Source organism: Syngnathus acus, chromosome 16 (assembly GCF_901709675.1).
Source record: "Syngnathus acus chromosome 16, fSynAcu1.2, whole genome shotgun sequence".
Taxonomy (NCBI): domain Eukaryota; kingdom Metazoa; phylum Chordata; class Actinopteri; order Syngnathiformes; family Syngnathidae; genus Syngnathus; species Syngnathus acus.
The window spans coordinates 1,950,727-2,089,109 of record NC_051101.1 but is presented as its reverse complement, the minus strand read 5'-3'; the positions used below and the strand labels follow the sequence as shown (position 1 = coordinate 2,089,109).

At 46.5% G+C, this 138,383-nt stretch overlaps 11 protein-coding genes across 18 annotated transcripts; 4 read left to right on the top strand and 7 right to left on the bottom strand.

Annotated features, from left to right (window-relative positions):
- The first annotated feature begins 23,084 nt into the window (after positions 1-23,084).
- cadm4 (cell adhesion molecule 4) lies at positions 23,085-49,887 on the top strand. 4 transcript variants are annotated; one of them, XM_037273335.1, is made up of 10 exons: positions 23,085-23,774; positions 28,822-28,968; positions 31,704-31,991; positions 32,066-32,227; positions 33,374-33,464; positions 34,695-34,867; positions 42,394-42,477; positions 45,075-45,203; positions 46,274-46,349; positions 46,499-48,255. In XM_037273335.1, the coding sequence occupies exons 1-9, from the start codon at positions 23,681-23,683 to the stop codon at positions 46,312-46,314; spliced, it is 1,209 nt and encodes a 402-aa protein (XP_037129230.1). In that variant the 5' UTR covers positions 23,085-23,680; the 3' UTR covers positions 46,315-46,349; positions 46,499-48,255. The 4 variants fall into 4 exon arrangements, with proteins under 4 accessions (XP_037129230.1, XP_037129229.1, XP_037129228.1 ...); XM_037273334.1 differs by lacking the exons at positions 46,274-46,349; positions 46,499-48,255 and adding an exon at positions 49,262-49,887; XM_037273333.1 differs by lacking the exon at positions 46,274-46,349.
- A 1,411-nt stretch (positions 49,888-51,298) lies between these two features.
- On the bottom strand, positions 51,299-54,974 carry LOC119135589 (adenosine receptor A1-like). Of its 2 annotated transcripts, none has more exons than XM_037273330.1 (3): positions 54,719-54,974; positions 53,459-53,798; positions 51,299-52,938 (listed from the first exon to the last, which is right to left on the bottom strand). In XM_037273330.1, exons 1-3 carry the CDS (start codon positions 54,876-54,878, stop codon positions 52,140-52,142), a joined length of 1,299 nt encoding a protein of 432 aa, XP_037129225.1. In that variant the 5' UTR covers positions 54,879-54,974; the 3' UTR covers positions 51,299-52,139. The 2 variants fall into 2 exon arrangements, with proteins under 2 accessions (XP_037129225.1, XP_037129226.1); XM_037273331.1 differs by lacking the exon at positions 54,719-54,974 and adding an exon at positions 54,572-54,693.
- A 687-nt stretch (positions 54,975-55,661) lies between these two features.
- On the top strand, positions 55,662-58,572 carry rps19 (ribosomal protein S19). The gene is made up of 6 exons (XM_037273441.1): positions 55,662-55,726; positions 56,373-56,443; positions 56,584-56,684; positions 57,179-57,362; positions 57,511-57,565; positions 58,520-58,572. The coding sequence occupies exons 2-6, from the start codon at positions 56,373-56,375 to the stop codon at positions 58,547-58,549; spliced, it is 441 nt and encodes a 146-aa protein (XP_037129336.1). The 5' UTR covers positions 55,662-55,726; the 3' UTR covers positions 58,550-58,572.
- Positions 58,573-69,526: 10,954 nt separating this feature from the next.
- bcam (basal cell adhesion molecule (Lutheran blood group)) lies at positions 69,527-101,109 on the top strand. 3 transcript variants are annotated; one of them, XM_037273257.1, is made up of 17 exons: positions 69,527-69,796; positions 88,774-88,901; positions 89,021-89,237; positions 90,719-90,792; positions 91,326-91,422; positions 91,492-91,674; positions 92,401-92,522; positions 92,609-92,750; positions 93,302-93,417; positions 93,950-94,091; positions 94,317-94,441; positions 94,635-94,776; positions 95,041-95,061; positions 95,546-95,578; positions 98,412-98,553; positions 98,964-99,063; positions 99,534-101,109. In XM_037273257.1, exons 1-17 carry the CDS (start codon positions 69,733-69,735, stop codon positions 99,534-99,536), a joined length of 1,851 nt encoding a protein of 616 aa, XP_037129152.1. In that variant the 5' UTR covers positions 69,527-69,732; the 3' UTR covers positions 99,537-101,109. The 3 variants fall into 3 exon arrangements, with proteins under 3 accessions (XP_037129152.1, XP_037129153.1, XP_037129154.1); XM_037273258.1 differs by lacking the exon at positions 95,546-95,578 and having other exon boundaries at positions 69,529-69,796; XM_037273259.1 differs by lacking the exons at positions 95,041-95,061; positions 95,546-95,578 and having other exon boundaries at positions 69,529-69,796.
- Positions 101,110-113,975: 12,866 nt separating this feature from the next.
- On the bottom strand, positions 113,976-115,602 carry LOC119135626 (trypsinogen-like protein 3). The gene is made up of 5 exons (XM_037273386.1): positions 115,451-115,602; positions 115,254-115,389; positions 114,933-115,186; positions 114,530-114,666; positions 113,976-114,450 (listed from the first exon to the last, which is right to left on the bottom strand). Exons 1-5 carry the CDS (start codon positions 115,575-115,577, stop codon positions 114,256-114,258), a joined length of 849 nt encoding a protein of 282 aa, XP_037129281.1. The 5' UTR covers positions 115,578-115,602; the 3' UTR covers positions 113,976-114,255.
- Positions 115,603-116,890: 1,288 nt separating this feature from the next.
- On the bottom strand, positions 116,891-118,121 carry apoc2 (apolipoprotein C-II). The gene is made up of 4 exons (XM_037273461.1): positions 117,967-118,121; positions 117,745-117,806; positions 117,250-117,409; positions 116,891-117,181 (listed from the first exon to the last, which is right to left on the bottom strand). Exons 2-4 carry the CDS (start codon positions 117,791-117,793, stop codon positions 117,091-117,093), a joined length of 300 nt encoding a protein of 99 aa, XP_037129356.1. The 5' UTR covers positions 117,794-117,806; positions 117,967-118,121; the 3' UTR covers positions 116,891-117,090.
- A 2,277-nt stretch (positions 118,122-120,398) lies between these two features.
- Positions 120,399-121,853, bottom strand: apoa2 (apolipoprotein A-II). The gene is made up of 5 exons (XM_037273433.1): positions 121,811-121,853; positions 121,526-121,627; positions 121,397-121,441; positions 120,924-121,155; positions 120,399-120,834 (listed from the first exon to the last, which is right to left on the bottom strand). Exons 1-5 carry the CDS (start codon positions 121,836-121,838, stop codon positions 120,678-120,680), a joined length of 564 nt encoding a protein of 187 aa, XP_037129328.1. The 5' UTR covers positions 121,839-121,853; the 3' UTR covers positions 120,399-120,677.
- Positions 121,854-122,661: 808 nt separating this feature from the next.
- Positions 122,662-123,432, bottom strand: apoc4 (apolipoprotein C-IV). Its single transcript, XM_037273458.1, has 4 exons — positions 123,290-123,432; positions 123,141-123,180; positions 122,996-123,080; positions 122,662-122,905 (listed from the first exon to the last, which is right to left on the bottom strand). The coding sequence occupies exons 1-4, from the start codon at positions 123,317-123,319 to the stop codon at positions 122,710-122,712; spliced, it is 351 nt and encodes a 116-aa protein (XP_037129353.1). The 5' UTR covers positions 123,320-123,432; the 3' UTR covers positions 122,662-122,709.
- A 4,210-nt stretch (positions 123,433-127,642) lies between these two features.
- apoeb (apolipoprotein Eb) lies at positions 127,643-129,972 on the bottom strand. The gene is made up of 5 exons (XM_037273388.1): positions 129,903-129,972; positions 129,715-129,779; positions 129,354-129,507; positions 128,419-128,700; positions 127,643-128,315 (listed from the first exon to the last, which is right to left on the bottom strand). The coding sequence occupies exons 2-5, from the start codon at positions 129,755-129,757 to the stop codon at positions 127,970-127,972; spliced, it is 825 nt and encodes a 274-aa protein (XP_037129283.1). The 5' UTR covers positions 129,758-129,779; positions 129,903-129,972; the 3' UTR covers positions 127,643-127,969.
- Positions 129,973-132,896: 2,924 nt separating this feature from the next.
- On the bottom strand, positions 132,897-134,649 carry apoa4b.2 (apolipoprotein A-IV b, tandem duplicate 2). Its single transcript, XM_037273397.1, has 4 exons — positions 134,364-134,649; positions 134,230-134,280; positions 133,735-133,885; positions 132,897-133,663 (listed from the first exon to the last, which is right to left on the bottom strand). Exons 2-4 carry the CDS (start codon positions 134,267-134,269, stop codon positions 133,090-133,092), a joined length of 765 nt encoding a protein of 254 aa, XP_037129292.1. The 5' UTR covers positions 134,270-134,280; positions 134,364-134,649; the 3' UTR covers positions 132,897-133,089.
- Positions 134,650-135,482: 833 nt separating this feature from the next.
- On the top strand, positions 135,483-137,133 carry LOC119135638 (apolipoprotein A-IV-like). Of its 2 annotated transcripts, none has more exons than XM_037273407.1 (4): positions 135,483-135,837; positions 135,929-135,970; positions 136,082-136,232; positions 136,414-137,133. In XM_037273407.1, exons 2-4 carry the CDS (start codon positions 135,931-135,933, stop codon positions 136,964-136,966), a joined length of 744 nt encoding a protein of 247 aa, XP_037129302.1. In that variant the 5' UTR covers positions 135,483-135,837; positions 135,929-135,930; the 3' UTR covers positions 136,967-137,133. The 2 variants fall into 2 exon arrangements, with proteins under 2 accessions (XP_037129302.1, XP_037129301.1); XM_037273406.1 differs by having other exon boundaries at positions 135,486-135,837; positions 135,926-135,970.
- Positions 137,134-138,383: the final 1,250 nt, after the last annotated feature.

Here is a 138,383-nt window from a genome sequence, read left to right as displayed (position 1 = left end):
TGTTGGCCTAGCTTCCACTCGTACCCCCATTTTGATTAGCTGCACTAACGAGTCAATTCTGTCTCCTCCAGTCGAAGGCGCCGTGACATTCTTATCTCATTACAAGCGCAAATCAGCAATTCGTCTCAATTGAGAGAACGAGTAGCGCCGGCATGTGTTTTCTTGGCGTTTTCAAAGGATGAAGTCGTGCAACCGGGAATTCTTCCGGGGTAAACAATTGAGCCCGTGAGATGTTCTGAACAATCTACACATTCGACGAACCCTTTGATTGGCCTCAAAATCTGCCCAGTGTAAGCAACCATCAACTTTCCGGACCACCCCAAAGCCCGTCGGGCTCGCTTCCAGGTTACCTAAGACTCAAAAGAGGTTAGCACACCCTCTAGTGGTGTGCAAAAGAATTACTCATTTTTTTCATACAAATGAAATAAAATCCATTTGAAAAAATGAAATCCAAGCAAGCATATGAGAATGGAAGAAAAGATCTTATCCAGCAATGGAAAGAAAATGAAGGCAGATACAAATTAAGATAAGACTGAATGCATTTGGAAGCGGTCTGGGGTAGCCGTGAGTAGCATTTAAAAGCACGAGACAGTATCAGGCCTTGACGACAAGAGGCTCGAGTGATTCAACGATCGTCTACAAGGCTTCAGTCTGAAGAAAAGAAAAATGCGATTATAAAAAAAAAAAAACAGAAACTCTAGCTGAGTGCAGATGCTAACGGCGGCTAGCGAATTCCTTGCTGGCGAGCACAACCGCCATAGACCATCAAGGACATGAAAGGGACGACATTAAATCTGTTTTTATGAGGAATGGGCGAGAGGAAGGTCGCAGTGTGCGGTAGCTGCTGAAGTTAGTAGTAATGAAAATCGAGAGATGAACAAATGTGTCATCGCTTTGCGATGTGGATCCGTCTGGACTCACTTTCAAGTGGCGATCAAGAAAACTGACTGTTAATCCCGGTCCAACACTCAAACTTGCCTTTCTCAACTCAAAATAGTGTGTTAATGGCCGTGGCTACTTTTAACAAGAGCTCTCATCTTTTAAATGTTGTCTTGGCAACGACAAGAGTGTGTTCAGAACCAGTGTGATTTAAGCAAAGGTGTCCACTTCTATTTTGTGTCACCCGCTGCGCCGTTGCTTTTTTTTTTTTTTTTTTAATAGCAAACACAGTTAAGACTCCACCTGCGTGTGGGTAGAGTTTCTTGTCGTTTTTGGAAGCCTTATTGGAATTTGCTGACAGTCACATACAGACTGCTGCCAGCCAGCCGTATAGAACGTTTAATCAGTTGAAATCGCTGCGAGACACTTTGCTGGCACCTCGCGTCGGATTAACGGCGAGTGAGCTCTTTATAAAGAATGCCGATACGAGGCAAAGCGCTCCAATTAATTTCCATCCTGTTGTTATTGGAAGTTTATTGAGTCCTATGAGGCAAACAGTGGTGCCTTTGCCAGCAAAAAAGTACTTTGAGAACATTCGTTCGACGCTATGAGTGATGGAAGCGCGACACATGGATGCTTGGCGCTTGGTATTGCCCACAGCACCTTCAACATCATTTTCAATCCAACATCGTCTCTTGTTACACACTTTTCAATCTTTCCGAATGTGGAGGATGGCAATTACTTTGCAGGTGTTTAGTGCAGAATGAGAACACCGACCAGTTTACCTTCAATCACTTCATTGAAGAAAAGTTAGGAAAATACCATGGCGATGCCCTCGAAAGACGCCCGGACTTAACACGACCTCGCGGCTAACGATTTAGCTAGTGCCCGGGCAACCAACTCAACATTCTCATTCGTTGACTTCTCATGACACTCAGGCCCGCCTTTAAATGGCAACGTCGCAGATATTTCAGTGTGGAACACGGATAGAACGCCCCCAAGAGGAGAAAACTAACACCTCCCATGCATTAATTGCTGTATTAAATGCATGAAAACGAAATATTTGCTTGTTGTTGAGTGGTGGTGGTCTGGAACGTGACCCCCTCGTCTGAGGGGAGGGGCTCTCAAGTTTTCTTGCCTTGTCTTTTTGGCTGCTCTCGAACCGTAGCAGCGGGCTTTTATTTCCCTACAGTGGAGCCTCTGTTCCCACTCTCGCCTCCACTCCGCACGCCGTCTCCGCTCCCGCCGATTCAAATCAATGCGAGCGCTCGGGCCCTTCCCCTCGGCGTCCCGTTCTCCGTCCTTCTCTGAATACTTTCACCTCCCGTGGCGGCGGCGCTGTCTTTGAAAAGTCTCGCCCGCTCCCATCAAGCGGTCTGTCCGTCCCCGTGCTCGAATTTGTGTTTCCCGAGCTGTCATCTCTGCTCGATAGAAGATGGATCATGAAACTTCCTGCCTGTTCTACTCACAATTTTTTTAAATGTCAAGCAAGCGGCGCAGTGGCTTACTGCCATGATTGAGTTTTTTTTCTTGAACATACATAATGTGCCTTTTAGTGCCTTATGCAACGACCCAAAGTTACGCAAACAGCTTTTAGCCAGTCGCACTAATAAAAAAAATGCATCATGAAGATAAAAAAAACCACAAATTGTTCTGACATTTCTGAAAAAAGGTTTTTGGAGTTTGTTCCATAACGTACCGCACGGCAGCTTTGCCGAAGTGGTAACGTATACACTATGGAAGGTTTTCTTCCAAGTCTTTGTGTTTGCAATTTGTGCCGCGCTGGAGTGGACGAAGCAAATTAATGAGGCTAATCTATCACCAAAGAATTTGTTCCATTGAAAATCTTTCTGAGGTGTGCTGGGCAGAAAGAAAGAAAAGCAAAGCCATCGAAAAACAAACAGGGCTGCCAAGCACTCGAAGGATCTTTCGACGTGGTCGATTTGCCTATCAAGTTGAAGTTCAAACTTGCTTGGGCGAAGCATTCTGAATGATGTGAGGCTGAGGTGACACATACGCAGCAAAAAAAATGTCACGCCGAGTCCCTCGCAGCTGTCAAAGATATTCGGAAAACATGCAAATGACATGCAAATGACATGCAAAGCAGCACAAGCGCGGCGGTTTGCGTGTCGACATGCCCGATACACAAATGTTTTCTGGTCATTGTTAAATGGCGAGAAACATCGTCATGATGAGTTTGTAAAGCTTGTGTTGTGTGCAGCATTGCCACTGGGGGGCAGTCTAATGGGACAAAGATATAGTCCCGTGAATCCTATGTTGTCATATTGTCTGTCTACATGTGTTCCTGCACCACTTATGTGTCGCTTAAAGGGCTGTAACATAGATGCTCTTTGTCAATGGCACTTGCTATGAGGTGTTAGCATTAAGTTAGCATACCTAAAAGCAACGTGTAATTGTCTTTGTTGTGTGTTTATTTGACAGTAAACTTTGGCAGTAAAGTGCCATCAAACATCTCTAAACAGTTACTTGCCGACAATAGCGCCCTTTTGGTCCGTTTTAATCGAGCTCTAGTAGCAGCGGCCTCACATTAGCGATAGATCGATATAGAGCATCGATGGTCCCGTTGCCTCATGGAGACCGCGGAATTGTTTTGCCATGTAAACACAAACAACAGGCGACGTGGACATTGTTTACAATCTGATTTAGACGGGCGGAAGTGAATCAAAGTGCTCCACCTTATTAATTCAATCCGACAAATTCTGGTTACCAGACACGTTTTTGCCTTTAGAGTTTTCCCCTATCTCAGAACTTTGATTGACAGCCAGGAAGAAACACGCAAAACTCCCCAGCCGCTTCCTCTCGGGAGCCGAGTCACACTCGATCAAGTATTCCGTTTCGAGTGGAAATGCACCTGCCGGCCTGCGCGTCATCACAATGCCATACTTGAATCAACTTTTAATTACACGTGCCAGCAATGAGGTCCCCAACATTGTCGGCGAGGGAGGGGACGTGCCAGGCGGGGAAATCAAAACGCGGCGGCGGCCCAGGCGGCGAAAAAGGAGGTCAAAGTAATAAAGTAGAAGAGTCGCGTGGAAGGCAAATGAGGGAGAGAGGGAAGAAGAGACGGGAAACAGGCAGAGAGCGAGTGAAAGAGAGAGAGAGAGAGAGAGAGAGAGAGAGAGAGAGAGAGAGAGAGAGAGAGAGAGAGAGAGAGAGAGAGAAAGGGATGAGCTATGCAAAAGAGGGCAGCGCATTTGAGAAAGCAGAAAGTGATACAGAATGCGAGCAGAGGGGAGGGAGCGAGCGACTCCTGATGGCAAAGACACACGAATGTTCCTTATGGTTTGGATTGATAGATGTTTACAAAATCACTTCCAAATAGAACATCTTGAACGTTTTTGTACTTTAAATGACGAAAAGATGAGCAAAGTACTTTTCTACAGTCAAATAACAAAACAACTAGACAAAAATGGAGTCATTTACATTCAAAGTTTTGAATTAGCTGCCACTCACCCTAGCTACAAAGCGTGAAATCGATGGCGGGACTCGAGCAGCTATGTCATGCGCTGCTATCTGTGCCAAAGATGAGAAATCCACCTCGGAATCATTATGGATGCTGTCCCCGTCTGCGTTTGTCAAACAAAAACGCTCCGTGGAATAAAAACAGCAGGTCAGCCACAGCACGTGAATTCAAATTGCAGGTGAACACAAGATATGCGTGGCGCTGGAGATAAAATCAAAGTTGGCTGAACTCTGTTTTTGATTAAAGCAGCAAAGGTCGGCATACTCGCGTCGCCGTTCCCAACTAATTACACGGAGCTATGTTACTATATTATTCTGTTGTATGGTTTTCTATTGTATTGCTTTCCATTGCTGTGTCTGGAAATAATGTCGGTCTCAATTTTCCACGAGTTTGCTCAGTGTGAAATGGTGTTCTGTGTGAAAAATGCTTGCAACCTCACATTCAGGCGTGGACAACATAGAGCTTAAAAAAGATAGACCGTATTTGTAGTCAATTAAAAAAAAAAAACCCCTTCTCCGTCCATTTAAGTTGGTCAAGTTGCACACGGCACACTAATGTGCCGCCGCGCAGTGGCTGCTAATTGCTGCTTTGAAGGATTGCATGGATTTCATTTGTCTTCTTCAGTGCACAGCCTGCGAGTGAGAATCACAAAGCGGCATTTTCTCCGAATCCCTCCCAGAAACCGGCAGCTGCCACCCGTCCTCACCACATCCGCGCCCCAGCTCCGTCTTCCCGCCTCCTCCGGCTGTGTGCGCCGCAGATGGACGGCATCGTTAAATCGCCGTAAATGGCGCCATCGGCCTTCCGGCGTCTCATTTCATGGCCGCGGTGGCCTCGCTCACGGCCGTCAAGCTCAAATGAGGAGCAAGACTTAAAGCTCGCCGTCCTCCAAGGCCATTCGCCTTCCATGTCGTTGTGTTCTATTAATCCTAATTGCGCTCGAGTTACACACACAAAATTAATCCCCGAGATTACCGTTATATTCATAAGGCTTCTTTTAATCCGCCAGCTGTTTGCTTGATTTTAGTTTTTTTTGGAACAAGCATCCTTCGCTCCATATCCAGCAACTTGTTCTACATGGTAGAAAATGGGATTACACCAGCCAATTTCCATATATAGAAGTCATTTCCTGATGGTGAAAATGATGAGTTCCTATATAGATTTGCATATCTATAAAAGAGCAAAATTGCTTTTTTGTTGTTGTTTTTTTTTGACATTGTTAGACAATATCTATCTCACCAGCCGCAAAAGGACGAATGAGAGCCGGTGCATAATGAATCAATTAATTTTCGCAGCCTCTCGAATTGGATCTCATTAGATGGGTACACGCACCCTTCAGGGATGCACGAGTGCTAATTAAAAGTGTAATGGCGGTCAGATTTATTAATTACATGTGCACGTGATTGTAAAAAGGTCGATCATGTATGAAGAATATTTATTGCATGAAATGTTTTTGAATTAGAAACTAACAATTCAGAAAATGGCTGCAAGTAATTTGATAAAAGGTTAATGTAATAATATTTATTCCATAAAATCAAGCAATTTAAAATACAGTGTGATATATATAAAAACACAATTGAAATATTTTTTAAAGCTTTATTCATTTTGGCAATATTTGATACAATGTTTCAATCAAATTGTGAAAGTGCATACGAATCATTTTCATTGTGTATGTTTTCCACACAGTTGACGTTTTATGATTTCTGATGTCTTACCTCATCTGCCAGCCTATCGATCACTGTCTCAAAGACGAGGGCGCTTAGAGTCGATCCCTGATGCATTCCCACCTCCATGCCGCGCCCTATTCTAACATAATTCTGTGCCAAAACGCGCTGTTGCTCACAAATCCTCCGTTCCGTCTCGAGTCGAGCCACCACGACATAACCGCATCAACTTGATTCCAATAACTCTGCACAACGTTCTTAAAAATGGACGCCGCCACTCCTTGGGGATCTTCTCACCCAAGCGCCTTTCCATTTCTCATCGTCATCAGTTGCTCTCGAATTGACTGTCTGGCAAGTAATGCACATTGCACGTGATTGTGACCATCATTAGCGCTGAGAGCGAAAAAACAAAAAAGGGTATTGAAGCCGCTAATGATCAATACAAGGTTAGTCCAAGCCCAAATTGATTCCATTTCCAGCGACCCAAACAGCTGGCGGTCATACATTACACATCAGTCAGCTGTCGGAACAAACTAATGGCAGCTGTTGGAATTTGGCACAATATGTACACTTAGCTCGGGGGCACAGTTGCCTCCAAATCATGTTTTATTCAATCACAAGCGCCGCATTGTTTTGCCGCCTCCAACAACAACATTTTGAGGACTGTTGACTTGTTTTGCTGAAGGCAGCATCCCGACGTTCGAGAAACAGTGCCGAGCGCTCCCGCTAAGTGACGCCTCCTGGACAATGAGCTAACCTTTAAAAGTCCTGAGTCAGGCCACTCGTGTGTCAAAGCAAGGAAATTTGATTAATTCAGGTGTTGTGGCGGTTCAGACTCACTGCTATGATGAAAATATATAAGCTTCTCTAAACAAAAGTATTGTGTTGGATGAAATCTAAATAAAGCGCGATATTTTTGAGAGTGGTGGGAGGGGGGCAACTCTGCCTTCTCGTTGCGTGAGCAGCCCGTCGTGTTTCCATCAAATACTTGACTCTAAAACGGTGATTTTATTGTCAGACCACAGTGGTTTTCATTTGACAGCCTCAGTATTTTCTTTTGACGTTTCCCGAGGAAATTGCTCCTTTGTCGCAGACGACACAAAAAGTGCCTTCATTGGGATAAAGCGCGTCGACGACGCGTTCTGCTTGTTCGCCTTTGTGATCCATCAACCTTCTGTCTCTCACCTATCAAATTCCATGCCACCTTTGTATTTTTTTTTTTTTATCTTTGGAAGAATGGTGGACTCCTTGGAAAGAATAGCCAAAGTCCATGATGGCGGAATTTACCTCCCTGAGTTGTTTAGTGGCTTCTGGCTGATCTCAGACACAATGCGATGTGGCGAGCAGAAGCGGCTGATGCATTATTCGCTGTCACCTAGGTACTGTGGGAACTGTGTCACGTCGTTGCACCCCCACCTTTGCCATTCTACTCTGTCAATTTGGGGCAGGCCCGCCGGGGTGGGGTGGGCGAGGCTGAATATATGAGCTGTTTTCGATGAGAGGCTTTTCACGTGCTGCCTGTCTCATGGGTCTTTTGCATTGTGTTCGGGTAGTGCACGCGAGGGTCAATAATGGCTGATGACAGGCTGACGTAAGCGAATGCAACCTGAAGAAGCAGCAGCAGGCCGGCGCCACTGTCACATCGTCTTCGAGTCACACGCGCAACCTCTATTGATGTTTTTGTTGTTGTTGCGGTTAGCCACGCTACGCTGGGAGGCTACAAGCGTGTGTGTGCCCAGGCGGGTGTGTGTGTGTGTAGAAAGTGATACATCTTCCTGTTAGCTCGATAGTCTGCGGCCAGTCTTGACTCTGCAGGGATCCCCCGGCAAGGAATCGCTGCATGATGCATAAATAGCCACTTTTTTTTTTCCTTTCATTAAAAACTCGTGTGGGCAATGTTCTTACAGAAAACAAACAAAATAACTGCTGTTGGAAAAAAAAACATTCTCAATGACAAAATGAAATATTTTCAAAACAAAAATTAACTGAAACATTACATTTGTATGATTAACTAAAATGGTCTGTAATAGTCGCGAAAACAAAAAATAATATTACTTGTGCTTTAAAAGCTAAAACTAATATGAAAACTAAATTAAAACAAAGCATCTTTGAAAACGTCAAAACAAATTCAAACTAATCAATTTTAATAAACACAAGTCAAGCTAAGTGGAATGAAAAGTCCCAAACTCTTTCAATCCCGAATAGTGAGTTTATCCAGGGCTAGCAAAGTTAGCATGCGGGACTTTTGGGGGGATGTGGAAGGGATTTATTATATTTTCATTAATTCCACAGAAAAATATTGCTTTTGATTTCATCTCGTAGTTGCAGTCCAGACTTTCTGGACTGGATTTATCTCCAGGTTCCAAATTATTTCATTTTGTTTTTAAACAATTTAAGTGTGAAAATCCAAAATAGGTTAGAGTATTTTTCAGATAAGCACACAAGTGTAGAAAAACACTTTCCTTTAACAAATTGTGTTTATATGTTGCTATGACTTTGCCGCGTTTGTGTTTGGGAGCCAATAAACGGCTAATTATCGAGAACGCTGCTCGTGTCCTTTGTGGTTTGTCGACTTCATCTTACAGCGTTTTTATGCTTGTCGTCTTTTATCCCCCTGCGACATCATCATTTCTCTTCCGCCGTCAGGGCTTTCCCTGCAGACAAAAAGATGACTTTTGAGGTGTCTGTGATCTTAGAATCCCATCGCAACTTAGGCAGTCTCTGCCTCATCATCGCAAGCTCAGAGGCCATCTCGGTTTCTGTTGTCGCAGGTAGAAAGTAGCGCCCGACTTTATTTTGGACAAGACACTGGTCGTGAGGGTAAATGTACACGCTTTTTGTCAAAATATCCCAAGGGGCAAGAATTATGGCATGCTTAACGCCAGGCAGTGTTTTTTTTTTTTTTGGCATGGGCAACATGGGCGGGCTGCCCAGGGCGGCAATTTTTTTGTCACGTGGGGGGGTCGGCACAAAATGCGCCTCCTAGCTGCAAGCAGGTTGGATGAACCTGAGGCAAGTGAGGAGTTTCTGGGTTATCGGAAGTCAGTGAGAGATTGGCTAAGGCAGCATTATGGTAGCTAATCAGAACCAGTGTTTTTCACGACGCACTTTCATCACTAGAGACAAACAGAAGAGGTGACTCAGGACTGCTGAAAAGTCATCATTGTCAAGGTGGCGATATCAACATGTATTTCAAATTCATAGAGGTTAAAGGCAAAAACGTGCATGTATTGTGTTTTTTTAACTGTTACACTTTCCCCGAGTTACTTATATTCAGTAATACAATTAATAACTCAGTTATTTTTTTGAACAAGTAGTGCGTTCCGAACACTGTAAATTAAGGGCTAATAGTAATTTGTGATAAAGCCGACATTTTACGTTTGTTAGCATTCTGTTTAGGTTCGTTTTCCTTGGGTAAATATTGACCTGTAATTAGCTAGCGGAATGTTCATATCTGAAGCTAGTTTCATAGACAAACATTTGCCATTTGCTAGTGCAACTATATTTTGTGCCAACTTTTTTTTTTAGTCATAACTGAAAGTATGCCAAGCATTGAATTTGGGGCAGTTACCAAGGAGCTAATCGTTCATCCTTCCTTGAAAGACAGATTGTCATTTTTTGACATTTATCACATGAATATGTTTTATTATTTATTAAATATATCCTTGCATTATTATGATATTTACATTAATGACATAATTTACCGGTCAATTTACGCTCCTACCCTCACCTATGGTCAGGAGCTATGGGTCGTGACCGAAAGAACAAGATCCCCGGATACAAGCGGCCGAAATGAGTTTCCTCCGCAGGATGTCCAGGCTCTCCCTTAGAGATAGGGTGAGAAGCTCGGTCATCCGGGAGAGACTCGGAGTAGAGTCGCTGCTCCTCCACGTTGAGAGCAGCCAGATGAGGTGGCTCGGACATCTCATCGGGATGCCTCCTGGACGCCTCCCTGGGGAGATGTTCCGGGCATGTCCCACCGGTAGGAGACCCCGTGGACGACCCAGGACGTGCTGGAGAGACTATGTCTCTCAGCTGGCCTGGGAATGTCTTGGGATCCCCCGGGATGAGCTGGATGAAGTGGCTGGGGAGAGGGAAGTCTGGGAGTCCCTCCTAAAGCTGCTGCCCCCGCGACCCGACCCCGGATAAGCGGAAGATGGATGGATGGATGGCCAGTAATGACATTTATCATGTAAAGGCATTTTTATTTAATTTCGTGCAGGGATGTTTAGTATAAGCTTTATGTGGTATATCAAGTTCGATGGCAATTGCATTTACAGGGGCTCTTTTAAAATGTTTTGGCGCATATATTCTAATAAGATTATTCCTTTTTTTTTTTCGAGGAGGGGGGGCGCTTGGAAGTAGTCTCGCCCAAGGTGTAATTCAGTGAAGAACCGCCACTGCCTACGAGTACGTTGCAACTTATTTGCTGGTCAAATGTGTTTCGTCCACGCTGGCAGACATTTCTTTTTCTGTTAAATGTTGGTCATGTGAAAAGCGACTTGGCTCTGGAAATGTTGGGAAGCGCAAGGTGACCCCCACCGCCACACCCCCCCCCCCCCATCCCCACCCCCCTGCCCAGCCAAAATTGCCTTGAGTCATGGCACCGTTTTTGCAGAGCTGTGCGGATTGTTTCGACAATGCCGTATGTGAAACATTTTATGAGCCTAAAGGAGAAACTTTGCTCTTTTTTTTTTCTTTTCTACTAGCTTGTTTTTGTGGGTGTGTTTATGGTGGCTTTAATAGTTAAGTGCTGCTTCCCCAGCCTGTCTTGGCTAACAATGACAGCAGGGGGCAATTTCTTTTTCTTAACAATTTTGCACATTGTCCTCCAAGGTGTCAAATTTCACCAATAATGGGAGACAATGACAACAAAGATGAAGGATTTTTATTTGTCTCGTCTGTAGCTCGTCACACACCAGTGACGTTGTCCCTCCATCGTTCCTACCCTTGTTTTTTTTATGTCCATCCTTCCTTCCATACTATCTATTTCCTTGCTTCCCACCATCCTTCCTTCCATTCTTCCTTCCTTATTTCCTTGCTTCCCACCATCCGTCTTTCACTAATTTCCTACTTCCAGGCTTCGTAAGTCTTTCCCTTTGCTCCTTTGCTTCCTTCCTTGCTTCCTTTCTGATCTTGCCTCTTTATTTCCTCTGAACCATCATCTACTTCATCCACCTCGTCGTTCCTACTGTTCCTCTTATTCCTCCAATTCTTCATTCCATTCTCAGTTCCTCCACTTTCCACTCGTCTCCCATTATCCCGCCATCCTCTTCATCATCCCCTCAAAGCCATCAGCACGTGTTGAGGGATATCACAGCGAAGCGTGTTTGTCACCGTGGGCGGTGCACGCACGCACGCACGCGCACACACACACACACACACACACACACACACACACACACACACACACACACACACACACACGTACGCAGATGTATAATCACTCAAGTTCTTAACATGGTGACTCAAGTAGTGCCTTTCAGCCTGCAGGCTGTGACACTGAAACGAGACTGGTGCAATGTAGCTATCTTACATTTACGAGCGCGTGTGTGCGTACACCACGCAGTGCTTTGAACAAGGTCGCATTTTCATGGCAGCCGCGATGCATCTGCATACTTCAAGTGCAGGATGTCCTCGTGTCACGTGCGTGTGGGCACATCGACAACTTGTAAGGCGGGCGCGGACAACCGGTGAGCCCTCTTTGGCTTGAAATTAGAACCATGTTTCCTCTACTGCAGTGGGACCCCAAATACTTGCAACTCGGCATTATTAATGTTTCCCCCCCCAGTATCGCTTCATCCTCAATCAAGAGCAGAACGAACACGAAGTATTTGACCAGCGATTGCTGAGCTAAACTCTCGAGCTAACCGAGCTAGCTTCGAGCTACCTTAGATGTGTCAGACAGATGAAGAAACTTTTTAGTCACTTAGTAGATAAAGTCAAGTCAAATCATTCCCAAGATTTTGGCAAGCAAGTCCTAAAAATTGCAAGACTTGAGTCCTTGTCGCTGAGTATCATTGATGGAAAAAAATGTGGCCCCTCCAGCATTGAAGTTGCCTGTCCTCGACAGGATCGCAAACACGCATAGGTGGCCGAACTTGGCTTTGAACATAAAACATTGCAGTCGAGAGTCGATAAGCAACTTGAAGACAGCAAACGTCGCGCTTGGTAAGATCAGAACAAGAAATCGTGTCCTGTGGCTTTTTGATGCCCGAGTGAAGCGAGGCGGGTGGAAGTCACGTAATTGCCTCGTGTGGGAGAAGAGAGGAAGGAAGACAAAAGCGGAATAGAAAAGCGGGATGTGACAAACAGATGAGAAGCGGCGAGATGACACCGAGGAGGAGGGGGCGGCTGCTGATGGGAGCCGGCTGATCTATTGACCAAGAAAGACGGTGGTGGAGGGGAGTGGGGCTTGTGAAGCAATGAGGCGAGAAAGCGCCGCACACGAGGGAGGGATGAAGATGATGGAAGCATCACAGCTGATGCACAAGAGACAAACGACAAGAACTGGTAGCATTTCCTGCCACCCTACAAAGTTGGGAGATTGTGACAAACGCACTTTGACAGGTGCTGCTGCTCTTCATGCTTTGGCTGGCTGAATAGTCTACCAACGTGAGGAAGAGAAGACATGCTGCAAATCAACAGCCCAAAAATCCCATTGAGACTCAAATGGCAAACTGAGAGTCCACCATCTTAACTAAACAGTTTTTGGTCCAATCTAAGCTTTTATGTTTGTTGACTAACTCGTAGTAGCATCACTTTACCAGCTTTAGCAACTTTAACATCTGCTCTGCTCTCTTCTCGCAACACATTTTAGCGCTTTGGCTTCTCTGACTCTTAAATACACTTTTGTAATTCCGCAATACCTCTCTTGACATATGCCCCGCCGACTTGTATAATCCTCGTGGTTGCTCGGCCCCGCCTCCAACAAAATGTCAGCAGACATAACTTCCCTTTCCGTTATAGTCTTATCGCTCGCCGTCAGGTGGATTAGAGACACGGACAAACGCTATTTGTGGAAATACTGTATTATTTTTCTTTACTTGTTGCCACGCACAAGTTTTACACCGTAGCTTTCTTTTCAACAACTTTTTCACTTATGACGGAACATTTATCACAGAGGAGGGAAAAAAAAATCAAGGCCTTGATTCATCGGCGGTGCGCTGTGAGTTTCGTCATTATCTCATTGTGCCCCGAGAGTTCCCAGGTGGAGTGTTTTCATATCGTGCACCGCGCCGCATGCTTTTACTCGACTTAGTGTCAAGCACCTGACAGCTTACCGCGTGGTAACGAAACACTCCGGCGAGACGTAATCCCCCTCCAAACATGCCGAATTACAAGTGCTATCTAAACTATCATCACAGGCGTGTCATCTTTTGCCACACGAAGAACAATGCTAAGAGAAAACTCGCCTGCTTGCAAGATGATGTGACTTGACTGCGCCCTCTGGAAAAAAAATGTGGCCCATAGTTTCAGTGGTGAATTAAATAAACAAGTTTTGGGGCCCGGACCAATCGAGTCGGACGCCCGGCCTGGCAGAATCAGAGCGTGGGGATCCAGCGAGTGAGCGGAAGTGGCTCACGGCAATTAAAAGGGCTGTTCTGCCCTCTCAAATTTGTTCGCACTATAACGTTTGACACTATCGGCCGCCGTTTTATTGGTGAGCTCCCCTTCCACCTGTTGATTACTCTAATGAAGACAGTGAGAGCCCCAGCAGGGCACTAAGTGCACCAGCGGTACTCTCAAACAGGCCTAATCAGGCTCTGTGAGGGTGGGGGGGGGTTAGGGTAATAGGGGGATTTTCAAGCCTTGTGCTGCAGCGCCACACGTACAAATCCATCCTCTTTTAATTTTAGTCTTGAAATGAGAGCTTCTGCTGAGCCTTGCTAATGATAGTTATTACACTGATGTTCCTGCAGGGGGCCCTCCCACTGACGGAAACACACACATGCACACACACACACACATCCACAAATGTCTCCTAAACTGACATGTGCTATTTTGAAAGTATCCCACAGAGAAAAGTGGAAGTGGAAAACAAGGCGCTCGCACACACTGTCACACACTAACACGGCGGGTGCCCGGATTAGCATCCGTCGCTGAGCAACCGCCCGACATCCGACTCAGCCAGTCAGGTGAACTGTGATCAAACCAGACACCTTATGTCTCATGGCGTTCCGTTACTCAAGTGATGTGGCAAGTTGCTCGTCATAGAAATAAACGCAACGACTCGACATAATCCACAGTTTAAATAAAGTGTGTAGCGCCGTCGCCATGCAAAGGAGCACTAAGACTCGTTTGCTCCTAAGCAGCGGTGACAGCAGCTCTTGCTAAGTAAACAGCCTGCGGGTAGACTCAGCCAGAGGTACTGTCAGCAAGAAAAAGAAGAGGGGGGAGCGTAGAGGGGGGAAAGGTCATGGTGGATAAAAACAGATCCATGTCAGGGTCACTCTGTTGCTACCTTGAACGCACCATCTGCTGCCCCATACTGATGAATGCCGACGTGTGTGCGTGTTGCATGCGTGTGTGTTCATGTGTTTGTGTGTGTGTGCGTCTGTGCGTTTTCTGGCGTCACAGGCAGAGGAGGATAAAAGAGCGTCCTTCCTTTCTTCTCACGCTCCCTTGAGGAAAGCAAATGTCGTCTGACGAGAGGAGACTCCACAACAAATCAGACTGGCTTTTGTCTTTGATTGCTTCTAATACGCTTCCTTTGTCTCTTGAAGATATAATTGAGCATCAAAGTATTGGCCCGCTGCAAAGCAGAAACTCCAATGTCAAATATCAGTCACATAAGTCACACAATTTTAGACCTTTTCATGCAAATATGACCTATATGACATTGCCTGGTAAAAGCTATCGTATCAATCTATATCTCCTATATTCAAATTTGATTTTTGAGGCCCCTCGACAGGGAAAACATCCATGACCACAAATTCAAAATTCAATCAAGCAACACGTCACTTAAATGACAGAAAACTTGGAACTTGGCGCACAGCGTTAATTTCACACTAGTGTGCATGCATTTAATTAGAACAGCTTCAGCGATCCGTCATTGTGTTCACTGGACCTCAAAATAGGAGAAATATGGCAACTACATGAGGGTACTTGGGGACAAAAATAAAATCTTGAAATCCTCTTGATAACGGCAACTAATATGAGCGCCAACAAGGACCAACTGCTACCTAACGTAGTTTCGCAACACAGTGTCTTGATAGTCGTCAGAGATTTTTGCAACGTAGCAACAGCTAACAAACCATGTCGAGTGCTGTGGCGGTTGTGAAAGTGTCATATAATTAAAGCTGAGTTGACATTTTTTCTCAAAACTTTTAAACACAACCGCTATGTCAGACAGTGTTTATGAATTACAATCATTTGCATCCATGTTTGAATGCAAAGCATCACCATTAAATAGTCTCATCCCGTTTGCACCTCATTTATTCATCCAAAACTCATCCGAAGATTTCTGCAATTAAAACGTTGCTCCCGACGACGAAGCGAGAGAGAGAGAGAGAGATTTAGCTCCTAACAGACGATAACTTTGAGTTTGTTGACATCTTTGACATTATAGACAAAGCAGGAAAGTCACCACGGTGCTAACAGCCTAATAAAGCACTCATAAAGAGCTCATAAAGCACTTCATCCACAGCTAGCGTACCTGCATCATGTTTAATATGCAGCTGGAGTCGGCGAGGCTGCTCGGCGAGCCAAAAGAATGGCAAAGAGTTTGCCAGATAGCGGGCGCGCCCAAGCAAATCAAAGGAAAACGAAGTGCATTTGCATATTCAGATCAGCCTTTCCACTCAGCCCGTCTAATTATTTCATCTCCGTTTTTCACGCGCTGTACAATGCGAAGCAGCGGGCCGTGAGGAAAGTTTTCCCGTCCTTGCCGTTATCGCTCTCTCACGCTCTGCTCTGCGTGACCCCCCTCCCCTCCCCGCCGCGGCCGCTCTGCATTATCCGGGTCATTACCATAGCGCTTTTTTCTCCTTTTTTTCTGTCCACTTGTTCGCATAGCTTGCCTTCCTTTCTGTGGCCTCATACAGAGCCAACAGAGTAGTTGGACCTGGTTTGATTCTGCTTGTTCCCAAGTGGTGGAAACGCGTCACGCCTTCCAGGTTTTGCGCCACATCTATTTCAGACTTTCAGCACGTCCACATTTCCCTGCGACGCTCGTTCGTTTATGGCGTCCCCTGGCCTTGCTGCCAGCTGGGCTTTTTTCTCCCGCACATCTTTTTTCCCAGGTCTCGATGTGTGCTGTGGCATAAAAGCTTGTTATGAGCTTCAGGTGTTAATTGGCTGTGAGGCAGCGCGTTAATATTCTCCTTGCAAAGCCCGCAAGCAGCAGCGGCGGCAAACTGATGAGTGTGGGGTTTCGCTCCACAGGAGAAGAGCGAGCGAGAGAAACAAAAGTGCAAAGGCCCCGTGTAAGGTCACAGCTGGCGAGGAGCAGATTAGGGGGAGAATTAAAAGAGGAAGAGACGGACAGGTCTGGAGGGGAGGAAAGAAAAATGTGATGAAAAAAAGCAAATAAATAAAAGATGTCTGCTGAGGCTCTTGGTGAGAGAGGAGATGATATCGGGCCAGAGCGAAATGACCACTTTTGTTGAACGTTTGTGTGTTGGCAAGGTGGAGAGGTTCAATTGTTCCGCTTTCCCATGACATGATCCACAACGGAAAAGCGCTTCATTTTATTAATTCCTGGCACATCCAAAACATTCATGCACAAGGTGGTGTGTTTTTTTTTTTTACTGGGAGGATTAAAGGAAGAAAAAGTGTACAGAATGATGCGGAAACGTTCCGCTGCTTTTGTTTTTCTTCCCATTTCCAAAAGCAGACGTTGCACTTTGAACAAAACTCTCGGCCTGTTTACTTCTGGTGGAGGATATTTGAGGGTTTCCAAAGTTGCAGGCGAAACAAATAGGATGCTTAGCAAATTTCTTAGGCCAGACGATCATCGTTAAGAGATCTCCCAGCGCTGCAAACTGCTTTAATGCGGATTCTTCCAAATTCAGCATGCTCTACTTTTTACCCTTTTGAACGGTAATGAGGCCCAGTGGTTCTCAAAGTTTTACATCAAGTAGCAGCTAAAGTAATACCACCATTATGACCACCATTAAAATACAGCAGTGAAGTGTTAATGAAAAATGAGACAAAGATTTTGAGTCTTAAAATTTGATTGGAAGCCATTTTTATAGTGTGCCCACTTTTCACACAGCACAGAAAGAACAGAATGTGTAAAGGAAAACTTAGATTGAAATTTAGGGAACTTCAAAGTTAAACACAAATATGTTTTGTGGGCGGGGGAACTTGAGATCTGTTGAGACAACTCCTTTTCCAATAATCAGCAAATATTGAGCAAATCATTGAAAAACTGTTGATTGACACTCACGGTTGGAGTTAACTGTCAAAGTAAACATAAAAAAAAGTTACATTACATGTTACATTTTTCAAAAGCAAAGTATGGTGACTTACAAACAGCCACTACTAGCTTAATGCTAACACATAATGGAAAATCCCACTGTTAAGCTAATGGTTAGCAGTGATGATTGCGGTTGTACAACAACTCAGTAACTGATATTTAAACACAACCAGTGAAGCAAGCTATGTAGACAGATAATGTAAAACTACTTCCAGGCAAATATTCTTTATCCTCTTAACAAAAAAAAAGACTAAAATTACAGCTACTTCCTGAGGTGTAGACGAAATCTAGTTTTATTGGAAAAGGGAAAGATGTTTTGCTATACGAGTGTTCGGAGTTAGGATTGTGACACAACAAAATAAATCCTGATATCAAGACACACCCGTATTAAAAAAAAAAAAAGATTGACGTCAGCGGTCCTAGAGAGGTAGCATGCTAGTTGAGAAAATGCCCCCAGCACGTGTTAGAACGGTGTGTGGAATGACAGCGCCCGCCGCAAAAGCGGTTAGCAGCATGTAGCACCGTTCGATTTCATTCGGTGGAGAAGCCAAGATGTCCTCTGTCACCTCCTGAGAGCTGTCATGTAATATATAAAATATGGCGCTAGCTAGCTCAAGCTGTGTAGACTTTTAGGTTTCTTCCACGGCGAGTGCGTTTAAGTGCGTAGCCCGCCCGCCCGTGGCTTTCCTCATTTGAGCAAACACAGAGACCTGTGGCGGCCTTTTACACCCATTTATATTGTTCACACAGATCAGTGGCCACCATCACGCACGCGCATACTAGCTCAGCAGGGCTAATAAATACGTTTTTTCCTCAAGGTGGGGCGACCGCTCATAAATTGCCCAGCAGGAACATGCACGGAGGCCCTCCACCAAACACGACGGGCAATCTGTCGAAATGCTTTGCTTTCAAAGAGGACAAACTCACGTATGCTGTTTTTTTCCCACTGACTGTAAGCTGTATTTCTAGGAGAACTCCCTCAAGTACATTCTGTGAGCAAAATTGTTTACTGGCAACCAAGTTTGATCATTTTGAGAAATTTGCCATGAAAAAAAAGGATGTGTGAGGACCTTCTTCAGTCATTTAAACATCTCCAGTTCTTGCTTTTTTTTCCCCACGTTGGCACAGAAAAAGAAGATCACGCTGAATTAGTCGCGCGGATAAATCAAAGGGTGGATCCGGCTCATGTTGGCCTCTGGTAGCACAGAGACAGAAAAACAGTGATGGATTTTCTGCATGAAGGCGTGTGCGTTTATCAAGGGTCTTGCTTGCTATTCCTAAATGAATGAAGCCAACACGAGGCAATCCTTTCAAGTGTAATAATAAGCTTGGGGTGACAAAATCTTTCAAACTTTGCCTCGTGTCACGATAGCGTGTTGAATGCTAAGTTGCGCCCGCCTTCATGCCGGCCTTGGGAGGAATGAGCTCCTGAAAATTGGCGCCCAACCCCCCCCCATGGCCGCCCTTTTCCATAATTGTCATGTTTGATGTATGATGGGACGGGTCTAATAATAGGAAGCCCACAATGGCTATCGTCAATTCTTCACGCCTTTACTTCCGCTCCGCAGAACCCGAGCAAAGCCGGTGCCAAGCCCGTCGAGCTCCAAAGAGAGAATTTAATCTCCTGCCTTATTGTAGACACACAAAAGAAGGTGAATCAGAGCTGGATGAAGACCAGGATAATCACTCGTACGCTCAAGTTTAAATTCTAATATCCGGCCCGGGGAAGAAGGAAGCGAAAAAAAAGAAAGACGGTGAGGTTTAAGTCTGCCGAAGCGTCTGCCCGAATGTAGCCAAACATATCGATCAACGTGACCGGGAATGAGCCAGCGCCGCTGAGGAGCTGCGACTTTTCTAATTAGTGAGTTCACAGCAAATCCGCTCGGATTAGCCCGGCTCCGGGGTGGCGATTAACAGCGAGTCGGCCGCAAATCCCCTAAAATGAGCGAGAGATGGTGGACGCGCATCTGCCGAGAAGGCAGAGCCTCCGCTTCCAATGTTGACCAAAATGTCTCCTTGCTTAAGTGTGGCTTAATGGGAGGATGAGGCGCTTCTCGGGAGGGTTGAGCAGGATTTTGTGCTAAAAGATATTGTCAGTAGCACAAAGGCCACGCTATCTTATTATTATTAAATATAAAACGTCAAAATTGGTGTGCTGCACTTTGTAATAAAACTAAAAATGACATTTGTCTGATAAATATTAGTGATCTTGAATGCCACTTTTTCCAGTCCGGAAGTCGTACAAGCACTCACCGATACCGAGTGCCGATACCGCTAGTATTTTGTATAAATGCATTTTCATTTAACACAACGACAAAAAACAAAGAACAAAGTTAATCACGTGTCAAACCTCCGTGATATAGCACCAACTACTGCAGAGGAGGACTTATACACTCCTGTCAGATTTTGTTAGCTGTGGCTGCTATCGGTAGCCTCCACAATACCGATACCTTAAAATAGGGCTGATCTTGGCTTGCATTACAAGAATAAATACAAATAAATTGTAATTATTAATTTACTCAGAGGAAATAATATCAGTAAAATTCATTATTGCTGACAGTCAACGATGCACTAGGATTGGGAAGAAGTGGGGGGGGGGGGCATCGCTAGAGCACATCACTTGTAAAGCACGCTAATACTCCGATGCCGCAGAAACGTCCTTGGGGGGAAATCTTTGATTTATCTAAACCTTGCCGCAACACATGGCCTCCCTCACACTTTGCCAGCTAATAAACCCTCAAGACGCCACGCCTGCTCACGCACTCGTACGTCCTCCGGGAAGGGAAAAGGATTCCAAGAAGCGCCTACAGGACAAAAAGAAATTTAATCTTGGATAAACCCCCCCACCCCCCAACAGCACCAGCGCCCCCTAGATAGAATCTCTACATTAGCGCTCTGCCTCTGGTTCACAGCTATCCCGTCATACTTGCGCACACACACACGCGCACACACACGCACACACACACACACACACACACACACGCACACACGCACACATACACACACTTTGGCCACATTCCCTTAGCATCTTTCCCTCTTTTTCTTAGCTCACTCCCCCTGACTCATCCTTAGCTAGCATCATCGTCCATCTGTTCCGGCGGTGGCCCGCACTGTAAACATCTCTCATGTTTTCCTGCTTCCCTCATCGGAGTGTTTTGATGGCATCGCTCTTAAACGCCGGTGCCTCCTCGATCGGCATGCCGGAGCAGGCAGGGATCCTCGTAAGACTGCCGGAGTGCTTCATATTTTGCGCACGCAGCCGACATAAGCCCCTCAAGTGCTTTGGCAACACTTATCCCAGCGTGGCAACATGGAGCCCATTAAAAGTTGGATTTGAACGAGGGGACGCGGGCAAGAAAGTAAGAGCAATTAAGGTGGGAGGCCACTGGGATTGGCGACAAAATTTGCCATTACTTTGCAACATCCACTGACACAAAAAAATTGTAAACATATGTCACCATGTTGCCTGATTTGCTGGAAAACTCAAGCATTCATGTATATCACAAAAGTCTTTTGCGTCCTCTTGGTGCCTCAATAAAGTTAAAATGAGTTGAGGAGCTTAATTTGGACAAAAGTAGTCATTTGTCACCATCTTGGTGTCCAATAAAGTTTTTGTCGATGCTGCCGGCTTCACGTTGCGCCGCCCTTGTTTTTAAGATCCCAGTCAACAGTACACACAAATCGTGCAGGTATTTCTATTGCCTTCTTGCTCTCCCCTGCAATTAATTGAGACTGCGGCGCTTTATTAAAAGGCGGCAGATAAAAACGTTTGACTTTATTGGACTTAATCGTGGCGCACGTGGACGTGTTTGTTCCTCATGCGCCCGCCAATCGGTCCACAATGAGAGGCGGCGTTGTAACTGTGTTGTTGTCTTTTAACGGGACAATGAAAGTCACCAGCCTGGCCTGCCTAGCTGGCTGGCGTCCATTGCTGGCTTTGTTCCGCCCGCTTTTGTTGTCGATTGCTGTAATGATTGGGGGGGTACACAGTTTGTCCTGTCGATGATAACTAACTTCTCATTGTACTCATTTGATTATTGTTATTCATCTCATGTTTGGGTTCACTTACCAGTCTGTTTATTTTTGTTATTATTTCAGTCGTCTGCATGGCGAGTGGCCAATGACTGACAGTCAACTATGCACTAGTCTGAAAAAAAAAGTCCGTTTTTTGTTGTTATTATTTCAGTCCTCTGCATGGCTAGTGGCCAATGACTGCTTGGGCATCACTGACTCAAAATATCTTAAAAAAAAGTTATTTACAGGGGGTCCTCGGTGTACGACGGCCTCGAGTTATGTTATTTCGTGTTTACAACACACGTCTCATAGATTATTTTTTATATTATTTATATTATTTTTCTGTATTTCATCTCATATATTTAAAGCCGGGCGGCTCGGTGGGGCACTGGTTAGCACGTCCGCCTCACAGTTTGGAGGGTGTGGGTTCGATTCTACTTCCGGCCCTCCCTGTGTGGAGTTTGTATGTTCTCCCCGTGCCTGGGAAACCGCCCACCTCCCAAAGACATGCATGGAAGGCTGATTGAGCATTCCAAATTGCCCGTAGGTGTGAATGCAGATGGTTGTTTGTCTCGGTGTGCCCTGGGATTGGCTGGCGACCAGTTCAGGGTGTCACCCGCCTACTGCCCAATGACTGCTGGGATAGGCTCCAGCACGCCTGAGACCTCCGTGGGGACAAGCGTTTCAGAAGATAGATGGATGGATATTTAAATCCGTTTTTCTGAGCGGTTTTGCATCGTTAGCGTCGTAAAGCCGTTGGAAGATTCGTAACGCGCGCCGAAAGAATACACCACAAGAAAGGCTGTGGACCGAGGAAGACGGCGTTATTGTTTGCCTTTCATTATGGCTCCCAAGCGAAAGGCAGACTCTTCTGATCGCAGGGTATCAAAGAAAAGGAAGGCCATCACCATGGAAGCGAAATTAGACATTGAAAAGCGATATAAAAAGGGAGAAACATCGACAATCATGACTGTAGGGGTCTCTAAGTCATCGATTTCCAACTATGATGGGTGTCTGGGGACTGTAACTCCCACGATGAAGAGGGTCTCACTATAATGCTGAACTTTGAGTTTTGGAGACAGCCCACCACACAAATGAGGCTGTTTGTTGTCAGCTGCGGACGGCGCGCATCCCTGCCGGCGTCCAACAGAAAGAGGCACTGTTGACGCCTCTGTGGGCAAAAAGAGTGAAAGGGCCAAACAGTGGCCGATTGGCGCCCAGCTTCAGTCAACACTGGACACTCGGTCGGACGCGCACACACGGCGCCACTGTTTGCCGACCTGAAAGGCGAGCATTGTCGCATGGTCGCAAACACACACCGGCGACACTTCAACCTTCACAACAGTATGCAAAATATGCAGATGCCAAGCCCACGCTGGCACGTGGATTCGAGGCCGGCCGGGGTTATATAAACAAGTCGCCAGGCAGATAACGGCCAGATGGATACGATGAGCTGCGACGTCAGGAATATCGCTGCGTTTGGATATTAACGGGCCAAAAGTACAGCCAAGACGCCATTCGCCGCATGGACCGACGGATAGGAAGCAAGATCGGCTCGACTATTTGAAGGGATCCGTTTGAAGTTTTGCTTTTCTTGCGACTCAGCATTTTACAAGTGAGATCGACCATTTTGCAGGTTGTGGTCAGTTTGAGCTTGTGGTATTTGCGGCCGTCATCCGTCTGAGGTTTATTCCACCTGCTGTTTTACAAGACAAACTCGGAGCAGTCTGCTCTTCCGCCCCAAATCGGATTTGCTTTAACCTTGCACTCTCCGCAAATGAGCCGCGGCGAGACGCCGTGTCTCAAGAGACGTTAGCGCCTCAAAGCAACGGCGAGACCCTTGCAGACCTCCATTGGAAAAACGGGGCTCGCGGCCCAGATTCTTCCGGCCTCCGCCAGAATGTTGCACACTGCCATCTCAGCACAGGCTGGACTGCCGTTTCGAGTCAAGAGTTGCGTTTGATGGCATAACAAAAAGCAAAACACACAACAAAATTCAGTTGGCGCAGCTGTGTCACTTTGACATTGTTTGGACGCGTACTAAGCATCAAAGCGCCTCGCTCACCTCCTGGCGAGGTACTTTTTGTGAGCGCGGCAGTGCTGCTGAGCGTAAATTCGTAAATTTGTTGCTTTTTTTGTGCGTCGACTTGTTAGTCTACAGCAGAGCGGGCAGGCTCACAGAGGAGCCATTGATTCCAAAGTGCGCATCAAATCACAATGAGGCCCGCTCGGAGCTCTGTCTTCTGCCGCCGCCGCCTGGCCCCCCTCTCGCTGGCCCTGGTCCTGGTCCCGCTCCTTCTGGGCTTAGCTCGTAAGTTTCACACGCACACACATGCGTCCCTATTCGAATAGACGAGCGCTATCGATTCTGCAGGGGGTCATTATGCGGCAAACGGGCCGGGGGAAGCGGCCACGTAATGCTGGCACGTACGTCTTCGATCCGTAGTAAGGCCTGGCTCGTACTGGAGCGGCCAATGTGTAATTACCGCCGGCCGAGCTTTTATTTGCTTGGCTATGAATGTTGCTCTGCAGCAGGTATTGATAAAGTTCATCAATTTTTTTTTTTTTTTTTTTCCAGACAAGTAGTTGCTATCATTCCAATTACATTTTGGTGGAGTGGGAAAACTTTTGGGCTCAAGTCCTGCGCTTAATCTTTTTTACTTTCTTTTTTAAACCAACAGACACCAACAACATTCATAGCACGCAAATGCGACACGGGCCCGGTCAAAACCGAGATGAAACCCGGGCGCGCTCGGCTGTTTGTGCTAATCACCCGTCGACTGGGCTGAGCGTTTCATTTTGTTGCCGCAGATTAAATTTTACACCCTATTAGCTATTATACCCCTTGGTCACAGATGTTCACGTATTGATTTGGTAGGTAACCAAGTGTCAAAGCCCTCAGCTGGGGCATCACTAAAGACAGCAATTCAAAACCCAAATTTCAAATTTCTCGCAAGAGATCATTATTATTTATGTCCTACAGATATTCTATCATTGTTGGTTTAGCTCAATGCTAACGAACCATAGCACGGTGCTATAACCCCGAAAGCAAGAGACTGGAGCACAAACAGCAAAAAACATAACAAGAAATTCTTCACTGAGGCCTACCTGTTTTTATTTTTTGTGACCTTTATAGTTTGCTAGTGTGCTGTGAGCAAACGCAATCAACAGAAGGACATTGTCTGGCATTGTATAGATGGCGCCACGGCAGGCGTCGGCCGCTACGTGCGTGCCGAAGCTCGTTTGTTGGCAAAAATGCCAGCTTTGTGTTTGCCCTTCAAACGTGAACAGAACTCGATTTGTGCAATGGCATTCGGGGAATGCGACCAAACAATGTTAGTGCTGTAATACCATTGATGTCAAGTGGGTCCAAAGTCCACACATTCATCCATTGACCGCTGATTATCCGGTCCGGACTTTCGGGGTGAGTTGGAATCGGTCCCAAGCGGAAGGCTCTGGGCTGGACTGAAAGTCAGTCACACGTGTGGGCGAGTTCCAGTAAAGGAAGTTGGAGAGAACCCACGCAAGAACTGACCCAATGCAGATTCAAATTTGGGGAGGACTGATGCAATTTAGGAGAGCGACTAAAAGAAAATGCTTTTAGTCACGTGTGAGCAGAAACAATTTGATTCAGCTGATTCGCTTTGCTGTCTTGCTGGAGTCTGAGTGTTTAGAGGGGTTGTGCTTGTCGCAGATTAAGATGGGGGGGGCGAGAGGAGAGCTGCGTTACGAGGCCAACGCAGAACATGAAGATGAAAGCGGGATGGGCTGGGAAAAAAGAAGGCAGAAATACACTCGTTTTGTTCCGTCCTCTTGTCCCGTTCGCTCCTCTGTGCTCCTTCCTTCCGCTCTCCCGGCTCGCTATGCGAGCGCGGCGATTATGCCAGACTTGAGCTGCAGAACAAATCACGTTTAGCGTGAGCACAAGGCAGGCAGGCAGGCAGGCAATGATGCCCACTTGGTCCCTCACTTGCACCAGAAATGAACCAGCTAGGGAGAGGAAGGTGCAAAATAAAATGTGGGACTCATAGGAAGGCGTCTCTGCTTTTGCAATATGAATTGTTGTTAATTCTTTGTGCTTGTCAATTTTGGACCCAGGTTTACCTAATTCCACTTCCAAGCTAGCTGTCCCAATACGTTTGACCACAACATGTTTTTCGAGGCCTTTAATGGAGGGAATTCTGCGCTAAAAGTGCGGTTCTCGTCGGTGGGTTGGGTGGCGTTGAGGTGAGCCGAGAGTACGACAAAAGAATGAAAAATGTGTTAAGGGTGATGTTTTATTTATAGAGGGAGGCCCCCCCCTCACACACACACTTTCCGACACCTTTCTTTGCTCTGCATTTGATTGGCAGAGTCTCCCCAAAGGAAGGAAAATGAGATGTGCGATGGCATAATAATTTTCGATGGGAGATGAGGCTGTGCCGTGCTGCCTGCATGAAAAAGAAGATGTAAACTGTCATTAACCTGGAGCAAGCCTTCATTTTCGCGCTCCTGCCACTAAAGTGTTGGCTTGGCTCGCTTCGCTGACTCAAGGGATGACAGGAAAATTGGCCCTTTGGATTCCCCCCCCCCCCCCTACATGGGTCTGACCAGGCTCTGCTATTGTTTGAAATTAAGAGCGGTAATAACACAAAGGGGCGCGCATTGTCGTCCCCTCTGCATCGATTCTCTTGTAAATCCTCGGCCCGCCCGCCGAGGCGACACGAGCTCCTGGCCAGCCTCCAGTGGAAAGATAATGAGAGATAATGAATAGAAAGGTAGCGCCGGTAGTGGGGGAGTGGGGTGCAGGGGTGCACCCCCCCTCCCTTCCTGAAGGGTTCATTTGGGCCGCTCTGACGCAGCACATCTCTTATGTTGACGCACTCTCAAGGAGGGAACCAGGCGAGGCGGTCACTCAGCTGGCTAACTCAGGAGACGGCTTCTAAAATGTACTGACACTGAGCGGGCCAGCTGGCCATCGCCCAAATCCCCCCCAGGCCGCTTCCACATCTCAGCATCCCTCCATCATCCTGCAGCATCATCATTGTGTAAGCCACTTCTACAAGTCCGCTATTGGCTGTGCTCAGGATTTTATTAAATGGGGCTTAATATCACTTTGGCGCCATCTGGTGGCAGTTTAGGGCAAATAGCTATGTTGAAATGATTTAAAGCGCTTCATTTGGAGAGGCCATCGCCCTGTCAGGTGGAAAAGTAGTGCTTTGACACCTTGTCTCATCTGTTTTTCTTCCCACAGATGTTTCAACTGATGGTTGTATCGTGATACGACTCGTATCGTTACTCGCGCGTCATATGAGTTAGCCCAGTATTTTGTCCGAGTCGGAGAGCTGACATTTTGCCAGGTTCCTGGAACGCCCTAGTTATTTCTTCCCTCCTGTGCTTTGGAAAATCCCATGCATTTGATTTTGCCCCGCCAATAGATTTGACTGCACAGCCTGAAGGAATGAGCTTGTTAACATGCAGAGGCTCCAATAAGGAAATAAAAATAACATTATACAAGCCGCTGTACTAGATGCCGCTGTATGCAATATCCTGCAGCATCGGCTCCGGAGATAGCCATGCATAAATACTGCAGATATAAATAACACATCTTGAGCAGACTTTTATAGATACATAGAGATATTCGCTAACTATAAGCTAGCCAATCAGTTTGGTGGAGCATTTTGTTTTGACTTGTGAGCAAATACTTGAGATACGAGTTATTCGATTTGAAAGCCAAATATTTTATATTTCATCGTTGTTGAGTTGAATCTGTTTTGCAATGAACCATTTTGAATCTATTTGTCGTCTTCCATCCCTGCTTTGCTTAATTTGTCAGGGTGTGAAGAATAATAGCTGCATTTATCCTTCAGCGTGCTGCTGATTAAAAATTATTTTGCCTTGGCTGAGGTTCTATTGAGTGACGTGCACTGGTTATTACCCGCAGGAAAGAACTTTGTGTTTGTATTGCCGCTGTCAAGAAAGCCATTTTTGGGCGGCATTTCAGACAGGGTGAAATACCGCCCCCACTGGGACGGAGGGAGAACCATATTGACGTTCTCCTTTTGGCTTGTGCAGTATTTTGTGAGAGGGGCGCATTTCATGGGAGGTCAGATTAATAGCCGGTGTCGTGTGGGGCGCTTCCCTCCATCTTTCCTTCTCCTTCTTCTCTTTGCTGGCGCTCCATCTATCGCTGCGCCTGATCACAAACTCATGATGTTTGATTTGGAAGCGCCGCTTGTTAAACTAAAGTGCTGTGCCAGCTGCTTTTAGCCACGCCGGCGCGAGGCATGTCACATATATTACCCGCCGCCAGCCTCCGATGCCACCAGCTGCATTATTGAACCCCCATCCGTCGCTTTCTATGAGCGTCTGATTGCGTTTCCTGCTCGGAGCCCATACGTAGCCCCGCCTCCGCGCCGCACCTGGGTTTGGGTGAAACGTCGCCTCTCTTCATTCATGCGCTTTGTTTAGTCCCTATATCCGGTCACCTTGTCATCTTTGTCTGATAGGCGAGTTTAAGAAATATTTGTTTGCGTGAACAATTTGATTTGTGGTGTTGTGTTTTTCCTCTTGAAATAAACGAAGCCTCTTTGATTGATTCGCAAACCCTCTTAAGTGCTAATTAGAACCATTTATTTCCCTGTGTTTGATAAAAAAAATACAAAAAAATACTAGATGGCTATCTTTTTGTATCTTGAAACTGACATACGGCATCTAGTTTTGCTCATGAGAGCGGAAAAGGAATGGTGGCAGTCTGCTCTCCATCTTTTCATGAAATGTTATTTCATTTTTACATCACACAAGCTTTCACCGCGCTTGCAAATCACAAGCGGGCGTGATCATTCTCTGAACAGAAAGATCCTTGTTCAAATGCTAAAGAACATTGTTGACGTTTGGAAATGTCAGCGGATTGCAAACCACTCACAAACTTTCCTCTGATGAAAAGCATGTATCCACTTTTCTTTATCTGGGCGCGCACAAATCATTTTCAAACCGTAATTAACCAGTCCTGCTGTTACTCTACTTTTTAAAAACAAATTGTCAGAACCTTTTCATATGCATCCAGCTGCGATAATTTGCCGGCATTCGTAATGCCGTCTGTCATAAACGGGCTGCCTAGAAACAGCTGGCATCGTATTGTCTCACGACGACTTTTCGCAGCGAAGTCACGACGAACTTTAACGGACATTAAAACAGTATTGAAGAATAACCGTTCCATATCATATTTTTAACCGCACATGCTTATTTCCGCTCATATTTGGGTCTGTATAACGAAGCGCTTGAAAGGCGGCGAGCGATTTTATTTGTCAAAGGCTCCGTTGAAATAGAAGCGATTGGACAGTGAACTTATTCTTGCTCTTGTCTGTCTTCTCTTCTAGCATGTTGCCAGGCGGTGCAGGCGGAGAACGTCACGGTCCTGGAGGGCGGGACAGCCCAGATTTCCTGCCGCCTCCAGAACTACGACGGATCCATTGTGGTCATCCAGAACCCGCGTCGGCAGACGCTCTTCTTCAACGGCACGCGGGGTGCGTCTTTGTTGTGCTCTGTCAGGTCACGCTCCGAGTGATTGCATCACATCGAGTCGCACCCGGGGAAACTGCGTTGGAAAAATACATTGCCCCGCAAGTTCTTTTTCACTTAAATAGCAGTTGAAACAAATAGCAGGTCTGCGCTCGAATGCGTGCACATCTCGATGCAAATGGCTTCACTTTTTCCCTCATTACAAAGATAAGCAACGAGTTAATTGAGGTGACTGTTTTATTTCGCAGCAGGCCAAACGATGCGAGTGCTTTTCAAAGGACGGCGGCGGCGCCGTTAACCCGCGATGATGAGTTGAGGAAGCGCCGCGGCTCTTTATTAGAACGCGGCCTTGCTGTTATGCTCAAATTGTTATGTGACCGCTGTTGGATTCCGTCAAGAGCCCCGGGCTCGGTAAACAGCGCTTTTCCCCTTTAATCACTTCTTCTCAGCAAGCTAATGTCGCCTCTGAGCCATGCCGACGTGGGCGAAATGATGATGCGAGCTCGAGGCCCGCAGTGCCTCGCGCGTTACCCGCCGTTCGCATTAAATGTCATTTGGTATATTGTTTCTATTAAAATCATCTTTCATCCCCAAATTGACCAGATTTGTATCACCATTTGCGTTTGTCATTTCGGCTTGAGGCGAAATTTCGGACAAATCTTTATATTGCGAGTCCTTTTTTGAAAGGGTTTTTAATGTTTAATGCGGAGAAGTAATTGAATTGCCAAATGAATGTATATTCGTGAGTTTCTCTTGAATGGTTGTGCTGTTGCATCACATTGTGGCCGAACCCTACTCTTTCACTCACCTTTCACATTTTGAAAATCAAAGTGAATGACCTTGATTTAGTACGTTATTGCATGGTTATGTTACGTCGCGTCGTTATCTTGGGCACATTTTGCAGTGTTGTTAAACCTGTTTTAGCTTAATGCTAAGAAACCATGCAAACTGTCCCTCGTAAGCCCATCTACTGGTGCATGTTTTAATTTTTTTTAGCACTCTTAGCACTTTGTATGGGAAACAAGGAGAAAACGTTTTCATTCAACGCGCAATTCTTGGCACCGTATCGCATTTCTGGGTGTTTTCATATTCTTGCTCTCTCCCATTTTGTGTCTCATTCAAGTGCTTGTAGCGTGGTTTGGGTAAGTGGCTCCACGTCATTGCGGTAATGCGGTTGTTAAGTGAATTAACGCTGAAGACTCTCAGCGCGAGAACATGAATGCCAGACGTTAAAACCCTCTGACGGCCCGAATGGACACTTCTCGCTTCCGCTAATCTTCCACAATTACACGTGTTGCCGGTGCCTCTGACTTGTTGATATTTAGCATCCTGTCCGTGAAATTGACAAGGCACTTTTTGGGTAAACCTCAACATGAGAGTTTAAGGGGAGCCGAGCCGCCGGTGAGCGTGTGGACTCGTAGCCTTCGGAGAGCAAAGCCTCGTCAAAGCAAGGAAGGCCGCGAAAGGATTTAAGAAGCGGGTCGGCAAAGGTGAAGCGAGGGAACGGATAACGAGGGGCTGACGGGAAATGATCGTGGTTATGCTCGCCAACGAGCCTCATTGGGGAAGTTTGCCAGCGACGTGAAAGGCATCCCAACGAGTCCGCCGCAGGTCGTCCGGCCGTCCATCTGCCGCACCACCCTGCGGGCCGTCGAGTGTGCTTAACTGTCCAAATAAGAGCGTTAAATTACGCCTCCTACTTTACAAGCCAGCTAGCGAGCAGCGGCTGTGACGCTTCTTTCGTTTTAAAATTTTATGAGACGGGAGGGCAAATGGCTGCCGCAACGTGGCGAAGCTGACCGAACGGACACTACTCAGCATGCAAATGAGGCCCGACCGGAAAGACCGACGCCGACTCGGGCGGGAGTGTGACATTTAGTTGCCATTTAGCTTTTTGCTAACAACTGCCGCGTTTCCAGCAAGTCGTCCACTTAGGTCCACCTCAGTGTAACAAAAAAAGAAACTTCACTGTCAGGATGCTGCTAGCCGTGTGCGCTACATTTATTCTCGTGTCCTGCACTTAATGCTCGGCCTCATCTTGGACGTGAGTGCACCTCTTGGTGTGTCCTGGGTCCTTGGTCTTCTCCGTTTGGACGCTCCCAGAACTTGGAAACAGTGTTTGCTGCCCAAGTGAAGCGCTTGGTTGAAATAGTCCGTCCTCGCGGTCTCCATTTCTGTATTATTTTGCGTCTCTTCGCCTGCCACATTACCTAGCTTGATTAGTTTATTTTCCTCGCCCCGGCTTCTTCTCGCGCACACAAAAAGCAATATGTTCATGTTGGCGGCGTCGTGACGAATCCGGCTGCGAAGAAGGCGGCGGCGGCACGGCGGGAGACGCCGTCCCCCGAAGCTGAAATAAAGGCGGGTAGGGGTGGGGGGCAAGATGGAGCTGTCAATATCCAATCATTCCCAAGGTATTTACGTGACTGTCGTCATCGAGCCAGTGCCGCTCGCCTTTTGTTGTTGCCAGCCGCTTTTTGTCGTCTGGCCAACAAAAAGAAAATTGTTGCAAATTTGCCGCCTCTAATTTTCTTTTGTAGGCGCCTTGTTTTTCCATTGTTCCGCCTTCAATGGCGCCGTTTAACCTGCTTCCAACTTTCCGAAAAGCTGTTGATTCACCCCAAAAAGTTGACAAATCGATCAAAAAGACATTGAAAGTGTTGAAAGTGAAATTCCACCGACTGATGACTTTCCAACTTCCTTGCTATTGTAATTGATAATTTGCCTCTCGGTGGTCCAGCCCTGAAGGACGACCGCTTCCAGATGGTGTTGTTCACGCCACGGCTGGTGCGCATCACACTGACCAACGTGAGCGTCTCGGACGAGGGCGGCTACTTCTGCCAGCTCTACACGGACGCCACGCACCACCAGGTGGCCACTCTGGCCGTCCTGGTGCCCCCGGAGACGCCGGCGGTGGAGGTCAAGCAGGAGGCGGTGGAGGGCGGCGAGGTGGAGCTCAGCTGCGTGTCGGCGCGCAGCAAGCCCGCCGCCGCCCTGCGCTGGATGCGCAACGGCCGCGAGATTCCAGGTACGTAAAAGCTCCGGCGGACCGTGTCGTGTTTTTCCACGTTGTACGTGAATGCGCTCTCGGCTCTCCGACAGGCGTGGTCTCACAGCAGGACAACGGCAAGACGGTCAGCGTGTCCAGCACCATCCGCATGCCGGTGGAGAGGAAGGACAACGGGGCGGCTTTGAGCTGCGAGGCGCTCCACCCGGCGCTGGCCAACCAAAAGAGGATCCGACATTACCGCCTGGATGTCTTCTGTGAGTTTGGCCACAGCAGACAGTTTGCTTCTGACATCTATAAGATCCACCCTGTGATCAGTCGTTGCTATCCACCCTGTGATCAGTCGTTGCTAACAGAGATGTCCACCCTGTCGGATATAATACGTATGTCGGAGAGCTCGCGTATTTTGCTTTTTGCATGTCTGTTGAATTATTTTGAATTGAACAATGATGTTGCCTACCATTTTGACAATGTTCTCTTTCAAAGCATCGATTCGCTCATTTGCGTTGCGACAACGCCACCGATGGTCATTTGTGTCAAGCTCGGATGCCTCGTTTGTGGTGGTTACAATGTAGCCAGTTCAAAGGCGAGGCGGGATCGTCTGCGCCCAAGCGGCTCTCATTAAAAGCCGATTCGTAGGGACGTTGTCGAGCGGGGAGCTCGCGGCCCGCTCGGGCGCCCGCTCCGTTTCCTCTGCGGTTGAAACGCTCATAACATCAGACAATCAATAATCGGCTTTGAATAATTACTCACACTCTCATTATATCAAGACAAATTGTACATGTGTGTTCATAAATTCCGAATGCCAGACAAGAAGGCCTCCATTCATATCTATAAGTTGCTTTTAGAGTCCCTCTAATGCAATTTTTTGATCTGCCGTGCTTGACATTTATTTTGTAGGTCAGATGTCGTGAGGCACAGTGGGCAAAGCAGTTTTACTGTGACTCATGATTATTTTCTAGGATCAATAAAAAAGAAAATCAAGCAGGAAAACAAATAAACGAAGCGAGATGATAAACGTTGCCGGAATGCATCCGACAAAGCTCACAGCCCAGGCAAATGTTCTTTGTCCCATGCAAAGAACTTTGAATATTACTGCTGTACTGACAAGCTGAGAGAGGAGCTGCACAGTATGTTTTGACACACAAAAAAAGTCTAGAGATAACAGCAGGGAGTTGTCTCTAAGGCCAGTGTGTGTGTGTTTACCAGTGAGTGCAAATATGCATTGATAGTATTTTATGTCGCTCCATGATAAACAATATTTATTATCGAAATAGGGAATAGCACAACATCTTTGCTTGTTGCTTGTCAGGCCGTCGCTGTGGAAACTGACGGCAAAGACGCAAGCTGCATTTTGTTTGCCTTGTTCTCACTTTTCCTTTTTTTGTTTTTTTCTCTCGCAGTCGCGCCGACCGTGAGGATCGTCCCTCCCACCGGCATCTTGCGAGAGGGCGACTCGCTGAGCCTGTCCTGCTCGGTGGTCGCCAACCCTCTGTAAGTTCTCCCCAGTGCGCCGTAGCGCGTGGACCCAGTAAACTCCAGTTTTGCCTTGACTCCTTGTCCAAGGTGCCATTTATGAACGTTAGGCACTAATTTTCAAATAATTACTCTTGTGGCCCGGCCCGCCGTGACACTTGAGAGGAGGCCGCTGTGCCAGCCAGGGTGCAGCGGCCTTTGGGACTGGCCGTGATCGGCGTATTGACTTAAAGCCTTGGCTTAAGCTGCAACAGACACTCGTTGCAAATGTGTGATAGGCGGGCGGCCTGTTACACACACACACACGCACACACACACACACCCATTAAAACCCTCAGTGACACCCCGTTCAATCCCTGTCAAGTTTTAAAGACCAATTAGGGGTTGAGGAATTAGAAGAGGACAGTGATGTCATTCTGCTTGACTGGCTTCTTTTTAGTTGCATGCATGTCAGGTGCCACAAGTCTCTTTTGGCGACCCGACTGAAGTGTCGTGATTAGACCGAAAAAGTTTTTCTGGCATGTGTGTGCGCGCGGCCAAATCGGCAAAGTTTAATTAAACTTTGTGAGGGATTGGAGCTTTGGCTGCAATCTGTGCATGCCAGCGCAAGCCATGACACACAGCCAGGCGCGTCTTTGTTCGGCAGGGTGTTGCTGTAATCCCCACACCTCCCGCGTGCGTGTGCGCCCGCGTGTGCCGAGATCTCTTTGCGCGTCCGTGTGTGTAGCTCGAGTACGCACATTGGATGCAATCGAGTCGACATTTCTCCGCCAACGGTGTAATTTTCTCATTGTCACGTCACATCTGACTATCTTGTGACGCTTGATTAATCGCAGGCAATTTGCAGTAGGTTCTGCTGTTTTGTTTAGCAGAGGTCGGCATCTAACCTAAGATCATTTCAGTTACTACATTTTTTTTTCCAGATAGGAAAATGAGAGGCAGGCAGCGCATCAGTCTCTCACTCAAGAGGTCTTTGGTTCGAATCTCTGAATGCTAAAATGCTAGCTGCTCAAGTGAAAGGTTGCCTTTTTCAAAATAAAGCCTGTTTTCACAGGAGTACTTTTAGGGTACATTTTATGAAGAAAGAGCACTCATGGTATCAATACATGTTATCGGTGACAGTTAACTCATAATGAATATTGCTATCCTTTTTATTTTGAAATACAAACCTTGCAAAAAATGCTCCTAAAATTTAGACAGTTTGACTTTTTTTGTTATTTCAAAGTGTCTTGTCATCTTCCCCTGCAGGCCGAGGGCCATCCAGTGGTCCAAGATCAACGACACCTTGCCCGAGCGGGCTGAGATCTCCGGGCCCACCTTTCAGATTTCCCGCCTGAGCCAGTCGCACAACGGCACGTACTTGTGTCAGGCGCAGAACAACTACGGGCGAGCCGCCGATCACTACACCCTGCTGGTCTACGGTCAGTCCGCCGTGTTCAAATCTGGTGCCTTGATTGCGAGCCCGTCCTTACAATAGGCCGTTTTTTCATTGTGTGTCATTGTGTTTCCGTGCTATTTGTATTGATCCTTTCTTGCCGCTATTGTGTCGATTCTCCATGCGGGACGATAGACGTATTAAAATCTGTCTTTCAGTTTTATTTGCTTTTCTTAATTTGCTTCACAGCGGGAACATCCTGCTAAACATTATTGACTCTGCAGTCAGATTATTGCTGTTTGGGCCTTCTTTTGTGACTTGCTTGTTTCTTTTCATATGAAGAAAAGACAACACAGAGCAATCAAAGAACAAGAAAAAAAGGCAGAAATGCGTATGCATTTGCGAGTCTGTTCCATTTTACATGATGACAACAACAAAACATCTGTTGGAGTCACAGGGGAGGGTGGGGTCATGGGGGGAGGCAGATTTTGGTTGCTTGGCTTTCAGAAGTTTTCAGAGTCACCACTGACTGAATTCTTCATGAGGGCTGAGCTGAATAGACGGCGGCGAGGCTCAAAGGTGATGATGATGTTGACGCGTGCAATATCATCTGTTGTTTTCAAGAAAAGGAGAGTCGTGGTGGGCGTCTTGCGACTTTTCATGTGGATTCTCGGGGGGGGGAGTGAGAACAGATGAGTAATTTGTGTTGGATTTCTACAGAAGGATCGCCCATTTTGTGGCTCGCTAGTGTTACATGATGGCGACTCCTCCAGGTAGAGCATTTTTTCAATTTTTTATATTTGACGCAGAGATGTGAGTAACTCATTCCCTGCCACTGACGTTTATATTAAACAAATAAAATGGTTACACTGCCTTTTATCAAATTATATCAAAAAGACCCCGTCATTATCTAAAACGGTTTACTTTCTAAGATAAAAAAAAACAGAAACGCACTCAGTGTGTAGCCCCGGCTCTCCTGTTTCAGCTAGCCCGCCCCCTGCTGGCTGTCCGTGTCACCTGCGGCACCGAACACACATTCGAAGCAATCGAGGGCAAAAAGAGCCTGTGTAACATTTTCAGCTTGGCGCCGCTTCTCATCTACCCATCATGGTCTCCCACACACACACGCACACACACAGGCTCGGCATCAAACGCCACACATAATGGAGGCTTTCCACAAGCGCTGGGGGTGGCAACAGCGACAAGATGAAAAGTGTCGCCTCAACCCGCTTTGACTCCAGCCTCCCCCTCTTGCCCGAGAAGGTTAGACATGTTGAGCTTTGATGCCGCCTCAGCCGCACTGCCTTTTCCTCTGCTTTCATTTCATCATTTGTCATCTCCATGTGGGAGCCACGTACACTTCATTAATTTGATTCCGCCGATATAATCAAATAGATGACATAAGCCGCGGCTCCTCCAGTTTTCCAGCCGCCGTGCCGTCTGCTTCGCTCTACTTGGGGAGGTGTCGTACTCAGCCGGCAGGCACATTCTTCTCGCGCATTGTGCTTCATTCAGCCATTGTACCAATCCAAGCAAGACTCAAAAGTGCTTTTGAATTTCGTGCAGATGGCGAAAAACGGTAAAAACTTTGTGAAGGTAGTTGAAGGTGAAATTCTGCAGCCAATTCAATCTTATTCTCAGTTTCCAGATGAATTCATCCAATTGTGAATGTATTTTTCAGTGACGAGAGAACAGAGCCTTGGGGAACTGTTAAATAGCTTCAAAGGACAAAAAGAATATGTTTGCGAAAACAGTCTTTCAATTTTTTAACACGTATATATTGAGTTCCGACTCTTGCATTGCGTTTGTATCCATTTGAGGTTTAATTCTGTATTTTGCTCAAAAGCATCGTGCATATTTGACAGAGTGCTGTGGGGATGGGTTGCTCATTAGTTATGGACCTCTCAATGACATACTTCTCCATTCACATCTTGCAGAAAGTCAGACGGACGTTAAAAGTGCTTGCTGGCAGAATGTTGAACTCTCGTTTACCGGCGCTTTTGTGAAGGTTGGAAGATCAAACGGGCTCATTGTAATTGAAATGGCTAATAGTTGATATTGGAGAGATTACGTGCGGCTCAAACTATTTTGTTCATAACAAAGGTTGGAAGTTGTGGAACTTTCTTTTGTGAGGTGGTGACTTATTGGAGGGCCGTGCTCAATTCGGTGCAAGGCATCCGTAAGCTAGCTGGCGGCTAGCGCCTCTCATGATGGCACTGAATGACTCTGTGAGATGGACTCCAGCCAGCAAAGGAGAATTAGGGATGATAAACAGCAAAGCTTTCACGCATGATGATCAGACCGAAATGGAAGCCAGGGAAGGTGGACAGAGCGTCAAGCCTTCCACTTTCTAAAAGCTCCTTTCAGGTGCGGAGGGGGGCAGGGCAAGCGAGGGGTACGTTCATTTTACAATGTCTGGCTTGAGCGTCTTTGCCGTTTCTTGTCCTTGGCAGAGGGCGCCCGAGCAGGAATCAAATGGGTTCGAGATGAGCAGTTTTATCCCACACTTGTAAAGACAGAGACCAGCTGCAGTAAAAAAAAAACAGAAAAGAAAGAAAGAAAGAGCAGAAGCCCGCAGGACTCAAGGGAAGAGGGCGTAAAATACGCGGAAGGTGTTAACAAGGTGCACCGAATGAAGGCTTCTCCGATTGGATGGCGCCGGGAAAGTTACGGCTCTTTGCCCAAATCCCCGCGGTCCTCTTCTGACTGCCCGAGACGGCTGGAGAAGACTCGCTCAGTGTTGGAAAAGTCATAAAAGTGTGAAATAAGATAGCTCAAGCCCACTGAGTCCAGTGGCTGTAAATTAAAGGCTGAGATTTACATGCAAGCAGGAGCCGCTACTCATCATTTATGGGAGCATAAACAAGAAATCAGACAAAAATGGCCGCCAGCTCACATTCTGCGGGAAGGGCGGGAGGGGATTTTTTCTTCTCTTTTCCAAAAAGTATTTTTTTCATGTAATACAGAGAGAGAATGAGGTGGCGATGCAGAGAGAAACAAAAGGATTACAAGACATCCACTTGTAAAAGTCTGATGACTCTGTTTGAAGGGAATTTAATCCTAATGTCATAATAATCATAATTATAATGTCAAGCCTTCATATCTTAAATCATTGTTGAAAGTCTAGAGCTGTCAAAATTAATTAATTGAGCAATAATCAAATAATTGTTTTGAGTCATTTTATTTTTTACTAATAATTGTTTATGATTTCCCCCAATTAGCATGTAAACAAAGTCTATTTTTGCAAAGATGTCGCCTAAAAAGTGTACTTTCCCCTCCACTCTCCTGGGAAGAAAAAGGCCCCTGCTAAGCGAGCGTGACGGAAAGCCTTCTTCGCATCTTCCGAAAGAGCATTGCGGTTGTAAGAATGATGCATTCTCACTTGAAACGTCACTTGGAGCCTTCCGTCTCCATTGCCTCCGCCCGTGACTCCTCACCTCATTTTCACCTTCCGTCCACTTCGCCTTCCTCCCGTGACTCCAAGTCCCACGGCCTTTCGAGCGTTTATCACCTCACCGGCAGCCCCACCCCTTCTCGGTTCACCTGCAGTTCAATCCCTTTAGCGCTGGCGGCGAGCTCTTGTGGAGGAAGGCAGGGGGTGAAGAAAGTACAAGGGGAAAGGGGAGGGGGTGACGGAGGTGAATCGTAGGTTAACACGTGTCACTTGAATTAAATCCCCAGAGCAGGGATGGCGGCCACACTTGGAGGGGCCCCCGATTCATTTTGGGAGCAAAAAATGATTACGATAGCTGAGCAGCTTTGAGTTGCAATAAGCGTGTTCGCCACTAGATGGCAGATGAAAATTGTGTATTTCAAGTAAAATGGGAAACTGTATGTTGAATTCAAAGCCATAAAAGATTTCAACTTACGTGGCCACGACATGAGTGATCCCTAAAGCGATGATAGCATTTTGCATTTCTTTGCTCTTGTTTCCACAAGAAGCGTTGACAGTTTGTTTGAAGAGCAGAAAGGAGTTTGAAGAAGCTATTTTTGTGCCCCCCCCAATAGCAATGACAAAGAATTGTGGCCCCTGCTATCATTTAAAAGTTGCCTGATTCTGCCCTCGAGGAAACCCTCGAGGAGTGGAGCGGCAGGGGCCGGGGGGGGGACTTGAAGATGGGGAGAAAAAGGGAGAGCGAGACGTTTGTTTGCAGGTGCAGTGAGACTGCAGGTGTTCTTTCTCATCTCCCTCCACGCTCGTTATTTATTTCAAAGTTAGCGAGAACGACAGAGAAAGTGAAATAGTGGCCGTCTGCGGCCGGCGTTAAACTGCGGGCGAAAGGCGGCGGCCAATTTATGGGCAGCTGCCTGCGGCGCTGTCACCTCATGAAGGGAAGATGGGAGATTAAATCTCACAGACGCAGAAGAAAAGGTGAGCACTGCCAAACGGAAAGAGACGAGGCCGCTTTGACGGAGCTGCTCTGCAGTTGGGCTGGTGTGCAGCCATCCCCATGCATTAATTACCAGATCATTTATTGTTTTGTTTTTTTTCTAGGATATAGTGAAGCCTTGAGATACATACAAATTTGATATCTTCCACGTATCACTAGATAATCTCAAATCATCTTTTCTCATTGAAATGAATGGAAATGACGTTTGTTCCAGTCCCGCAAAAAATGTGAATAAAATAGTTTTTTTTTTTTAAAACATACAGTAATGCGATAATTAAATCGAATTAAAAAATATGGCATTCATTCTTGGCCGAGGATAAATTATACATACCTCCGAGTCTTCAATTATCTGTTTGCATCTGTTTAAATATGTGTTGCTTAAAGAGCCAAAGCAATGTGATTGTTGCTCATTGTGAGAATTGGAGACTTTGCGGTTGTTCTAAAACTGGCGAGGCACCCTAAGCGACACACTGCAAAGAAGCAGTGATTTTACTGCTGCCTCCTACGTGTTTTTTCCCCTCCCTGAATCTTGCCAATTGTGAGCACCACTGATCACATGCATTCCCATCGGGCATAAATCAAATAAAAAGTAACGCTATCGCTTTTTTATTGCGCTTTAAGGTAACCACACAATATAGAAAGATTTTTCCACAATGCGGCACAGTTCTGCGCCAGTGCAAACTGCAACTCGGATAATAATCATATTTTTACATTAACGGTGAAGGCTGAATTTCAGAACGAGCTCCTGTATTTGACCTCATTAGTTCCAGCCCGTGTACTTAATGAAGCTTCTACTCAGTGAACACAAACACGCACATACACACACCGAAAAACATATTACACACAAAAACACACACACACACACAAACAGAGCCATCTGCAATTGTTTCCTTTCTGTGCGACTGTTGTTGGGAACAAAACACGATTCTGTACGTTTACGCGTTGAACGCAACACCGCATGTGTGCGCGCTGGCCGTCGGTCAGAGAATGTGCTGATTGTGTGACGAAAAGCCCGAAGGGCTCCTTTATGTAATTGAACAGAGCTGCTGCACTCAGATGGATGGCCAAGCCAATAAAAGCCCATTAGAATTGAATTGTGGGGGGGGGGGGGAATACGAGCCATTATATGGACGGACTGTATGCGAGCTGCATGCAGACTGGCGTTTGTGCATAAAAAACAGAGGTTGCCTTTTATTCTTTGTGGCCAGTGCACCTTTAATGTGTCTTCCAATTGGTTTTCCAATTTGACGTTCTTGAGGGAAGAAAGGCAATTTTTATAAAGACGATTCCCTCATTTTGTGTTGTTATGAACCGACGTCGTTAAAATATCCCGCAGGCATAAAACCGAGATTGTCTCTGTGCTCGTCAACATGTTTACTGACCTCACACGCCCTCCGGATTGAAGCGTTGTCATCCGGGGAGTCGCCATGTATGCATTAGTTTTGTTATTTTAATTTGACAAACGTCCGGGGAGACGGCAAAGATTCTGAAAAGGCTATTTAGAGAGAAGACGAGCGCCGTGCAAGAGCAGAAAAGATGGCGAGGAATATGACGCGACTGGGGATTAGTTCGGGTCTCTTTGGCCATTGTAATGAGCCAATGGGATAATTGGATTGGGGAAAAAAAAAAACGCAATTTCACGAAAACTCCCGCCGGCGAAACGTATTGGCAACAGTGACCGATTCCGTCATGCTTTCCCATAAGGGTGTCTCAATTCAGTGCAGCCCATCTGGCAAAAGTTTGCTTTCTTAAACTTAGTCTGTTCAGTTTTGGCTCATTCGTAAACAAATAGCATGCGTTTTGTTTTTGTGACATTAAGGACTACTTACCGTTTGCAAATCCTGATTTCTGACGCTTCGAAGTTTGCTAATTGTTGTGAATTCGTTAATAAAAATTGAGAAAAGCAATGGACTTAAACAACTGCCGTGTGGCACCCCCGCAATCAACTAATTTGACCTCTGAACTTCCATTTTTTAAAACTGTCTGTTTTGCGTGGGGTCGCAGACGTGCAGGTGGCACGCGGGGCAGCGGCTGAATGAAGCACTCGATCCAAAATGTCAGATGCAGTATCCTCGAGCGAGTGAGACGTCATTATCGCCGAGTGCCGCCGCATCCATGGCTGGCAATGCGACCTGGGCCACGCGCCTGATTGGCAGCCGCACGCCGTTAACGCGGAACAATACGAGGCAGAAGAGCGCGACAGCTTGCCGAGCATTCTCCTTAATTAAGCTGAAGAGAGACGGACGGGGAAGCAACGTCCAAGGACGCACAGAAAAGCTTTAACTGGTGGGAAAGAAAAATGATTAGGTCACCGGTGCTAAAAGGAATTAATCTGCGTCCAGTTAATTAGCGCTACAACCTTGATCATTAATCTCGGCCTTCGCACTGGTGTGTCCAACGTGCACGCGCACACGCAGTCGCGTCAAAGCACCTATTTACTCCTCTGCTCTTTACTGCGTTCCTTTTCACATCAAACACTTTAGCATGACAAAGTGTACATTTGTTTTTAAGAATGAAAATGTGACGCAGGAGGATGAGGAGGGAGGACGGCTGCAAGCGTTAGTGCTGACAAGAGACGAGTGCAGAAAGAGATTGATGATCTCAGGGCCGGCGAGAGAAAGAGAGGAGAGACAGCCCAGTACTTACCAATAAATTAACTCCCGACTAGAAAGCACACTGCTGCATGTTGCTATGCAGCTTGGGGGCGGGGGTTAAGTCCACGCTCTCCGTTTGGCTTCGGAAACGGTTTTGGAAATAAGAATTTACCCACCTTCCCCCAATTCACAGGTAAGGTTTGAGGTTTGTCATGTTTTTGTCCATTGTGCCCCCTCTCGCCAAATGTCAGCTATTGTTCTGACACTGATATCGACTTTCATAGCTCTCGGGGTACCTGGCTTGGAAATGAGACAATCCTCGCGTTGTGTTGTTTTGATGGGAAACGCATCTGTCACGGACGATGCCTGCGTCTCTCCGGCCCGTTGTTGCAATGTCGCCAGTGTGCCGGCGTGTTTCGGTCGGACTTTGTGGCCTCAAAATTGATTCCAACATCTGTCGTGTGTCTGAAGCGGTTGGACAATATTTGCATCATCATCATGCCGAAGCACAATTTGTGACCTCACGTGCGTGTTTATCATGTCGTCATGCATTTTGTCCCCGTGTGTGTGTCCATGTGTGTGCATAGATAATGTCTCACCCCCAAGCATGGCCCTTCTCACTCCCGTTTCCCATCCCAACATCACCCCACCCCTCCCGCTGGACCCCATAGGTAACGCACCAGCATTTTTTTTTTTAAACTGCTGACCTTCATCTCAATTTTGTTCTCCTCTGGTGTCTTCCACTTTTGTCTCTGGTGGGCATCTCATCTTTGTTTCCCTCTGGTGTCTTCCACTTATGTCACTGGTGGACACACACACACAAATGTCGCCATTGTTGTGCTGCAACCTTCCTTTGTGGCATATTTTCAGCAGCTCGCATATCCGCCAAAGCTCGCCACACAATTGACCGCTCCCGCTTCCTCGCTTATCACTGCCCGCACATTTTACCTACTCAGCATTTGTGCATATAAAGCTCATGTGTGTGTGTGTGTATGGGTAGTTCGCCGCCTGGCGCGCCATCTGCACAAATGGGAAGGCCTGAAAGCCGCCAATGAGAGAATGGAACATAGAAACCACAGCAAAGGATCAAGACGGATGAGCGATGCAGGTGGATGTCTGAGCATATTATCCCAGCAGAGTGTGACAGCTGCAGAAAGGGCTTTGGCACTCATCTGACTGCTCGTAAAAGACTTTCGGCATATTAAATGAATGGAGCCGCAGTACCGGTAGCTGTTCTTTGTCGAAGATAAAAAAAAAAAAATGCCATATATATATATTTGCCCGTGAACGATCTTGCATCGGGGTGTAACCAAAACCCATTTGAATCAGACACTCGGTGTATGGTAGATTAAAAAAATGTGAGCGTATGGACTCGCACTGCACATTCTGTGGCATACTGCTTTTTTTATTCACTTTTTAAAAATTAAAAATAAATTGTGTATGTATTTATTTATTTTTTATGTATTTGATTTTATTTATTCATTTTGCCTTTCAATGTATTTTGTTTATAAGTGCTTTTGAATGTTGTACTTTATAATCAAGAAATAATTTTACACAAATATAGAGAAATTGGATAATGCCGGTTAGGAATCATTGCAATTTGCTGCGTGTGCTTGTTCAGCGTCCAGTCGTGCGTTTAGCACATCCATCCAGCAACTTGCTAGCGTCATGTTTTCTTTTCAGCCGAAAGGAGACTCGAAGCAAAGTGGCGTGTTTCTCATTCCCGAGACGCGCCCGCACTACCTTCCCTCGAAGGTGGACGCTTATGGCCTGCTAGCGTGCGTGCGATTGTGTAAATGTCAAAGAGAGTCGCGGGAAATGAAGCTGCGGCGCTAACGCAGCGGTTCGTCGATGCCGGTGCTCGGAAAGACGAACTCGTTGGCTTTACGGCGATCGGCGCCGGCAGAGATCGGCGCCCAGCGGCAGATTAAAGGAAATAAACGAGAGCAGTGGCGCTTGAACCTTTACATTAAGTGCCACCAAATAAAATACTTTGCTCTTCATGCTGAGCCACATTCAAATATTAGATCTTGCGCCTAGCGGATTTGTTCTTGCTAACCCTTTTAAAATGATTTGTTTTCATCTCACTTCTGTTGATTCATCTGGAAAAACAAAGTCATTGAAAAAAATGGATGGCGTTTTTGACTGGCTGGAACGGATGAATGACATTTTGAATGACATTTAACTGGAGAATATTTAGTCATGATATTTGTAGTTTCACGGCTGAGCTTGAACTGTGCAGTGGAAAAAGGACAGATACACATTTGAGTTTGGTGGTCTGCGCTCCCTGCGACATTCGAATCTTGGGGTGTCCTTAATGTTGCCCATTAGGGCTTTGAAATCAGTTGATACGAGCTCGTAGATTGCATGTGCTTCAACTCGTAGCAAGCAGAATGTTAGGCAGATGCCAGCGATGAAACCAAATGCCAGCACATTGTGCTTGCTGTTTTACTACTTTATCTCATCTCAAGTGGTTGGTTCCGATTCCCGGGCGGGCGGGCGGCGGCGAGAGGGGAAGGTTCAAAAACACAGTCAAATATTCCCCTCATTCAAAATGCATTGCGCTCTCTTCCCAGGTGCTCGGTTGGAACTTTTTTTTTTTCACGCTCTTGCTTTATTCACTGTCCTGATTTCTCAGCCGTTCTGTCAGCGAGGGTGCGGCTGGGGGAGTGATGAGAGGTGATAATGTAACTCGGGTGCAAGATATTGACTTTTTATCTCCCATCTGCCCACGCCGGCCGCCGCCTACCTCCCTTTCTTCTTCCCATCGCTCGCTTTTATCACTTCTTTCTTTTTGCCTGTCCTGCCCGCCCTCCGCTCTGAAAACTTGGCCTTGTTTATACAGCTTGTAGAATGTTAATAGCATGATAAAATGTTCTTCCACAGCAGCTAAAGCACTACTGGTCTTAAGTTACACAACTACAGTAAAATAAACATCATGAGCTAATTCAAGCTAGCCGATCACCGCTAGTTAGGAAGAATTCGGTGGTCGGGATTACGGGAGGATAGGCACAGTGTTATTTCCCCCAAATTGCAATAAGAACATTGTCAGTATCAACAAACACCGTCGCTCAACACGCAGAGCGGCTAGCGCTTTAGCCAGTTAGCAGCCAGCCATGGTTGCGTTCTCATTCGCTTACTTCCAAGTCACTCAACAGGTCAGCCTGTCTTTTAAAGTTACAAACATTAAAAAAGAAAAAAAAAGTTTTTCAGGAAATCACTGGGGTCCCGCAAAAAAGAATACAAATTCCCTTTTGTCTTTGTTTAGATCCCGGCGCAGTGGTGGAGACTCACAGCGCGGTTCCCTATGCGGTGATCGGCGGCGTGTTGGCCCTGCTGGTTTTCACCGTCATCTGCGTGCTCATCGTGACCATCTGGTGCTCCGTGCGCCAGAAAGGTAAAACGCGCACCGACACGCCAAAATGAGCATAAAATGTTCTGAACCGTTCAATTAAATTTACTGAAACAAGGTTAAATACATTGAAAATAAACTCCACCAAGTTGAGGTTCACGTGTTGGTTGGCTCGACGTTTCACTTTTCGGCCCCTTTGCAAAATGAATTGGTCGGCCCTTAAAGTGATGAGTGGCTCCTGGCGTAGCCAAGTGATGAATAACCTTGGACGGGAACGGAAGAGTTCGCTCGCTCTGCGTTTTATGACGATATGCTGGTCTATTAAGGCCCATCCATTAAAATGAAACTCCCCATCTTTCTAAGTGGCCACCTAACTCCTCCCCCAACGTTGGCAGCCTTCGACCATGCCCGGCGGCCGCCAAGTGAGAGATGATCGAACCGCACGAGCTGCCAGTTTGCCTTCGGCCTCGCCGCCAATCGGCATTCGCTCTCGACTATTACCACCAATCAATTTCCAAGCCGTTCAGGCTTTTGCCCTGACTGTCAGCCGATTCCGTTAAGATTGTCGATACACAGGAGGGTGACGTGTACGCTCGTGTGTGGGCACATTATGGAAAATTGACTTTTTTCATGGCTTGTGTATTCATTATCGACTCTCTTGACTTGTCAGTTGTGCAATTACACAACCATATGAAAGTTTTTCTCAACTGACCTATTTCGGAAAACGTGACATTATCTAATTTAGGCACGTTCAAAATCTGACTTTGAAAATGTTACTATTTTACCAAAGAGTTTGAGAACACTTGCTTACTCACAAAGCCCTAACTCTACCCCCTTTTGGCATGGTCACGAAAGCTGCGATTTCATTTTGTACGACTGTAGAACACGAAAGTGTTTCTAACCAGCGTGGATGTTAATTGATAACCGTGCTGCCATTCTTCCTCCTTTTGAGCTTTTTATGACGACACCTTGCTTTGACATTCTGAGGAACTGCACAATGTGCCGACGTGTTTGCAGGCGACCCCTGAGCTAACCTTCCTTCCGATCTCTCTGCTCTTGTCTTTTGCTCCCCCTCTTGGCCTCTTTCCTTGGCACGCTTGCTTTTCATTGTGAAGGCTCGTACCGCACCCGAGAGCCCATTCTCGCTTGGTACTGACCCGAGCCGCTCAAACTAATCAATTAACCCGCCAGGTACAAAAAGCGTCCGCAACAGGAGCTCGGCTTTGACTTGGACGCAAGGCCGCTCGCTGCATGTGCTGTCGGCGTGACGCTTCGCTGCCTAACCGACCCTCTCCCGCCCCCTACCCTCTCTCTCTCTCTCTCCTCTCTCTCTCGCTCAGGCTCCTACCTTACCCATGAGGCCAGTGGCTTGGACGAGCACGGCGAAGTACAGGAGGCCTTCCTCAACGGCAACGATGCCAGCCAGGGCAAGAAGGAGTACCTACTGTAGCCTCTTTGTTGACCTCTGACCTGTGCCCCCCTTCTTTCCTTTTCCCCCCAATCACACTTTATACACAAACACAACACACAACACGCACACTTTGGAAAACGATCACCAAAACTCTTACGCCCGCGACCCAACGGAGGCATTTATGGCCACACAATATACTTAATGTCCATGCGAGACGGTTGAAAAAAAAGCAAACAAAAGGTGGTTTTTTTCACTGATGGATGCAGGAAATGTGGAACGAAATAATGAGGAAAATAAGTGCTGTTATTTCGTTGTGTTAAAGGCGTTCCCTATTGCACAGTATTTGATGAGCTGACCAGAATCCATCAATGGCGAGAAATGTTCTCAGATCTAAAATTACAGAGAAAGAACAGTCGTCATGGGGGGAGTTTTCGTAGGTACACGCAAGCTCAAGTGCTGTCCACCAATGGAAAAAAAAATAAAAATTGTGGCCCATTTTTCCCCCACTCACTCAGAGCTCTCCGGCCAGGCCGTTCCTCCGGTCGTCATGACAACAAGTCAGATTAGCCATTGGCCTGGTGGTGTAGGGACGGGGTCACTTGCATGAGGCGGGGCCACCTCCATCCGAATGGGCTGATTTCAGCAGGACAAAAATTAGGGTGTGTGAAGTCGTGTCATTCTTGACCTTTGACAAAGAGAAAACTGTTTCAAATTTAAATCCTGTATTATTGACTTTTTGAAGTCTCTCCGTTTCCTCCTTTTTGCTCAGTCTTGTTTGACTCTCCTGCCGGTGGGGTTAAGTGATTTCCTTTCTTTGACGCACGAGGCGAAGGCAAGTTGTTCTCGCCTTTGAGTTGCCTCCCTCCCTCTCTGTCATTGCGTCCTTTCTATCTCGCCGGCCTTCTTCTCGTCTCCTCCGCTTTTGTCGGTGCGCTAAAATGAAAGGCTTAACGTCGGGCCACGTTCCTGCCAAGACCAAAAGGAAAAGGACTCGCCAGCGCATTAAAGGAAAGCTTAATTATTTGCTAATGTCATTAAGAGGATCAAAAAGGTTTAGAAATCTTAATGAGAAGGGCGAGAACAAAAAGGCGGGATGGCGAAACGCTGAATGAGACAATTAAAAAAAAACTTGTGAACGCGAACACGCACACACACACACGCGCGCTCACACACACACACACATGTAAACATATTGACAAAGCGAGTATACATATCTCTGAATTCCTTTGTACAAAACAAAACAGCAGACGCGTAAATTAAACTTTTAAGAGAGAAGAAACTGTTTACTATTGCATTATGAAACTATACTATACTAACACTGAATATTAGCCGATAGAGGTGCAAAGCCAAACAAACTACTGTCCAGTGAACTTTAAAGGGAAAAAAATAAAAAAACAATAACAAAAAAAATGTCTTTATCAAAGACCTACAACGGCGTATTAGGGCCCCACTGATAAGAAAAATATAATTCAGTCAGAACGTTGCTAGATAAATGTCACACTTTTTGTATAACTTTTTTTTAATGAGATACATAATTATGGTCCAGTCACGAGTGGCTGCTGATCTCAGACTGTTGCGCTTAGGTTCCTGTGGGAATTTTCAAAATAACATCTTAAAATTGTGACTTGAAACCTCAAAAAATATCCTAATAAAAATAATCATCATAAAGATTTTCTCCTAATTGTCAGTTTTGATTCTCATTAATTTATTATTTTATTTTTTTAGACAATTTTTAGTAAGAAATAAATCCTGAAGGTGAACTTTTTTATTGTAACAGTTTGTTTATTCTCATAGAATAATTTTAAACTTTTTGCAAAATAACACCTTATCACGTGATATATTTTTTTATTATGGCATGTGCATTTCCTGAAAAAAAAAGTATTTTTTTCTCATATTATGTATTACAATGTTATTTGTGTAAAATGCACTCTTTTTCTTTTAATCTTAATCTGACACTTTATTAAAATATTAATTTTCTGGTAATGTCACCCATTAAAGTTATGATTCCTGACATGACATTTTTTTATTCTTAATGTGGAAAAATACGAGTTACAGCATTTCTATTTTTTTAATTCTGAAAAATACTGCTTTTTTTCTCTCCCCACACAGCGTTGCAACTTTTGTCTCTTTTTTTTTTTGAGTGTGGCCCTAATACTCCCGCGTAGAACCAGCGGTCTTAATGAGTTTTTTTTTAAATTAATTATTCTTGTTTGAACAAATATGATTGTTGTTCCTGTTCCTGTTACTATTCTTATTATTGACGTTGTTATTATGACAATTGTAAATGTTCAAAGAAATGTACACTTCTTCTCATGCTTTGTTTTGAATTCTACTGTAGAGCAGTTGTTGTCTTCTTTTATGCCACAATTTCCCATCGACTTTTCCTCTCCTCTTCCCGGTATTCTTCCTCTTCTCTCTCTCTCTCTCTCTCTCTCTCTCTCTCTCTCTCTCCCTCCCTCCCTTCTTCTCTCCCTCCCTCTCTCCTCCTTCTGTGCCCGGTTGTTGCCTCTCCTTCTTTTTCACTGTTTATGTTCGTGTCCACGTGTCATTGTTGATATATAGCTAACTATTTCTTTATAGAGGAAAGCTACAAAGCACGAAAAAAATAAAAATAAAAAAAGACTCAAAAAATAACCTTGTTTTTTACAACTGTGTTTGTTGATTCTACTAGCACATACGATGGAATTAGCAGGTGCTGTTTTTCCACGGCGAGAAAAGACAACGCGAGGCGGACCATGTGATGAAATCGATGGGGAAGGCTGAAGATAGACGCTGAAGCTACTTGAATGCGGCGAGTAAACAAAGCAGATGGAAGCGCAGTGCCGCTAATGAATCATAAAGATAAGAAAAGAAGATTTGGAGGAAAAAAACTGAAAATACATCTGTGCTATTTAAGTTGTGCTGCGCGCGATCGATAACCGATTGTGTCAAGAAGCACTCGACGCATCTGCCTCGCGGGGCTACATTTCAAAGCGGCCCGAGGTCGCCGGGGTGACGGATCAATGGCGAGCCTTCATGCCGGTCTTTCATAAAGATTGTGACGCGACAATCACGGTAACGGACGCCGGCGGCATGACTTGGCATGGCCGCGACGGGCGTTTCTGCACTTCATGATGTTTTTTTGAAGGGAGCCAATCCTTTCAGGACTGACTGGTGTGATGGATGATTTTTCAAAAGACAAATATTGGTCATTCATTTGTCTTCAGACCTCAAAAGTCTGTTGTGTTTCCATTTGGCAACTTTAAAAAACTCCATCACTACTACTGCCAAAAGTCAAGAACAGATGACAAAGTTGCCAAAATGATCGGTCTACACCGGCAGCCGGAATAGAGTGAAATGGAACGGAGTTGCAATTCTATTGACCATGTGCCGTACATGTGAGTCGAACAAAATCCCGGACAGTTTTTTAAATTCCCCCCCGACAGATTTTTGGGGCTTAAAAGTAAGACATGTCCGGGGAAAAGAGGACGTCTGGTCACCCTAATTTAGCTGGCCAGCAAGCAAGCACATTGATGCAAGTTAGCTTAGCATTCGCCTCTTACAAAACCAGAATGATGGGAAACATCACGTTGACACGCTTCTGATCAGTTAGCGTGGCGGAAGAAGAAGGAGTCGTGTGAATAAAAGTGAGTTCTGTATCACAAAATTACCGCAGCTTTGCTGGTGGTCTTTTCTGCAATCGGGACTTAGATCCAAAAGGGATCGTTCGGACCTCCTCGTGCGTCATTCTCGTGGATTCTGACAAAAAGGCCGTTCGCGCGCAAGCTTTTAGACAAGATTGACCCGCGGCGAGTCAAATCGATAGACGTGAACGAGCCTGACGGGAAGCAAAGTTTATGGCATCCGGCGAACAGGTCGCAGTGCGGACGATAACGACAACATTAAGTCAATGAATGGCTCTTTCGCTCCCGATTGCGCAGATGTTTACGACCGTCGTATTTCATCTGTACGGGTTGCGCTAAACACGGCCAATGTCTTGATGCGTTTGCATTCCAGTCGGACGCGGTGGAAAGCGCAGGCTGTCTGATTACGGCGCCGGGGCCACGCTTGGCTGTTTAGTGTCATCGACGCGAGTGTGTTGAAGCATAATCAGGAAACCGAGCGCTTTCAAAGCAGACGGAACAATTGACGGAGAAACCGGAACAATCCATAATTTGAAACTCTTTCACCCACGCAGAGGTAGCTCCAAACAGTCGACTTGGGGGATCGGGGAGAAAGTGCACTTGAAGCGAGAGCTACCGCCAACGATCAACCACCAAATATCAAGTATGACATGACATCTTCCACAAATCTTATTACTTGTAAAAGCAGCCAAAAGCTGTAGCGTCCTTATTTGGGTCAAATGTGAGCTGGAGGCGACTGTTGGCCTTCTTCTAAACGGAAGAGGTAAAAGAACTTTTGCCAGAAGTATAATCAAGGATTTGCCGTGCTGGTATTTATTCATTTTGCATATTAATAGTTACAATTAGTAAGTGTAACAGATGTAATGTTTAGAAGGGTGAAAAACATGCGGGGGTGTAATGGCTGAAGAGGTGTAAATAAATAAATCACATAAAAATTTCATTTGATTAAAGTTATTTTGTTCATTTCTGCTGTCTGAAATGACGCCTCTGTGCTAACATTTCTTTTCACGTCGTACTCAGTGTGACTCTGAGAATGAAAAAGATGAAACAAATTCCATTTTCACTCCACTGTGGAAATGTGACACTGAAAATAAATGCACAATACAAAAGAAAAACAATCGAATTTAATAAGATCGACACAGAAGATCAACGTGACAAGGGGAGGAAAAAAAACATTTCAAGCAGCACAAGTCAAGATGAGAATAATATTCTGTTGCACATCAATGGCGGTTGGAGATGAACAATGCAATTAGTGGGAGCCAGGCCGTCTTGCTTTTTTCATGACAAGAAAGCGACGCTTTGTATTTACAAGTGTAATCAAAACAACCACCAAGATTGTGTCAAAAGCAGGTTAATTATGTTCCCCTCCTTTGTAATGTGGTGACGTCCTCGCTGGACCAAAGTGTTATTAGCCAATGTTTAATTAAACGCCATCACTCATATGTTTATTACGGCTGGCTGTCTTGGCAGAAACTTGAAACGAGCCGTGGGGGGAAAATAGAGGGGAGGAAAACCCCAGGATGGGCTGCGACAGCAAAAGTGACATCTGTGATTGCCGGCATCATCGGGAGGATTAATTTTCGAGCTGACATTTGGCGTGGGCGACGATAATGAAGTGGCCTTTTCAGTTGCAAGCTACTCTGAGCATCTGTGCACGAGGTTAATGAATAGCTAAAAAAAACAAACACACAAACTAATAGCGTATTGCTTTGTTTACTCTTTGTGAGCCTTCAAAGTCAATGAAGTTGCAAAGAGGGGACTGTTTCAGCAATCTGGTGATGATGCGACATTATAGACACATGTTTACATTGAGAAAAAAAAACTGGCCAATTACAAGATGTTTCCACCATGAGGATAATCCAATATTCAAATGGACGAAGGAGCCTCTAGATTTCAGAGTTCTGGGCAAACTTTGTCTCAAGGGCATTATTGAAGATGCTTTGGATGTCAGACCTCAGGGCAGACTTTAGCTTTCAGGGAGTTTTTAGCCGAGACCCATGAAGCGGCGCGTGCTGCTTCACACAAGGCCTTCTGAACCGTCTTCCCTGTGGGCGGTGGAGGAGCAGAGAGGGCAAAGGTTGCACCCTGCTCACCCTCTCGTTTCTCGGGGGGAGTGAAGAGAACCTGGGGCACCAGGCCATACAGCTGGAAGAAGAAAACAGCCATGGCGTGAAGCCAGGGGGGCACGGCAGCGCCAGGGGTGAAGAGCAAGACAGCGTGGACGATTTGGAGCGGCAGGCAGAGCACAACTAAGAAGGAGACGGACAGAGCCAGACGGCGCGCCCTCAACGAGGCTTCCGACTGCTTGACGTTTTTGCATTGAAGATCGACATAAAGAAACAACAGGAGAAGCAAGGGTAGCGTGAACACGGCCGTTCCGTGGACATAGACCAAGAACTGGGGGCTGAGGATGGTGTCAGGGGCGCAAACACCCCAGTGGCTGCTGTGAATCTCGGCATAGGTGAAATTACGCAAGTCCTCCACGTAAAACTTGGACAGAAAGCCTCCGTACGGAAGGTGCTTCCCGATGACCATCCGCTGCTGGGCGTATTTAGAGAGAGCGGGCGGCGGCGTGGTTCGGTTGCCGTCCGAACCGAGACTGGCCGTGTGCTGATCTTGGCCCTTCCTGCCCCACCCGTCGAGGACCTCGGAGCCAATGAACTGGCCGAACGATGTCAGGACAGAAGCCATCCAGCACAGAAGCGCCACGCACAAGGCGCGCTGACGGGTCACCAGAGCCGAGTACCTGAAACGCACATCAATCCATACGTATCGTCTGCAGACCAACCGAGACCTCAGACACAAGATCTGCTTTCGGTAGTCAAACACCAAACAATCACAAACGCATCTCCAAACTTATTCAAGGAATTCCATTTGACACAATAATCGAAAAAGAACAGTTGTCGATTAAAAACGCATGTTGCTGTCAATCAAAGCTCTTTGCTGTCTTTTCATATTGACTTACCTTTCTTCTCAGCTTGCCAGTCAAGCAAAAAAAAAAAAGTCTCATTCGTGCTGAGCAGTCTGTTTTGATGTAACGAGGTCCCGCATGACGCATTCTGGCATGTTTACAGCCCTTTATCTTTCACTTTTATATCGATTTTCTCCGTTTACTGCAGAGAGCAGCTTGAGGGAGTGTTTGTCGACTGCAGCCTCCCAAACGCTCCGTTTTTGCCCGTCCACAAAGGCGGTAATGGGCAGCGTTTATCGCTTAATGAACGTTTGTGGGTAAATTGATTAGCAGGTGCCGTTTGCAAAGGACTCACCTGCCGTGCCAGCGATGCTGCAGGTGGCAGTCCAGCGTGAGCAGCAACAGCAGGCACACAGTGAACTGCCTCACCAGCAGGGGGCAGCACACCAGGGTGATGCAAGTGTACAAGCACTGCGGGGTCCTCAAGTTGAGGAAGACAATGACAGGGATCTCCAGCGCGCCCCCAATGGCGCCCACCCAGCCCAAGCACAGGCCGAGGCAGCGAGCCACGCTTCCGCTCCAGGGTCCGGCACCCCGGCTCCCGCCCAGCGCCATGCATAGCCTCACGCTCGCAACAATGGTGCTCAATGACACCATGCACTGGCAAAACGAGTACAGCCACAAAAATTCCATACCTGCGGGGGAACAGGAAAAACATTTCAAGAGGTCTGGCTGGGGGCAGGCAAACTGGCAGAGATATTTTGAATGCTCCTCGCGGAGAGCTGGAAACGAGGCCAGCGAAAAGGTCAGACAAGTGGATGTGAGGTCCATGCAAACGCGCCACATGTGGCCACTCGTTCATTTTTCCCATCACACAGACACCAGGTCGCCCAATTGTGCAAATGACATTAGTATTAGCATTAGCATTGCTAACACTCTAGTGCACTCCCTCCGACCCGTAAATTGTATTGGATGATTGGCAGCTAATTCTCGCACATAATGAAGCAGCAGCCTCACACCATCCCCCAATGTCGGCTTGCCGATATGCCACCTGTCCATTCTCATGACTTGACCTTCAGTCCGCGTTTGGCGTTGCCAGTCACTCTCCCTTAATAACGCTCATCAAATTAGCTCCTCGAACCGTTCAACGTGCACTTGTCTCATGAAATCAACCGTGCGTGCGTCCGTGCGTGTGCATGTGTGTGTGTGTGCGTGCGTGCGTGCGTGCGTGTGTGTGTGTGTGATCGGCTGGCTTGATGTATATATTAAGATCAGCTGACTTGTGGCTGCTCCGGGCACCAAAATGGAAAAGGTGTACGTTACCTGTTGCGGCGGGCGACAAGTGGCGGTTAACTTAAACAGACGTGTCCCTTTCACGGCTGTTTCGTCCCCCCCTCACTGACACCTCTAACTGTGTGACAGACTAAAGCTGATTTATAAACCTCACGCCGCCTCATATCTCTCTCACCTTTCTGTGCAAACATATCAATTGTGTAAATGTTGTATCATGGCCGCCCTTTCTGTCCGAGATGTGCAAAGGGCAACGCCGCCACCTCTGCCAGCCGGTGAAATATGTAAATGAGACGCTCGCACAGCACACAAAGTGGAAGCTAACTGTTATCACCACGCCGAGTGCTTTTGGAAGTGCATCTGACTTGGAGCTGATAAAGATGATGAAGGCTGTTGTTGTAAATGAGCGTGAGACAGGCGCACCAAATGAAATAGGCCTCTCCCGGAAGGATGGTGGCCACCCTTGGGCTTTGGCTTGACATCATCCGCACGATTCCGTGTGATCTGAGACAACTCGTTCAATAATACAATTACATGTAACGACGCGAAGGCAAGAAATTAGAAACCGACAAGCGAGCACCAAAGCCGGCAGACGAGAACACGAACATGAGTCGAGAAGGGAGTTTTGTGCTCAAACCGTTACTCTGTTGTTTTTGTTTGAATATGCAGATTGGTTTTAATGGGCTGGAGGACTGACCGATTCCGGCTTTGACTATTCACCCATGCAAAGAAATTTATTTCTAAATCATTCTCCACTTGAATGGCTGAAGGCAGGCCCCAGGCAGCAATAGCGAACAATTTGGATGCCCCCGAAAATTAATTTTTCGACTGGAAGTGGAGGGGATGTGGTCGCAATTTATTCTGAATTTAAATTTATGCCCATCGATCGCAGCGGGACGCCCTTTTGACATGAGCCTTCATCTACATTTGATGACTGAAAAGATTTGGTGCAGGGTGCAGAAGTTTAAGATTTCACATACATTTAAAATATTTTTTCCTTTTTATCTTGAATAATTTCCTTGTAAATTTAATTATAATATTCATTACGAATTAGCGACATTTAAAAAAAAATCGAAATGTTATTTTAAAATAAAAATAAGCTTTTTTTATGAGGCACAAAAAATGTATCATCCTTCCCATGTCTTCATTTTTCCCAGACCATATTTGTAAATGTGCGGCAATTTTATACTTTTTTTTATATATATTTTTTTGTTTGAACATTTTTTAGTAAACGAACGTCAACGTATTCTCGCGATACTCAGCGAGAGTTGCCCCTGATAACACGCGTGGGAAACCCCGTCGCAGCCTCTTCCCTTCGCTGTCCACAAGCAAGGTACATGCGTGCTCTGTGTTACTTATTTTATTACCTTTATTTTTGTCCATTTTAACGCCGTGTGAAACGCAAGTCTTGGGACGTAACTAATTACCTCAAATTGAGCCTCGGTGTATGATAAGAGCGTGAATAAATTGAAGCGTTCGCTTAGTCGGCTGTGCTATGCGCATCGTCTCCTCCGTGGCTATGCTAATAATGGCTGCTCCCGTGCCGCCTCGTTGTGGCCTGCTAGCTCGTCTCCAGTTTACTTTGGCCTCGTCCGCGCCTGCTGTTTTCATTATGTCTATTTGGTAAGGTCAGTTTGAGTAGTGCCTATCAGCTGAAGCGGTCTTTTTCGCGGCGTGGTAAAGAATAATGTGGGGGCGCACCATCCTAGCAAGCTACATGTGATGCTAATGCCGGTACCGTGCATGAAGCAAACACGCACGTTTACCTTTGATATTTATGCTGGCACTTTTTTATTGTAAGGAACTACACGTAGATTGAGTGAAGCGTGGAAAATGAGCACACGCGCCCTCATGTCAGTGTTACCTGTGTCTAATAGACTGTCAAACATACCTATACGTTTGCACCCAAGTTTCCGAGCAAAATGCCCCCTCTCGTATTTTTTTTATTTTAATAACATTAGTTTATTTATTTTTTTAAGATGCCAGGTGTCACGGTGAAAGACGTCAACCAGCAGGAGTTCGTCACTGCACTGGCTGCCTTCCTGAAGAAGTAAGCAACTCGTGTATTCCCCTTGAATCCCATGGAGCTTGTATGCTTCCTTTACAATTGGACCTAAGTGCTTGGAATCATGTCGCGCATTTGAAAGACCACGTGTTGTAAACAAACGTGATTTATTTTGTTTTTATTAGGTCAGGGAAGCTGAAGGTGCCTGACTGGGTGGACCTCGTCAAGCTGGGCAAACACAAGGAGTTGGCCCCCTGTGACGAGAACTGGTTCTACATCAGAGCCGGTAGGTGACGTGCGATACGCTTTCACGTTTTGCTTCTGCTAGATAGATAGATAGATAGATAGATAGATAGATAGATAGATAGATAGATAGATAGATAGATAGATAGATATCCCCGGGCAAAATTGAGCTGCCGTAAAATGTTTACTTAGTTGCAGGGTGTCGCTGAACCTCTGGATGAAGGATCGAGTGTTGTTAAAAATGAACAGAAATTAAAAACCAAAAAAATCTATCTATCCTTGCAATTAGAATTTGTTCTTTGGCTCAGAATTAAAACAGGATAAATATTTCTGCTGCACTGTGTCCTATCTCAGAGTGACATGCTGGTTCCAATCATACCTTCATATCATTCATCATGGTTACCATGGCAATCAATTCAGGGTGCGCAACAGCGACCCTGAGTCTCCTTCCAGGCTAGCCGTTCACACTTCAGCGTCTATATATCGGTTTAAGATTGTGTAGTTTTGTATTCTCATGCTTTGCCTCTGCTCACATAGCCTCCACAGTTCGTCACCTGTACCTCCGAGGGGGGGCCGGCGTGGGCTCCATGACCAAAATCTATGGTGGCCGCAATAGGAACGGCGTTTGTCCCGCCCACTACAGCGTTGGATCCAAGAACGTGGCCCGCAAAGTGCTGCAGGCACTCGAGCTTCTCAAGATGATTGAGAAGGACCCCAATGGGTAAGAGTTGCTACGTATACTCAACACGGTGCTTTTATCATTATTTTTCTAACATATGCTTAATGGCCAAGTTGTCTGCTGTTGTGAGGTTGAACTATGCCTTTTTTCTTTTCTTTTTTTGCGCTGACATTTTTATCTTTTCTTCCAGTGGTCGCAGACTAACCTCCCAGGGAACTAGAGACCTGGACAGAATTGCCGGCCAGGTGAGCAGCCATGTTCTCATTTTCCTCCTTGCATTTGATGTGTCAGAATTAGAGGTCTGCGAGGAGCCCCTTCCCGCTTTCGAGTCACAAATCAAAGCAGCTGAACAAAACCGCCGCTAAGCCTCTGCATTCGTTGATTGCACCATTTGGCACGTCTAAACCCGGCCGAGGTTACTGCAAGGTTATTTTCTCAAAATGCTTCAAAAGCAACGTCTTCATTTATAAGTGCGGCCGCTTTAAAGATGCCACAAGTGCAATCGATTGCTGATGCAGATTTGTGCCGTTTTTGTTTGCCGCAATTGATTGTTTAGCCTAGCTTGTGTTTGGAAATACGTCGCGCTCAATTTTGTCTAAGCGTCTGAGGAATCTCATTTTCCATGCCATGTAACTCGTTTATTAGAGCACTTGTCCTTGAGCAAATGTTACCTGTCAGCCGAGTGAGTTGTGTCTAAGACTTCTTGATTCCCCGAAGCGCCTCGCTCTCGGGCCTTGTCAAGAAAGGGGGTCCAAGTGCCGCTGTAGTAATCCAAGGGTAAAAGGGGTAAACATTAGGAGGGGATTTCATGCTTGACAGGATGTCCGTATGGCGCCTTCGCCTTGTTTACCCATGCTAATGAGCAGACGAGCACACCCCGCCTCCGCACAAATTGGCAGGAAGCGTGTTGCAGGGCCCCTTGTAAATCAGAACCCCGCCACCCACACGTGTATCATGTCGCCCAATGCCTTTTCACTCGTCATCACACTCGACGCTGCTTTTAGTAGCGAGCACTCAGGGTCCCACAGCATTGTTCTGTTTGGAATGCGTTCTCGTGCTCGCTCATCGAGTGAGATGAATGGAACATAAAAGAGCTGGGTGGCATAATTTGCTCCATTCAGGCCCCCCAAATTGGATGCATTTGCAATTGCTGGCGTTGCTGCGAAAGACACTTGACGCTTTGTTTCTCTTCCCTTCAGGTTGCAGCCGCAAACAAGAAAACTGTTTAAATAAATCTTTTTGAGAAATTAAACTGTCGTGTGCCTTTTTTTCCAAGTAGACATTGATGCTGTTTAAACCTTTGTTGCCTAGATGACTTTCCTTATTGCCCATTGTTTGCAAACTACATGAGATCTGCCTCGCTCCCGGGCAGAACATGATGCAAATTGAGACAAACACTAATTGCAGTGTCCCCTAATTTTGAAACAAGATGTATCAACCTCCTTGGAAGTCAATCTGTCAGAATGATGCCACGAGAGGCATTTTACTGACCAGTGCTTTTTTTTTTTCCTCGACTTATGCTTTGCGACTTGGCTGCCATCTGTAGAACACAAAAAGTACTGCAGCGGTAGCCAGAGTAGTATTGAGCAGCATCACACTTGGGTTGAGATCTTTATTATGGCGTCTTTGAGGCTAGAGAGTTTATTATTTCATTGACCAAAATTAGAATAATATAAAAGTTGATTGCGGGCTTGACTTTGCCGCATGCTCAATTTAGGTAAGTGAAGGTCTACATGTGCATGGAAGATTGGCTCAACTGTTTCCAAGAGCACTGTTTTAATACTGTATGCAGTATTCAAGGGTATGCTAATGATAAACAGTTCACACTATATCTTAATTTTGGTCGTCACTGTGTTACTTGGGGGGACGGGGGCTAAAACGGTTGAGATAACTGACCAATTAAAACGGGACACCGGTACCGGTCCGTGGGTCACTTGGTACCGGGCCGCCAAGCCGCACAGAAAAAAAACCCCTTTTTTTATATCGACGATCAATTCGGGTCAAGACGCTCGTCCCGGTCACGTGACATGTTTCCCTAGTCGAGCCCGCAAAGCTAGCAAAAATGAGTAAAAATTTATTATGAAAACTAACAAATTTGGCGATTCTTTCCCAGTTACATCCGTCGGTTCAAGTCAAGACGCTCGTCTCGGTCACGTGACATGTCACCTCAGTCGAGCCCGTGAAGCAAGCAAATATGAGCAAGAAACAGATGTTTGGAAAGCTTATTCGGAAAGGGGAAAAAAGCACAATGAGGAGACTGAAGAAGAAGAGGCTACGACTTCTAAGAAAAAGAAAGCTGCATTTAAAAGAACATTTCTGGATTCCTGCTTGAAATATGGATTTATCGCCACAGGTGACTCTGACGCGCCAAGCCCACTCGGCATAATATGCGGCGACAGGCTAGCTAACAAGGCAATGAAGCCTTTGGGAGCTTAAGATCAGGGGATGCTTTGAGAATAATTGTAAATTTTTGTCTATGTGAAGCCCTTTGAGACTGCTTGTGAATTAGGGCTATACAAATAAACTTGACTTGACTTCAAAACTGCTTCGGCACATGGAGACCAAGCATTATGTATTAAAAGACAAATCTTAACCACTTCGGTTGTCATCGTCTCCGATTACGCCTAGATGGGACCGGCTCGTTTCTGAGAAACAAGCTCAGTGCTCCCACTAATTCAACTTAATGATGAGTTTTATTTTCATGTCGTTTATACTTGTTTTTCTGCCAGTCGTATCATTTTATTTCATCGTATTTATATATTTATTATAAATGTATTGTTTATTTATATAAATGTATTATTTATTTATATAAAGGCCGGTCCGCGAAAATATTTCTGACACGTAACCGGTCCATGGCGGAAAAAAGGTTGGGGACCACTGAATTAAAAGGTCAATACCGTGTGCTTGCAACTCCCCGCCAGAGAGCGCCAGAGGACCGAATATCTAGATACAAACTGAAACCGTCTTTTTTTCATTTAAAATGCGCAATTTCCTTTTGTGACAATCAAAGCACTTCAATGAAATGGCTCGCGCAATCTCTTGGTATTACTCACGCGCAGTGCTTTTATTGTTGCTGCCTCGGGGATGTTTCAGTGTGAAATAAAACGTGAAGCGCTCATTGCTGCTAAAAGATATAACATTTGTGCACTGTTTCAATTTGACCCAGACCTTCAAGATTTTCATCCCTCAGAAGAGAGAAATAGATTTCACCCATCAACACGAATCCATTTTTCAGCTCATATTACTCGGAAACAATCTTTCTCAGGCCTTGACCTCTGCTGGTGTGTCTGCCCGCTCCCTTGTTTGAGGTGGCCACCAGCTGTTTTGTTGCACCTGAACCTGACTGTGCAGGACCATCCTTTAGCCGTCACCCTGTAATTTGTCGCCAAGACGGATAAACACGTCCTTCAGTGTTTGGGAGAAATGTGCGGAATCCGCCACTCAATGTATTTGTGTTTGCTTGTGCTTGTCTGCGCAGGCTGCACGTGAACTAGTTCCACTTGGAAAAGCGCACAGGCGTGTCCGAGTGTTTGGCTTACGCCGTTTTTATTCTCGGCTCGAACAAGCTGTGTGTGGAATGGATGCAGACATGCCTCACGCCTCCCCCAGGCAGTGAACAGCAGATAGCGAAGAAATGCCTCTGCTGCTCAAGTCCCTCCAAAATAGAACCGCTATCAGAGGAGGTCACACACACACACATGGACAGACTTTTCATCAAGCCAAAGCTCGGTGCCCTGTGGCATCCCATGCATTTGGGACGAGGTGTACCTTTGGAAAGTTTTCCCAGCCTTCCTCGTCTTCAAATGCCACTCCTGAATCAGGTGCGGGATTAACTGAGATCATTTCCCTAACTGAGATAATTTTCCTCACCACAGATGACGTTTTTGTACAAGCTCTGAGTCTGAATTACTGGCTCCTACGTCCTTGTCAACAAAACTTGGATACAGTTGAATGAATTAATGAATTAAATCAGTGGCTAAGCTAACAGATGTGATGCATTGTTGAAGAAAAATGGCGTCGCTGCAATGAAAACCACTTTCACAGTTGTGTTGTTTTTATGGCAAGTTAATAAAAACGCCGAAACAACAGCGATGATTTCAGATGGCCTTGCGTCGTGACAAAGTCAGACGGCTAGCTAGGAGTCACTTTGTAATACATCATCTTCAAAAAGGCGAATACCTTTTTTTTTTTTATCTTAATGCCGCGTTTGGGCTGAAAGCAGGTGTTGGCAACATGCCGCTTGCACCGATGTCCCGCAGCTGGCGTGTGTGTGTTTATGTGGGGGGGTTAAGTCTTGATTCCAAATGGCCTCCACCTGTCAGGCGGCGCTGATGCGGCACACAACACATGCTGTCCTCAAAGACAACCACACTCGGCACCGTGCACACGTGCCACTGTTTCTGCATGCTCAAATCCGAGCTTTCAAGTCTTCCTGACTTTGAAGCAGTGGCCCGAGCTTTTTTTTCCAGCACATGATAAAAGGTGCAGCATTGTGAAGGAGGTGCAGGTGCTTGACAATGTGAGACGAGGAAGTGTGTTGAGATCTCGTGTTGTGTGTGTGTGTGTGTGTGTGTGTGTGTGTGTGTGTGTATGTGTGTGTGTGCGTGTGTGTGTGCGTGTGTGTGTGTGTCCATGCTTTTATTCAATTTACCTGAAAACAAAAACCTGAAAACAAAATGCTGGCAGTATCTCAACGTCATTAAAGTCCATTTGCGATTTTGGTACGCATTTTATCAACAAACTTGAAGTGGACCTCCATTTGTTTTTACAAAGTCACAGAAACTAAAATATGTTTTTGCTTTTCAGGTTTTGGGATGTTTGAACTTCTGGCCTGGATGGGAAGTCGGCGTCAGCATCAAACTTTGAGTGAACAGTTGAAGCTTCACTGTGATTACCTTGTGACCTGCTAACATGCTTCTTAATTGAGTTTGGCTTCCTTTGGTTGGGGGAAAGGGAGGGGCGGGGGACTGCACTAGTTTCAACGCTTTCACTTCTTCCCTTGCAATGCATTCGATTTGCCACGGGGGATGTGCGAGTACCTGACCCAGTTGGCGTGTGCGTTGACTCTCTCGCTGCAGCAGCTTCTCTTGCACTAGACTAGACATTTTTTGGTACGCGCTTTTGTCTTGGTGAATACGTTCGTATCGCAATGTGTGAATTCTGGTTTGTCTATATGTGTGGCCGCACAGGTCAGAAATGCCCGGCCTCATCTGTCCGACTCTTTCCAGCCTAGTTTTTTTCCTTGTATTTAGTCAAACAGGTGACCTAACCTTGGACTTTTTCAACGGGCTTTTGTTTGTCAGGAGATATGTTATCTGTTATCCGTCAGCGTTTCAATAGCTCGCTGTTTGCCTCGTGCACGCGTGTGTCTGGCAGAGAGCGAAAACTGGGCGCGCTTTTGAAAACGTTTTCTGTCGGCGCCTATTTGCAAGCACAATGAGACGAGGTGAACCTGCGTTGGGGAAATTGAATTAAGGACGACCACTTTCAAAACGGACATCAACATTGTGTCGCTACTCGCTCGGTGCGTTTGAAGAGTAAACAGGATGCGGTCGCTAATGCATGAGTCTGTTTTGATGTCGTCCAGAGCACAGAGTTACGGGAAAACGATGCCTTGCGGATCCATTGGGGTTTCTTTTGGCTAATTCCAGTCGTCAACCTCTGCAGCTAAACTGATTGTCGGGAAGAAAATGCTCCGTCACGCCACCCTGAAGCACCAAAATATTTCTGGTCAAGCCTGTTTTGGTGAACTGTGGCTGAGGTTTGGTTTGTTCCGGCAGCTACTGTAGCTCTCTAGTCTGGCCTTGTGTGCTTTCCGGATGGAGAAATTGTTCTCTTGGTGTCTGGGTGTCTCCTTTTCTCTTCTAATGATTTCATATTTCTCATTTTCCGTTGTGCCGATTGGGCTCTACCTCCCACCCTGCTGAGCTCCGTCTCAGCTGTGTGCCGCAGCTGAGGTCAACGGCCGCACATCTCATGAATAGAAAGATCTCCAAAGTGGCTGACAAAATGGAGTGCTAAAGTAACGTTCATTTCAATATTTTGATTGCCGCAGTGCGCATATTTCTTCAAAAAGGCTTCGTCTTGAATTGGATTTCCATTATGAGGACTTTCCTGAAGATACTTGGCTTCAAATAGGAACATTTTTATATCCTGTGAAATACTCAAGAGATATTGAGCCTGACCTTAAGGGTTGAACTTCCCTTCTTTCTTTGACGCTCACTCTCCCCACTTTTGTTGCTTTCTAATTGTGCTTCCTGCTTTCTGGCTCTTTTAGCCCCCATCAAGCAATCGGCCATGCTCCTTTTCTGTCCCGTCCCTCTCCCCGGTGGACCGCCCAGCGCTCCGTATGCACGATTCAGGCGCGTAATCGCTCCTTTCTCCCCTTTTTGGATTTCCATTTCAATCACGCGTACACAGCTGGAAGTGAGGCTGCTGTGCATGCAGATGAGAATCCCCCCCCCCCAAAAAAAAGACAGGCGGCAGAAGACTGGCAGGCCAGAGAGTGACAAATTATGCTGTGATGCAAAGCAAGTGTTGCTAACAGGCAAAAATCGTTGCCTTCCGCTTGATTATCGTTTGGCCTCACACGGAGCACACAGAGAACGACGGAAAATGTTGTTTTAAGGTCAGAGGACCACAGCAGACTTGACACTGAGTGAAAAAGCAATGGACGAGTGCAAGAAGTACTCAAACGAGAAAACAAATGGGGAAAAACACATTGGATTTGTCTCAGTTCAACTTAAGATGAATTACACACATAATTATCTTTGATTAAAAAAAAAAAGAGTGTAAAATACGGAAGGAGGAGGTCGGAAAACAAGTACTGAACAATCCTACTATAAGTGAGGGGCAAGGTTTGAGAAATAAGAACTCAGCAAACTGCCCTTAATACATGATAAGAACAATTACCGTATTTTCCGCATTATTAGGCGCACTTAAAAACTTACATTTTACTCAAAAAAACACAGTGCGCCTTATAATGCAGAGCGCCTTATATATGGATCAATTGATGAATTTGTTGATCCATACTGGTTGTACACAGTGCTCTGCCAAAATGTTTCAGTGCGTTTTAGTACGACTAGTAAATTACAAGGTCGCATCGCTTCCCAACATTACGGCAACTGTGGTCAGGGGGCGTCACCGAATAGCTGTTGTACCCGCGAGGCTATTTCATTTCAAAATAGGCTGCTCCGTTAATGTTTTGAGTAAATTTACGGATTGATATGGAAGGGAAACATAGGTAAGCAGTACCAATGTGTTAGATCAAACTTTAGTCAGTTCCGATCATTTTATAGGAGATCGTTTGAGAAACGCGATTGTTTACACTTTGCTGAGGCTCATGGGGGTCCGCGAGCTGAGGCTCATGGGAGTTTGCGGGTGGCTAATGCTACAATAATAGCTGCTATACGCACAAGGCTATTTCATGTCAAAATAGGCTGCTCTGTTAATGTTTCGAGTAAATTTACGGATCGATATGGAAGGGAAACATAGGTAAGCAGTACCAGTGTTAGATCGAACTTTAGTCAGTTCTGATCATTTTATAGGAGATTGTTTGAGAAACGCGATTGTTTACAGAGGGCTCATTGGTTATTGGCTAGTGGATGCATACCGCAACCCTAGTCAACCTCAGTTTGTTGCAGTATAGCTTCTATTTTATGCGCCTTTTAATCCGGTGCGCCCTATATATGAAATAATTTCTAAAATAAAAAATTCAATGAGGGTGCGCCTTATAATCCAGTGCGCCTTTTGGTGCGAAAAATACGGTAATGTGCAGTTTGAAATCCTAAATACTCTACTCAAAATTGCCGCTTGATTTATCTCCAAAAGACAGCAAGCACAATTTTATAAGTCACCCAAAAAATGCTTCTGCAATGAGCTCTCACTTCCCCGCACACTGACTTGCGGCATTTCAAGTCATGACTCAGGCAGATCACAGGCCGTCTCTGTTCATCTTTGGCCGCGCTCCAACACTTTCTCGCTTTTGCCCCCAGATGACAAAGTATGACGCCATCAGAGAGCATGTGACTTTTGCGGCCCGACTCGTGGCATCAGATTTACGCCAAGCGGCTGCAGCTGAGTCACCTTTGTTTTTCGGGAAGCCATCCGCTCCAGCTTGATCATGCCGCCTCCATTATGGGCAGCGTGGATTCAAACACACTCATGCTAATTGGTGTTATTGTGGTAGGAGGCCCCTAATGTGCTCCACTGTGCAGCCAACCACTCAAGTTGCAAGCGAAGCCCATTTAGGGGGAAAAAAAAACATCTGCTGCCAATTGATTATCATAGCAGATATTGATTGGAATGGACGAGCACAGCGGTAGAAGTCATTTGCTCACAGCGAGTCAATGAGGTGGCAGGAATTGTGCTGGCCACTTCATCTGCTTATTAAATCTTTAATGCCATTGTCACCGGCCACTCCTGGGGATGCTTTTGTTTTTGGTCAACCTCAAAACGGGGGCGGCCAAAAATAAACACACAATTCCGATGATTAAAGGCTTTGGCTGTGTTTCGCTTTGCCGGAAGCCAAGCCGTCGCCGTTGCTCATTGGCCAGCACAGAACTGTCCTTACTGTTGAGATTTCCGTCGGTGCTTTGGCGACATGAGAAAAGGGCCTATTAGCATATTGCGTGGAGTGCGGTCTCGGGGGACCCCCTTCTCCCGGCCCCTGTGATGGGGGGCCCCCGCATTAGTAGAAACGTTCATGCAGATGGCTCCCGTGCAGTGGGCACACAAGCACAGGTGGGCAGGACAGATATGAGAAAGACGCTCAAATGGAGGCGGAGTCACACATCCATCACACGGCTGAATGGATTGTTACCACTCATTAGTTTTTATCTGGGACAAGGGAAGGAGTAGCACCATGCCCTTTCGAGTGAAGTCAGAACAGTTGAATCGCATTCCATTTATTTTTCTAACTCGTGTGTTTTGATAAAGTAACACCTTACAACCAACAATTGCATTTCCGTTCCTTTTAATGGGGAAAATGAAACTCACATGTCAAGGCTCCACTTACCATTTGCTTCTCCACAGCTATTAGAACATTTTAATCTCAGTCGGGTGGACAGGAAAAAAACAGCTGCAAGAGGCTCGCTGAAAGTTGATGAATATTCTACAAAACTGTTTATGTATTCTCATTCAAACCCTGGCGTGTGTGTGCGTGTGTGTGTGTGTGTGCGCGCGCGTGTGCGCCCTCCCAGGAGTGCAGAGACAACGGCAACCTTGAGTTGGGTAGGCATGATGGAGTCCACGCTAACGCGCACACACAAATCTGACTTCACCCGGCGGGCAGCAGGAGATAGCGAACGAGTCTGTTTGCGAAAAAGTGCCAAGCACAGGCGTTGCACTTTGAAGGCAAAGAGCTGACTCCTAATTAATGAGTCTCCCAATGGCGCATTGACATGCATTTCACAAGATGAACGCAAGCCAAGCAAGCGGGTTGCAACACTAGACGAAAACGAAACACGACGAGAAGCTTCAATTTGCATCCTCGTTAAATTGCTGCTTTTTACAACCTGACCTTGTGACCCCAGTGACGTTTCCATGTATGTCTTCTTTTGACATAATAACATGCAGGCAATACATGAATGTGGGACAAATGTAAAATGAAAAGATTTATAGTCAAACCTCAAAACATTAGACCCAAAACCTTTGTATCCCAAGTCCTCATTCCCCATTGAAATAAATGGTAACGCCATTAATTGGTTCCAGCTTACTATGATTGCATCATTGAAAAGAATGCAAAAAACAGAGCAGAAAAAAAATCTGTCTTATCACACCCCCACAAGAAAGGATTTTTGGTCAGGTTTATCTTTTTGGCTGAAAGCAATAATTGGTGTTGAAGCTGGGTTTGACCTACCAAGTCTCAGGCTCAAAATCCGCTCGCTTAGCGGCATAAGATCAGCCATTTCAAGTCAGTGAAAGTGAACAACAACAACGAAGCCATTTTGAGATTAATCACAATGCCTGAATCACATTACGGACACACTTGCTGGCTCCATTGATCGTCTCCCTGCCCACGATAATTGTGCTATTCCCAGAGACGAGGTGACTCAAAGTCTGCTGAAGTTAGTCAAGATTTGGCTGGTGAGATAAGAAAGAAGTGCTACACGCAGAGAATGTGCCTCAAGATACGAGTTTGGAAACTGAGCTACGCTTCCGGCATGCGTCTCTTCTTTTTGCCTGCAATGCGACAGGCAACCAGCTAATTTCGACCTTCCCTTTCAGTTTTCGTTCCCTTGTAGTTATTCCTTCGGGCTCGGCGTACTTTTGGAACGAAAGTCCTCCCCACCTCCTTCCTCCACGTTTAATCTGCTCTCTTCATTATTCTTTCATCACACGTCTCGCGCCTTTGTAGTGCCTCCGTGTCTGTTTGGTTTAAAGTCGTGGCTGCGGGCTGCCGCCGTCGATATTCTCGCTGCGCTCCGTGACATGGAGTAAAGGAGGGAGGGCGCTTGCGTGTCACATAAAAGGAGCGATTTTAAGGTGACGCCAGATTGTTGCTGTTTTTCTGCAAGGTCTACCGCTTTTGCTTTTGTGCACCTTTTATCGTGAGCCGCATCAGCGCGTGCTTGTCGCCATTGAAATGTTAAAAATGCTGACGAGCCTCTTTGCTAGCCGGCTCCATTTGCTCGCTTTGATGGTATCGTTTTACGGATTGATCAAAAAAGTAAGACGAAACCCGAAGCTTCATCCAGACTTGTTTTGACCTTTGAATTTCTGATTCAGGTTAGCTATGCTTCCTGACTAAGGTGGGATCCTCTGGGAAAGGTTTGAGTCATAGTTGGGTCAGGCAATAAAACCCAAAGTAGGAATGTCATTTCTGTAGAACCGATGGGGCCGCCTCATGAAACTGAAAGCGGCTCTCGGCACTTCCAGCTACAATTTCATCTTCACCCTCTCCTTCCCGCTCACCTCTGTTTCATTCGCCCCCCCCCCCCCCCCCCACCTTACAACGCAGCTCCATTAGGTAATGAAGCAATGCAGTAGATCACACTTAGTATGAGTACAGTGCTTATGTAAGAACGCCCTTGCTTGCTTGCTCCACCACATCAGCAAAGAAGACAAGGCCATGCGGCATGATGCAATGCCGAGGTTACATAAAAAACTAAGGAAGGACTTCCATCTTCCGTCTGAACAAGACAGATTCAGGACTGCTCGAGGGTCCATTCCAGGGATGAGTGGGGAACGCTCCATTGTTCTCCCGCTGAGGAGCTTGACAATAGAAGAATCCAAATGAGAAATTTGTGGAAGGTGAAAGGCTCAACTGGTGAAGCAACTGCTGCCAGCGCTCTTGGCAGGCAAGCTAAGTATAGAACAGCTGTGGCTTGATATCAGAGCTCCACACGAGGTGCCTGTTGGAGGCTGGGGGCAAGTATCGCCTCACCTCATGCAACGGGCCTGAAAAAATGTTAGCCAGCTGTTTTTTGAGGGGGGCAACCACGCTCGGAATGTACGTCAACTGCTGGTGGCAAGACGAACCCAATATTTGGGGCTGCTACTCGGGTCGCCCGTCTAGAAAATGCTCCCCATCACGAAACACTGAAGGAAAACGGCCGCTCCACAATATCAACACGCCTGCAGCATGGCCTGTAAATACCCAAAACAGATTGTGAGGGGATTTCGTGTCTCGGAATGATCGGTATGTCTGCGAGAAAGAGATGGCTTAACCCGCTCCCGACAAATTGTCCCCGCTTGCTTTGGAAATGGAAAGCACCTTTGCGTGTTGGCGGGAGTTCCACGACGCAGGGCAGGAACTCATGCCCAGATTTCTGACATTAGGACTGATGCTTGTGGGTCATTCCATGGAATCTGTGCCGTTCGCGTCTCCAGGAAATAAAATTTGTAATACTATTTGTAAAATATTTTTTAATATTAAAATTTTAAAAATATTAATGATATTAATTTTTATCTGAACAGCCAGAAAAGTTGTCTAGTTCCCGTTTTTTCCTAAGTGCAAAGAAAAGCTCAAAACGACATGTGCATACATCACGTGATTCTTGATAAAAATCACTTATTTACTTCCGTTTCTGAAAAGCTCAGTCAAGCACATCTTTTTCTCTCTGTGTGTGCCAGAGAGTGAGGTGGGGGGTGAGTTTAAAGACAGATAGGGGAGAGAGAAAGAAAGAGGGAGAGAGGGGTGTGTGTGTGTGTGTGGGGGGGGGGGGGGGCACCTTTTGTGCAAATATATCAAGGGGAGTACCACCCGCGTCAGATTACTACGTGCGCGTACGCGTGAGCGCGCGAGAGACGGGGCGAAAGAGAGAGAGAGAGAGAGAGAGAGAGAGAGATAGAGATTTACAGTTCTAAAAAGAAAACCCAAGCCTCATAGAAGCTGCCCGCTTGCTCGAACCAACACAACCGAAAGGCGCAAAGTTGTTAAAGAGAAAATAAAGAAAAAACGACTGTCATCATGGACGGGATAAACTTCGGACACGCGTGGCTTGTGTGCACCTTGCTGCTGTGCCCATTGCACCGTAAGTCTTCTTGTGTTCTTTTCTTTTTCATTTTTGTTGGTCTCCACGCGCAACGCATTTCACTGTGCTCGATTTAGTTGGACGCCAACTTTTTCGTTGCCTTCCACGCGAGTTGAGCTCCCACCTTTGTGGTGCTTTGAGGAATGGAAGCGGGATGGATGGACTCCGACATCTGTCCAACAAGTGCGAACTTGCGCGTGAGGTTCCGCTGGTCCGCTCCTACCCACTTTAACTTGTGGAGCGGGGACTGACTTGATGGCGCTACTTGGCGCACAGCACGCAGGGACCCCCTTTTCCCGTTTTCTCTCCCGGACACTGCTGCGGGTACACGCGAGCGTAACATGGTGCACAGTTTTTTGTTTTTTTTTTAAGCAACGGGATGTAAAAGTGCGCCACTCTGCCTCTATTCCATCTCATTCATTCTCGGACTAGCTCATGTTTGGATTGGCTCCACAATGCACCAAAACAAACAACCCCCCCCCCCCCCCCACACACACACACACACACGTTTTTTAGGTTAGAATTTATGTTTTATTCAAATGGATTTAATAATATATAATATACAATATAATTCAGTAATAGTTTGTCATGGCCGACCTAAAAAGATCCAATAGAACAGATTTAGTATGCGCTTACCTGCTGTCCATCACGACCACACCCTTCTCGAGGTTTCCAGAATACCATGGCGGGGTGGGGGGGGGGGGGGGGGGGGTCGAGGGGTTGGACTAGCCTCCCTGGGGCATTACATTTTGGATACTGCAAGATTTCAATGGTGGAACAGAAGTAGCCCTCATTTAAAAAAAAGCGAGAAATCGTGATTAACAATGGCCAGCTTGCTTCTTAGTCGCCATCCCGTGAGGTGTCTGGCAAAGCATTGATTTGAGCAATTCTTCCAAAAAGTGGCTTCAAGCTGTTAATTGCCTGCACTTGACTTTGTCAGACTAAATATCAAGTGGAGCATTGACAAATTGTGTATTTCAAGCAGACACATCACTTAGCTGTGGCTAAAGCTAACACCTAACGGAAAACATCATAGCGAATGCTAAGGCATAGCATCTATGTGGCAATATTAAAACCCTTAAAGTGGCAAATATCTAAACACAACACAACACCTGTACACAGATTATACACAAATACCCACCGGCGTATATTCTTTATCCTTTGCAGAGAACGACTAGTATTTTTGCTGAGCAATTGTGACTTTGACATCTCCGAGGTCTACACCTTTCCCGTTTCTCTCGCTGTGATGTCTTTCACATCTGCGCTTGGACTTGTTTTGACCAAGTATGAATTTGGGTGGCCCTTAAGTGTGGCAGCGGCTCAGCGCTGTTTGTCTCCAGTTTGTCCGGTGTCTCAATGTGGTTTCTCAATTCCTCATGTTTAATGAGCGGTTGTCTTGTTGATTCATGTCATGACTACTACCTGGTTCCTCTCGGCCCACCTTCTTTTTTTTGTTGCCGTGTCTGCTTTCCATCCGTGGAGCCTTTTAACAGGTGCCTCCGAACTAAAACTCGATGCCATCTAATTGAAGGATGCGGTGCAGATCACACATCTGGCTGCTGTGTGGCAACAGTGCTGCGTTGATTTCAAGGCCAGGCTGCCCCCGCCCCTCTGCCCCCCCTCCTGTTGCGTTATGTGTCTCGGTTGTGGGAAAGAAAGTCATCTTTTCACCTTGTCCATAAAAGATTGTTTACAAAATCCTCATAGTTTTTCTTTCCCATTTCCATGTAGCGTGCTAATAATAGCACAACTCGAAGGGTCTCAGTGGGACCGCATTCCCAGTTAGTGCTCACACGAGGACCGTTAGTGCACTAAACAGCATCACGGGACGCATAACACGCCCACGCAATGTCGTCTTGCCGTCTGGCCTTCATTTGCTGCACGTTCACATGCTTTTGAGCCTCTCCACTCATGGGAGGGTGCTCCCATACCAAAACCTCACGAGACCGAGCGGCCTTGTGGTCTCGGAAGCCTTCTGTGAGTTCAGTGGAGAGAATCGCAGTGACAAGCATCAGCTGAGTTTGGTCTGACTTTTTGTCTCTGGCCGCTTTTATTCCCACAGTCATTTCCTCGCTTTTAATTTCTGCACCCCCGCCGTAGCCCGGCAGCAACAACCCCCTGCAGCCATTTGCAATTATTCTGGTATTAGACCAGAAAAGGCCTCATCTAGCCTTAAGGCGATAAAAGCCAGCAGGGGCCCCCAAATGTCTGACGGAATCTTTGCACTGAGTGACAAGAGCAAGTCCGTCTTTGCCCCCCTCGTCATTCAGGCATGTGTCGGTTCTGCATCGTCGGGTCCGTAATTATCCAGGTGACTCATACCTGCCGGTGGGCTGACAGCGGGGTGGTTCCATCCCCCTGCGATGGAATTAGCGACATTCCCCGGGACGTGTCGCAGCGCGCTCTGTAAACTTTGCGTTTGTTCGTCGTCTCTTTCCAAAAGGACTTTTTTTATTTGTCTTAATCCCCCCCTCTCACCGTCACTAATCCGTTTACAAACAAGCATCAGCAGAGATTGGCAGAGGTGCGAAGTTAGCTCTCACCCAGATTGCGTTTCTTGTTTTTTCATCTGGGGGACACTCAGAAGCCTTTAGCATTTAGCCAGACGGTTTTGGACGTAACCCTCGTCCAACGCACCCGATGACTTGTGAAATATACGCGAAAATAAACACACCAAATATTTTTTGGCAATATAGCGTACTGGACCGTCTCCCGTTTGAAGCTGCTGTCCCCCTCGGCATCCACTGCTATTTGCACGCGTGTTGGCTAGCCGTGATTTAGTGCGCTTTCCTTTTGTGTCCGATTTGCAGATAATGACGGTGAGGAGCATCGGGAAGATTGCCCGCTGTTTTAGTGCAGGGACAGGGCAGTGTTTGCTTTTTACGCCTCCCCCCCCAAACCGTGCAAAGATATATGGCCACCATTTTAAAAAGTCCCTCATTTGGCATCGTTGCCAACCATCTAAGGCACTCAGGGCGTCTTATCTCCTCCCATGTCTGTGCTTCCACGCAAGGCACTGCAGTGGCAGTCAGACACAAGATAGTCCCTCATCAGCAACCTCACGATAGTCTCATCGTGCAGGAGGGGCGAGGGGAAGAGAGAAGAAGCTCGTTAACTCTTGATTTAGTTAAAGGCTGTTGCTTTATAGATGAGCTTTCTTGTCATCAGTGGGAGCTGTGATGAGGAAGGAAGGACGGAAGGGAGGTAGAAAGGAAGGAAGGAAGGGTCGGTCCAATGCAGTCGAGATGATTAAAGTTGACTATTGTGTTGCCACTATGGACACTTGTTCTTCTTATCTCGGGGGAGGACGATGATGGCAACGGGTGATTTCAAATGCGGCCTTGAAATGAAAAGCGGCTCCACGGGGTCTGCGTGCGTGTCCTTGTGTCTCTACATTCGATGCCGGTCGTCGTGGCGATGGAAAGGGGGGTTGCAACTCACAGGGTGGAGCAATATTGAAAATTCACAAAGCGAGCGAGTGAGCGAGCGGGAAGAGAAGGGAGGCTAAGTGCAGCCAATCCTTTTAGTGCTGCAGCAAGATACCATTAAAATGTAGTATCTATTGCTGTATTCATGACTTTAAAAAACAACATTTGTATCAGATCCTGCAGTTACAGAATAAACCCATGGGAATAGTCTCTCGGTGAACCGAGTCTTGTTAGGTTGTGTTTTTAGAAATCACTTTTGGGCACAAGAGTTGTTAGCGCTAAAGGAAAGACCAATTTAAAAATGTACATTGCCAGAGAAAAGCCTGGAATCATTTTGTTGGCAGAGCCCGAGGAAATGCGAACCCCTCCAGAGCCCAAAGCCACCATCTGACTGTTGGCTGGCGGGGCGTCCTCTGGGAGCCCCGCAAGCTGTTGCTTTTGCAGACATCAACAGTTGCCTCAGCAGCAGTTGCCCAACGCAGTCCTTGTGAAAAAAAAAAAGGCCCTCGTGCCCCCTTCCCTCGCACTCTGGCTTCAATTACCAGCTCGCGGTGATCCGCCCTGCTGGATCGGTGGCACATTTGTGCAGCTTGCATGCCGCTCCTCAAGAGCAGTCGCTTGAAAGCGCATCACTGCAGTGAAGGAAACCATGTGGTCCATTTTAGTTCAGGTCGGATGGGAACATCTTGCATTAGCTGCATGGATGTAGCGTCATAGCAAGTGACAGTGTGCAACCACGTCAAGAACAACAAGGCCAAAAGCGGGTGTCACATGACCCCACAAAGCTGAGCTGGGTTTCTCATGTTGAATTGGATGCAAAGATAGCAGCAGACTTTACTTTAAGATTGTCAAATTCCTGGTACATTTTTAGCCCAGAAGAAAAAAAATTGAAAGATTGAAGGACTCAGTCACTCATCACTCAAGCATGCTGAATGATTTCCTCATCCCACACGGCCATATCTTCCGAAAATATTTGGGGGATTAGATAAGAAAACCCGTTTGCCGCTTTGCTTGCTTACCTTTTGCCGTCAGGGTTCCTGCTTTGCAAGAGCGACTCAGCCAATCAAAGTGATTTCTGCCACCAGTAGGCACCCCTGAGAGTTTATTTGGCCACAAAAACCTGCCAGCGAAGGCCTGCCACCTTTGCCGTAGACTCAGAGCGCATATTTGATGTGGTGGTCCAATTGTGCCATAGAACCCCTGAGGAATTCTTTGGTGTGCTTATCTGGGTGTTTGATTGATAACCGCAAGGGTGAATGAAAGTTCACCGTGCCTCGGTACGTGTCCCTCGAGCGATGGGTATGCGGACGACGGCACGTGTGTAAATTGACAAAGCCGCCGTGACAAAAGCAAAGACGAAACCCGCAGAGATCATACGATCGCTCGAGCCACTTCTCATGTCCAATCTCCGTCTCAGGTGGGCTTTAGAACATTCCGGTGAAGTGAATCAAGTTAATGGTTAAGCGACGCCGTTTAACCTCTCCGGTGAGGCCAGTCACTCTTTGACAATGAGAAGCAATGGCTTTAAAGGGGCCGTAGAGAACTGCCAGACAGGAGCCGAGACATCAATCCTCCATGCTGGAAGAGCACAAACGCTCTTGCTGTTTGGGTCACTCTCTGGGATGTTCATGTTCGATGTGATCTTCATTAAGATGGCGAGGCCTTGGCGGAAAGCTGAGTTGTAAGCGTGACTTCACGTCTGCATGTGTGGGAAAGGCGGATGTCACCCAAGCACTGGGCTGGGAGTAGCATCACAAAAAAATGGTGTCGGTTTTCAGCTGCCTCAAGGACACACGTAGCTCTTTTTTTGATTGAAAGGGAGCCCCTGTGAAGACTGAAGTTCTCCTTGCTACTTGTGCAAACTTGACTTTGTATAAAAAGTATACAGTTGTCATGTGTTGACTGCTAATGCGGCGCAAGTCTCTTCCTGTCCTTTACCCGAGTTGATTCTCTGTCCTCGGAATTCTCAGAATTTTCGGACTCATCCGTTGGCTTCTGTTATGTTATGTGCGAGAGGCGGCGCTAATAAGAGCTGCCTCTTGCAGACGCCGTATGCGTCCCGAATCCTCGTCCGGCTCAGACTGTATTGTTTACGACTTGCATGTTGCGGTTCACCGTTTTTGATTCATTGTCAGCAACGAGGCTGCCCCTGCTTTCATATGAATATTTCATTTCAAATCAATAACGTCCAATTAGGTTACAACCCCATCAGGCTAAATGATTCCCAATTCTGCATCTTTACCTTGTGCAGTGCAGCAACTGTGACGGATGCTGATTGTCGGGCTAATGTCAGACTTACAGAGTGGTTAACCAATTTAGCCTGCTCTTGTTAAAGGGGGGGGGGCTAAAGTAATTACGACACTGCCATCTTGCTTTGAGAGTCTCTTTCTTAAAAAAACAATTTATGTATGATTAGTTCAACAGAACAATGTCAGTATTTTGAAGAGCACAAAGGATATTTGGTCTTTTTTCCAGCCCTGCAGTCGAGAAGTGCAGGGAAAACAGCCTGTAGGATACTCCCCCCCTCATAGCCCCGCCCCCACCCCCATACACACACCCCACCCATGCCCAGCCCCTTTTGATCCCATTCTCCACTCACATCACACACTTGAAGATTTTGTCTCTGTGGACAATGATAAAAGACGTGCCGGCTCATCCAGCCCCCCCGCCCCATGTCAATTAGCAGTCCAGGAGTGTGCGCTTGGCATTGTGTGCGCGTGCGTGTGTGCCCATTGAAAGCAGTGTGCGGGGCGGCGTACGAGCTTGCTTAATGGTCGGGTCTGAAAGGACACGTGTTCAATAATAAGGCCTGACAAAGGTGGACAGGCGGCCAGACGATGATGGCCTAGTTAAGTGCGTTCCTCCTTTTCAGCCCCATTAATAATTCCAGTACCAAAAAAGTAGCCCATTATTCCCCAGCGAGCAACCAATGGGGGGGGGGCATCTATTCTATTCTATCAGGTATTTATTAGTGGAAGGCCAATAATATGAATGTATTTTAATTCAAGGATACCTTTCAGGACACACAGACAGCCTGCAATTACATAGCAAAATAATTTCCTTTTTTATGACTGCCTATTGACTTGTCCTTACAGTGTATGTTTTTTTAAATCATATTTTTATTTTATCCCAATAATGTTGGGTAAATAAATGTATATCCAAAACAAGCTAAACACTACATTGGAAGTACACACCAACTTTTGCTGGGTGCTGCTGTTTTGTTTAGCAAAAGTTGTCATTTGTCCATGGACTGACAAAGCGTACTAATGACTGTTTGGGGTGTGGCGCTTATCTTATTTGTTTTAAACCAATAATGCGTCTAGAGTGGAGACCACTATTAAAGTGCACATTTATCGAATACCAAGAGTAGTTTTATAGATCATTTTTGACCTGGGCTGACTTGGCAACCTTGCTGCCACCAGTAAGTACCAACTGGAAGCAAAGAACCTGCAGTTTGTTTATTTCCTGCACACTGCGCCGCGACGGGGTGGGGGCTTAAGCTTGCAAAACAAAAGCCTTGTGCACAAGCTCTAAACAAAGCCTGACGCCGCATGAACATTTTTACGGGCTTTTCCTTTTCCTAGTCGCGTATCATTCCAAAAGGTGAAGAAGCGGTGTGTTTTCATGCATTTTTCAGTGCACTACCTGAACAAGGGCACATTGTTAAGACATTCCTTCAGGCTGTTGGAATTCAGGTATTAATAGTGGGCTAAGCGCGCACACGCACGCACGCACACACACATGCACGCACACACACACACGTACACACACACACGCGGTAGGCAAGGACAAAGGAATGGCAAGGAGGCAGAGGGCAACAATGTCTCGGCGCTCTCCTGTAGGAAAACATTTCATCTGAAGTCGGAGCCTGTCATGTGCGACTAGTGTTTCCCGTCAACTGCACTAACGTCGTCATGTGTGTCACGGATGAAGGTGGGAGGCATGACTTGGCCATGTGTGTGGGCATCCATCACTTGGAGCTAAGCAGTGCACGTGAAAGTTATGAGGATTAAAGCAGTGTTATGAATAGGCGTGTGCGTGCGTCCACATGGATGGCGGTACCAGGGGCCGAGTGGGCCTGAAGCTAGTTTGCCTTGCTTCTACCAATCTTCTCCGTTCCTTTCCCTCAAAATCTGGATCTGTCACGGCCTTGTTTGCATTGTGCGGTGTATGTCCCGCCAGTTATGGTTGGACCTGGCGCCTCCTTGGTAGAGAAGCGGGAGTCCCGCGTCCTTTTCCACAAAGCCCCATCACCCACGTGGTACCGGCCCATCTGCTCGTTTGTGTGTCCAAGGACAGTTGAAGTTGGTGGATGGCCAAACTGTAGACCCACACGGGGGCGGGGGAAGCCTCCTGTACAAACGTGGGACGCTCTCCAAATGATGCGCACGCTGTACAGACAAGTGGTCATATCAGACTGAGCAGGCTCGCTAATAAACACGCCGGGGGTGGGGGGGGGTCGTGTTTGTGTGGCAATAGAGAACAGCTGGATGCTCATCAAAAACACTTTTGTCTCCATCTCTGCTCTCGCGCGTATGTCTCGAAAGCCAAACAGCAGTGAACTCATTGTTTTTTTGATCAGTCACGAGTTGTGCTGTGTGCCTGGATCAGACTCGGTCATCATATCAAGATATTTCAGACAATCGCTTAAGAAAGGCCATTTCGTCGTGTAACTAGAAGAGTTTAGAAGTGTAGAAGAAGTCATCCGACACTGCTGGCAGAAACGCACTGATCCATTTCAGTAAGTGTAGCAATACTTTGTCCCTATATTGTGCATCTGGAATTCCTCTGGGAACTGATCCGGGCCCATTCATATTCTATACAATACAATGCATCTTTATTTCTATTGCGCTTTCCGCCCTAACAAAGCAGAACATAGAACATAAAATATGGACGCATTCGGCATCTGTCCGTGCTGCAACTCCCTATTTTCTTCAATTTATGCTTCAGTTCCGTGTCCTCATACTTGGTAGTTGAATCGTCTCCGTCCCATTGCTTCCTCGATACAGTCATGGAAGATTTTAGAGGAGCTTTGATGACAGACAGCCTCCACATCTCCTGTCCGTCAACTCCCGGCACACCTTAGCAGTTGGTAGTAGTTGTCGCCTCTTCCTGTTTTTGACAGTGTGCGTCTCCTTCCAGTCGTTGCCCCTCCCGACTAAAGCAAGCGCTGCTTGCTCTACTTTACAGGCCACTTCCACTTGCAGCGACAAGCTTTTGCATCCGCACCTCACCATAAATGTCAAAAGGTGGCCCGGGGCGTCCAATCTAAAAGCGGAATGTGTGTCATCGGAACCTCTACATTTTCAAAAGCACACTGTTCTCCGATGACATTTCCCGACTTGCGCTTTTGTGACATTCATAAGATGGGTGGGGGGTGGGGCACATGTGACTTGCAAGTCATGATAAAAGCTTAGTCAATACGCAAATTGTTCAGGGTCAACATTCCCAACAAACCTTTCCTTGCATATGTAAAACTTTAATGTAGCAGCCTTTTTTGCACTCCTTATCGCTCACGCATCTCGCTACGTGAATCAGCACTAACTGTCCGTATGAAAAAATACATAGTGAGTCTTCACAATAAACGTACCATGAGAAAAGTGCGGTGCACTGAACTTGCAAAAAGCAAAGAACGACATACTGTAGGGAAGTATTTGCATTTGTTTTTTGAAAAGCTAACGATTAGCTTTTCCATCGGACATCACTTGCCGAGAGGAACAGATGATCCCGCTGGAGCCAGTTTGTTTCTTCAACAGCTGATGACAATGCGTGACCTTTTTGTTCACGGCGAGTGACAAGTCGAGAGCGCAGAGGTGCAAACGTGATTTGATGCGGCGGACCATGCTAGGTCGCGTCTTGCTTCAGGATGTCGTGGGAAGTGGCGGCACCACTCGCTTTGGCCGCTTCTTCTTCTTCCGTTTCCCACGCGGCCGCCAGTAATCTGCGTTGCCCATCGGGCCGCGGGGCGGGCGGGGCCGAGCGCAGGTCGAGACACGTCGACATGCGATGTTATCAAGCAGCTCCGGCTCGCTTTAGCTGATAGCCATCTGGGAGTTATTTGGCGTGACTTTGACGGACGGCGTTCAACACGTCAAGCTCATCCATTCAGGTTTTTTTTACGTGACAGATGTGTGGCATCACTCAAAATTTGAATGGATATTGAAACGGTAACACTTGTGATTGAGTCTCTTGTGTCCAATTTCATAGCTAATGACTTCATCATCCAAGCCATGAATAGTAATGGAAAGAATCTCCCAGAAGACAGTGGAAAGAGGCGCTTCCTTTTTAGTTAAAGTGTGCTCCATTTTTTTTGGAGTGTTCCTTTTGTCTTATGGTGTTGTTTTGCTTTGACATCATCACCTCTCCTGTAATAGAGGTCAGTGGGCTGCGCAGCCCTGTCGGCTCACTTTGTAATGCGGCCTTCAGCATCTCGTGTCCCCTGTGGGCTCCGTGTCAGCAGCCTGACTTTGATGTGCCGCCACAATGTATTCGCCTCGTCTCTGTTTACTCCCTCTTCACACGTCATATCTGACAATCAATAATCACCTGACCTCGCCATCCAGTCAGGGGCCACCCGCCCGCCGCGTTTCCAGATTCGCCTCTCGGCCCACGTTGCTCCGCCGTGTGACCCTCGAAGACCCTCCTGCCTCCTTGCTTTTTTTTTCCCTATAATGCCTGTCTCGCTGTGATAAAACAGCCTGTATGTCTGTTACCGTGGCAACATGTAGTCCACCCCCAAAATCATGAGCAAATATGCAATTATGGCTGCGGATAGAAGAAGAGAGGAATATAAACTAAAATGGAGTAAATTAAAAGGAGAGGATGGATCAGCTGTTTGTTGATGACCATAGCGAGTGATTCACTCCCCACTTTGTCGGCCTCAATGTCTCCATGGGGAGATAATGGGAGAAGACAGGTGTGCTATTATACAGCAGATTGTTTGGCTTTTCTGCAAGGTTAACACACGCGAACACACAAGCTATAACGAGTTGTTGATGTGGGGGGAAGTATTGGGACACCCCGCGGTACAATAACAGGAAGTCGGCATGTTCAATTCAGCACTACTGCTGAGGTTTTGTTGATGGGAATGTAGCCATTTGTGTCCGTCGGGTGACCAAGTAAAAAAAAAATATCCAAGGTGACACTAAGGTGCACTGCAGCAAAGTGGAGACTGTGGAAAATAATAGAATAGAGCAGGATGGGGGCAGAGGGCCTACGGTGAGTGGAAAAAAAACTGAATTTTTTGGCTGTTCATCCAGTAGAACATATATCCGAGAGGAGAATAAGGGCTGTTGCATCAATGTGGAGACTGTGGAGTGTAATACTACAGTGTGCAGTTTTCCTAGTTTCTATGTTTGTACACCCCTAACCTGATGACAGCGGCGGCTGGCAGTCTCCTCGTCTGCCTGCTTATCTTCCGGCCTGTCTTGAAGTGTCGCCACAAAAAATAGATCTTTGTGTCAAAGACGCTCTTGAGCAAGGCAGACACGCAAGATAAGGCGGTGCCACGTAAGGCGCGACCAAGGTCACGCTTAAGCCAAGGCTGCCTTTTATCTCCTTTTAACGAGCCTATTTGCGGGAGAGCTGACGTCAATCGGGAGCCGGGAAGATGATTCGAGGCGTCTGTCTTTTGACGCCACAACTCAACGGTCGCGCTTGTTAATGAGCTTCTTGCACTGCCGAAGAAAAGCGGGTGGCTAAACCTGGACGGCCGACTGGGCCGTCTCAGCACCCGTCGTTGTCTTTTGACGCTCTGAGCCACGGTTGCCTCTACTTTCCCTCGACTGCACCGGAGCGTGTACGAAGAAGCACACAAATAAAGGCAACAAATTCCACTGGGGGCGCAGGGAGGCTTTCACGGATTTGCAAATCAACAAGAAGAAAGGGAAGAATGCAGCAGAAAAGTAATTAACGTGGACTTATTCCATCTCCGCGGGATTCATAAGGCGTTGAATCACTTTGTGGCAAACTGCAAAAAAACATGCTGCATTGAACGCATCATTCCGTAGCCAACTTGCTAGCAAACAACCGAGGGTCACCCACATTTATGGGTTGTCGGCCTCGGTATAGAGACTGATTTTATCCATGGGGAGAAGAGCATCATACTTGACTGTTCATTTTTGTTAGCAAACAACGAGTGAATGTGTGAGACTTTAATTGGGAGGAGGGAAAGAATGCCACAGAATCTTAATGAGGTCTGAATTATTATATCTCGCAGGGATAAAGCAGGATTAATAAAGGGGGCTTAGTCGGCATTGGGCGCCCTTTGCTCAGATGCATCATGGGAGTCTGCCTCCTCCTGGATCTGGCTGAAGAAGGCTCCTGCGTCTCCGCCAGCGGGCTTGTGACCATATCTGCCAGCCAGCCAGAGATTGCTGGTGTACTGATGTGTGACTCTGTGCCCCCCACCTACTGGATGGAGTTCAGCCAAGCATTAGCAAGTTAATCCACCATAATAGGCAGAAAAAGAAAGCCCAAAAGTCAAGGGGGAAGAGAGGTGAGGGGCGGCTCGGAGGCTAGGCATAGCGTGAAAACGTTTTTGTAAGCGTGGGGCACGTGAGGTTTGGCACGCAAAAGGCTCACGATTTGCATTGAGATGAAATCAAGGGCTTGGGCTGTGTTTGTTTGGGGACAGCAGGTGTTGATCAAATCGCAGCCTTTCTGACTATGAAGCCACATCAACACAAGAACTGGGTCGACCTGTGCTTGTGTTAGGGTGGCTGTTCCTTAAAGAGCAACAACAGCGCTACTTAGAAGGCTAATTGATAGCGTGTGTCGCTCCACTGTGTTTCCCATTGTATGCTAGCATGAAGATGCTGCAGCATGCTGAAAAATATCAACGATACCATTGATTTATCGGCTTCAACATGACTTTTGTCACACTATTGCCAACTACAAAAACCTCAAGTCGCTCGACTCGTACGCCAGACTGGACACACTCTGACGGCGCTTGACAAAATGTGAAAAACAAGCGGGCTTGCAGAGGAGAGCCGGAGGTCGTTTTGAGGTCGAGCGTCGGCAGGTTTCCCCGGTACAATGCTGAAGTTATGCTTCAGCGGGGCTTCCCGGCATCTCCCTTCCCACCCGCCGAAGGTCGCCTTTGTAGAGAGGCGGACAGGAGAGTGGGGGCGGCGGGAGGGGCGGGGGTCAGGTGCGGGGCTAATTTGAGCGTATTGTGTGCTACAGCGTCCGCGTATGGTAGGCCCTCTCTGTCTCTTTCTTTTGCCTTTCTCCTTCGCCCTATCAGCCGTGCAGCACGTTTACGCCTCAGTCTCTATATCCCACTATCGGCGCAGCGCACTCAGGGAGGGAGGGGGAGGGAGGGCTTAGCCACTCTATTGAGCAAGCTGGATGTATCCTGGATGGAGGAGTATTGAGGAAAAAGGAAAGAAAGGAAGAATAATCCAAAATGGTGCACTCCAGCGGCCCGTTATCTCCTTGCAACGAGGATGGCCCCTCTCGCCTTTGTTCAGATTTGTGCATTTTACACAAAACTCTCTCATTAGATCGTACAGCAAATTCCAGACCCGACGGCGGGAGGCCGAACCTTGTGTTGACGTTGCCGGGCCCAAGTGGTTGCATTTGACTTTTAAATCCAAAGAAATTTTCCACATTCAGATCAGCTATCGCCCTTCGGAAAATCTTCATTTATTTAAGAAAAAATCCAAAAATAGAACTTTTATTTACGATGTGTTTTTTAATCTGACTTTTTTTCTCAAATGTCCAACTATGTCGTTTATAATTTGAAAACGTGGTTGTTGGTTTCTTTTTGTCAAATATTCTGTCAAAGAACCTTTTTCCAGAAGCATATATGGCTGTGACTGCCCCCCTTTCCTAAGGGACGTTAGAAATTCCAAAGTGGCAAAATAAGGAAGCAAATTATAGTGTCACGTCTGTGTTGTTTACCCGCAATCGCAATGACCCTTTGTGTTTGGCCAACACGACGCTTGGGTGCCAAAATCCAGTTGCTGTGAGCAGAAATTAAAAAAGAAGAAATAAATCCTGACAACAGGGAATATTATTAGAAGAATGGACTTATTGGTGTGCTTAGGAGCGACTTAGACGGTAAATTACAATTCGGTTTAGCAGGTTAGCATACATAGCATATTGTATGAATGTGTGTACGCCTGCTTACGTGACATTTCATTTCGCCTTGGGCTGAGATAAACCTGCGCGTGTGTTCTTAACTGCACACGTAGCGCACAGTACACAGGCCGGATTGCATTAGCGTAAATGGGCCGAGTATTTATCTGCGCAGCCTGCTTGGAAATGACTTTGAGGAAGAATTGATTGAAGGGGAAGTGACAGAGAGTTAGAGAGCAAACAGCCCAGGCGGCAGCACTTCATCCCCAGCCTTTTAGCGAGATTAGCTGCAGCCGTAATGTCTTTGCCGTTTTATTTATACCCGGCCGGGCCGGCCTCCCTCGTGCCTCCTGTCTGCCTTTGACACAATACAGATTGTTTTCTTTTACTTCTGAAAAGGACACTTGCAGGACACTTATGCTCCTCGGAGAAGTGACTCCAACCATGTGAAAAAATAATAATAATAAGAACACAACTTTTTAGTTTTTAAGGCCATAAGCCGCAGTTTGCCAAACATGTTATAACATCTGTTGTTATTTTTAGTGGATACAGAATACATTCCTGTGGGTACTCTTATATTAACTGTCTACATGTGTTGCTCCACCGTTTGTGTCCAAAAATCCTTTTTCTTCTACAACTGATGCCTATCATTTGCATGTCAAAGGCATTTTAGCCTCCATGCTAACATATGTTTGAGGGGCTTCAAACTTTGCGTAGTTACCATCATGAAACGGGAGGGGCGGCCCCAAAACAAAAGAAAAGCATCATTCCTTACTGAAAGCCAGACTACAGAAAATGCATTAGTCTCACCTGTGCGTAGCACTTGTTAGAAGCCATTACGATGGGCGGCATATGCGGGCAGATTGCTTCTCCCAGCCAAAGGCTGCATATCATTTCCATCGTTGGAGTCATTTGTCTGATAATAGTATGTGGAGAAGACACGCAGGGGACTCCATTATCCTGTCACGTCGTCTTACTCCATGCGCTCGCATTTTAACTCCTGCTTGTACTTTTCTGCCACCTTGTCCCCAATTTCACATTCAGCCGGCGGCTGTCGGACCAAAAGAAGGACAGCATTGTGTTAATGGGAGGCCCTACAAGGCAGGAGGAGGCTAATATTTTGGCAGGTGTTGTGGGCTAGCGCCCCATGACATGAAATATTAACATCCTCTCTCATCTCTGGCCCCTCGATGACACCTCACTGATTGCCTTTCCCCCTCTCATAGTCCATCTCTGCTTTCTTTGTGAAATTTAGTTTAGACTGAAAGGAGGCCACACGGGGTAAGGGTGGGGCAAGACCTCGCCTAGCACGCTAACTAGTTGGCCTGTGCTTCATTTTGTTTGATTTGATTGGAAAAATAATGAGATTTGACTCCCTATTTTCATCCAACTGTGTTAAATATTAAAAGATTATTATGACAGGAGCTGAAGGTCAAACTACTGTTATGCTAATCCATTGCTAGCAGCTGATTTGTGTCCACAATCCAGTAAGGCTATTTATTCATCTGGTCTCTTTCTGGATGTTCTGAGCGCCAGCTTCCGTCCCAGTGCCGCCAAGTAGGAGTTTTGAGTAGATGTCACTCCACTTCCCAAAGCTTCCGTCATGTTGGCGTCGTGTTTGGCCAGCGACTCAAGAGAGCTTCTGCTGGTTTGCAGCCGACTCGTCCACGGCTTTGTCCCGCTTTTACTCTCCTCCTGCCTCTTTCTGCATCCATCCTCCTCATCTTCTTGTCAGACACAAAACCACTTGGCGACTGCACCGCCCTAAAATGCGGCCCTCTGAATGGGCTCTGCGTTTATCGCCGTTGCCGGGACGACAGGGGGAATCGGACAAAAGACGGCATGAGCAATGAGCCTTGTTGCCCACTTCACTCCCAAAAGTGGGATGACAGCACACTCAAGGGCGACTGTGATTTATCTGTTACAACTGCGCACGCTGCGGCTTTCACGACACGTGCGCCAACGAGGAATGCTCACACGCGGCCGGCCCAAATCGGACGGACATTTAGCATTCAAGTACTTTTCGCACTGCTCGCTTCTTGCTCGACGTAATATGTTAACCAGATCAGACGATAAACCGCATGCTACACTGTGCTGTGAACAAAGCTTCAATAACACAATAACTACAAAAACAAATCAAAAGAAAACAAAACATGGATTGAAACGCAGTTCCAAGTCAAGCTTGAAGAGCAAGTCCCAAAAGATTGCAGCGATCGCACATGTAAAAGCGCTGATCTTGTTCAATTTATGAGCCGGCAAGGTTAGCAACGCACGCGCAAGCTAATTACTTAACAGCCTCCCGGCGCCGTTACGTCAGCCTCAAATCCGTGGGAACGTCGGACCGACTCGTCCCTCGGATTTGTCCTCTGCCTCTGCTTCCTCTCAAGTGCAACCGCTGAATCTCAATGAAGAATACTTTGCGGAATTGACAGATCATCATCAGACATAAAGATGATGTCCAACGATGAGAAATCAAACGGAGCACAATATCGGACGGTAGCCCCTCTGCAGTTAGCCCCTCCCAGCCACACTCGCCTTTCACACTCGCTGTCGCTTTTTGACGTCCATTGTTGGCTGTACAGTGCTTGTGTGTGCGTTTGTGTGGCGGCAGCTGCTGGCCTGCACCTGTTCTACTCTCATTGGGCCTTCGTTGACAGACTTCAGATCTTTACGTGGGCCCCTTCCCCCCTTCACTGCCTCCATTCATCCCCCTTCACACACACATAGATTGTACAGTACTGAACAAAAGTACAGTACAGTGGTCCGATCGCTATTTCACCTAACCGGGCTAACTCAAGTGTTAGCTTAGTTGTTCGTGGCTTAGTTGTTAGCAATAATAACGTCGTTCTATCCTTGAGTGACTTTGCGGAGGAATAGTAAGTGCGGAAATGTGATCAGCTCGCCGTTCTGCTGTATGATGACAACACTAATAAATGAAGCTGAGAGCAAACATGAAATGAAGCCAAATGCACTTTGTGTCGGCGTGAAAGCTTGCAAAGTGGAACGCGGCTTCATTTGTTTTGCGATGGGAACGCTCAAGTTTTATAACCGCAGAGAGAATCTCTGTGTACATATTTGCAACATTTGGCAACGAGAGCGGCAGCGTCTCCGTCCCCTGCGCCTGAATAATAAATAACATGTACGCAAATGTGAATATGCAACTGTACAAACCACACAGGAATAAATCAATGCTATCCAGTCGTAGCCGTATTGATATTTTCCTTCATGCTTCGTTTACTGTGGTACAAGAAAGTGCTTCAAACTACCAAGCCAAAGTCCTTGCGTGCTTTTAACATACTTGGCTGATTGGGATTCAACATCTGATTCAGTCTTCTGTTCTCACTGCCTGCCACTGACACGCGGGGAGTTGGTTCCATGCAATCAGGGCATTGTTTTGCGTGTTCAGCTCGTATAAATGTAGATAATCAGCATTCAGTTGGCGAGTGGTGATTTGGAGCAGTCTCGAGTGACCTGCTTGACATGACTCTGTTTGCTTTGCCAACAGTACAACTCACAATAATCCATTTAGCCACCAAGGTTGTTTTGGACCACACACTCGCTCTCATACAGGTACACACACACACGCACGCACGCGCACACACACACACACACACACATACACACGCATGCACACACACACATGCACGCACACTCACACGCACGCACACACACACACACACACACACACACACACACACGCACACACACACACGTGATACATGCAAGAGCCGTACACTCACCCTTCCTCATGAGCAATGTTTGGGTTAGCGAGAAGACAAATGGGTGCAATCTCTCTCTTTTTGTCAGACACGCTAGCGGGTGTGTGCGCTGTATAATAAACAATGCTCTTTGAGAGAGTAGCTCGAAACCAATCCAGGTTTTGATGTCCGGAATATGGCACTAGGTGAAAGGGGAAACGAGAGGATCCGCTTGGCGTCTTCTGTTAATGAGCAGGATCGTGTGTGTGTGCGTGTGTGTGTGTGTGAGCGCGCGTGTGTGTGTGTGCGCCTCTGCAGAGTGAGAAGTTTGAGCAAAGTGCATAAAAGACTCGAGCAAGAGCATTGAAGACAGCTCTACATTAACTTTTCAGGAGACGCGGGACCGAGGCGGCTTCTGCGGGTCGTCTCCACTCTGCCGCCCTGCTTTGACTCTTTGACAGTGTCTCTCATACACACACACACACTCACACGCACGCACACACGTACACGCACACACACACGCACACTTGAGTGCACGCGTACTGTACTTTAGCTTTTCACTATTTTTCAGTTACTCATAAAAGCACTTTGATAATACTATATTAAATGTAACTGTGTGTGTGCGTGTGTGTGTGTGTTCGTGGGTGTGTGCGTGTGTGTGTGTCATGGTCTGACCGTCTCACTCCCATCTGTCTCGCTGCCCGGTCATGTTCCTCAGTTCACACACACGCACACACGCGCACACACGCACACACATGCACACACATGCACACACACACACACAATTGGCTAAATCGGATTATCTAGCCCGCGTCAACTAACGAGACCCCCATGTAGCAAGTCACCCCTGTCCCACCATTTCCCTCCAAGCCCCACGGCCACACCCATTCTTTGCTACCCACCCCCTGTCAAGTCCACACACACACACACACACACACACACGCACATATGCACACGCACTTTTCACACACACACACACACACACACACGGCTCGAGGCTCGCCTTGGATTCCCCAATTATGCTTGAATTGCCTAGCTCCATCTGTGCAGCTGCCTGCTTTCTAAAGCAGATTGACCACTCCAGGACCAAATATTGTGAATTATGTGTGCTTCAATGCCAGTAGGCCAACGACTCATATGCTAACGCAACGCAAGATGGATACCTGAGTACACAATCATGAATATTCTTCAGCAAAAAGTAAGGTTAGCTCAAATACTGTACTGCTTCTTCAATTGTCTTCTTGAGCCAAATTTGCAGTTTCACATGTGTGCCGCCATTACAGCCGATTACACCCAAAATAAACGTTTAGCATAACAAAAGTATTTTGAACTAAACCGCAATGAAGATGGTTTGCTGTATTTATTTTCGACTCTGCTGTTGTCAGTCAGGTGAGCATTGCAAATGAGGATGATGTTTGCCATAGATGCTTTTCTGTCAGATTGATACAGATGTTTGCATCGTGACCTGCTATTTGTTTCCTCACCTGTTCTTTCAGCTTGTCTACTCATCTACTCTTAGTATTTTACCGCAAAAGCATGTCTTTGCTCCTTTATTGGGACGAGCCCCCCAGACGTTGTCCTCTCTCCTTTCCTTTCCTTCCCGCTCTCTGCAGCTTTCTCGCAACGCATCAATTATTCACAAGTAGATTTTGTAGCTCAGAAATTGACGACATGGTTCATTTTTTATTCACGCGCCGCGTTGCCGGCTTAGGCCGATACTTGTGTAAACGTGCTTGCGCTAAGTACGTTCAACTCTTTGTTTCCGCAGTGTGCCGAGCGTTGGTGACGGTCAACGTGGCTCGGGAAGTGGAGGTGCTGAAGGACGAGACGGCCAGGCTGCACTGCTCATACACCATTTCGCCGCCGTCCGGAAACGGCCTCGTGGAGTGGCACATCGTGAGTGACCGCTTTGCCTTCCGCTTCATGTGCCGTACAGGGACTTAGCGTGTTAGCATGTTAGCGTTCGTACCTGCCAACAGGTGTGTCATGTTACGACGTGTTGCTCCTCTTCTCAGGAGGTGCAGGGCAACAGGAAGCGTGTGGCCTACCGCAAGCAGGGCGGCGAGGCCAAGAGCGACAATGACACGCCGCTTAGCGGCCGTGTCAGCATTAGCAAGGACTTCACCTTGACCATCACCTCGGTCCAACCCTCCGACGGCCTCGCCTACTTCTGCTCGGTCACTGCCGGACCCGCCGGCAACGGAGAAGGCGCCACCGAGCTCAAAGTCTTCTGTACGTCTACCTTAGTTGCTTGCAGATTGCAAACATGCCAACCCATGCAATGTGAAATTTTCAAATTCAAGCGGATGCCTGTATTACAACGTTGTGGGGGGGGAGTTCACCATTAAATCCCTCGCGCTAACTTCAAACGATGCAAGTAAAAGTATGAAGGGTGTCTAATCGGGGATTACCGTGGGTGGTCCAAGGACACACGGGGGGGGGGGGAGGTCGAGCCCTCTGAGTGTTATTTAGGTGACATGTATGAGACATGACAGGTGTGATGGAACTTTCCATCAATTGTGTCAAGAATGATTAACTGGTGCTTAATTGAACTTATTAAAGAAAATTGCTGAGCATGTATGGCCGGACGACGCTCGTCACGACGGAATAGTTGCTGAATTCTGACTAAGACCCGCTTATGGCTGAGGTTATAAATTGAACCAAATGGCATTCACAACCTTTCGACATCAATCAAAAAGAATCTCCATTTGCATCATGTTTCGTATTGAAGTTTCCATTTCCACATAAACGATAGCATACCAACGTTGGCCTTTTAGCTAGTCGATCACAATTTTCTTTTGAAACTAGAGATAGTAAAAAGAGATCTTGGATTCCAGCTTCTACTCCAAACTAGTGCTACCATGTTATGCATTAACTGTGATGGTTTCATCAGTGGTGAGTGGGCGCCTTTTATTAACAGTGAAGTGTTGGACCTCACCGCAATGAAGTGCCATTTGGTTTCGAGCACTTAAAGGAAAAAAACGTAGCCCGCAGTTATTCAACGGTCACGTTTGCCCGCTGGAATCTACAAGAGGGGAGGATGAATTACTATATGACGTCTGTCGTGTTTTTACGGTCTCCTCCTGAAAGCTGAGCTATGCTGCGTTCTGGGCTTTGCAATCGCTAGTAAATGATTGTTAAGAGAAAAACATCATGAGAGATCTTCTCAAATTAATTCAGAGATTTGACGTCACATGTTCAAAAAAAAAGTGAAAGGCTGTGTTGGACTCTGTTATGAGTACAGTATGTGTGTGTGTATATGTGTGTATATGTATTAGCTGGCTTTTTAAAGAGGAATAATTTTTATTGTAAGATTTTTACTGCTGCCGGTGCTAATGTGACCTTGCATGCAAGCTGGAGAAATACTCAGGGAAATACAGGGGAATCTTGCACCTGTGCGATTGTTTTTATAAGATCAGGATTGTTTTTTGTTTTTTTTTCTTTTTGTGTGTGTTGAGTTTTGCATGTGTGCGATTGTGTGATCTGACCCTCATCGGCTCATGTGAAGCGGGTCACGGTTGGAAGAACGTGGAGCAGGATATTTACTGCTCAACTGAATTAACAAGGTCAGGAGCCAGCGTGGGATGGCTGCACTGTTTTATGTGTGCTTGGGTCTCGGGGTTAAAGGTGCGGGTGTTGCTTCCTCTGAATCGTCATGATACAATCGTTTATCGTCACGCTCATCTTCCTCTGTTTTATTTTCCCTCCCTCAGTTGCTCCAGAGAACCCCATCATCACAAAGGCGTCAACGCAAGCCATTTCTGTGGGGCAGCCTGGCAGCTCCGAGGTGTGTATCCGTTGTGTGTGTGCGTGCGGCGGTACACCTGCACAATCTGATGACAAGAGCCCCCCTTATGATGATAATTTACTTCTTGTTTTTAATTACGTTTGTATTACAGCTTGGCCTCAGCTAAAATCCCAATTTGCAAATTGTGTTGACACTGGTGAAAAACCTACGAATGGATGTGATTCTTACTCATTGAACTTTTCAGAAAAAAAACAACATAAATTAAAAAATCCAATTTGATCCGAATGGTAAATGGAATGCACTTAGTACCATAAAAATGCTTTATCTCCAATAAATAGTGCCTAAAGCATTTTATAAAGCCTGACGTTTCATTATATTAAAAGTCATCTGTTGAAATGCAAAGTACAGCAACCTACGCTTATAACTCTGAAAAATGTTTCTTTTAAGCTTGAAAAGCTTAACCTGGGTGGGTTTTTACGCCTGCCTGTTGGTGTTGTAAATGTTGAAATTCGCATCCTCCTTTCCCTAGAATGATACGAACAAACAGTAACTCCTTTGGTCCTGTCAATCAGATCGGTAACTGCGTTACGATGAATGGACACCCGCAGCCAAGAATCATCTGGTTTAAGGATGGCCAGCCCCTTGCCGAGGTCAAGGACCGGAAAGAAAGTAAGTAGACAAATAACACGTCCATCGTTTTTGAAGTCATAACTCACGCAGTCGCTCTTGTTCGGAAAGAGACCTACATGATTCCGTCTCTGGTGAAGGAGGCGTCGGGCCTGTACACCGTCAAGAGCACGCTCTACATGCAGCCCACCAAGGCTGACAAGGACTCGGTGTTCCAGTGCACGGTGGAGTACCGCATGCCGGGAGACCAAATCAAGCAGAAGACGTCCGACACCATCGACCTCAACCTCTACTGTGAGTGCGCACGACCACAGGCCTCCTTTGAAAATGTTCGATGAGCGCAACTCCTGTTTTATTGTTATTTCAACTCCTGTTTTGGTGTTCTCACTATCGTACATCCTTTGTGACCGATAACTAGCGTGTTGGCTAACCAACTGAGAGTGAAGGTGAGCCATGTCAGGCAGAAAAATACATGAATACAATAACCAAAAGGTGATTAAAATTATTTCCATTTTCGATATCAGCTCATCATGTTTGGTCAGGCTTCTTATGCATAACGTCTTTGTGGTATGCTAGCTAGCAACTTGTGTTGTTTCTCTTGAACTGCACTTAAAGTGCAACAAGTAGACTAAATTGTTTCTGTTTCCTTTATACCTTGAACCTAGTTCTATATTAGACAAAGTTTTTTTTTTGTTTGCTTTATCTTTTTTAACACCTGCCAAAGTCCATGCTCACTAGCTAAAGTTACCATTTTGTTTGGAAGTTGATTTTATTATAATATAGCCACCGTGACAGCCTCTGTGCGTCATTTAGCTGATTCTTGGGTGGCGTTGCGCTTGGTCTACCACCGCAGAAGACAAAGAATGTGGAGAATGAGGCGAGGAAAGAGGAGTCACTGGGAAAGTGCTTGTGGAATGCTTTGTACATCTCCTACTGACGATTTTCAGTGTGGCGCTGGAAAGTCACCCCATCGAGAAATTCTCACCTGTTTCTTCCCGACGTCTGTCCTTGTGCATCTAGACCCCTCGGAGACGGCGACCTTTACCCTGCTCAATACCGGCCCCGTCAAAGAGGGCGATAACGTCACCATGAAGTGCGAGACTGACGGAAACCCTCAGCCTGAGTTCGACTTCACCAAAGACGTATACATTTTTGAATTTCTTTTTATCTTATCTGGAATACAAATTAAAATTTGTTCCGTTTTTTTTTTTTTGGGTCAATCCTCCAGGACAAGTTCATAGCAGCCCAGGGCGGCCTTCTAGCGTTGCAATCGGCCAAGCGCACCGACTCTGGCGTGTACACGTGCAAGGCCATCGACTTTGACAATCTGGACGCTGAACTGACGGGCCAGATCACCCTCAACGTGCACTGTGAGCAGGCTCCACATATAGTGTTTATACACAGTGACAGGTTTTGAAGCATGTAAATGAACTGCAAATTATTTTACGGACTTTGCGTGTGTTCGAGTGACTTAATATCTCCTCTATTTCCCAATTGTTTGAACTACGATTCCAAAGTTTGATTTTTCATTCGTGAGCAGTTGTATACGTACAGCGACACGGAGTCAACGCAATGATCACTCACGAATGCAACTTTTTTTACTGATCGGAAACATTTGGCCAAACTATCGGTTCGTGCGTGTCCCGCTTAATGCGTGGAAAGGACAGAAAGGTCCGAGCGTCCGATGGGATTATTCACGCTTCAGGCGTCACTTTAAAGTCGTCCCAATTTGATCCACACCAAGAGGAGATAACCTGGGAATTGTGCGTAACGGGCTTAGCGCAAATTGGGCACAACTTCAGAGAAAGGGCCATTCGCTTTGTACTTGCAAATATTACGCTTTGTGTAACCCTCTTAAGAGCTTTATTACATGCTTGCCAAAGCTCTTAATTGATTTTTGTATTCTCTCTCTGCATGTCAGACATGGATCCGATGAATATGACCCCAGCCAAGCCTCAGGTTGTCATGCTCGGAGACACCGTGGAATGGCAGTGCAAGACCAAAGCCTCGGCCCCTCATACAGTGCAATGGAAAAAGGTGAGCCGGCAAACGTGCGCTCCTTCATAGCAGAGCGGTCATCACTTGGCATTTGGACAAGTATTTGATGTGACATTTCATTTTCGGGCTTGAGGAGCAGGTGCCAAGCAAGATCGGGTGACCCTTGAAAACAAACTGAAAATGTAGCCCTCGAAGCTGCGTTCACATAGCAACGGGATAGTTGGTGGGGATTTCTATCATGAGTAGACTCGCCAAAAAACACACAAAAAAGCCTCAAGAGACTGAAAAGACACAAGAGGTCTGCCATTTTGCTTTCAAGAGGCCATTTCTCCAAAATGGAGACTAAGAGCGGCAGTATAAAAAAAAATAAAAAAAAATCATCTTAAAGAAATATGCCTTCCACGGGAATTTTATTTTTCTCTGTAGTGTAAATTGGGGGAAACAATGATTTAATTCTCATATCAGCAGTTGCAATTGGCATTGTATATAAATTTAATGATATAAACAAAAGGAAGGGTGGGTGGCCGTAATGACGCAGCAGCTAACATGGTCCTTGTTCCCGTCCATGCAGGGCTCTGAGGTCCTCTCCCAGGACGGGACCCTCTCCATAACAGCCGACTCCTACGAGAAAAACGGAGAGTACGAGTGCGTCGGGGCCGTGCCGTCCGTGCCGGGACTGACGGCCCGGGCTAGTGCTGCCCTCACCGTCAGAGGTAGCACGAGCAGTTACCAACAAAACTCACTGTTTATGGTTCGGGAGGCATTACATAACAGATACATAATCGACTGGATGCTAAGAATGCGTGTTAGCCACCTCGGCTGTGGCTCAGGAAGGACGCGGCGTGGTGGGAGGAAGCAGCCAAGCTAGGGCGCGGCTTCCCACCTCAGGCGTGGGACGGAAGCCTTTTGTTCATGCCCTGACCCCCGTCCCTCCGCAGGACAGCCCGTGATCGAGACGCCGATTGTCGGGGAGGTGGCCAATGTAGGAGATATGGTGTCCCTCAGGTGCTCCTCCTACGGTTTCCCCGTTCCGCAGTTCATCTGGAAGCCATCGGGGAAAGAGGTAAATGGCTCACTTAAACTGTACAAGTGTTGAATTTCAAGGGAGCTCTGTCAAACATTTGATAACAATACCATTTCTTCGGGTAAACAAAGCTGCTGAAACAGACCGGTGGAACTTAGAAGCGATTTGGTGTGCCTGGGGCGAGCTTGGCTCGTACGTGACCTGACCTTTGTTTTGTCATTTGGTCCCGCAGTCTGTGACGATGGAGGGTAACAAGGCGGTGAGCACCGTCGTCCTGCCGGCCAGCGCCGTCGTCATGAAGGACGGCGTGACCTGCGAGGTGGCTAACGAGTACGGCACCGATAGCAAGACCTTCAGTGTATCTCTCAAAAGAGGTCAGACACCATTTTGAAGAACTCGTTCACGTCACTTGGTTGTGAGTCGCGTGTGGCTCACCGTAACATAGCTGGTGAACTAGCAGCTAGCAAAACTAGCAGGTAGCAAGCTAGCAGCTAGCGTACTTATTTTGAAAAAAATTGTTGACCTTCTACTAATTTCAGCACATTCCGTTTCATGTTAACAGTCTTGATGCTGTTCTTTGTGTTTTCCCTCACCCCCGTCACCCATTCTCTTCTTCTTCTTCTTCTGTGTTTTCGCAGTTCACAACTCCGCCGACAGAGGTAGAGCCTTCTCCCTCCTCCGCCTCCTCTTCTTGTCCCTCCTGCTTTCAGGACTCTTTCCTGTACAGACCCTGTCATTTTAGTACACCCCCTCCCCACCCGACCCCTTCCCTCTGTCTTACACACACACGCACACACACACACACACACACACGCATGCACACGCATACACTGCTGCACTGCAATCCTGTACATTAGCCCTCTTGCTAGCAACCATTGTGGATATTGTATATTGTCCTTCTTTTTCTTCTCTTGTCACCTTTGTAATGTCTGTCAGATATTTTATGGATGCTACAACATGTCTTTTGTGGCCCTCAGGGGACAATAAAGGACTCTATTCTATTCTATCCCTTCCTTTCCACTCTGTGCGTCTTCTTTGGTCCACTGTTGTAGTTGCACGCCCGTCCTCTTTTCTTCTCCGTTTGTGTGTTACGGCGGTTGCTTTGCTAAGCTACTGGACTGAGCCACTTTCTTTTTCTCAAAGTGCTGCTCTCTGGAAACCCTGTGCTTAAGTCAGGTCTGTAACCGCTAACTTCACTCTTGTGCTCTTTTTGTGTGTTGACTCTGTCTCTGCATACACAATGTGGTACATCTGTGTCTTGACAAGAGCTGTTTGTGTACGCATGCTTGTATTACTGTTGTCGTGGGGACAGACGTCATTGTCTGACTTTTATGACTTGATTTTTTCAACTTTAAGAATATTTTTTAACTTTGACAGTAGTCAGACCAAAACCTCCACTCATGTTTACCTTTCAGTTGAATAAAACAAAAAGAACTACTACTGTATTACTGAAACAAGTAGTATGAATATTCAGATAAAATTTCAAAAGACATATCTATTTATGTAAGTATACCTCATTACATTATCTACCGTAATTTTCGGACTATAAGTCGCACCGGAGTATAAGTCGCACCAGCCATAAAATGCCCAAAAAAGTGAAAAAAAACATATATAAGTCGCTCCGGAGTATAAGTCGCATTTTGGGGGGCAATTTATTCGACAAAATCCAACACCAAGAACAGTCATGAACGAGCAACAACAGGCTAAACGATAGCTATGCTAACGTGACATAAACACAAACTAAGAGCTGAGAACGGCCCTGACGTAAAATTCAGAGTTATTCAAAAAACTATTACATAAATAACACGTTAATAAAACCATCTGCGTCACTCCAATTCATTAAATCCATCAATCGTCCTTTGTCAACAATGCGTGCGCGCCGCTGACGGCTCTTGCACTTAAAAATATTCCACAGGCCCATATAACGATATATAAATTATATATCAAATAACTATTATATAAGCAATAATGTTATCAAACCATCTGTGCACTCTAAATCATTAAATCCATCGATCAAATTCCTCGTCCTTTGTCAACATCGCCGCGCGTGCGCCCTGACGTCAGCCTCGTCGTTATTCCACAGATCTACTATATAGATAATATATATTGTAGCGTTAACAAAGTTCAAGGAAAGACGTGGGTTTGGTAAACGGCTCTTTATTTAACAAAACAAACTTACAGGCGTGTGGCGGCGTGGACGTCCAGCCACGAAAGGGGACGAGAGCTCCATACGATAGGACCGGGCGTGCGTAGAAGCCATGACCGAGATCCATGCACCGTCCTCGGACAGCCACCCGGCTGAGCGCCGGCCCTCGACTTCCATCCACGGAGCTGAAAGGCAGCTCGGTAGAGTAGGACCGGGCGTGCGTAAAAGCATTGTCCGAGCACCATCCACCGTCCCTGGACAGCCACCCGGCCGAGCGCCGGCGCCCGACTTCAATCCACGAAAGTGAAAGAAAGCTGGACGAGTCGATCTTTGTCCTTTATGTAAACAACCGTCGCGCTGCTGACGCGCGACCGCGACGTCGCGTCGCGCTGCTGACGTCAGCAGCGCGACGTCGCGCGTCACTCGTCCAGCTTTCTTTCACTTTCGTGGATTGAAGTCGGGCGCTGGCGCTCGGCCGGGTGGCTGTCCAGGGACGGTGGATGGTGCTCGGACAATGCTTTTACGCACGCCCGGTCCTACTCTACCGAGCTGCCTTTCAGCTCCGTGGATGGAAGTCGAGGGCCGGCGCTCAGCCGGGTGGCTGTCCGAGGACGGTGCATGGATCTCGGTCATGGCTTCTACGCACGCCCGGTCCTATCGTATGGAGCTCTCGTCCCCTTTCGTGGCTGGACGTCCACGCCGCCACACGCCTGTAAGTTTGTTTTGTTAAATAAAGAGCCGTTTACCAAACCCACGTCTTTCCTTGAACTTTGTTAACGCTACAATATAGTTATATAGTAAATCTGTGGAATAACGACGAGGCTGGCGTCAGGGCGCACGCGCGGCGATGTTGACAAAGGACGAGGAATTTGATCGATGGATTTAATGATTTAGAGTGCACAGATGGTTTGATAACATTATTGCTTATATAATAGTTATTTGATATATAATTTATATATCGTTATATGGGCCTGTGGAATATTTTTAAGTGCAAAAGCCGTCAGCGGCGCGCACGCATTGTTGACAAAGGACGATTGATGGATTTAATGAATTGGAGTGACGCAGATGGTTTCGCGCTGCTGTCGTCACTTGAAATTCAAATTACAGTAATCCCTTGCTACATTGCGGTTCGTTTATCGCGGTTTCATTTTTTTTTTTTTTGAAATTTTTTTTTTGAAATTTTTTGAAAAAAAAAAACACATATAAGTCGCTCCTGAGTATAAGTCGCCCCCCCACCCAAACTATGAAAAAAACCGCGACTTATAGTCCGAAAATTACGGTATTTATTTCTTCATACAAATATTTCCGAATTGCTGCCTGCATTGGTATCCAATTTAAGGGACGACATTACGCAACTGTGAGCCGTTTTGTACTTCTCATCTCTGTCTGGAAATAAAATCTTCCCTTGCGGCAAAACTTGACACAGCGGTTAGCAGCCTACCTAAAAACGACAAAAGATTATCATCAAATAGTATCGTGGCGTCATGTCCCCACAAGCCCAGTGATAGAAGTGCGCTTGGGGTGGCGGCTTGGTGATGTCGTCGCCGTCGCATTGTGTCGTCGCCGTCGTGGCTGCTCAGCAGCTTGATTGTTGTCAATATGCAGGTCCCAATTTGGGGTCCCATCACATTTCAGTCTTCTGCATTTGAGACTAACTCCACATCCCCAATCCCTGCTCCCTCTTCTCTTCCCCCGTTTGGACCGCCATCTGCCCCCCTCCCCATCCTCATATACCATTGAATAAATTCTCCTCCTAACGCTCCCCCCACCCGCCCCAAATCAAATCACGATAACCTTCCCATCCCCCACTACGATCAACCCCCCCCCCTCGTCCTCTCCCACCTGGTCATTGCGACGCCGCAGCTGACCAGCAGCAGGGCGGTTCCAGCGGGGTGGTGATCGCCGTGGTGGTGTGCGTGCTGCTGCTCCTGCTGCTGGTGGCCCTCATCTACTTTCTCAACAAGAAGAGCAAGCTGCCCTGCTCCAAGAAGGACACAAAGCAAGTGTAAGTCTCTTCAAATCCACTTCTGCAAATACATTTTGCAATTGACAATCTTGTTCCATATTTCTAATAAATCGTTTACCTATATACTGTATCGGGAACAGCGTTGAAGTTTATCGGCAACATAAATCACGAACATTCTGCTTAGCTTAATGTTAACCACCAATGCACAACACCATCCATGGGCTAACTCATAGCATTGACTGTTAGAGTGGTGATATAGACAGATGGACAACAGCAATACTCACAGACATACGTATATTCTTTATCCTCTTTTAAAAATAACTCATTGCAGTTTAATAACAGTCGTTGGGAAAGTATCTCATTAACCACCAATCCCCTTGAAAATCTGTCACTAACCAAAACAGCGGAACCGCCAAGGCATATTAACTCCTCTGCTGCACCCTCTCCAGGGCGGACGCTGAAGTGAACAATGACATCGTCGTTGAGATGAAGACTGACAAGGCCAACGAAGAGGCCGGTCTCCTCAACAAGAGACCGCCCACAGAACAGGTGAGCTCACAAATGTGGGAAAATAGAAAATAAGGGAGTCGATGGATTTTCTTGCTGGGGTCTTAGCGTCACTTGGTTGATGTTTTGTGCTCGGGCCAAAGCCGCATCTAATTGAAGAAACTTCACCGAGCAGTACCTTTAATGAGCTGGAGGAACCAACGTCGACCGCGTCTGGTAAAGTGCGCGTCTCGTCAGCCGTCCGTCGCTCAGACAGATTGAAAACGTTGCTGCAGCTCGTTTCGTAAATGCCCTGACGCATGTCAGACATCTCGTCAAAGTCGTGACAGCTGCTCTTTGGTGCCTGGCAGGCAACTGACACACTCCCTTTAGCGTCATGTCTGGAGTCCAAGTGGTGTTCGTTTTTTTTAAAGTCAGTCTAAGTGAAATTACATCCTCACGCCGCGCTGTCAGTTGGGAGATGATGTGCTGCCTTTTGACGGTCACGCTTCTCTCTTGCTTCCCTCCCGCAGTGATGAACGAAGATCGTCAGAGGGACCAAGGGAAGAGGCTCGACAGTTATGAAGAAGAAAAAAAAACATCACCGATTTGTATTTGCTACGCTTTTAAAGGGGAGCGGAGAGCCAAAGTCGACTGGCATCACCCAATGACGCTTTCATGAATCAATTACATATTTGGCTGACTCCGTGGCAGAGTAGTGCAATGGTGTGCCATCAAAAGTACTTCAAATAATGTGGCCCCAATACAACATTGTCACGCTACTGTGCCCCGGAGTCTGCACTTCAAACAAATCACTGTGTGTGTGTGTGAAATTTTAGGGACATACTGTCTTTTCCCATCTCCGTAATCAAGACTCTCTGCTCTAATTTCTGCTTTGCTTTGGCAACATTTGATGACATCATGCATATTTACACTGTTTTCAAAAGTATTGGGACATCTGCTTCTGGCTGGATTCACACTGCGGGAACAATTTTGATTTCATGCTGACATCACATTTTTTGGACAGTCAATCACAATTTTACACAAAAATCACATGACATAACATTTCATTGATTTAAATGAGAGTAGCCTTGGCTGTCATCTGCTACTATTGTCTTGATCTAACAATGGGCGCACCTCCAATGTAGCATATTTACAATTGATTTAATTTCCTCACTTTAAGCTGTGGTCTAGATTAGCTGAGGGTGTTTTTTTTTGGTGTTGTTTAGGCAGATGCGGGTGGGCACTATACATCTGGCATCAAATACGGATTTGACCCCCCTCGCTTTCTTTTCCAGATATATTGTGAGCTTCGAGGCCAGCCAAGCCATTTCCAACATATTCATTTGTAGTTATAGAAATTTGCTTTGTCCACTTTCTTTCCTCTCGGTTTTTGTCTTCATTTTTTGTAATTCCAAAACTGATCGGCGCTGCAAGCATTTTTTTTTAGCAGAATGAAACCGTTCGACAGAAATTGCAGGGACGAGGAGGTCCAAGCTGGGGCAATCGCTCATCATTTGAGGGCCAGGCCATTATGATGGGAAGTTTGCCAAATGTGTTTTTAGTTTTTGTTATTCTGGGGATTTATTGCTGCATTGTTTTAAGATGTTGAAAATGTCGCTACAGCAAATCAGATTTTTGAGTATGTGTGTGTGTATGTGGAGGGCGGTATTGATGATACGATAGCGGCTTGATGTGACCGTTCACTTTTGTTGTACACTGGAACTAATGGCCTTGAGTTAAAAAAACAAACAAAAAGGTTCACCTGGAGCCACTGTCCGATTTTGTATTTCAGTGTGTGTCTACTGATCTCGACTGTTAGCAAACCTCTGACGGCAGGCTTGAACTCCGAACATCTGTTCCCCGTTTTATTCATTGTTTTATAAAAAAAAATCATGTGCTTGTCGCTTCCTTTTTTGTCATGTTCGGGACTACTGAATAAGATTTTTTTATTGCCTGTTTTCTCTTTTAAGGATTATTATTTGGAGAAGATTCTCCATGCTTGACTTCTCTTGACTGTAAACTGTATATTTTGTGGTACGCTCATGTGGTGGGTTGATGTATCATTTTTTTTGTATTTTGTTCCAGTTGGTTCGAATTTATAATGGGAAAAAAACACTCAATTGTTTTCTGTTTTTATTCAAAAGCATCCAAACACACGCCCCTTGTAACTGATCATTCAGAGTTGAATTTTCTAAATGTTGGCCTCAACCATACAATATAATATTACCTCTCCCAAAGACTTCTATCCATCCATCCATCCATCCATCCATCCATCCATCTTCTTCCGCTTATCCGGGGTCGGGTCGCGGGGGCAGCAGCTTCAGGAGGGACTCCCAGACTTCCCTCTCCCCAGCTACTTCATCTAGCTCATCCCGGGGGATCCCAAGGCGTTCCCAGGCCAGCCGAGAGACATAGTCTCTCCAGCGCGTCCTGGGTCGTCCCCGGGGTCTCCTACCGGTGGGACATGCCCGGAACACCTCCCCAGGGAGGCGTCCAGGAGGCATCCTGATGAGATGCCCGAGCCACCTCATCTGGCTCCTCTCAACGTGGAGGAGTAGCGACTCTACTCCGAGTCTCTCCCGGATGACCGAACTTCTCACCCTATCTCTAAGGGAGAGCCCGGACATCCTGCGGAGAAAACTCATTTCGGCCGCTTGTATCCGGGATCTCGTTCTTTCGGTCACGACCCATAGCTCGTGACCATAGGTGAGGGTAGGAGCGTAAATCGACCGGTAAATTGAGAGCTTTGCCTTTTGGCTCAGCTCTCTCTTTACCACGACGGACCGGTACAGAGTCCGCATTACTGCCGACGCTGCACCGATCCGCCTGTCGATCTCACGCTCCATCCTCCCCTCACTCGTGAACAAGACCCCAAGATACTTAAACTCCTCCACTTGGGGCAGGATCTCATCCCCGATCCGGAGAGGGCATTCCACCCTTTTCCGATCGAGGACCATGGACTCGGATTTGGAGGTGCTGACCCTCATCCCGACCGCTTCACACTCGGCTGCGAACCGCTCCAGTGAGAGCTGGAGATCACGGCCTGAAGAAGCCAACAGCACAACGTCGTCTGCAAAAAGCAGAGACGCGATGCTGAGGTCCCCAAACCGGACACCCTCAACGCCTCGGCTGCACCTAGAACTTCTGTCCATAAAAATTATGAACAGAATCGGTGACAAAGGGCAGCCTTGGCGGAGTCCAACCCTCACTGGGAACGAATCCGACTTACTGCCGGAAATGCGGACCACACTCTGGCATCGGTGATACAGGGACCGAACCGCCCTTATCAGTTGGCTCGGTACCCCGTACTCCCGAAGCACCCCCCACAGAACCTCCCGAGGGACACGGTCGAACGCCTTCTCCAAGTCCACAAAACACATGTGGACTGGTTGGGCGAACTCCCATGCACCCTCGAGGATCCTGTTGAGGGTGAAGAGCTGGTCCACTGTTCCACGGCCAGGACGAAAGCCACACTGTTCCTCCTGAATCCGAGGTTCGACCTCCCGACGGACCCTTCTCTCCAGCACCCCTGAATAGACCTTACCAGGGAGGCTGAGGAGTGTAATTCCCCTGTAATTGGAACACACCCTCCGGTCCCCCTTCTTAAAGAGGGGAACCACCACCCCAGTCTGCCAATCCAGAGGCACTGTCCCCGATGTCCACGCGATGCTGTAGAGACGTGTCAGCCATGACAGCCCCACAACATCCAGAGCCCTTAAGAAATCCGGGCGGATCTCATCCACCCCCGGGGCCTTGCCACCGAGGAGTTTTTTAACTACCTCAGTGACTTCAACCCCAGAGATTGGAGAGTCCGCCTCAGAGTCCCCAGGCCCTGCTTCCACAATGGAAGGCGTGTCGGTGGAATTGAGGAGGTCTTCGAAGTATTCTCCCCACCGACACACGACGTCCCGAGTCGAGGTCAGCAGCACGCCATCTCCACTGTAAACAGTGTTGACGTTGCACTGCTTCCCCCTCCTGAGACGCCGGATGGTGGACCAGAATTTCCTCGAAGCCGTCCGGAAGTCATTCTCCATGGCCTCGCCCGGGTTTTTGCCTCAGCAACCGCCGAAGCCGCGTTCCGCTTGGCCACCCGGTACCTGTCAGCTGCCTCCGGAGTCCCGCAGGCCAAAACGGCCCGATAGGACTCCTTCTTCAGCTTGACGGCATCCCTTACCGCCGGTGTCCACCAGCGGGTTCGGGGATTGCCGCCACGACAGGCACCAATGACCTTACGGCCACAGCTCCGGTCGGCCGCCTCAACAATGGAGTCGCGGAACAAGGTCCACTCGGACTCAATGTCCCCCGCCTCCCCCGGGACGTGGGAAAAGCTCTGCCGGAGGTGGGAGTTGAAGCTCTTCCTGACAGGGGATTCCGCCAGACGTTCCCAGCAGACCCTCACAGAACGTTTGGGTCTGCCAGGTCGGACCGGCATCTTCCCCCACCATCGGAGCCAACCCACCACCAGGTGGTGATCAGTTGACAGCTCCGCCCCTCTCTTCGCCCGAGTGTCCAAAACATGCGGCCGCAAATCCGATGACACGACTACAAAGTCGATCATCGAACTGCGGCCTAGGGTGTCCTGGTGCCAAGTGCACACATGGACACCCTTATGTTTGAACATGGTGTTCATTATTGAAAATCCGTGTCGAGCACAGAAGTCCAACAATAGAACACCGCTCGGGTTCAGATCGGGGGGGCCGTTCCTCCCAATCACGCCCTTCCAGGTCTCACTGTCATTGCCCACGTGAGCATTGAAGTCACCCAGTAGAACGACGGAGTCCCCAGAAGGAGCGCTCTCCAGCACTTCCTCCAGGGACTCCAAGAAGGGTGGGTACTCTGAGCTGCCGTTTGGTGCATAGACACAAACAACAGTCAGGACCCGTCCCCCCACCCGAAGGCGGAGGGAGGCTACCCTCTCGTTCACCGGGGTGAACCCCAATGTGCAGGCGCCCAGCCGGGGGGCAATAAGTATACCCACACCTGCTCGACGCCTCTCACCGTGGGCAACTCCAGAGTGGAAGAGAGTCCAGCCCCTCTCGAGAGGGCTTGTACCGGAACCCAAACTGTGCGTGGAGGCAAGTCCGACTATATCTAGTCGGAACTTTTCTGCCTCGCACACCAGCTCGGGCTCCTTTCCAGCCAGAGAGGTGACATTCCATGTCCCAAGAGTCAGCTTCTGCAGCCGGGGATCAGACCGCCAAGGTCCCTGCCTTTGGCCGCCGCCCAGCTTGCAATGCACCCGACCCCTTTGGCCCCTCCCACAGGTGGTGAGCCCATGGGAAGGGGGACCCACGTTTCCTTTTCGGGCTGAGCCCGGCCGGGCCCCATGGGCGAAGGCCCGGCCACCAGACGCTCGCCTTCGAGCCCCGCCTCCAGGCCTGGCTCCAGAGGGGGGCCCCGGTGACCCGCGTCCGGGCGAGGGAAAACGTGATCCATTAATTTTTTTCATCATAAGGGGCTGATGAGCCGTGCTTTGTCTGGCCCCTCACCTCGGACCCGTTTGCCATGGGTGACCCTACCAGGGGCATGAAGCCCCAGACAACATGGCTCCTAGGATCATAGGGGCACGCAAACCCCTCCACCACGATAAGGTGACGACTCACGGAGGGGCCAAAGACTTCTAATCTTATGAAAACACTTTTAAAGATACTATTTCTTTGTCACTTAACTTTTTAACTTCACCTTAAAACGGACACACAAAACAAGAGAGAATATAATTTCTTGGAATAATAGGCCACTAGCTCATTGCTAATGTATACTGTGAAACACCATAGACCAGCTAAGAGAAATTAGCATTAACCAACTGCCACTCGAACACACAAACTCACACAATCATCTCTCAGCTCTTTGAGTAGAGTTTAGTTGGAGACTTTCTCTGCCTCGATTTTTGCTGTAGATGTCAGTGCTGTTTGGCATGTTGTGGCACAAGGTGGCACTACACCGCTGGAGCAAAAACGTAAACTGGCCTGTGCACTGTAAAAACCCGCCTCTCTTGATTGATTCTGACAAGAAAGAAAATGACTTTTGAACCATTTCAACTGAGCCATCAATCACGATCAGACGGCTGCGCGCAGATCACGAGCAGAAACCGGGATGACTTATCATACTCATTACAACTGATCAAATTGAAATCGAAAACCAGGCGCCACAGTCGGCGGGCTCAGCATACTTGCACCAATGCGCATTTGGCGAGCTGTCCATTCGCGGAATAAAAGTGTCACCCGTCAAAGCAGTTATCAGTCTGTGGCCCGCACCGATACAAAGCCGCCAAGTCATGGAAAGTGGTGATTGAATCCATTGGAACTGATTTCTGACAGGGAAAAACTGCACCAAAGTGTCATTCTGTGGCTTGCTGATGAAGCTCTGCTTCTGTGAGTGAAAACACATTTTTGCTTCAACTCTTGAGACTCTTGCATGAAATGAGTATAAAGGATGACTTGATGTCAAATGATGTCCTTTACTCCCTTGGACTGTGACTTCTCGCTTGAATGCCTTTTCAACTTGTTACTGTTCATTTTAGTGAGGAATGACAACCATTATGTCAGAACCGGCGGGCATCCAAGTCAATACCGGCGAGCTCAGTTCATCTTCGCAAAGCACCACACACACAGTGATGTGACAAACAAGACCAGGGCAGCGAGATTAACAGCGGGCAGGAAGCGAGATAACGACGATAATGGATGGACGGAACCAAAAACTCATATCATAAATCTGGATTTTGTGCTGTGATTGAAACAAATGCGAGCTCTGAGGAAATACAGGGAAGAAGGAGGGAGGGAGCGCTTGTTTTTATTATCTTTATCGCAATCCGTCCTACAGTCTCATATCCTGTGTGTGGCTTGTGTCACAGTAGCAGCATGAGGGATCCGTATTATTGATTATAACTGTAATATTGATCTGATAGGCAACCCAAATGTATTTTAGTTGTGCTGTGGTCTCAAGATAGGAGTTAAGACTTTTCTGAGATTTGAGTCGTCAATCTGCCCAACATTTGCGCAACATTTTTTTGTGATGTGCATTGAGCTTAATTGGCTACTTTAACAATGTTATGAAAATCCACTTGAAGCCCTCATTTGGCTTTTTAGCAATGAAGGTTCTTCTCCAAGAATCCACTTTGGTGACGCCATTACCTTGAGTAACACAATCACCAATGCTTCAAACCGTTTAAAGCTACTTGAATGGTAGTTCAGGTTTTTCTGTTTTTAATGCCCTTTATTCATATGAAATTCAGGATTTTTCTAATTATACTTACCGTATTGGCCCGAATATAAGACGGTGTTTTTTGCATTGAAATAAGACTGAAAAAGTGGGGGTCTAGACATTATACCCATTCACAACGCTAGATGGCGCCAGATATCTTTAAAGCGAATGCTGAACTTAAATCCCCAGGCCAAAGCGAACCCCTGTCACGAAGAATAAAAATAAAAATAGCGGTAGCACGAAGAAGAAAAATAAAAAATAGCGGTAAGAAAGAAAAGAGAAGAAAATAAGAGAAGAGATAACAGAAAATGGAGAAACTAAGCGACAATCTGGACAAAAGTGGGTCGAAGATCAGCCAGGTTAACCGGCAGCTGAGGAGAAGTTATGATGCAAACTTCAAGATGATGGTGATAAATGAGGCAGAGTCTTCAAACAATTGCAAAGCGGCTGTGAAATATGGTGTCGCAGATTGTAATGTACGGAGATGGAAAGCTCAAAAAGCTCATAATCAGAGAAAAGCTTTCCGTCGTCCACAGAGCGGCCTCTTTCAAGAGCTCGACAAGAGGGTGTGCGCGTACGAGGACAGTGACACTGAGTACAGCGAGGCAGAGGATGTTTGTGAAGAGTAATATTCTGACATGACAGATCTCAGCTACTCTCAAGTTTAAACCAATTTCCATTATTTTATTGCAATGTTTTTCCTTATTCAGATTTGTTTCAAGAGTAGTTACAGTTAGACTTCACTTTGCTGGTTAATGCAGTTATTGCAATCTTGTTGTTTTATCACAGTTTATTTACATTTCAAAAACCAGAAGCCATTCATTTACAAATGTGATTGCATTTTAGTTTACATATTTAAATGTTCAGATATTAAGATGTGATAGACCGTTTTTGCATGATTTTGAATGAGGCAAAATAACATGCTTCTTCTCTCGAATATATTGTTATAATCATTTGTTTCAGATGTACTGTAATTATTTTCTGTATAAAAATTAAATTTGGTGTTCAAAAAGTCTTTTTTCAAACTTGAGTCTTGAAAAAGAGGGGGTCGTCTTATAATCAAGGTCGTCTTATATTCAGGCCAATACGGTACTTCAAAATATAATTTAAAAAATCCTTACTTACTTATAAGTAATAATGTGGTGGCAGCATGGTCGGCCGGTGATTAGTGCAATATGTTCACTCCAGTCTAAAATTGTCCATAGGTTGTGAAGGTGAATGAATGGTTGTAACTGTGATCAACTCCAGCTCAACCTTGACCCTCGTGAGAAGCATAGTTTGTAGTTTGCATTCAATCTTTCTGGAAAGAAGTTTCGAATTCCTTCTTAAATTGGCTCGATCCAACAGAGATGTATTATGCTTTGGGCCTGGCTTAAGCCAAATCAACCAATATGAGGCAAGAATTTAGTTGGGGGTGAAAAGTTTGAATTTTATGTTGAATTAAAAATAAAGACATTATTCTTTGTAACCGTTCAATCGTACCATTTTGTAAAAAAAACTTATCTTGGTCTCGTCCCTAGCTCGACTCCCAAAACAAATATACTTTAAAGTATGTGTGTGTTGGCCAAGACTTTGACCTTAGGTCTCATTGAAATACTTTCAGCAGTCATAAAATTTTCCCGTTCACTCATTTTGACCTCCGCTGTGATTTACAGTGCGGGGGCTGGAGTGAGCAGTTGGGGTCTGAGGGGCTAGCATTCCTAGCTAATTGTCGTGTGTGTGTGTGTGTGTGTGTGCGTATGTGCGCGCGTGTGTGCGTGCGTGTGTGTGTGTGCGTGCGTGCAAGTGTGTTTGTGTGATTGCGTGCGTGCGTGTGTGTGTGTGTGTGTGTGTGTGTGTGCGTGCGTGCGTGTGTGTGTGTGTGTGTGTGTGTGCGTGTGGGCGTGTGTGTGTGTGTGTGTGTGTGACCAAAAAAAAAATCAGATTGGCCCAAATACACTCGTGCCTTCAATATACTATATGGCAATTTCGAGTACAAAGGACGTTCACACTCGCGTGCGGAGTGAGTGACAGCTGTGTCCAAATGGGCTAAGAGTGTGGAAGGAGGAAGTCATCTGTTGTCAGCAGCGCCCCCTGCGGGAGGCCCCAAGGCCAAGCTAGCAACGTGCACACTTTGCGGAAGCCACTTTAGGAAGCCAGTGGCACGATCCATCATTTGGACCGCCACGCATGTTTTGGGGTGACAAGCAGACCACCGACTATCAAAATTGTGAACCACTTTTTTTCAAAGGCAGCCTCCCTGCTCCAGTTTTTGCTTTTCTACACGATCACCTAGGAAGGATTTACTCTTTGCGGCCCTCCTCGCTTTCTTATCTCTAAATAAGGAGGTAATTTATTTGGAAGAGGACAAAGGAAAGGACCTTTGTGGGCGGAGAGGTCGTCGCTACTTTTATTCCACCGATTTGGCCCTCTTGAGCTCCCACTCGCACTTTAATGGAGCAAGACGCAAAGATAAGGCGACCTCGGTGGCTTGAAGGATTTCGGCGGCTCGTTACAATTCCGGAAACCGGCACGACTCCCACTCGGAGCAATCCTTCTTCCTATCCTTCAATCCCAATGTGGAAAAAACTTTGAAAGTAATACGACTTTTCCGCGACAGCTCTCAATATCGTTATTGTTATCTTTAACCAGCATTTGTCGTCTGCTAGATTTTCTTATGCTCCCCAAATTCCACTTTTACTTGATGTAAACTGCAACAGCAGCTATATTGTACGAATAAAGACCTACTCAGTCCCCAGTAGACAATAGCATTGCAGGAAATAAACACACACCAGGTGGCCACCGTTTACGAGCTAATGGTAGCGGAGGCTACACTTTAAAAAAGTCAAAACAAATCTGCCCTTTCACTGGGGAAAAAAAGCACAAGTGACATTCTTAACTTGTGGGGGCAGCCGCTGACACTAGCATGTGATGTTTTTTTTTATTTTTACAGACACAGGCGACTGACTGCTAGCACAAGATATACTGTAATGGCGCAACGGGAACTGAACTGCTGGGACGCACGTAGCCTGATTTGTATCGACGGGGGCAGAAGAATAGGGCCTAATTGCTTTCTCCCCCCCAAAAAAGGGGGAGGAGGTGTAGTCAGTGGTGAACACAATAAGCTTTCGCAGTACTCAGCACACACTTTTTTTCATTTAAAAAAGAGATCTGTTTCCATGGTGACGCCTCGTTTCGGTCCATTTTTTCACTCGTCTAACACGGCTCGGTTAAAGCGCTGGCTACATACCAAAACATGTTTTTCATGTTTAACGTGGAATGCTGTGCGAAAGCTTTGCCCGATGGGGGGGGGGGACTCTTTCTGATTGGCCAAACAAATACACACGGCGAAATGCTTTTGACTGCAATGCGGTGGCATTATGGGATGTATGGAACCTCTCCGTGACGACTTTGTTAAATAGACCAAGACAGTACAGTCAAGTCTGCGGGAGGGCGACGCATGCCAATCACACATCAGCTTTGCAGGAAATTAAACAGAGCGCTGTTTGATTCTTGACTTGTCGCTTTCCTCAAAGACAAGCACATCAGATGATGCCTTGTTTGCCGTCAGTGCTTACATTTTCAGCTTGGAAAGACCTCAACAGGATTAAAAATGAGCCCAGGCAATCGATGTCAAGCCTTATGTAGTGCAATTGATCATAAGAGTGAACAGCAGCAATCTGTCAGTTTCCAGATCAGTGGTTCTTAAGCTGGGTTCGATCGAACCCTAGGGGTTCGGTGAGTCGGTCTCAGGGGTTCGGCAGAGCCTCCACTGCAGAGGTCCGAAAAACACCTGATTCATCGTGTAAATTCGTGATGACGCATATCTGAACTGGTCTCGCAAAGGCAACAGCAGAAGTCACACTGATTTGGAGGTATGTAATTCATCGTGAGTTCATGCATTGTGTTAGTTTTGTTGTCTGAACAAGGTGACATTCATGCACGGCTCATTTTGTGCACCAGTAAAAACATCTTTGTCTTGAATTTGATAAAATATTATTTGACAAGCAATATAGAAAATGGATGGATGGATGGATGGATGGATGGATGGATGGATGGATGGATGGATGGATGGATGGATGGATGGATGGAGGGAGGGACGGACGGACGGAGGGAGGGACGGACGGACGGAGGAACGGACGGACGGGCGGAGGGAGGGAGGGAGGGAGGGAGGGACGGACGGACGGACGGACGGATGGACGGATGGATGGATGGATGGATGGATGGATGGATGGATGGATGGATGGATGGATGGAAATCTTATTTTTCACTAAAGAGGGGTTCGATGAATGCGCATATGAAACTGGGGTTCGGTACCTCCAACAAGGCTAAGAACCACTGCTCTAGATATTATCCCGATTTTCCTCTACTTAGATGCATAAGTGGGTCAAAAATGATCTGGTGAGGGTTTTTTTTTTTTAAATATCTTCATAATAAAAATCTTTTCATATTCCAGGTATTCCTAAAAAAACATGTTTGTGACATTCAAGATTCAAGATTCAAGAGTTTTTATTCGCCATGTTTGAGCGTGCCAAACAAGGAATTTGACTTCGGTAAAACACACCCTCTGTTCAACATATAGGTGACTAACAACACTCAGGACATGTGAATAATGGCAAAAACAGTGTAGACAAATTCAAAAGGTGTGAAGAGCAGGATGTTATTGCACAATAATGCCTCTGAGACTCTATGAGTGGTGTGAGTTCATCAGAGCAACAGCCTGGGGGAAGAAGCTGTCTCGGTGTCTGCTGGTTTTGGCGTACCGAGCTCTATAACGCCGTCCGGAGGGGAGTAGTTCAAACAGACTGCAACCTGGGTGAGAAGGGTCTGTAGACATAATGACATTTACATTTTTAACTTGTCTTTTATACATTTTAAGAAATTGCACTTTTTGTATTATGACCCGCATGCATTTTCTATGGAATCCAATGGATTATTTTTTTTAATTCAGTTTTACCAGGTAAGCCAATTGAGAACACTTTCTCATTTACAAATGCGACCTGGAGGCAAGGTGTGGGAAGTGTCTTGCCTAAGGACACAACAACATGTGACCAAGATAGAGCTGGGATCGAACCGCCAACCCTCCGGGTACTAACCAACCCGCACTACTGCCTGAGCCACAGCCGCCACAATCAAAATCTTTGATTCTTATCAACTGTAGCTCTCAGGAATAAATGAACTAGCCAACAGACACACTAATCAGAAGTGTCGCCCTTCAAGAAGATTATTTTCGACAGCAAGAGCTGGTACGTGTAAGTATAATCTTTATAATAATATGATATGAATAATAATAATATCGTGTGTGTCTTACATTTTATTTATCTACAAATTTTACTAACACCAGCTATGATAGAACTTTATTCATCCCACAGCGAGGAAATTCACTTGTCACAGCAGCGTACGTGAGTGCAAGAATAATACGAGTGCAAGAATAAAACAAGTGCCAAAATTACAAAAAAGGTTAAATAACAGACAAGGACAAACACAAGTGCTGCTAGCAGAGACGAAACACATTCATTTTATCAGGTGGCATGCATGTTGTAAAGTCTGACAGCAGAGGGAATGAAGGACCTGCGGAACCGTTCCTTCCTACACCGAGGGTGCAAAAGTCTGCCGTTAAAGGAGCTGCTCAGGGACCGCACAATCTCATGGAGGGGGTGAGAGATGTTGTCCATGATGGATTTAAGCTTAATCAACGTCCTCCTCTCATCCACAACCTCAATGGAGTCCAGGGGACAGCCCAGGACAGAGCTCGCTCTTCTGACCATCTTATTCAGTCTCCCCCTGTCCCGGTCAGTACTGCCCCCACCCCAGCAGACCACAGCGTAGAGGATGGCTGAGGCCACCACAGTCATAGAAGGTCCGGAGGAGAGCCCTGCACACACCGAAGGACCTCAGTCTCCTCAGCAGGTGGAGGCGACTCTGGCCCTTTTTGTACAGGGCGTGGGTGTGATCAGTCCAGTCCAGTTTGTTGTTAAGGCAAACACCCAGGAATTTGTAGTTCTCCACTACCTCAATGTCCGATCCCTGGATGTTCACCGGAGTGAAGATGGGTGCTGTCCTCCCGAAGCTCACAATCAACTCCTTTGTCTTGCTGGTGTTCAGCTGAAGCTGGTTGAGCTCACACCAGCTGACAAAGTCCTTGATGACCGTCCTATATTCCAGATCGTTCCCCTCCGTGACATCTCCAAAAATGGTCGTGTCATCGAAGAACTTCTGGATGTGGCAGTGAGCTAGCAAGCCACCTAAGATAGCTAACATTACTATGCGTGTGTCTGTGTGTGTGAGTGTATTTATTTATATAGCTACATATTGTTTCGTGTTGTTTCCTAATCCAAGGTATCATGGCTGCTAGATATACAGCTAAAATTGTTCTACAGATGGTGATGGATGATGGAAAGGCAGTAACAGGGTTGGACTCAAGAGTCTGAAATTTCTGATGATAAGGACCCAAACTATTGTCCAGGTGGTATTGGAAGTTGTCCACCTGGAAATCCAACTGAACAGGATCAATCTGACTCAGAAGATTCCTCTTCTGTGTCCTCTGAAGAAGAAAGTGGCCAAATCATGTCCAGTAGAATGAGTCAAAAGGGCTCTTATTGGAGCGAGTTACTTCCCACCCAGGACAGAGCACAGAGCCACAATATCTTCAGAAATCGATCAAGGCCTGCACAAGTGTTTGTACTATTGTCTCAGCCAGGGCTGTGGACTCGGTCGGATTTTTGCACCGAGTCCGAGTCCGGCCTCTTGACCACGAGTCCGAGACTCTCAGCAAAAGATATATGGGAGCTCTTCATCACTGAAAATATAATGCCAGAGGTGATGAAGTGCACAAACATGGAAAGATGGAGGGAAAGCTAGAGAACTAGAGGAAAAGAATGGAAAAATGTCAAATAATTGATGGCCTTGTACATCTTAGGGTCAAAATGCTACCTCTAGTTTGAAACCCGAGTTGAAACCCTAACCCTAGTTTGATACCCTAACCCTAGCTTTAAACCCTACTTTGAAACCTGAACCCTAGTTTGAAACCCTAACCCTAGTTTTAAAACCTACTTTGAACTACATTGAAGAAAGGCTTACCTTTGCCAAGGTGCGCTCTAAGCAAATGAGGCTCAGCCAGCTGTAACAAAGTCCAAGAATGCACGCTTCAAGGTTGTCTACAGCGCCACTCCAGTCCTGCTCATTAGAAACAGTTTACCAGCTGCCAAAATCCTTTGAGAAGACATGAGCTCCATTGCACATCATTATCACAATCCTCAACAAAATTTATAAATAAAAACTGGGCAGAAAAACACTTTTATGTCGATGTAGAACATACAAGCCACTACACACACACAGGTTCTAACTTAATATCATGCAATGTTTTTCATACAATAATAGAATCTCGAGTATCACACACACATGCACACACGCACACACACGCACGCACACACAGACGCGCACGCACGCACACACGCACGCACACACAGACGCGCACGCACACACACGCGCACGCACACACGCACACGCGCGCGCGCACACACACACACACACACACAAACGCCGTCATATGCAGGAATCGAACTCAGGTGTCGGCACACAAGACAGGTCAAGTGTACCCCGACACCATCAGCGACTCCCTCCGAAGTTGCAGATGGCAAAGAATTGAAGTGTTGCGTCGCCTGCTTGCTTGGGAGCAACAGGACTCTCCGGCCGGCTGCTTGCATGGCCCAGCGCGCTCTCTAGTGGCTCTTTGTAATCACGCAGGACGCATTTTTCCGTATGGGATCCATGTCACACAAAATGGCTACTTATCAAGGAAAGGCATTGGTTTATTGAAACAAGGTCAAATTTGACACTTGATGAAATGTACATATGAAAAATATCAAGAAAGACAATTTGTGCAAGGCAAAAGAAACGGGGACGGGGATGTTTGAGGGACAACTAGGTATGTAATGTGGTTATGAAATGTAAGTATAACGAGCTTCAAATGAATCATATTTTGAGGCTTCAACGTGCGAGAGTCGTTCCTTGATGCCTGATTGTTCTCACGGGAGCCAGCTACTGAAATAACCGGTTTTTGTTTTTCCTCCCTCATGGGCTCTTGGAGGTGAAGGCCCGTGCGGTGGTGGTGGTCGGCGTGTGGCTGTCCATCACTCTGCGCATCCAGTCGTTGTATTTGCACAGCTTGGTGTAGACGCTGGGGTGCTCGGCGTTCCAACAGCCCAGATCCACCCACTGCACGCCCTGCAGCTGTCCGTCGCACACCAGCACGGCGCCATTGTCCTTCTGCGCAGGCATCACCCAAAATCAATCGCACGAGTTCCACTCAAAGTCGAACAGCAGCAAAAGCGACGTTTGGGCTCACCAAGCAGCCAGCGGCGTCAGCCCCGCCAGCACACACCATCCCCAAGCTCCAGAACAGGTAGTCGGGGAACGCATTCACGCAAGTTTGATCTTCCACAACCGGTACAGTTAAACACTTGAGCTGGTTAGGAGACTCATCTGTTTCAACAACAAGAAAAGCGTGAGCGCATCATTTTTTTTCTTCATTCAATCTGAAGCATTTGTTCGGGGGGAAGCATTTCTTTGTGCCTGGGGCAAATGTTGTGAAGTCGATATCGCATAGTTGTTAGTACAAGTTGTTTTGCTTAAAGTATCATCGTCTGGTATCGGCAGCCTCCTACCTTAAAATTAGCATTAGCATGTGTAAAACTTGCGTGTGTCACACCGCTGCAAAAAAACAAGAATTTTAAGCAACACGGGCTTACACTGATTGGGCACTGTGGAGCCCCAGCCGCTGACAGTGCAGCTGTCTCCGGGCTGAGGGCAGCGACCCGGCAGGCCGATGGGCTGCACGTATTGGGTGAAATGGGCCGGCTGGGCCAGGCGCATCATGACCAGGCTGTGCAGGGGTGAGCGGTACGGGCTGTGGCGGATAACCTCCGCCACGGCAATGTGCTCCTCGGTGCCCTCGTCCGCCGTCACATTATGTTCGCCCAGCGACGCCGTGACGTCGGTCGATCTGGAGAGATTTTTATTGTTGGCCAGATGAAAAAGACAGTTAACGCAATCGGTACGGTCTGGCTTACGCGCAGGCGGCGGACGTCACCAGCCACCAGCGGTTTACGAGGGCGCCGCTGCATCTCTTCCAGGGGCTCTGAAGCCACACCTGCCAGGGTCTGGAGTGAGGCTGGCACAGGTTGTCGTCCATCGGCGGCGACGCACCTGTTGACGCTCATCATTAAGCCACCATCCCAATCGAGCGTGCACGGCAGCAATCGTTTACCTGCGAGGCCCAAAACAAGAAGCAGAAGAAGACGCTCCATGTTGTCTATGGCGGCAGACGGCGGCAGCCCTCTCCTTATATAAGGAGCGAAGGAGGGTCTTGATTTGCCATCACTTCCCGTCCGCATGTGACCTTTGTAATAACGTTCACACACGGAGGGTCACACCTTGTTTCCAGTAATCATCTCGTCGTTCCTCAAAAACAAGAAAATGTTCTTGCAGCAGCAGTCGGGTGACGTTAGCGTCCCTTTCTACCTCATCCATATAACCCGGAGGGGTGTGCACACTTTTGTGTGCAGCATGTGATCGACCAGCTCATCCATCAATGAGGCTAAAAAAAAGTTTCAGCGTGTTTGTAAAATTGTTTTATTTTAATAATGACAAACTAAAACTACAAAATGTTCATTGCCGTAATGTTTTTAATTTATTTACTGTTTGATTCCAATACTATAAATCAATAAATGAAGAAACAAAAAAAGATGTCAAAGTCCTGTGACAGACAATGGAAATGTTTGGTGGGCCGGATTGAAGAATACTTTGCCCCCAATTAATCCAAAGAACACAAGCAAAGCATTTTGTTGCATAAGAACAAATTGAGGAAATAAGTCTGCCCGATTGTGTTAATCAAGTTAATATTTTACCATTGCACCTTTTCCCCACAAGTGCCAGATTGCGCAATTGGGGTCAAGCTTTGAAGGCAAATATATTTGCTCACATTAACATCCTGTCCTTGAGGTCTTTTTGTTTTTTATTTTCAGAATTTATCGATTGCACAACAAATGAGGACACTCAGGGAACAACATGTAAACATTTACGCAAGAGAATGTTGACCAAAGGGAATGAATGCAGGAAGTCAATTCATCCTAACAAAAGTCCCGATGACTCTTCAACCACACATTTGAAACTGGACGTGGAAAACTTTGACAAATTATTTCTGAGAGTTGCTGAAAAGCCAATGAAAGAAGTGAAGTGAGAAATTAAAATGGAGGTTAACTCGGTCGCGTACACGTCACGGCCCATGATAGCAATTACCTTGTAGCACCCCCTAATGACAGCACGAGAGCTGTTCCAGTCAGAGATTTTTATGCGACCATGACGATACCGATCAATGATCGTTTTTTATGATAGGCAATAATCAACGATCATCGGCAGCCGATTGATCCAAGCGCTGCTAATTAGCACTATCAAGAACAGTGATACTGTGCCACCGTTGCTATGTTTTTGTTGTTGTCTATGATCTTGCGTAAAAAGTAGAACACTGACCGATACAGTCGAATGAGTTCATCTGCAGATTTGAGTACTTTTCAAAATAATCCTAATCGTTAGAGATATAGTTTTAATTTGTCAAAAAAACATATCTATACTTTTTGACATTTTTGTTTGATGTGCCGTGATGTTTTTTTTTTCCTAATGTAAATTGTGAAGTGATCAAACGTGACAGTTTTGTATAAATACTTTTTTTATTTCAAGAGGTGTCAAATAGCTGAGGTGGGTGACGTGTGGCGCCCGCCTTGGGGCGAAGGTCGACTTTCTGGAATAGCAATGCTATCATTGCTGCTGTTGCGCTTGCTGGCTGTCCACTTTGGTCAAATTCGTTAGTCTGTTTTCATTCTGGCAGTTGCCGTTGTGCTTTGGAGTTGTTCACTGCTGCCCAGTAAACAGGTGATAGAGCTGGTCCTGAACGATGCTGTTGTAGGTGCTCAAAATGGTGGTGGTCTCCGTGTAAAGGTTCCTGCAGACACAACGGGAGGTTGGCCTTCTTCCCTCTGGCGTGGTTTGACACCCCCGAGGACATCTCACCTGACTTTCTCCTCCACCTTCAGGCCCTTGATGGTCTCCACGTAGTCGGAGATGGTGTTGACCGCATCGCTGTAGTAAGACTTGATTGTGTTGCTGAACATGGTGAGGGTGCCCTGCTCTTCATCCTCGGCCTGCCTCGGCATGCGGAAACCTTCTGCGCCTGCGTGGCACCAGCGCGTGGGCTTTTGAGTTCATGCATTTCCAATTGTCAAGATATCGAATGTGCAGTGGGAAGGAAGGTATAAAAATGGGCATCTATCTTTCCTTGAGCATTTAGGCTCCCATCCTCGTTGGTTTTATTAGCAGTATTAGTTATGTTTACGAAACATTAGTTTTATAGGCTGAAAAAAACGTTTATGGGGTGATTTGAACCATGGACCACAGTGTTCCTGTTTTTCCATTTATTTTAGAGAAAGATCAGTCAAATGTCAAGTTTAAGACTTGGAGGCTTGTCCTTCCATTTTGTGGCTAAAATGTGAGTGTGTGTCCACTTACTGAGAGCGAGGACTGCGAGCAGCACAGAAAAAACCAACAGTTTGTTCATGATGGTGGTGGATCTGCAAACAGCACAGTCAACATTTAGCCATCGTGTCCACTAGGGAGCGACATTGGCTCTCTTGAGTTGCCTTTCGGGTCATGACTTGAATGCGGTTATTGGCCGTACACGTCATAACTCGGGCAAAGAATTGTAAGGCAAAAAATGGTCAGAGTACTCACTGTCGTCCTCTCCGGAAGCGCGATGAGAAAAACGGATCGGCTCCTCGGCCGGCCTCCTCCTCCGTTTATATAGCGGCTGCCAAGTGTTGACTTGTCGCTCCTGGAGCCAAAGTGCACTCCGGAGGAGATAATCCTGCGTTGTCGTCGTCCCCTCCCTCTGGGTTTGCGAGTCCGCGCTGCGTGGCATGGCGTGACGTGGGGTTTAAAAAACATGCTATCGGAACGAGGAGGAGGAGCGCCGAGGGTCATCAGAACGCACTTTGATGTGGTGTGGCCACAATGTTGCGTGTGAAGCCATCGCACTTTGGCTTCATAGCAACCTTCCATGACGTCTTGGGCTGGGAGGCCTACTCCTGGACGGTTGGACTGGTTTTGGGACAATTTGGAGATCAGTGACAAAGATGCAATAGTTTTGCTGCGGTGCCTTGACATGCGAGTTAAATTAGGGTGACCAGATTTGGGTTTCTAAAAGGACACCTTTTTTTGGGGGTGGGGGGGGGGGGGGGGGGTCATCGGTGTATCGGTGTATGTTATGACACAAATGATATGGTGTCAGTATAGCAATTGCATTTATTGGCCCGAATAACACAAAACAACATATATACAATAACAAAAACATATTTACACTCACAAAAACTTATGTACAGACATTTTTTTTGTTTTATAGTGGTACACTAAGTAAAAAAAGTTTACAATGGCTTCTGTCTTCGTTCGGGCGCATGAGAATTTTTTGTGAAAATCTTCCTTACCAAGCCAGATGTGCAGTCCATTGACCTATCGCTTTCATGGTGTCTAACTGTATGAAAAGTATGCTACCTTCTGCTGCAGTGACGGCTACACTCTCAGACTTTGTCACAAAGAAATCCGTGACTTTGGATGATGAGCCCCTCGTTGCTTTTGTGTGCTTGGCTGAATTTAGGTGTGCCTGCAGATCGTTGGCACCTTCATTTGCCACAGACACATCAGTGCCTGCCTGGCTTACATTTCAAGCACTCAGCTTCATAAGGATCACGCCCCTGGCCAAAGCACAGGAATTTTTTATTCAACTCCTCCGCAAAATTTTCATTTCGGCATTGCTTGTAAACACTCGGTGTAGACTGGCCAGCCCACCCTACTTCGTAGCAAAGTGACAAGATTTGAGGAGAAGGGCGTGACTTATTTGCGAACGATACAGAGAAACCTATAATTGAGTGAAATGGAACGTGGGCCGGCTTGGTGGTGCACTAGTTACCACGTCCACCTCACAGTTCGGAAGGTGTGGATTCGATTCCACCTTCGGCCCTCGCTGTGTGGAGTTTGCATGTTCTCCCCGCGCCCACGTGGGTTTTCTCCGGGCACTCCGGTTTCCTCCCACATCCCAAAAACATGCTTGGTAGGACAATTGAGCTCTCCAAATTGCCCCTAGGTGTGAATGCGAGTGCGGATGGTTGTTCGCCTCTGTGTGCCCTGCAACCGGTTCTGGGTGTCCCCCGCCTACTGCCCGATGACTGCTGGGATAGGCTCCAGCACGCCCGCGACCCCCGTGGGGACAAGCGGTACAGAAAATGGATGGATAGACTGTCAATTGTTATGATAATCGTTTTATGCACCATGATTTATGCTGCAATGCAATTTGTGGGCCAATGGGAGGCAGTATAAAACTTTACAGCAGGGGTCAGTAAATATTTTGAAGCTGAGAATTACATCTGTTGATTAGTGCAGAGATATGTTTGATACACGCTTTTTAAAAGTACAAATGTGCTAAAATTACGTTTAATCTATTATTATTATTATCATCATTATTATTATTTTCATTATTATTATTGTTGTTGTTATTATTATTATTATTATTAATATTATTATTATTGTTGTTGTTAGTATTGGGGCAAGGGAAAAATTGACTAAGTCACTGGTTGACAAACATTTGTGCCTGGAAACGGGTTGAGGCGATTGATTTCCTAAGTAATCATTGGAATAATTGATAGATTAATCAATTCTAAAAAAAATAGTTGGTCTTTGCTCTAGTTAGTTATTGTTAATAATTAGAGGCCCTCGTTGATGTGAAGACACTGATCGTTTGAATGATTTGTCACAATTATTACCAATATGCAAAGCTTAACTTCTATCATTCTTTCCCATTATTCAAAAATAGATTAAGATTTCAGACTTGACTTGACTTGATTTGATTGGATTGGATTTGAAATGGTTTCAGATGTTCATCAGAAAATCACAACGCCCCATCCCTGGTGAACTATTTTTTGTATTCGATAACGTTTGTGTCACTAAATCTAAATCGATGCTTTGATGCAGCGATTGTGCTTGAGAGGTTTTTGCAAATGTCCTGGGAAACGCCAACGTGGATTATAGAAGTGAGAGTGAGGAGCAGAATTTTTAAGTGTCGGTGTTTGTCGGTGCAGCATCTGGCTGCGATCGAACCGTCAAATGAGATCCAGTTTAAGCTTAAACAGGCACCTTGTAGACATTTTTTTATTATTATTCCTGTTCATTTTATTGCACACACTCACAGATACAAACATGCACATATTCGCACGAGGACTACTGTTGGTGTAGCAAACACAAACATGTTGCACACGCTGAGTACGTTTGGCGTGGACGGCGTTGGCGATTCGATGGTGTTAATAGAAAAGAAAAAAAACAATGCTCGGTGCTCCTTGGGGCTCGAAGCGCTGCGCGGTCTCCGTCAGGCTTCCGGGAAAAGCCGGCCAAGCTTTTTACTGGGCGGGTAGGAACTTGTCCAGGTAAACCTTGATATTGTTGATGGCGTCGTTCAGGTACTCGCCGATCTGGGGGCGCAGGTAGTGTCCGTACAGGCCCAGGACGGATGTGCGGGCTTTGTCCACCAGGGGGCCGACCTCTTCAACTATCCCGCTAAGCAGCAGACGTGCGTGCGTGCGTAAGTTCCACGTGCCACGAAAAGCTCAAGTGCGCAACTGTGTGTGGCTTTTCCAAACACTCACCTGCCAACCTTGATGATGGCCTGGAGCTCGGGCTTGGTCTGCAGATCCTCCAAGTACTCTTTGGCCTTGGCGCCCTGGTCGCTCTCTCCCATTTTCTCAACTAATGGGGCCACAGCTGCCTGGATTTTGCCGTAAGCGTTGATCAGACGCTTGTAGAAGACGCCCTTCAAGGTGTTGTATTTATCCACAAGCTCCTGGTCCGGTGCGGGAACTTCGCACAGGCTCATGGAGACTGCCGTGAGAAAACACAGCAGGCAACATTAGGCTGATGCTCAAAGCAAGTTGCATTGAAACGCCCAATCGGCACATTTGACTTTGAGCGTCTTTTTACACGGGAATCTGTTGGAATGTTTTTGTTCTCTCCTGAAGGGCGCGATTCTGCCAATCGCATTGAGACATCTTGCGCATGTTTGGACTCAGTAGAGCTACTACTTTAACTTCAAACTTATACATCATGCTTTTTCTTTTCTTACCCTGCAGAGCCAGGATCAGGGCGATGGCGTACTTTGTGTTCATGTCTGAAAGGAGAAGAAACATATTGAACATCTTTAATCATAATTGGCTCGTGCTTTTGAGAAAAAAGCTTGAAATGGAAGGCTTACCTGCTATTGATTGCGTCTGGTTTCCAGAAGTGACAGTCTGCTCTGAAAGTGAGTTGTCTGCAACTGGGAGCTCACATCTGGACCAGATGATATAGGGGGGGACTGCGTGCACACGTCATCTGATCAGGACACACACACACGCACACACACACAAGGCAAGGCAAGGGCACCCACGCACACATCAGCTAAACAAAGTCCAGTGTACATGACATTTGCTTGAAAACCCAATTGGGTGTTGCGCAACATCTGCCGTGGTGCGTATTCATAATGCACCCGGAGACCCACCTGATAGCGCACAAGTCGCTTTGTACATACGTCTTAATCTACAGCTCGCTCGTAAAACTGCCCATCCGTCGATTAGATTATTAGCGAGGTCAGGAGCATTGGTCTGGACGCCACCTCGCTGAACTTTTGCAAAGTGACCCTTTGTCCCTTTCGAGATGCATCATGTGCCTCTTCATGAAATGAGCCAGCAACCATTTTCGTTTGGGTCATCGCCAAAATTCGGACAAAATGATGACCATGGAGGTCGGTACGTCGGGCACGGAAAAATACGAATGTCTTGCTATAGCAGTAAAATTTAATGTGGTCTTCCTTAGCTGACACTCGCTAAGCCTCCGCAGAGGTTCATGCGAGGAAACAAACACAAAAGAACTGCAAGTGCACTTTCTTATGCAGCGGCGTGTGCAATCAAACTCTCCGGCCAACCGGCGCAGTCTAACCGTGTCCTTGAGTAGAGCTTTCTTTCTTTCTTTTTCTATTTTCATAGAAAGTGGTGATTGCGCCATTGTGGGAGCGAACACAGCCAACTTACTTCCTGGCTTGCGAAAGCCGTTCCACTCATCGCATTTCAATCTTTGGCATTGCAGAAACAGAAACCGACTCGCTGGAGTCTCTTTGAAAAAGATGAATGTCAAAGAAGAATTGCAACATAATGAACATCATCTTTTCACCTTTGGGACCACCATAGTTCTTGCTCTTGTTTCGACAGTGTGGAAGTGTTTTCGAAACATTCCATCTTGCCCTAATAAATTTGGGTGCCTACCCGCATCTCGCCTTGACTGATCTACTCGGCCAAACTGTTCGAATGTGTCGAATTTGTTGATTGTGGTGTAGCACAAGCACAGACTTTGTTGTTCAAGCACACGCTTTGTGTTGTTGCTTTAATGATGCAACATTTGCTGTTACATGGCTCCTTGGCTGCTGGTGTTGGTGGCAAAGAAGGGCAAGTAGTCCAGGATCTTCTCCCTGGCCGCGTCGCTGACGCCTGCCGCCCATCGGCTGTAGCTGTCCACCGTCGGCTGGATGTGTTCGTCGTAGTACTCGCTCGCAAAGCCCGTCACCGTGTCCCTCACCATCTCTACCTTCTCTTTGGCCGCGCTGTGTGCACAAGTAGGCTGCTTGAGCCACGGTACATCTGGATCGGGGTATGTGTGCGTGTGTTGAAGCGCATTGAAGTGCGGGCAATACCGAGCCTTGTCAAGCAGTCTTTGCAGGACTCCCGGCGACTCGCTGGCATCCGGCGCCAGCGTCTGCGCCCGAAGCGACCCGCATGCTGGAAGTATAGTTTGTCAGTTGTCAGAAAAGCAAAATAAGCAGGACCAATCAAACTTACCTTGAACCAGCAAAATGAGCGCAATGACGAGAAATCTCATCTGCCGTCAGACAAACAGAAACGGGATTGATAGATTGTTAGTAGGCCACCGAGTTGAGGGAGTTGTCGCTTTTAAAAGAGAAAAACAATGAAAATGAGGAACAATGTACCTTTTGTTTGTTTGTTTGTCTTAAATTCATCCGCTCCGGCGTAGGCGAGTTGAATGAAACGAGTGTTATTGAGCCATTTTATTTATATAAGGCCACAGGTCGTACATTGGTCCCCATGGCCTGACTTTTTGTTTGAGTTGAGCGTGGCAGTTAAATAATTAGCTCGTTGGTGTTTGCCTGACAAACTCTCATGATAGTTTGAGAACTGTGGCTGGCCTTCTGTCTTCCTTTCCAGCATTGACTCAAATGAGTATTGCTCACTCAAAAGCTTGAAGCACTTTTCGAGGCCGTCGTCCGTCACCTGCATCGGCGCTCTTCGACGAGCGGGCGCTCACTTGCGGGCGAGTGCCCTTTGGATGGAGTATTGCAGCCCGTTTGGCTGATGTTTCGCTGATGTGTTTGCCGACCAGTCAAAGTCTCTGATCTGATCGAGCGGGACCGATTAGGGCGTGTAGAAAAGAGCATCCATGTGATAAACGTGTTCGGCCCCGGTCCGAGGTTTCTGTGGGCAGAGTCCATGGCAAAAAAAAAAATCAATCCGATCGCTGAAGCAACAACAGCCCTCATCCCGCAGCTGTTGAAACACAGCAGACTTTGTTTGTGCCGTTGGGAATGGGGGTGAGGGTTAAGCAAAGCTGCATGTGGGTCATCTTCATGCGAAGGAGCAAAACGAGAGAATCAGTACATTTCCATCCAGTCAGTAAAGATCTGATTGTTAGTTAAAGATTAGCCCGAGTGATTCTTCTGATTATTGGAGATTGATTTTTATTTTTTTCACAAAATGGTCAAACTGACGGTCTTTAAAACAAGAGCCCTTTCCGGTCAGTCAGCAAAGTCCTGAGTTGCAGGCCTACGAGCATTGAACCTGTGCTGCGGGGGCGGGCCCGGCTGACAATCGTCTAAAAGTTTGCTGAGGGCATACTAAGGTTGTTAGAGTTTGCCAAAACTAATTTAAAAAAAATCAACTAATAAAACCTTCACAAATTCCCCCGAAAATGAAAAACAAGCCCACTCTAAAAATATTTGATTGAATTAGTCCAAACAAAATAAAAAACAATCATAATCAAAAGTCTTCTAGCATGCTTAAATTGATTCCAACCGTCCAGTTTGATACAATTTGCAAGCTAGCCAAGTCGGTCCAGTCGCAAATAAGTGACTGCAAGTGATTTTGAAGCTGTTACAAAAGAGATGAAAAATAAAATGGAATATATCAAATAACAATCTTTTTTTTTTTTTTTTAAATACTGGAAAGGTCTTGACACAGGCCAACGTGTCTGATGACCTCTCCGTCGCCGGGCGGTCTTCCAGGCATCAGCCTTCAGTGAAGCAACGGTGGATCATTAACCGGCGTAAACTTTAGTCCGGCTCTTGTGAAAGCGCTCGCGAAGAAAGCCGCCATGTTGGCAGTCACCTTTGCTCCCGTTGACACAATTGATGCGCACACACCGCTTCATCGTCGCCACTTGATGATTTTGATGAGTGGATTCAAACAGCCACGTTAAAGGAGGGAATCAGTCAAAGAAAGTTATTTCTCATGTGGTCTTTTTTTTTTTTTTTTTTTTTTATAAAAAATGCATTTACTTGGTTTTAGTCCTTTTAAAAGTTAGAACAGTTGTTTTAAGAGTTGGTCAAAACACAATCGCCGATGAGCCCTCCTCAGATTTGCAGTGCTAGCGGTTATGCTTGAAAGCCTCGCTAAGAAAGCTAACATTGGCAAACATGGAAATAATGACAATACAACAGTTATGATTCAACATTTCAATTTATTTGGGACCAAAAAAATATTTTGGAAAAAATCATCTGTTATCACTGCAAAAGTGGCCATATCATGGAAATCGACTTTGTCCGTTGTGGGCCACGCAGACAAATCAGCGCTGCGAGTGTGAATGGCCTCGCAATGCATTCTGGGACTTGTAGTCCATTTGTGAGCTTTTGATTCCCCCTACATTTTGCTTCTATTCATTGAAGTCCTTCACATTGATTCGGTGTTTATTTTCTTTTGGGTTATTAGTCTGGATTTCAACCAACTCTTCTTTTTTGCTTCACCACCGCAGCGATGGCGTGCAAACACAATCGAAAGCACCTTGTTGTTTTCTGAACAGTTGTTCATTTATTCACATATTCAACACACTTTGGACATATTTCCAAAAGTACAACTGAATGTTTTAACAAAGCCATTGAAATGGATTCAATGTAACGCGTCCGCACTGAGAGTAAAGCGAGCGTTTAACCAGCAGAGCGAAGTCTGAAGACGACCAGCTTCGGGCGAAGGCTGCACACTCCAAGGTCCTAATCGGAGCCAAACTGTTTCTTAAACCAGTTCCTGTTGGAGCACAAATGCACAATTGCTCATTTTCAAGGTGTGTGTGTGAGCGTGCGTGTGTTGTTGATTCTGAACGTACTTGACGTTGTTGGCAAATTGGCTGTTGGTGAAGTTGTCAAAGGACTCCTTGGTGTTGGCCGCCATGTCGTTGAACACTTCCGCCACCCGATCGCCGTAGCGACTCAACTTCTCCTCTATGGTCTCATCCTGAGCATCTGTGAGCGGGCATAAAGGAATTAAGTGAATGATCATTTTGAAAATGGGCCATTGATGACCCTATGAACTCACTGCTTACCCGTGTAGGCGATCAGAGCCAGCAGGAGCACGGCGACTGCCAGGTAAGCTTTCATCATCTGAGAGGAAGGAGGAGAAAGTATGCATTCAAGTTTTTACAAAACTGCTAAATGTCAAGTTCTGAAAAAGAACCACTTAATGTTGTGGTCAAAATTTTAATAAAAAAAAAAACGACAACTTTAAATTTCATTTGAAAACCTTCAAGTCGTTTCCTACCTGTTGTTGGAAATGTCTGTGTTTGTGTGTGTTTGTAAGCACGCGTGTGTCTTTATATGCTTGCACAGATGTGACGCACTCCAACAAGCACACCCCCCCGATTTTTTTTTTTTTTACTGATCGTGTCACCGTCGCCATATCAGGGGTTGAGATGCCAAAACAACGGTCAGTCATTTCATTTGGCATAAAAGCTCATCGCAACCGCTGTAAAAAAAAAAACCACATATATTACATATTGTGTGAATTGTTTTACTGGTTCAAGCATCAGTCAGGAGTGGCGTTCTTTGATCAGTGAGACGTGAGATGCCAATTGACTTGAGTGCTGATTGCATCAGGAGCCCTTTCAATTCTTGGATGCTCCTTCCGACCCCAAATCTAATCAAGCTTTTGAGTGAGCACACACAATCACTAACTCACTCATTTTGCGCCGTTAATGTTTGTTCTGCATTTTGTATTATTTTTGCTCCTTTTTTAAATGATTGTTTTCATCGCTGATAGCAAAGGTCCATTACCTCCTGTGACCTACATTGCAGTGTCCCGTCACAGTCAGCTTGTTTGCATATAAAGCAGCAGCAAAGGGATTGGATTGCTTCACTTTTTCTTGCCCAGACGTTCCTCTTTTCTTGTAAGAGGGAAATAAAGCAGACTGATTGTGCTGTCTGAACTTAATTCCCCGCCTCCCTGCCTCTTTGCTAATGCAAGGAAGTTGGCCATCTTTGCTCTGCTTTGCTTTCACACCTTCAAGTGGCCATTTGGTTTGAAGTTCATCTCCATCTCCTTCCTGCCTGTAAACTCCCTCTTGAAAAACTGGAGGAGGGAGGAGCGTCAAAGTGCCTCGGCAATAAACATCGCTAGGAAAGAAGGAGGGAAAGGGCCGAATTTTTCATAGGAGCTCAAATCTCTGCAGCTTTTTTTTTAGGGGTTACTCGCAGTCAAGCACCTGTTTATTTCAGGAGATTTTGTTTTTTGAAGGAATGTTATTGGGACACAGATGGAGCAGACATGCTGAGCGACTGCTCTGTAGTGCACTTTGTTTGAGATGGATAACACTCTGAACTTGAGCGTGAATATCATTGGCAAAAAGCCACACACACACACACACATGCACACAGCTGGCCAGGACTTTGTCTTGGGTCTGCCGTTGCGTGCTTGGTATCATATGATGAAATACAGTCATTGAAAATCAGATATGAAGGAGCATCACCGTCTGTGACATACGTATATACATAAATATATATACAGTAATCCCTCGTTTATCGCGGATAATTGGTTCCAAAAACCACCCGCGATAAGTGAAATCCGCGAAGTACGGTCACCCTCTCATCTGTACATTTTATTTTATTTGTGTGTCAATAAATGTATATGAAATATACATACATATATATATAAACATACATACATACATATATATATATATATATATATATATATATATATATATAGATAGATATAGATAGATATATTTTACTTTTTTAATTTGTTTTCTCGGGTGTGTGGAAGAAAAAAGGAGAAAACAAGAGTGGTATTTTGGGACTTGTTTCTTTACTGGCAACAGAGAGCAGCAGGCAGGCAGCAAGATGCAAAATATGAACGATACTGGGTTACAAGCAACAACAAGCGAGGCAGCGCTACCTAGTGGCTGATTGTCATTATCGCATCTTCAGTCAGTTAATTGTGTTACTTGAAAGACTTGAAAGGCAATTTGGCCTAAGGCCTCCTCGGTGACGGTTTTTCTACAAGCGCGACAAACTGAACTGAACACCGGAGAGCAACAAAGTGACGATGGAATCAGTAACTCTCAACTTCCTCCTTCCCAGGTCTGACAGACCCTCTCAAAGCATCACCCGTCAAGCCGAGGCGGTCTCCTTGACCGACTCCACGATGGTGTCCAACTTCTCGCGGATTTGGGCGGTGAGCGGAGCAAAGAGCTCGGTCAGCTCGTCGAGCTTGCCCTCCAGGGAGGTGCGCAGCTCCTCGGCCGTTGCCTCCAGCTGGGTCCTCAGGCCCTCGGCCTGACTCTCCAGCTGCTGGCCTAGACCTTGGGCCTGGGTCTTCAGCACAGTCGAGAGGTCGGACATCTTTTGGGAGGCGGTGTCGCCAGCCTGCTCGACGAATGGCTCCACCTGCTGCCTCACGGCATCCAGGTTCTGGGAGGTGCGCGACTGGAGCTCGCCCAGGTAGGTGGCCACAATGCTGGTGTGAGGGAAGACCACACCAGCGTTAGAATTTGAGCAATTTGTTCCCCCATAATTCCCTGAAAAAATGCATTTAGCTTAAAAGCCAGGCTTGAACTCACTTGCGGATGTCCTCGGTGTCCTTGCTGAGGCGCTTCCTCAGCTTGTTGGTGTAGGCGTTGATGCGGCCTCGCACGTCGCCCGAGTTGGTTTCCGCCATGGTCTTGAGCTCGGCCAGGTAGTCGCCGCTGCGCTCTTTGGCGTCCAGCATGTCCTTCTGAAGCCGGTTGGCCAGCAGCTGCAGGTCGGTGGCCAGCTGGCCAGTGGGGGCTGAGGCACTCAGCTTGGCCTGGAGGTCGTTCTTGTACGTCGTCAGCTCGGCCATGGTGTCCGTGATCAGAGTGCTACCGACCGAAAGGAAAAGGAGGGCCGTCACGCGCTAATGAAAGACCATTTCATACCTATCTCAATACGTGGCTAAAGGTAAAAAAGAATTTGATCAGTTGACATTTTGCTACTCCTTGTGATGTACACATCTTGGCCACCAGGGGTCAGTATAGTAGTCCACATTTGATGGTGGAACACAGATACAAATGTATGCGTTTTTTATTTGAATCTAATCTGGCTCCACTGTTCTGTTGAGCAGTACTGCAACATCAATGCTAGTTTTGCTTGCCTGGCGTTTATCATTGTGTGTCAGTATTGAGCTAACAGACTTTTTGTAAGGCAAAATGATGCATGCGTAATTGTAATTGCTAAATGTAAATATAAACATCAAATGGCTTGAAGCAGGCACAATTGGCATTTTTGTTGAATAATTGTTTTCCAGTGTCATTTAAGCTCATGCTGTTAATAGGTTTCGGGTTGAGGTGGTAGGTTTGTGGTGAATAATTGTGGTTTGGGTGGTGGTGGTACGTTTGTGGTGAATAATTACTAAACCGCTATTACAGGTTTGTGATTGTGTCCATGTTTGATGCATGGTTTTGAGTGCCATCTTGTGGTATTGATAAGTAATTGCAACCCCAGGGTGGCTTTAATTATTTAACAAAGGACTTACTCAAGCTCCCGGTTGAGCTGCGAACTCTTGATGGTCTGAACGACTCCATCGGCCTTCTGATTCAGATCGGAGACGTACTCCCAGAAGCGGTCCACGGTCTGCACCCAGTGGTCTGGGGTGGCGTCGGCCTGGCGCACCACGCGGGCATTGCAGCCTGCGATGGAGATGAGCCACCACCGTGTGAAATGATGCACATTTTCATTTGCTTTCTATTTGTTCATCTCAGTCTATGCCAGCAACGTCAGGCAGACAATAATATGCGAGTTCATTTTTGTTTGGAGATTTGTAGCAAGTCAAATCGACTTACAAAATCGCACATGCTGCCTGCACTATAGTTTTATTGTGAAGTGGGGGGGCTCACCAGTGAGGACTGCCAGGACAAGGACGAGAGCTACAGCCTTCATGGTCAGTTGCAGACAGATACTCCTGGAAAAAGGGCAACAAACAAATAACATTATGAACCAAAAATGAAAATGTTTTACCGAAAATTTCGAATAGCTTTTCATTGATTGTTTTTGGTTTTTTATTCAGTCTCCGTTCTGGTCTCACCTGAAACGGTCGAGGTTGATCCTGTCGAGTCCGCAGTGACTCGCAAGTTTTATAGGCCGCTGGCGAGCGTGCGTAGAAGTGGGCGGGGCTTGTTTACGCGCACTCACAAGCCCCCATCGACGGCCAGTACACCTCCCCCGCCCCCTTCCACGAAGTCGTGTCTCGTCCGAAGTTCTCGAGCGTGTACGTGACGTGCACACACACACGCGCGCGCGCGCGCGTCCTTGCCTCGCATCCGTTCCTCTTGCGCGCTCTCTTTTGCGCAACGTGAAGCAAAACAACAAGCTTGAAGCTCTGGAGATTAATCCTGTGACTCTAATTATATTTTTTGCCACCCTAGTTTAGAGTAAATGTTGAAGTTTTGCTTTATTAAGAAAAACACCATGAACAGTGCCTGTTAAATTTCTCATTTACATATTGGCGAGTGTGTGCTTTTTAATGTCCTTCCTTTTGTAGTAGACAGTTTTTATGTAAAGTTAAGTTTTCATAATCATAATGAATTGACAGAAAATGTGTCCTTTTCAAAACACAACCGGAGATTTTGTATTTTATTTGGATGATGTTGATGCCACACTTCTCTTCGGATAAGTTGACAGTTAATCACCAAAAAAACTGTCAGTCAAAATTTCTCCTCTGACTTTTATCATGAGTTTTACATGACACCGGATCGCGTACATGCCCCTTTACACAGTTTAATTTGCTGACATCAATGTCATGATATCACTTTAAGTCGTGATTTTAAATTACAAAATGTGTTTTGGATCAAAAAGTTTCATCATGTTTGGTAACTTTGTAAAGTTTAGTAGCTTTTGCTGATGTGAACCAAATCCTACTAATCTTTCTCAATCTTGTTGATAAATGTACTTCACAGATTTTAAAACACCAGACCGCTTTATGCAGACATTCCAGGTTAATTTGTCCCTTGACCCCACTGCCCACTCCCCTGCTCATTGGCAGAAGGGCCTATTTTGTCAACTCAGCAGGTGTTGAATGTTCACGACATCACCAAGTGGCCTCGTGAATAAAAACAGCAAGTAGCAGCAGGATGTCAAGTCAGAAGGCAGACTTTGCTTGGGCTTTCTCATGCAAATGCCACTGGCGACGCCTGGACGGACGGTCTGGCCCCAACACACACACACACACACACACATGCTACCCCCTTCTTTGGGGTTCTAAACACCTAATTGCATGTGTACAGCAGTAGGAAGAACTTTTTTAATGCAGCTGTAGTTAGACGTGCGATAAACGTGTCGTGGTCCTTGCCCTTTGGGACTTTGAGATAATTTGGTACAGGAACAAAGTTTAGTGGAGTTGGCTTGCTCGGGTAATTAGCACCACGTCGTGATAACGCATGATAACCATGTATGATGGGGGATGGGGGGGGGACCTCCTCACAAGTGAGCGAAACAAATGTTGGCGTTTTCTTGGTTGGCACTTTTAGAGTTGCCACCGCTGTTTTTGTACTCTGTGTCGTTGCCGAAACACTCATCATCCCCATGTGACATTGCTAAACATGGATTAGTTTTTTTTGTTGCTGTCGCAGAGGAATTGAAACAAAAGGTCTTTTGTAAGCTTGAACGGGGGAAGGAGGAGGAAGCAAGAGTGATACAGTAGAAGCACTGACGAAGTGAAAAAGAACAAAGTCGGGGGGGACCGTGTCAACGGTCGTCTGAGCCAATGTCGGATGACGCGGATTATTAGCGGTCAGACGATCTTTCTCAGATGTCGACACTTTCTGCATGTTTTTGAAAATCACCATCAGAGTTGAGCAAAGGCCTGTCAAAACAATACTGCTGTCATGCGCATGCCAGTACAAAACAAAACAAAACAAAACAAAACAAAACAAAACAAAACAAAACAAAACAAAACAAAACAAAACAATCACTCAAATCCCTGCCTGGTTTTGTGCATCCTTCTTTTTTTTTGTACTGGATGGAATTTTCAAAACAATCGGTTGATGACATTTTGGCCAAGGGCGAGGAAGTAAGTGCAGTTGGTTGTGATCTGTGCGCTAACGCTGCGGTTAACCTCAGCCTAGCAGTCGTCCGTGCTTGGGTCTTAACCCTCAAGTGAGTTCTAGATCGTCATTTATATTTTTCTAATTGGTCAAATATGTGCCTTGGCACACTAAAATTGGCTTGGAGATGTTAACATTTTAAATGAAGTTATTCGAATTTCTTCCTGATGTTTCACCCCAAATCTGAATATCCACAACTTTTTTTGAGTGGTGCGTCTGGAAAATTCCTACAAGTATGATAAGTTGTTTGATTAAAATGTGCTATCTCGGCCAAAACAGCTTGCGTGCTGGGTGAACCTTGCTCCGAAACAGTCGGAGGCAGAAGAGTGGAATGTTGTTTGCAACTGTGTAGCCGCACAGCGTGGGCGCAATCAGTCAGCAGGCACGGTGGCACGAATAAAGATGCAAACAGGATATCTTCTCTAACTTCCAGTAAGCCAGCATGTCCCATCCAGCCCCGTTGCGGTGTTGCAACTCTGACACGCACATGCCGGCCTTCCACCGCTTGCCAGGAACAGTTTCCAACCCGCTTCTGACAAATAGAACAAACTTTTTTTTGTTTATTCGGTTTTGCGTTGACTAGATTGTGTCGGTCAGTGTGCCACCGCCATTTTTTTACCCGAAGGCGGGTTCCTGTACTTTTGTTGTCGTCATTGAGAGGTTTGCATGCTTCAGCTCAAGCGCAGCTGTGAACAAAAGTGGGAACGAAAGATCAACCAGCACTCGTTGTGCATTTGTCTCTCTGCTTGCTAGCTAACTCTAGCAAGCTCTCGTTTTGTGCAGTCGCGGTACGGTGTTAGTGATGGGCAGCCGTGTTTATTCCGCAGTGGTCGTTAGTATTTGGATCAGAACCCAAATTAAGAGATCCCTCGGTTTGGTTGTGTTGTTGAGCGTGTTGCGTAAACCCACTTGCATACCAACAACGAGCAGGGAAATGGAAGCTCTCGCAAAGGCAAGGCGAGTTAGTAAGTCACAAGTTGTTTGTTAGTTTTAAGGGCTTTATTTTGATTGAGATGGAAGCCTGCTTGGAACAGACCAACACCTAGTACTTCTGTAAACCATGAACTTTTGGAGATACTGATGAGCTTGCGTTGCCCCTCGGTTGACGAACTTGACGGCCTCTTGAGAGAACTTTGACTTCAGTTTGTTGTTGTTAACGAAGCAGTAGACTTAGTTGGCGTTGACAAAGGAGTCGTAGAGGGCAGTCAGACGAGCCTGGAGGTCCTGGGCGTAGGGGTCCAGGGTCTCCCTCATCTCTCCGATGTAAGGGGAGGCCAGGTCTCTCATCTGCTGGGCTCTCTGGGTCACCTCGGCCTGGAGCTTCTCAGCCATTGGGGACACGCTGTCCTTGAAGGTCTTCAGGTGCTGGTCCACCTTCTGCCTCAACTCTTCGGTGTGGGGCCCCAGCTGAGCCTGCAGATCAGACACGGTCTGATCCAGATTGGCCTTGATCTCTTCGCTCCTCCTCACGATTTCGCTCCTCAGGGTCTCGGAATCCATGGCGAGAAGCTGGTTCAGCTCCGACTGGATCTGGTCCATTCTTTCTTGGATCTGGACCTTCATGGTGTTGGTGTAGGGCTCTATCTTTTCACGGACGGTGTTCAGCTCCAGGGTCACGCGCTCCTTCAGCATGTCGGCCTCGGCGCTCACCTTGGCAATCAGCTCCTTGGCCGCAGGGGGGAGCTGCTCGTGCAGGGTGACGGCATACTGGTTGGCCATGTCGGTGCCATCAGTAAGCCGGGCGCTGATGGAAAGCAACCGTCAAACATCAGAACTTGCGACACAAGTTAACGCGAGGAGTGCCTGGTGGCATACCTAAATTCCTGTCCCAACTGAGACTTCTTGATCATCTGGACGGTGTCGTCGGCCGTCTGGGTGGCCTTGGCGACGTACTCCCAGAAGGCGTCAGTCAGCACCTCCAGCTGGGGCTTGGGTGCATCAGCGTGGAAGAAGTTGGCGTTGCAGCCTGGAGAACGAACGCAGAGCAAATCAGAGTCACTCACTCTGCACAATTGCTGACCCACATCGGAGGGTCCGCTTCATGGATCATCTGGCGTCATACAATTAGGACGCTGTTGTTGAGCAGACCTCATCAAAGCTGAGTTCAAGGTATCAAATGCCTTTTCTTTGGCTTTTTGAGGTTTACGCTGAGAGAAGGACCGGCCTTAGCGAGAGTACAAGCCAGACTACATTTTGAATTTAAGGTCAATAGAAAGAAACATTCTCCCTTGGATAGACTTTCGATGATCCTTCCCGTGAAATTATTTCCTTCAGGAGACCACTCGCATGAATGTGTGGCTTTCAACTCACCGGTGAAAACGGCCAGAACTAGGACAGCGAGGACCTTCATGGTTGTTGGATCTAGAGCGAAAAGATGCGCCACATTTTAGCCCGGCAGGAAGGAGGAAGGGAGAAGACACTCTGAGGATCTGCTACGGTCTTACCTGTGAGAGTATCTGCCAGTAAAACTCTGCAGTGCTTCTGCTCAACCGATGCACCGCCGCAGCTTTTATAGCAAAACTGACGCTAATAATCCCAAAGTCCAGGCCGCATGTGCCTTGCTGTCACTCGCTATCTGATGTCCTAAGCAAAGCAGGCATCCCGCTCGCAATCACTACATTTTGTGTTCTTTCTCATGATTTTCAACTCCCAAGGAATGTTATCTAGACGTTCTGATGTAAAGCTGATTAGATAGCGGCAGAAATAAAAAAGAAAATATACCTCTTGCTCTCCCATTGGTTTTCATTTGCTCTCCCATTGCCAGCTCACTAAGCATGCCTTCAGTTTCTGGGTCAAAGTTCACATGACAGCCACCATGCGTCAATCCGACCAAGGGTCACTCGACTGTGCCTTCGTCAGCCTCAAAAGGTGTCGGCCTTAAATGTCAAATGACGTCAAAAGACAAAAGCGCACACTCCTTTGCTCCCAGATGTCACGATTGACCGAGCGCAAGGTCAAAGCCAGACGACAAATATTTTAGATTAGCTTCATTCTTCCGTTGACTTTGTAAATCGTTGGACAGTCTCTCTTGTACGTTTCTTTTACTGTGGGCAAAATGTTTGAAATGTCAACAAACTCTGATCTTGTCAAAAATGACAGCATTTCATTTCACGTTTATTGATTATGTATCAAAAAACTGTATTTTAGGAGCTTGTTTGTTTTTGACACTGTTGTTTGTGTTCATTGACACTTAAGCGTGATTAGGAAGCCAAATCACAAGATTCCAAGCAAAGCAAAATGATACTGTACGCCGTCCTAGCTATCTAGTAAATAGCAGCCTAGTCTGATTTCGCCTTTGATTTAGTCCAAAGGTTTTCCGTCCAGCTCAAAGAATGATGGCCCGCACCCTGACGCACTCAGGAGCTGATTAGCGTGCTAGGCTTGAACTAAACATGAATGTGGGTAGGGGTCGCCTTTGGCGGTGTTGGAAAATATTATCGCTTGGAGGCGAAGGCACCTCAATTGCCCTCTGCCTCGTGTCAACCATTACCAATTACTTGTGTCCAACTTCTTCATCGCCTGTTCGTTTTTTTCACTTTCATTTTCACACAAATCAAACTCACACAGGGTTAGTAAAATTTCAGCCCATTATATGAAGTCTGTGTAGGTAAAATGTATGGTTGTGCACTTTAATCAATGAAATATGAGCAGATTGATTTTCTCGCTAACAGAGACTCTGGAACTTATTTTCCACAGTGGTGTGAACGTGAAAGCACCACAAAAGACTCAAGTCCTCCTTTATAGTTGTGTTTGGCGTGGCATCTTTAGCCCGCCTCAGCCAAGTCCTGTGACCCATTTGTGACAACATGGCAGGGACTCCTGGACTTTGCCTCCTCGACAACAAATGTCAGACTTCTTCAGTATAAATAGGCAACGCAAGCGGACACGATCCACAAAGAGACGCACACACGACAGCAGGTGAGGATTTGGCGGGCTTTCTCATTCAACAAAAATTCTCACTCGCATGCTGTTGAACTTTAGCCGACATGCCTTTATGTGTTTCCAGCAGTCATGAGGGTCTTTGTTTTGCTCGCTTTGACTTTGGTTTCTGGTAAGTCATAAGCTCCAAACTGATGGGCACCATATCGCAATACTGTTGATATCGTGAGCCAAAATGTTGTTCGTTATTGAAAACTCTCTGTTATCTGCTTTCCCGCAACAGGCTGCAATGGCAACTTGTTCCACGCTGATGCGCCCAAGCCTCCTATGGAGGCTCTGACCGACGCATTCTGGGACTACATCGCCAAGGCCAGCAAGACGGCCGACGACACCCTGGAGATGGTGATGAAGTCGGAGTTTGGAGCTGAAGTCAAGTAAGTTGCTCTGCCATATGCAATTTGATCAAATGTTGATGGAATTGGACATACAAAATTGCTGTATCTTGACCCCAGGGATATCAGGGCTTATTTGTCATAACACCTAATAAAGTATTTGATTGACAACCCTCTGGAAGAAACCAACATTGAGCTAATCTTTGTCTGTTTGCTTTTGCAGCGCTCAGCTAGCCGAGACCGCTGACATGGCCAGCAAGTACGCCAGCGCCCTTAAGGAGAAGCTCCCCCTGGCCGCTCAGGGCCTGGTGGCCAAGATCGGCCGCGAGGCAGACGTCTTGAAAAAGGTGCTGAGCCAGGACCTGGGCTCAGTCACCAAGAAGGTTGAGCTGTACTCGAATGCCGTGAAGGCGCAGATTCAGGAGAGGCTGGATCAGCTGAGGCAGGAGCTGGCGGCTTACGCCGACAACATGGATTCGGACCTCCTCAAGTGGCGCAGCGAGGAGCTGATGGCCGGCCTGATGAGCAGCATCTCCGACGCGGAGCGCAACCTCCAGCCCTTCACACAGGAACTGATGAATCAGGTTGACGCACACCTGGTGGCCTTCCAGCACAACATTAGCCCCATGGCCGACAGGTTGCAGACAGAGCTTTACCACGGAAGCAGACAGGTGCAACGTGTGGTGGCCCCCTATGCCGAAGACCTGAAGGAGAAACTGGACCATTTCGCGATAGATCTCCAGGAACACCTCAAGGCCTTGGTTACCAGCAACTAAGTATAACCCGGGATTCACTTTGAAATGTCATCCCAATTGCACTCTCACTGAAATCTAATTTCTATATATCCCTGAACTCAATTTCTGGACAATTATTTATTTTTTTGAACTCTGTTGCTGTGTGATTATTTTTTTAAGCAAAATAAATACAATTCTCATCAAACAAACAGGTTGAATTATTTTCAATAGATGTCCTTTTGGATATGCACACATTGTCTCCCGAAAGGACTAGTACTTCAGTAATACAAATATCAACATAGATAGGTAATGCGCCGTTGCTGTATCGTGATTTGGTTGATATCACAGGTAAACTATAACGGCTGAGTTGTACTATTATGTGTATTCTAATAAGGTTTCCTTTTGTTTTCTCTTCTCAGCGAGTTGCGTGGGTGTGTTGTTTTTTCCAAGTAGGCATTAAGGTCTTATTTTGACTGGGCGGCCGTGGTCTCGTCCTCGTCTCGACATGTCCCGATGACACAACATTCCGGCCGCATTGTTGCTTTTATTCAGCATGTTGTGGCACGCCGTGAAGCTGGATCTCACAAACACACCAAAATGTTCTGTCAGCAACTTTTGACCAATCACTCTTTGAAATACTGAATCGTTACAAGAATAAACATTTTATTGAAAGTGAACATTATCTACAAGATTTTTTTTTTGGGGGGGGGGATTCCTTCCTTACCTGTAAGGAGTTGCGAGAATCCCATTTGACATTTGTCCTCGGGTGACTCGCTCGGCCTCCAACGTGGAGGCTCAGAGTCCACTGAGTGAAAATGTCTCCACTCCTTCAAGTTGCTTTTATGATTCTTGAGCGCATGATTTGATCTTGTCCTATCTTGCGTGAAACACAGCTGCTCCAAATCTTGACTGACAACAAATCAGAGAAAGTCATTGTTGATTTGACCTGAATACATAATCCTAATGTCAAAAGAGGGAGATTTGAAGTTTGAATTTTAGGATTTAGATCAGTGGTTCCCAAACTTTTGCAGGCTGGCGCCCCCTTTGGCTCCCCAGTGAATTCCTAGCGCCCCCCCCCCCCCCCCCCCAAGGACCGGCATTTATATAAATAAATAATACATTTATATAAATAAATAAATAATACATTTATAATATCATTACCATTACGTTGAATTAGTGGGAGCACTGAGTTTGTTTCTCAGAAACGAGCCGGTCCCATCTAGACGTAATCGGAGACAATGACACCCGAAGTGATTTAAGGTTTGTCTTTTATTGCAGGATGCTTGGTCTCCATGTGTTGAAGCAGTTTTGAATGCTTCACTGCCTGGTTAGTTAGCCTGTCGCCACATATTAGCTTTGCGGGCTCGACTGGGGAAACATGTCACGTGACCGGGACGAGTGTCTTGACCTGAATTAATTGATCGTCGATAAAAAAAAAATTCTGTGCGGCTTGGCGGCC

Coding starts and splice junctions, on each gene's coding strand:
- cadm4 (XM_037273333.1), top strand. CDS start 23,681: ATGAGGCCCGCTCGGAGCTCTGTCTTCTGCCGCCGCCGCCTGGCCCCC. Junction 23,775..28,821: donor GCTCCTTCTGGGCTTAGCTC/GTAAGTTTCACA, acceptor CTTCTCTTCTAG/CATGTTGCCAGGCGGTGCAG. Junction 34,868..42,393: donor CTACACCCTGCTGGTCTACG/GTCAGTCCGCCG, acceptor GTGTGTGCATAG/ATAATGTCTCACCCCCAAGC.
- LOC119135589 (XM_037273330.1), bottom strand. CDS start 54,878: ATGATGTCAAGCCAAAGCCCAAGGGTGGCCACCATCCTTCCGGGAGAG. Junction 53,799..54,718: donor CACTCGGCGTGGTGATAACA/GTTAGCTTCCAC, acceptor GTTCCCCCGCAG/GTATGGAATTTTTGTGGCTG. Junction 52,939..53,458: donor CAGCATCGCTGGCACGGCAG/GTGAGTCCTTTG, acceptor TGTGCGTTTCAG/GTACTCGGCTCTGGTGACCC.
- rps19 (XM_037273441.1), top strand. CDS start 56,373: ATGCCAGGTGTCACGGTGAAAGACGTCAACCAGCAGGAGTTCGTCACT. Junction 56,685..57,178: donor CTGGTTCTACATCAGAGCCG/GTAGGTGACGTG, acceptor CTGCTCACATAG/CCTCCACAGTTCGTCACCTG. Junction 57,363..57,510: donor ATTGAGAAGGACCCCAATGG/GTAAGAGTTGCT, acceptor CTTTTCTTCCAG/TGGTCGCAGACTAACCTCCC.
- bcam (XM_037273257.1), top strand. CDS start 69,733: ATGGACGGGATAAACTTCGGACACGCGTGGCTTGTGTGCACCTTGCTG. Junction 92,751..93,301: donor GATCACCCTCAACGTGCACT/GTGAGCAGGCTC, acceptor TCTGCATGTCAG/ACATGGATCCGATGAATATG. Junction 93,418..93,949: donor ATACAGTGCAATGGAAAAAG/GTGAGCCGGCAA, acceptor CCGTCCATGCAG/GGCTCTGAGGTCCTCTCCCA.
- LOC119135626 (XM_037273386.1), bottom strand. CDS start 115,577: ATGCGGACGGGAAGTGATGGCAAATCAAGACCCTCCTTCGCTCCTTAT. Junction 115,187..115,253: donor GTGACGTCCGCCGCCTGCGC/GTAAGCCAGACC, acceptor AAATCTCTCCAG/ATCGACCGACGTCACGGCGT. Junction 114,667..114,932: donor CTCCACAGTGCCCAATCAGT/GTAAGCCCGTGT, acceptor TTGTTGAAACAG/ATGAGTCTCCTAACCAGCTC.
- apoc2 (XM_037273461.1), bottom strand. CDS start 117,793: ATGAACAAACTGTTGGTTTTTTCTGTGCTGCTCGCAGTCCTCGCTCTC. Junction 117,410..117,744: donor GCTCGCAGTCCTCGCTCTCA/GTAAGTGGACAC, acceptor GGTGCCACGCAG/GCGCAGAAGGTTTCCGCATG. Junction 117,182..117,249: donor AAGGTGGAGGAGAAAGTCAG/GTGAGATGTCCT, acceptor TTGTGTCTGCAG/GAACCTTTACACGGAGACCA.
- apoa2 (XM_037273433.1), bottom strand. CDS start 121,838: ATGTACAAAGCGACTTGTGCGCTATCAG. Junction 121,442..121,525: donor CCAGACGCAATCAATAGCAG/GTAAGCCTTCCA, acceptor TTCTCCTTTCAG/ACATGAACACAAAGTACGCC. Junction 120,835..120,923: donor GCCATCATCAAGGTTGGCAG/GTGAGTGTTTGG, acceptor TCTGCTGCTTAG/CGGGATAGTTGAAGAGGTCG.
- apoc4 (XM_037273458.1), bottom strand. CDS start 123,319: ATGAATTTAAGACAAACAAACAAACAAAAG. Junction 123,181..123,289: donor GACAAACAAACAAACAAAAG/GTACATTGTTCC, acceptor GTCTGACGGCAG/ATGAGATTTCTCGTCATTGC. Junction 123,081..123,140: donor GCTCATTTTGCTGGTTCAAG/GTAAGTTTGATT, acceptor CTATACTTCCAG/CATGCGGGTCGCTTCGGGCG.
- apoeb (XM_037273388.1), bottom strand. CDS start 129,757: ATGAAGGCTGTAGCTCTCGTCCTTGTCCTGGCAGTCCTCACTG. Junction 129,508..129,714: donor TGTCCTGGCAGTCCTCACTG/GTGAGCCCCCCC, acceptor TCTCCATCGCAG/GCTGCAATGCCCGCGTGGTG. Junction 128,316..128,418: donor GACACCGAGGACATCCGCAA/GTGAGTTCAAGC, acceptor CCCTCACACCAG/CATTGTGGCCACCTACCTGG.
- apoa4b.2 (XM_037273397.1), bottom strand. CDS start 134,269: ATGAAGGTCCTCGCTGTCCTAGTTCTGGCCGTTTTCACCG. Junction 133,886..134,229: donor AGTTCTGGCCGTTTTCACCG/GTGAGTTGAAAG, acceptor TTCGTTCTCCAG/GCTGCAACGCCAACTTCTTC. Junction 133,664..133,734: donor CAGTTGGGACAGGAATTTAG/GTATGCCACCAG, acceptor GCTTTCCATCAG/CGCCCGGCTTACTGATGGCA.
- LOC119135638 (XM_037273407.1), top strand. CDS start 135,931: ATGAGGGTCTTTGTTTTGCTCGCTTTGACTTTGGTTTCTG. Junction 135,971..136,081: donor CGCTTTGACTTTGGTTTCTG/GTAAGTCATAAG, acceptor TTCCCGCAACAG/GCTGCAATGGCAACTTGTTC. Junction 136,233..136,413: donor GAGTTTGGAGCTGAAGTCAA/GTAAGTTGCTCT, acceptor TTGCTTTTGCAG/CGCTCAGCTAGCCGAGACCG.